The sequence below is a fragment of the Drosophila serrata genome, unplaced genomic scaffold, assembly GCF_035046125.1.
Source record: "Drosophila serrata isolate PLE 108 unplaced genomic scaffold, ASM3504612v1 contig_276, whole genome shotgun sequence".
Classification (NCBI taxonomy): Eukaryota; Metazoa; Arthropoda; class Insecta; order Diptera; family Drosophilidae; genus Drosophila; species Drosophila serrata.
This window is the reverse complement of record NW_028257174.1, coordinates 3,041,822-3,170,576: the sequence shown is the minus strand read 5'-3', so window position 1 is coordinate 3,170,576 and position 128,755 is coordinate 3,041,822. Positions and strand designations below refer to the sequence as shown.

General features: G+C 35.9%; 5 protein-coding genes and 4 long non-coding RNA genes across 12 annotated transcripts; 5 read left to right on the top strand and 4 right to left on the bottom strand.

Annotated features, from left to right (window-relative positions):
- Positions 1–34,489: 34,489 nt before the first annotated feature.
- On the bottom strand, positions 34,490–35,611 carry LOC110180543 (uncharacterized). The gene is made up of 2 exons (XR_015272496.1): positions 34,945–35,611; positions 34,490–34,874 (listed from the first exon to the last, which is right to left on the bottom strand). It is a non-coding gene; the product is annotated as an uncharacterized LOC110180543 (long non-coding RNA).
- Positions 35,612–56,556: 20,945 nt separating this feature from the next.
- On the bottom strand, positions 56,557–58,403 carry LOC147643198 (uncharacterized). Its single transcript, XR_015272269.1, has 3 exons — positions 57,915–58,403; positions 57,734–57,857; positions 56,557–57,669 (listed from the first exon to the last, which is right to left on the bottom strand). It is a non-coding gene; the product is annotated as an uncharacterized LOC147643198 (long non-coding RNA).
- Positions 58,404–61,675: 3,272 nt separating this feature from the next.
- LOC147643197 (uncharacterized) lies at positions 61,676–66,461 on the bottom strand. The gene is made up of 2 exons (XM_086835201.1): positions 65,871–66,461; positions 61,676–65,806 (listed from the first exon to the last, which is right to left on the bottom strand). The coding sequence occupies exon 2, from the start codon at positions 63,173–63,175 to the stop codon at positions 61,676–61,678; it is 1,500 nt and encodes a 499-aa protein (XP_086691327.1). The 5' UTR covers positions 63,176–65,806; positions 65,871–66,461.
- A 1,626-nt stretch (positions 66,462–68,087) lies between these two features.
- Positions 68,088–68,479, bottom strand: LOC110180554 (uncharacterized). Of its 2 annotated transcripts, XR_002319476.1 has the most exons (3): positions 68,405–68,461; positions 68,244–68,340; positions 68,088–68,184 (listed from the first exon to the last, which is right to left on the bottom strand). It is a non-coding gene; the product is annotated as an uncharacterized LOC110180554 (long non-coding RNA). The 2 variants fall into 2 exon arrangements; XR_002319475.2 differs by having other exon boundaries at positions 68,244–68,479.
- Positions 68,480–70,038: 1,559 nt separating this feature from the next.
- Positions 70,039–80,437, top strand: LOC110180542 (uncharacterized). Of its 2 annotated transcripts, none has more exons than XM_086835538.1 (33): positions 70,039–70,256; positions 70,308–70,448; positions 70,642–70,695; positions 70,812–73,052; positions 73,109–74,545; positions 74,621–74,728; positions 74,806–74,862; positions 74,917–74,980; positions 75,115–75,128; positions 76,073–76,207; positions 76,267–76,317; positions 76,373–76,465; positions 76,971–77,063; positions 77,119–77,217; positions 77,273–77,365; positions 77,421–77,519; positions 77,575–77,667; positions 77,723–77,821; positions 77,877–77,969; positions 78,025–78,123; positions 78,181–78,273; positions 78,329–78,427; positions 78,483–78,581; positions 78,637–78,729; positions 78,785–78,883; positions 78,939–79,037; positions 79,093–79,191; positions 79,285–79,398; positions 79,452–79,559; positions 79,615–79,677; positions 79,732–79,803; positions 79,873–80,094; positions 80,155–80,437. In XM_086835538.1, exons 1-33 carry the CDS (start codon positions 70,176–70,178, stop codon positions 80,377–80,379), a joined length of 6,729 nt encoding a protein of 2,242 aa, XP_086691664.1. In that variant the 5' UTR covers positions 70,039–70,175; the 3' UTR covers positions 80,380–80,437. The 2 variants fall into 2 exon arrangements, with proteins under 2 accessions (XP_086691664.1, XP_086691663.1); XM_086835537.1 differs by having other exon boundaries at positions 74,917–74,994; positions 75,060–75,128.
- A 483-nt stretch (positions 80,438–80,920) lies between these two features.
- LOC110180545 (uncharacterized) lies at positions 80,921–81,826 on the top strand. 2 transcript variants are annotated; one of them, XM_020948238.2, is made up of 2 exons: positions 80,921–81,489; positions 81,561–81,826. In XM_020948238.2, exons 1-2 carry the CDS (start codon positions 81,067–81,069, stop codon positions 81,687–81,689), a joined length of 552 nt encoding a protein of 183 aa, XP_020803897.2. In that variant the 5' UTR covers positions 80,921–81,066; the 3' UTR covers positions 81,690–81,826. The 2 variants fall into 2 exon arrangements, with proteins under 2 accessions (XP_020803897.2, XP_020803898.2); XM_020948239.2 differs by having other exon boundaries at positions 80,929–81,357.
- A 12,816-nt stretch (positions 81,827–94,642) lies between these two features.
- LOC147643196 (uncharacterized) lies at positions 94,643–127,661 on the top strand. The gene is made up of 3 exons (XR_015272270.1): positions 94,643–94,952; positions 124,061–124,511; positions 127,418–127,661. It is a non-coding gene; the product is annotated as an uncharacterized LOC147643196 (long non-coding RNA).
- LOC110180540 (uncharacterized) lies at positions 102,588–103,254 on the top strand. The gene has a single exon (XM_020948230.2). The coding sequence runs from the start codon at positions 102,669–102,671 to the stop codon at positions 103,098–103,100; it is 432 nt and encodes a 143-aa protein (XP_020803889.1). The 5' UTR covers positions 102,588–102,668; the 3' UTR covers positions 103,101–103,254.
- Positions 114,997–115,893, top strand: Klf15 (Kruppel-like factor 15). Its single transcript, XM_020948231.2, has one exon. The coding sequence runs from the start codon at positions 115,006–115,008 to the stop codon at positions 115,891–115,893; it is 888 nt and encodes a 295-aa protein (XP_020803890.2). The 5' UTR covers positions 114,997–115,005.
- Positions 127,662–128,755: the final 1,094 nt, after the last annotated feature.

Genomic DNA, 128,755 nt, shown 5'->3' with positions numbered 1-128,755 from the left:
ATTAGGATATTATTGATGGCTTTCTAAAGTAGAGAAAATAAGTGATATAATAAACTATTTATTTTTCTTTTTACAAAATTTAAAATTCAATATTATATATATATTTTATTTATTTTTTATATTATACATATAATTTATATTTTTTTAATACTTAATTAATTTAGCAGTAAGTTCAAATCACAGTCATTAACAAATCAAAGTAAAACCATAAGGAAAAGTAATTTTAAAAATAAAACTAAATTTAACACAAGTGAAATACAATATATAGTAATACTTTTTATTAACATTTAGCATTTGGTTTTTTCAAAACAAATTTGATTTTAATTTTTTGTATTTAATTTAATATATATATATTTATATTTTATTCCAAGTTCTATAATAATTTGACCTCTTTAAGGGGTACCTTTGCAAAAAAAACCCAACACAAAAAACGACTGTTTTTCAGATATAAGATAGTCGCTGCCTGTTGTTCCGATAATTGAAGTGTTGACAATGGCCAAGGCCTCTAGATCTGACCATCTGCAAATCCAAAATCTCTGCAATCTCTCTCTCTATATATACATATATTCTCCAGTTGCCTGTGAATTCGGGGCTAACCGATACCTAATTGAATGCGAGCCAAGTCCCAAAACCAGGTTCACTGTTAGCCTTTTACCCAGTTGCAGTCGTGTTTTCCCCGGTTTTTTCCCCATTTCCACCCCTCTTCCTGGTTTTCCTGGCCAAAATGCAATCGAACAGCTGCAGCAATGGGCTGCGACTACAGAGATCCAACTAAGCCGATAATTGAAGGTGCCGGCGTGGCCAGTATTGAGGGGGGAATGGGAATGGGATTGGGAATAGGAATAGGAATCCTTGACCATCCTCTGAAACCTCTCCCTCTCCCAGGATATAATTGGTTCAAGCTTCGTATTAGTGATGCATGCGATATGAGACAGGAAAATATTATAATAGGTTGTGGTACAAAATATTGAATTTATTTATAGTTTTTTATTTGTCAAGTTAAGAAATTAAAATTAGAAGAAATGTTTGATTTTTGAGAGAAATTACTTAGATTAATTTTAACTTTTATTTGGGAAAATAAATTATATATATTTTTTATTCTATTATAAAGATCGATGCTTAGATGTTTAGGCTTTACTGAAGCTCTTATTGATTATAATTTTCTCTGATAAATTTCGTTAAGTTCCTTTCTTAATCTAAGGGTAAATTTGGTCCATTTACGTTGGTAAATATTTCCTGAATTTAAGAAAAATCCCACTAAATTTTGGAAAGATTATTTTTCCAATTTAAAAACAAATATCGCATATCATTGTCATCTCTAATTCAAACCAGAAATCGGCCACCTATGCCGAATGCTAAAATACAAGTGAAAATCTTTTTTCAAATGCTGGCAATAAATTTGTTTTCAGCAAACCCACATTTTCGAGTACGGGATAACTGTTTGGAAAATGTCTGCGTGCATGTGTGTGTGTGTGGAAAAAGGGAAAGCCAGTGCACATACACAGAGAGAGAGAGAGAGAGAGAGAGAGAGAGAGAGAGAGAGAGAGTATCTAACAGATACCGAAAGCCACACACAGTAACAAGCGTAATGGAGTAACAAACATTTGCGGTTTACTGCATTTCTATTTCCCCCACAGATAGAAAACGCTAAGGCCATAAACGCATTTGGTGCCTCTGATGGTCTAAGCCAATGACATTTGTTGTTTTTTGCAACTAAAAAGTAAAGTCGTTATTAAATGTGAGGTAAGCGAGAATATTCCAGAGACTTAAGTGCGAGTTGCATAAATTCTTTAACAAATTTCAAATTTATGTATTAAATATATAAACTTTTTCTTTGGGGAGAGATAAGTTTGCTTTTAAAGTGAAGTTTTGGTATATATAAGGCTCTGCTTGATGCCATAAATATGTTAATTATTTGTAGAGTTAGAAAACACTAAGTATAAGTTATTAAGTGCTTACTCTTTCTTAAAGCTTAGTTTCAGAATATTCTATATAAAAACGGTTTAAATCATATACTCTTAATACATAGCAAATACACTCCCCTTTTCTATTTAATATTTTTTGTTGTAACCACCGAATGAGCTTCTTTTATCGCATTATTCAGCCATCATCGTGGGGGAGTGAATAGAAATAAACCAAAAAATAGGAAAAATCTAGAAAAAAAGTGTGCAGAAAATGGGGGGAAATATTATGAAAGTGTAACAGCTGATTTCGTTGCCATTTTTACCATAGAGAGTGCATGAAAAATTACAAGTCAGCTTCACAATTGAAATATTTCCGCCTCAACGCACTGAAATGCGCAATCGAAAATAGTTATCTCTCTCTCCTAGTGTGTGTGTGTGTGTGTGGCATCCACATCCTTATCCTCTATTTTGCCCAGAAATATGCAACCAAACTTGGTGGGGCAGGACCAAAAAAAAAAAAGAGAAAAAGCGGGGTGGCAGGCAGACGGATGTGGCAGCGACAAGGACAACAACGTTGTGGACACATATGTGCATTATGTGCGGCACAGAACACTGGCTAGTGGATACTGGTTACTGGTTACTGGAAAGTGGATACTGTATACCGATTCGGGTCCGAGAAAATTTCCATATTTGATTGTTTTTGAACGCCTGCCGCAGGACGACAAAAGAAGGCCATACACTAAAGCACAACAAAAAGAAAGTAAAAACCTGCCAACAAACTCAACATAAAATAAAAAATATTATATGTATAAAATATATATGTATATATATGCATATCTCGAAGAGCGGCGTCTGTTTATTGAAAATGGCATATAAAAATCGTATGGGCGGTTGCATTTTTGTTCTTTTTTTTCGGTAGTCCCCTTCGATTGTCGATTGAATGCGGAATTGTGGCATGCACCAGGCATAACATTCTTTTGGTGACGCTCAGCGAAATGCATGAAATGCATTTATTTACAGATATCTAGGGTGATGCTTTTCCACACACTCAAAAAAAAGTGATAAGACAAAAACAAGAAAGGAAACCAACTACGAGAAGCCGAAGTTTATATATCCTTACAGTTTGTAATTAAATTATAGAATCAAAACAAAAATCTATTATAACTAAGCTTATAATACAAATACGCAAAGAATACAGCATCACTAATTATCAATATTTTTATAGGACAATTTTTATGGCTAAATTAAAGTTTAAAAAACTCATTACTAAGCCAATATAGCATTAATTTTAATTCGGAAAGCTGTCCAATGTAAGTTTTTGTAATTGTAGTAAATCTGCATACTCAATTGAAAATATAATGAAATTCTAATTTTTTCCATTTTTTTGTTGACATTTTTAACGATTTATCGGCTTATAAAATTTGGAAAAAATTGAAAACAATATTTTTTCTGCCAGATATAGCTAGATCGATTCGGTTTTTCATGCTGATCAAGAATATATATGGATTATAGGGTTGGAAATGATTCCTTCAATAACTAAAAAAATAATACCCTCGTTAAGGGTATACAAATATATTCCTTATCGATTTTTTTTTATATGATCATTTTTTGGGCTAATCAAAGTTTTTTAAATATCATAACTAAGCCAAAAATGCATTAATTTTAATTCGGAAAGTAGTTATGTGCTAGTTTTTATTATATTAATTATTCTGCATACTTAATTGAAAATATAAAGAAATTCAAATTTTTTCCATTTTTTTGTTGACAATTTTAACGATTTATTGACTTATAAAATTTGGAAAAAATTGAAAACATTTAATTTCCTTCCAGACATAGCTAAATCAACTCGGCTCTTCATGCTGATCAAGAATATATATGGATTAGAGGGTCGGAAATGATTGCTTCACTGACTAAAATAATAATAACATCTGCAAGAGCATAAAAATATGTATATTCCTGATCGATATTTTTGTATATGATAAATTTTAGGGCAAATCAAAGTTTTTGAAATATCATAACTAAGCCAAAAATGCATTAATTTTAATTCGGAAAGCTGTTCTATGTAAGTTTTTGTAATTATAATACATCTGCGTACTCAATTTAAAATATAAAGATATTCAAATTTATTCAATTTTTTTGTTGACAATTTTAACGATAAATTCACTCATAAAATTTTGAAAAAATTGAAAACATTTACTTTCTTCCCAGACATAGCTAATTCAACTCGGCTGTTTATGCTGATAAAGAATTTATATGGATTATGGGGTCGGAAATGATCCCTTCACTTACCATACTTATAATAACCTCTCCAAGGGTATAAAAAATGATTTATAATCGATATTTTTTTATATGATATTTTTTTGGGCTAATCAAAGTTTTTAAAATATCATAACTAAGCCAAAAATGAATAAATTTTAATTCGGCAAGAAGTTTCATGCTAGTTTTTTTAAGGTTAAAAAATCTGCATACTTAATTAAACTTCTAAAAAAATTTAAATTTTTGACAATTTTTTTGTTCAGTTTTAATAAAAATAAACCCTTGTAAAAAGTTGAAAAAATGAAATAAAATCTTTTTCTTCCAAAAGCAGCTAGATGGATTCAGTTTTTCATACTGATCAAGAATGTATATGATTTATAGGGTCGGAAATGATTCCTTCACAAAGTTACAAGCGTCTGATTAAAATTAGAATGCCTTGGAAGGGTACTTTTCTTCTATTTACCTTTATAAATCTCCTGGGGATACAACTTTTAAAATTCAATATATTTTTGTAATAAGCAAATTCTTTAACAAATTAACCTGTTAAGCATACAAACTCAGTTGGTGCATTCCCCTTTTTAAAAAAATAAACAAACTTAAAGTATGTGAAACATTTTTGCAGTGGCACAAAACCGAAACGAAATCGGGCCACAAAGAACGCCGAAAACAAAAGCAAAATAATACTGGAAAACCAAAAAATAAAATTAAAAACAAAAAAATTAAGCACTCATGACAAAGCGAAAGTCGGATAATGCCATAACAACGACAATGACAACAACAATTGTAACAGCAGCAACAGAATAACATTATAAAGTATCATGACAATTTTTTTCGTCAGATGCAAAAAGGGGAAAAAAAGAGCAACAGATCCAGGCGACAGTCCAAAAAAAGTTGTTGCAAAAAACAATTTAACGGATTCAGATTCGGATTCGTATATGTATAAATATATATACAGATAAAGGGAATACCGAAAATTAAACACCAAACAGAGAGATATGGACAAGGGAAAAAATTAACAGAATCTGTGACGGTATTTCTCATTGAATTTGCTTTAAAGTAAAAATTAAATGATTATAATCTGTGAAAATGTAAGCTTACCGGTAAAATAATATTGTTTTTATTTTAAATATTAAATAATATTTTTATTTATATTTCTCTTAATCCTTTTGTTTATTTTCTCTTGGCTTATTTCGAAGCAATTTGAATTTATCTTTGTAGTTTTTCTTCCTTTTACTTCAGTTTGGAGGCCATAAAACTGCTGGAAAATTCAAACAAAAGCCTCGTAAAATTTTACGTAAATGGCCCATGTCAGAGGGAGATAGCAGGATCGAGTGCGAGCGAGATAGGGAGTTTTCCGTAACCAAAAGAAAAGGTTAAATAAAAACGAGGAAGAGGGAGAGGTGGCTGCAGGCAGGCAGAAAACATTTTGCGGTTGAAGGCAGTTAGCCAAATAAATGTACAACTAGATAAACAAGCTGCTCAAACTAGTTGCACACACATATGTATATATATATTTCTATATAAGTATATATGTATATATATATATATATATATAGAAAGAAAGCGAAACTTTGAAAAACTGGTAAACCATTTAATCATTGAAGTTTGCTCTCTCTCATTGCTTTTAATTTGATAGTATTTGCAAAATTTATTTATGTTCTTTGAGTATTTGCTTTTTAACTAAGCTAATTTTAACTTTTGGAATGATTTTATTGATAATTTTTGTTGTATAATAAATTATATTTATCATGAATAATTTATAAACACATTTTTCAGCTATTTTAAAGTTTAAATTTACTATAAATAAGGAAGTTAAGGCAAGAAATATACATATTTAAAAGCCAATATATTGGAATTAATTAATCTGATCTTGATTATTAATCTTTAGTTAATATCTTAGTATTTTTTGTATATTTTTATATACTAGGGGGGTATTTTAATTTTAGTCAGCCATAAAGGCGTCATTTCTGCTCATAGAAATTATATATACATACATATATTATTGATCAACATCAACGGCCAAGCCGATCTCTTCTTCTTCGTCTTCCCTTACCCTCATTACCTATATCGGATTAGGCATGTCCATCTCTCTCTGCCTAACTCTAGAGGTGCCTCCCTCTCGCTCTCTGTGTTTAACTCTTTTGATATCACTCTGTCTCTCGCTCACTCACTCTCTCTGCTCTTCTTTTTGCTCGGAGAGTATAAATACGAGGCGCTTCGGCCGGCGCGCCCTTAGTCTGTTCGTGGCCCTTCAAGTGTAAACATCGGTTATAATAGTGCAAGTGATCGTGAGTGCTCTTCGACCCGAAAACATCACCTGGCCGAGGCAATACACGAGGATGACGTGGCCAATGCAATACATTTGGATGACGTGGCCTTCGTTGATAATTGATGTCGCCAAGAATATTGCACTAGAAGGAAGTAAACAATGACGAAGCGTATTTCCTCTACTGGGGTAAGTCTTAACCATGACAATTATATTATACACATATATAGATACTATAAGTGTGATCGGACTTGGTGTGATCTGGAATCTGCTCTGCTAGCTTTGCATTTCTTTTTCTAATTAATTCCCTTATTGCCATTGATTCCCTTACTTAATTTTAATAGAAAGTGAGTCAGCAATTTTTATTAAAAATATTTACAAACATATACTTTAAGTTGAAGGGTTAACTTAATTATACATTTTGTTATAATATTACTTATACATTTCCGGGGTATTATATTTTTAGTCAGAAGCTTCAATAGCAGTGAAGGAGTCATTTCCGACCCTATAAATCATATATATTCTTGATCAGCATAAAAAACTGAATCGATCTAGGTATGTCTCGGGAAAAAAGAAATTTTTCATTTTTTTTTTAATTTTTAAGGGGTTTTATCATTAAAATGACCAGAAAAAATTGATCAAAATTTTAATTTCCTAAATTCTTAAACTGAGTATGCAGATATGATAGCCTTATAAAAACTAACACTGCAAAGCTTTCCGAATTGAATTTAACCCTTTTTTGGCTAAGTTATGATATTTTAAAAACTTAAATGTTCTCCCAAAAATTAGCATATAAAATTATCTATTTAATATTTAGAATAATATTTTAGGTTTTCTGGTAGGTAGGTAACCAACACTATAAAGCTCTCCAAATTATGATTCAGGCAACTTTGGCGTAGTTATGATCAATTGTAGAATCGAATCAATGATCTAATAATAAATTCAAGGGCATTTACACTTCTCGAAATGAGCTTCATTTCCGGTTTATTCTATTTGTTGTATTAGATTTTCAGCAGGGCTAATTTTCGTTGCCTACTTTTCTGTGCCTCTATTACGGGTTGTCTCTGACCTTTGTTACTTTGTGTAATGTTTTCTTTCTATGCCATTAAATATTTTCAATTAACAATCTGTTGTGGCTTAAGAGAAATATCCAAAACCCTACTTAACCCTTAATACCCCCCTTACACCCCCTTCCCTCCAATACATATATGCACACGCACACCCTTTGTTGGCGCTTTTGGTTTTTTATTTTTATATTTGCCTTTTTGTGTTTGTTTGGTGTTTTCTTATGTTTTTGTGCCGAAAATTTGCTTAATTAAAAATAACAAGCAAAGCCAGCAAACAAGCCCTCATGCCTTAACCCCCAATCCCCACAATCCATGCCTTTAACCCGCAACGAAGCCAAAAAGTAGAAGAGGCAGAAGAATAACAACCGCAGAGCTACAAGCAAAACTTTGTTTAATGGTTAGTTAAGCGTTTAATTTGCACAAGGCTTTCGAGCTCATCATACACTCTGGTAGATATATATATAGTATATGTATGTATGTATATATATATTATATATATAGGGAATCCCCCCTATTCCTGATGACTTTTTAAAAGCCTTTTGAGCCTGGCATATGTAGAGAGATGGTGGTGAATTGTATGGGTTACTCTGGGAATGGTGGTGCTTCAAATTTATTCCCTTGAGCAACTTTTATTTATTATTTGTAAGTTGTAAAGGGTTTTCTTTCCTTTATTTCTTAAATAAAATAATATCTTGTTATGGTTTTTAGTATAAAACATATGTGGAAGTCATCTAACTTATTTCTATTTAAATTAAGACAGCCACCGCTGATCAGCGCCATTGATTTCCATTTAATAAAACTTTGTGTATGTCAACGAACTGCGGTTTAAGTCTTATTTTGTTTTATTATTTTCCTATTTTTTTTTCTCAATTTTTCCTATTATTTTTTTTTCATTGTTTTGACTAGCTTTCAGGGGTTAATGGCTTTTGTGCTGAGTGCAACCATGTTTTGCGGGCAAATGGCAAATGGCAGCTAAGCGGCTTAAAGTTGACGCACTAAAATAATTTCAGTGTTAATTTTATTTCAAAGCTTCGTTCAGCTTGACAGAATGTTTCAGCTAATGCCAATTAGAGGACAAATCCATGTCCATGTTTGCTTGTTTTTCATTTTCAATTTCGTATAAAATATAAAAAAAATCAGAGGCTGATTATCCGATTCCCTTTTGTGTCCCCCTCGATGTATCTGAACAGTTTTATCAAAAGGCAAAAATTGTGCACTTTGTACAAGTTTCAACGTTTAGTCATTATTCAATTAAATCTCACAGAAGCCCAACTCTCTTTGGCGGTTAATATAATTTTTCGCTGTAAATGGCCGCAGGCACACAATTTTATTGGCAAAATGAGGCGATGATGATGTTGAAAATAATTTTGCAAAAAGCCAAAGTCAATGGCTAATAAGTTTGGTTTAAAAGGGGAGTTTTCAGAGGATTTTTGGTGAAAGATTAAGCAGAACTTTAAAGTTTTTAAAGCAATTAAAATTGAAAATTAAAGAAAGAATATCTGGAGTTTAAGAACTTTAAATATTTATGACCAACTTTTGAGTTAAGGTTTGGGCAAATACAAGATATTTTTTCTTTTTTTTAAGTTTTAATTTAATATAAAATAATTTAATCAATAAATATATTAGAAAGGGAATATTTTCTATTATATTTCCCATTAAGGTGCCATCACACCCATTCCTTTACAGGCCACTGAGCTGGCGGGATTGTTGAACTGAAAGCCGGGCAAAAGTCGGCAAGTCCGGAGCTGTCACTGTGGGGACAAGGACATGGTCAGGTCCTGTTTAAATGGAACTCTCTAGCAGGACACACAGTTTGTGTGTGTGTTTGGCAAGTTTTCTTAGGCAGGGGAACACGAAATTTAACTTTTTAATTAAGGCGAGGCAATGGTTTTTATTTCTTTCTTGTTGTTGTTGGTGTTTTTTTTTGTTATTATTTGTTATGTTTCCCGAGGACACAGGACAAAAGGCGGCCAGGAAGCGCAACAGGCAAACTTGACACATAAAACGAGAATAAAGAACAAAAAACAAAAAAAAAACGAAAGAAAAACAAGCACAATAATCATAAAAAACAAGCGAAGGCGACTAGAAATGGGAGAGAATCGAGTCTTAGAATACCCTTTTTTAATTGTGAAATTTCGAATATAAAATATTTAAAATAGTTCTTGAATATTGAGCATTTTGTTAAATATTTCTATTTAAATATTTGAATATCCAATATATATTTTCATATAATTCTCCTAACCTTAAAGGCTTAAATCTTTTAAAATCTCCTTTAATAATTTGTATTTCAGATGCTTTTTTATTCAAGTCATAATATTATGTTTTATTAAAGATAAAAAACACTTATATATAGTTTTTTTCAATCGTTTTTTATTTTTAATTTGAAGCTAAATGCTTTAGAAAAGGGTATATACTCCTCTAATAATATCCTTGTATTCCGGGGTATAAACGGCGGACTTAAAACTGCGACAACAGAAAAACAACTTCAAAGCGGCGACAGTTTAGTCTTTTCACTGGTTGTGTGTGTGTGTGTGTGTGTAAGTGCCAGTGTGTGTGTGTTAGTGTGGCAGCCATCTTGTGGACTGTTGTTGTGCGCTCAGCTGACAACAAAAGACAGGACGCGGCAGGCGCTTTGTTTTGTGCCTCAAAGGACACTTAACCTTGTCAGAGGCGCGACAACCGGCAGAAAGTTTGTCCTGCAGATCCGCGAATTGATGATATTTTAAAAGCCACACTCAGCTCAGCCGCAGAAAACTGCAAAAATGTTGTAATTTTATTAGTTTAGGGGGTAAAATGTAAAAAGGGAAATTACAAAAACAAGTTGGAGGTAATAAATATAAAGAAATCTAAAGAAATGTATTTAAATAAAAGTTCTTTAAATTAAACAATATCTTCAGAACTAAATTCAAATTTCTCTTTTAAGAAATGTTTCATTTATTCATACATTTATTAGAAAATAAAATAAATAAAAAGAATTAATAGAAGCTCAATAGCAGCTTTTTTCATATTTGCCCAAAATATTTGCCTATATTTTCTGTTGCCTAAGAAATTTCTAGATATTAAAAATCAATTTAGGAATCCCTTTCATTTATATTAAATATACAAAACTAACAAAAACCCTGAAGCTACCTAAAATCTTTACCTTAGTTAAATATAAACCTTTACTATTGAATGCACAAAATTTTGTTATTGACCAACGCTGCGTATACTTAATATGACATAAAGCCACATTTGATTTGGATTACGTTACGTAATCCTTTTACGTTAGTCAAGCGTAATTGCTGTATGTGTATAGCTTGAATTACCAATTTATTTGACAAGCTCACAAATTGCAGCTAACCAAAAAGAGCACAAAAAAAATGTAAATAAAAATAAAGCTAAGAAAAAAGGAAAGCGAAAATATACATATATGTATATAGTTTTGCTGCACATTGACTATTCGAGTGTGTTGAGTGTGTGTGTTGTGTGTGTGTTCAGTGCCTTATTGACAGTTGATTTGCACTCTGATTGCACAAAAGGAAACCCAAAATCCGTACATTAATTAAACACTGAACTCGGTGTCTGTCTGTCTGTCTGTCTGTCTGTTCAACCCTTCGGTCAGTTGGGAAGGGAAAGAGTCAGGGAGGTAGAGGAATGAGAGGTGTTGAGGGGGGCTACAGGGTAGGTTAAGGATTGGTGGATATCCTGGTTCCTGGCCACCGGAAGCCATCTGCATTTGAATCTAGCTGGTTTTCATCTATGCCTCGCCTCCTGATTTGGTTTCATCGGTTGCAATTCGCCATTTTATGGCTGCTATGCTTCTACGCTCAATTCATTGTGGCTCAGGACCTCGGCTCCTCAATCCTTTTAGCAATGTAATGCACTGAAAATAAAGGGGGGTGGTGATAGAAAATTTAATGGAAAAATTTCATTAGAAATAAGCATTTAAATATGCAACATAATAAATAATAAATATAATAACTAAACAACTTGAAGTTATTTGTAACTAACTACACTGTGTTCTGTTTCCTATGCTCTTGATTTTTATTTTCTTAATGGGATTTACATATATATTATTACATTTTTGTTTATTATAAATTTTTCTTAATATGATTTGCTATTATTATAAATTATTTGTTATTATATTTATTTTATTATACATTATTTAATTCTCTTCTATATTTACTGCTTTATTTTAGATTTCTTCCTCCAATCATAAAACTATGTTTCTATATTTTAGCAAAAATTTGTCTAAGAAATTATTACCCAAAAGCAAAGAAAATATTTCTAAAATTAATTATAAATATCCATGTATTTAAAACCACCATAAATACACTTTTTTAAGGGTTCATTTTCCTATTTTCCTCATATTTAGGGCGTTGTTTTCTGATTTCCTTCATTTACTTTTTTTTTCTAAATTACTGGCGAATTTGAGTTAATTTTCTGATAAATTTTTCGTTATATTTTTGTCAATCTCTTCTTGGAAAATTTACTCTGAAGCTTTGGCCGAAAAAATCTTCTCCGTGTTACCATATAATTCCCAACTGGTTTTCACAAATGAAGGGACAAGTGCAAGCTACATGCAATTACAAAAGTATTAAGACTCTATAGAGATAGTGTTTTTTGCATAGTTAATTAACCTAAAATTAACTTAAGGTTTTTCTAAATTAAAGAAAAATTACCCTTCTCATTGAGAAATAAATTATCTTTTGAACTTTTAAAAGCACATTAGAATATTTTTATGAGTGTAGAAACAATGGTTGAGATTGGGTAAGCTTAAATATTAACCAAAATTAAAGCTGCTATATTTTTACAAAATTAGCCAAATATAGCTCTAAAAGTACCTTTATCTTCCTCAGGCAAAAATTTATCTCAGTGTAGTAGTATCCCCCATGCTGTCTGGTTTGCTATTTGCCAACTTGGGTTGCGACCCTTCTTGTTTGCACAACTTGAGTTGAGTTGAGTTGAGTTGAATTGAGGTGTTGCTCCCAGAGCCTCTCGCTCTCTCTCCATGCAAATTTTATGAATACTTCTTGTATCTATCTGCCAAATAGTAGAAACATTTCTTGGTCCTTACGTCATAGTGTGTAACTTTAAATTTAACTGACAGGCGGCAGATGGTATTCCACCACCGCCACGCCTTTACATTTGGGCCATTTATCAAATGTTTTGCCTGCAGACGCGAGTCGCAAGTGTCGTTAATTATCCACCGACTGTGTATGTGTTTTATTTTTTTACTTGCTTATATATGGGTTTGTACATTTTATATATACATATATCCTTGGCCGCATATTAATGCATGTTTATTTGCCAGGCCAGGCGCACTCAATTCATATTTATTATTATTTATGACCGCGCATTATAATTCATTTAGTTAGGGGTTGCCTTGGGTTGGGTGGACACAACGACCTCGTCAAGTTTTAGTTAGCTGCTCATGTGTGTGTGTGCGTGTGCTTGTACGTGTTTGGTTTTTCTTTTAGTAATTAATTAAGTGCCCCTCTTCTGAAGCTAATTAAAATTTAAAGTGCCAGCTTAATTGGTAGCATCAACAGCTGACGCTTCAATGCTTACTCCACCTCCGATGTTGTTTTTTTTAATTAATAACGAAAAGGAGGCTCTTAAACTGGCCTTAATTCCATGAAATTTATTAAGATTTTTTTTAAAGAAATATATATATTTCTATGAAATTATTTTTAGAGTATATTTTCTGGCTTGAATTGGACATATTTGCTGCCTTAAAATATGCTTAATTGTTATGAAATATGTTTGCGGTCAAATATTAATTAAATAAACATAATTTCAAGTGTCGATTTGGCCGTAGAAATAAGCATAATAAATCATAGAAATATGTACATATATTTATGTTAAAAAAAATGCCTCAATAAATAGGTTAAATAAAATTGTTTATGGCTAAAAGTATAAAGCTTTATAGAGCTTATAAAGAGGCAGTTTATAAATTTTATTTAAAATTCATATCTGTGTTGATATTTGAAGATATCATGCTTTATGAATTTTAGATAGGATTAAGTAATCAATTTTCCCTCATAGTTTTCCATATCAAAGTCTAGACCAAAGTCCTTCTGGAATATATACTAAAAAATAAAAGAAAAACAAACAAACATTAGAATTAGTAAACAAGCTTCGTTCACTCTTTTGTCTGTGGGGGCAAAAGTGCAGTGAAAAGTGCAACCAATCAAAATTCCTGTTATAAAATCAAATTTTCATTGCCCTCGGTGGGCATTTCCTTTAACATTTCATCCATTTGCTGGGCATTTTGGGCACTTTTTGGGATTCCCCTTCTTTTTGTTTTTTTTTTTCTAGGCTAGTTCCGTTTTGTGATTCGGGTTTTTAGCACCCCCCATGACCCCTTTTGGATGGGTTTAGCGTTAACTGTAACTGGGCACAAAGGGCAGCAATTTTCGGGCCACTTTCAGTTGTAGTTTCATCTTTCGTTTGTTTTACAATTCACACTCGCATACCCGGGAAAACTCTCTCTCTCTCTTTCTCTTACCTCAAAGAGTTTTTCTGGCCTTGTGTTAGAATTTTTTCTCGAATTTTTTCCACATTTTGTTAGCCTGAGGGGGGGTTTTTTTTTTGGAGCCACTAAAGCTTCAATGATTTGGTTTTGTGTTGCATTCAACATGATGAGGAAAGCAGAAGGGTTTAGTATTTTTAATCAATCAATGAAAATGTTTAACAAAATATTTAAGAAAAGGATTTAAATATCATTTAATATGATATGAAAAATATTTTAAAATATATTTAATTGGAATTTCTTTTAGTGTGTAACATATTTTCCAGGGTATTTCCGTCTACACTCTTTGTTTCGTCTGCCTTCATTTTTTATGCACTTGGCGTTTAAAAACCATTTTTCAAAATATATGTATATATTTTTTACCTTCGTTTTGTGTCCGTTTTGTGCCCATTTATGTAGGTAGCTAGTTTTTTTTTTTGCCTCGTTTCTGGTATGATATTCATCCCAAACTCCAATAGAAAGTGCAGAATTTGAAACAATAACTTTTACGCACGTCAGTGTAAACTCACATGGAAAATTTGCATTCCTCACACACCCAACACACACATAAATAAGGGGGGAAAAGAAGGGGGAAAAGGAGCCCTCAAAGCAAAGTGAAAATGTGTTTGAGTTTGTTGTAACAAAAGAACAGAAAACAGGCACAAAAAATAGCAAAAAAAAGGGTGAAAATAAAAAAACGCAGGCGGAATATGCATGGAAAGTTGATTTTTTATTTTCATTTTCCTTGTTTGCAATTTTGTTTATTTTCTTTTATTTTATTTTCTTTTTTTTTGTTTAGTTTAGTTCCGCCTCTTGCCAGTTTTGTGCCATTTTTGTTTAGCATTTTTATTAAAGCAATTTGGCTTTGTGTAATTTGCACTTCATTAGAAGCTTTGGCAGAAATTGAAATTTTCCGAAATGAAATTAAAGTTTTGCCAGCGAGAAATTCAGAGAGCGGAACTAATGAATAGTTACGGGTGTTGGCTTTTGCGGCATTGTGTTCTTTAAATATTTTATTACGGTTTTAGGGAAATAAAACTAAGGTAAATATCATCAAAAATCTGTGAGAGAATTATTAATAATTTAATGAATTTAATTATATATTGGTTTCCATAAATTCCATTTTTAAATAGTTCTTTTTAAGCTTATAAAACGCATAACTAAGCCAAAAAATGTTTAATTTTCATTTGGTAAACTTTTCTATGCTAGTTTTTGTTAGGTTAATAGATCTGCATACTGCATTTAGTAGTTTAAAAAATTACAATTTTTGTCAATTTTTTTTTGTTTAATTTTAATGAAAATAAACCCTTAAAAAATGTTGAAAAAATTAAAATTTTTATTTTCTTCCTAAGAGAGCTAAAACGATTCGCCTTTTCATGCTGATCAAGAATATATATGATTTATAGGGTCGGAAATGATTTTTTTGCTGCGTTTTAAGCTTTTGACTAAAAAAGAGTATCCTGAAAAAGTATTGAAATATAATTAATTATAGAAATGTATGTTAGAGAGAATTAACTATAATTTTTATAAAAAACAAACATTTAAAATGTATATCAGGAAGATATTATGATTTCACTAAATAAAATTTTATTCAGGAAGAAAAGGATGATTTAAAAAATCATCAAGTGTAAAGAAAGAACAGGAACATTAGAAATCGATAGTATGGAATATTGCTAATATCATCATATTATAAATTAATAAAATAAACATCAAGTAAATATAATTGATTGGAAACAAAAATTAACAACTTAAATATAGAATATATAAATTAAGATATAAAATATACAATTCTTTATCAAGTACAAATTATTTATGATATTTGATCAATTATCAACAAACACCTTTACTCCAAAAAAATACATAAATATTATTTTTATTCAATCACTAAACATATCAATATTAACCACAAATTTTTCCTATATATGTATATGCCTCCTATCCATTCGATTTTTGACTTTTCTGGTGTAGTGACTCTTCGTGTTTGAGTTGAATTTATGTGGCATGCACTTAAAGTGACTTTGTGGTTTCATTTATGAGCTGCTGCTGCGGCGAAAAGGGGGTTTTTACGCTGGTAGGATGAGCACTGGCCGCAGTGACCATACAAAAGTCAGTTGCTGTTGCCTGATAATTTATAAACGGTCACAGGGACCAGGACCAAAAACGAAACGAGACCCGAAACCTGAAACCTGGAAACCTGAAGCCTGAAACCCTGAAACCTAAAACCAAACCAGACCGACAAACCAAAGAGGCAGCCGGGCGAACTCGGTGGTGGAATGCAGTCTATTAGAAGCGCGTTAGACACATACACCACACTCGTACACACACCCCACACACACACACAGGTGCAGTCAATAAAAGTCCAAGTTCGAAAGGATGAAAATGTGTGTGTGTGTGTTTGCGAGTGCGGTTGAAACAAGTTGATGATTAATGCAACTTGAATTGCAGACTTTGCTTTCAACTGCTAAGTCCAAAGACTAACCGAAATAAACTTCAGTTGAGTTTTACTTTTGCCAGCGTATAAAAAAACCCAGCGACTTTCTGCAATGGATACCCTATAAAAAGGCATTTTCTTGAGGGGTTTATGACTAGCAATGAAAGTGAAGAATATTTATTATATGTTTTAAAATTAATAAATAAATGAAACATATTTGTAGTATAAAATAAATAAATTAAAAGTCTTACTAGCATTATTACTTAGCATTTCAGAATAATAAGTAACTCAAGTTAATTATAGTAAAGTAATTTAATAGAATATTTCTATAACTTACATTTCCTTTTACAACTAATACCCATAAACCCTTTTTACCTCCCTAATTACCAAATAAGTAACCATTTTCCATTATCAAAATTACAAAATAAATAACTTCCAGCCGTCTTTGGAGTGCATCTATTGGTCATAAATTCATTGAAAGATACTTTTAGGAAACCATAATTGAATGCAGCCGGTGGCATAATCAAATCCATTGCCTTCTCATCTCAGTGGGAAGCGCCACGCGAAAGTTGTCTCCAAGAAGGAAAATTTTCTTATGGGTGGAATTTTCCACCCCCTCCAAACGACCATTTGCGAAAAATGATTAATGCGATTTGAACTTTAAATTTACATTGTGTTCATGATATTTAGTTGAATTTATGAGCGCTGTTTGAGTTTGTAAATGAGTTGCTCATTTAATGTTTTAACAGGCTCCCCGCTGCCTGGTAATTTTCCTCCCCCCGCCCTCTTCCAGGCTTAACCCTTCTCCTTGGACAAAACGAAACTACACAAGTTGGTGGATGCCACAGCATGAGGCACAGATAGAGGATAGGAAATAGGGGAATATATATATAGTGTGGCGGAGTTGAAAGTTTTTCTCTATTCTTGGAGGGGGCGCTAAGGCTTAGCCGGATGGACTTTTTGCCACTGGCAGAACGGAATTAATGATTGTATTTCATTTCAGGGGTCCACAGTGGCTTTAAGCCTTTATTTTTTAGTTGGTTTCAGTACTTAACCTTTATTTCAGTTGGTTTTAGAACATATTTTTATTTTTTTTTTAAGTTGGTTTTTAAGGGGTAATATTTTTTATAGGTCTTCATTTGAATTTGAATAGATTTTACTACTCTTTCATTTATTTTTCTAACTTTAACAATATATAAACATCTTTCTAAATGAATTTTAAAGAATTTTTTTTTTTCCATAGAAGATTATTTTTTTTTACAAATATTATTTATTGAAAATAGGTGATGTGAAATAAGTTATTAATATTAATATTTTGATAACAATTATTTTAAGTATTCGGTATTAAGTACATCTTTTCAATTATCATCTCTTTACCATATAAAATAATAATATTTTTGTATATAGTATTTTATTTCTCCAATTTTAAAGTTAAAATACGACTTAAAAGTAACTTTTTCTTTATATCTGGATAATAATAGCTGGCAAATAATTTAATTTATATAAAAGTTAAACAGCTAAAAGTAATTATTGCATTAACTCTTAAAAGCTATCAATGTTTTACAGCACTTCAAGCATTTTCCAATGATGACTCTTTAAATCTTCTCTCTGCCTTAATTAGTGCTTGAATCTTAATAATCTTAAAACTCCTTAATAAACGTAATACTCTTAATACTCTGAATATTTTCCGCATACCCCTCTATCCATATTTCCCCCCCAATTATGATTATTTTAAGTGCTTTCCTTAGTAACTGCAATGTATGACATTACGTATCCGCACCGTTGTCGAAGGCCCAAGCCTTCCTTTGACATTTTAGTTAGGCCCAGAAAAGCGAGGCAAGGACTGGTGTCCATTAAATGCCTTTCCCCAAAATTCTCACTCCTCCCGGTGTAAGTGTGGCCAAAAAATAGAGGAGAGAAGGAAAAAAGGTAACCCCTTCCCTAAGGATGCTGGCAATCTCAGTTTCGGGCAAACGATTTCCCAGCTGCAGCACACATTCGAGGAGACATCACTGAAAATTGGGGGGTGTCATCATTTTAGGCTTCATTCTCCGCTTGTCTTTGACGGCTGGACATCGATAATTATCGCACAAAATGTGTCCTGTGGGGAATGCAGGGACGATGGGCAATGGGCAATGGGCAATGGGCCTGTGGCCAATGTTCTTTTGATTTCTGTCTTGTCTGGCGCTTCTCTACCCCATTCTCTCTGGCTGTGAAAAACAAGCAAATTTACAGGACACACAGAGGCCTGCATACATGTGCATAAATTCATTGTCACGAGGACAGCGAGGACGATGAGGATGAGACGATGGCGACGACAGCAGCATCAAATGAATGAATGAATGAATGAATGAATGGTGGGGAAGCATCCTTGTCTCTGCACCTCTCTCTATATATCCTGCTCTCGCTCGCTTGCTCTCACAGTCGCCGTGTGTTTGTGGAGCAGGTCCTGTGTGTGTGCACGCTGGCCTCTAACATGTGTAGCCTGCTTTTAGGCTAAAAGCACACACACATACACACATAGACCCACTCTGGAGCTGGCATAAATCTTTGGGACTTTTGTTTGATCGAACGCAAAAATAATGGCGCTTTGTTGTCCCGAGTCCTTCGAGTCTTTCCAGTCTGTGTGTGTGTGTGTGTGCGTGTGTCACCATGTCCTTGTGCCTGGGTCCTGGTCCTGAACCTCGTCCTACTCTTACTCCTGGTCGTTCTCATAAATTTTAGCCAGGCCAAAAACTCTGAAAACGCAAAGAGAAATCAGCAAGAAAATTGACCTTTTAGCTTACACTTCGGTCTCGGTTACGTTGCGCCTTCCTAGGTCCTTGGTCCTTTCGGGTTTTTAGTCCTCAGATGCTGCTAATGATACAAAGCGCCTTCTTGCCAGGTTACTCCATCTTCACGAAATGATTGACTGACCAACTGATAAACTGAATGAAGTTGGAGGGGTTACCTGTACTCAGAAAGGATACAAGTTCTTATTTTTAAAGATCATATTTTGAAGAGATTGCAGCTTGAGATACTTATTAAGTTATAGGGAGAAATATGAAGAGAAAATTATAGGGAATACAGTAAAATATATATATAAAATATATATAATATATCTATATCTATATGCTTAAATAAATAAACAAGAACCTTGGAACACATTGACTATATTTTAAATAAGGTTTCTAGGTAACCATCAATTTTATTTATTAATTTAAAATCTATACAATTTCAAGACCTTGATTAACAAGTTATATACCTGATAATTCCAATTCTATATCAAGTGTATTCTATAGCTTTAAGTCTCAATCATATATCCTGCTTTCAAAGCATAATCATCTTGCAGCAAACCTCAATGGGTTAAGCTGCTCCTGTCACTTAATTGCCAAAAAGTTTGCACCACTCGAAAGCTGTTGCCGTCACATTACTTTCTTCCCTGCTTAACCCCCTCCATCCTCTTAACCCACTGCTGCCCGTCATTATTTTCTGACTGCTGCTTTCTTACTTCCATTTTTTTTTTGGGAAATGACTTTTGATGGGCGCTGCAGACGCGACACTTTTTATGGCCCTCGCACATTAGGCATTCGTCATTAAAGTTTATATCTCCTGGCATCCTACCACTACCACATCCTATCTATCTTGGCAGACTTCTAGGGATATATATATGTATATACATATATATAAAATGACAATGATGGCTGAGCATAATGCCAACAATTAGGCTGAAAAATGTTTGCTCACGCACAAAATGTGATGGTAGAGGGAGGATGAGGGATGATGTCTATGGTTTGGGATGAGGGAGATATCAGGACATCAGGACATCGGGAGAGAGACAGAATGACACTGGATACATTTTCCAAAAATCAAAAGTTTTTAGTAGTATTACACGGTACAAAATTAATGGTTTTTTTTGAGTAATTAATAAGAAGGTTATATGGATTGTGTGTATTTTTAATTCAAGTTAAAGAAAGCCCTAGTTTTAGGCAGAATAGAAATCAACTGATGGCTAAGAGATGGCTGCTTTCTTTTATGCTAAATTTTTTAAAATATAAATGATATTAAAATTTGAAAAACTTTTAATTTTGTTTAAACATTAATATATGAATAATTGCTCCATTAATAATGATTAAAAAATTAAGTTACTTTAGGGATAACAGCGTAATTTTTTTGGAGAGTTCATATCGTTAAAAAAGATTGCGATCAAATCAATTGATGGCTATTAATTTAATTAATTAATTTCAGCCAAAGTTTAGCTTTATATTTGATTAACAGAACTTCTAAATTATTTAAAAACATATAATATTAAACACGGAAAAATATATTACAATATATATAAAGATTTAATATAAAATATAATTTTATATGTAATGTAATAATAATATATTCCTTCTGAGAGGTTTAACTTTATTTTTGAATAGCAGAACTTTTAAAGGAACTAGCATATTATTATAATACATATTATTTAATATATAAAATATATAGATATATTTACAAAAATTGTCACAAAATATAGAAATTTCTACCCAATTTAGTTCTCACATTTTTCCTCGCAGTGTATTTTGTGTGTTTGCCTTGGACTAACTGACTGATGAAGCGTGTCCAGCATGTTCTTTTCTTGTTTATGGGTCGAACGGCTGTGTGTGTGTATATATATTTGTGTGCTTGTGCACTTTGAACAAATTAAAATTGCAAAAATCCCCTTTTGCTGCACTTATGCATGAAATAAGAGTACAATGCCGGAATACAGAAGCTGCCGGCCATAACCGTAAAGCATCAGAGGAGGCACTGCCATTGCTACTGGTATTTTCTGTGGCCACTGTATCTCATATCTTAATTGCCACAAAACCGACTTCAGCCTCTCTCTCTCTCTCTCTCTCTTTTTGTGTGTGTGTTTGGCCAAAATGAAATACATAAAATGCATATTTTCCGACATTTTTATTACCTGCTCTTCGATGCCTTTGCTGTTGACAATTTCTTGGGCCCATAACTTCGGGGCGTCATCAATAAATGGTCAAAAAAAGAAAAAGGAAATCAATTGGCAAAAGTTAAATGTGGCCAAAAGCACTCTTCACACTGGCAGAGCTGAGGCTACGGCATAGGGCCGTATTGGCTAATTGATTGCCTCAAGGATTCCAATCGATTATCGTTGGACAATGTTCAGGCTTTATAGAATGAATTACAGCCAAGGTGTTTCTGGCCCAAAAGCAACAAAAAAAAAAAAACAATTTATGCGACTCTTAATTGATCGGATTTTGTGGGTATTAATTTGGGTATTTATCGATGAAGACTCTGTTTTAGGGTATCGTAAAATACTTCTAATGGCTTTTGATTCAATCAATTTTGTGGGGGATTTCTCTAGGAAAATATATGTAGAAGCTCTTTCTTTTACATTTTATCCTTGAAATACATTTCCTTATTTTACTTTTTAATAAAATCCTATACCTAAGAACAAAGCCAGATAACGAATTTTAATTGCTATAGCCTCTTTTTTGTGTGCGTTTGTGTGTGCCAAATATATCTGCAGTTATCCTTGCCCCAAAGGCATCTATCCATCCAGCTGTCTCCTTCGTTCGTTCTTGTCCACAAAATTTTTGCTCAGCTCCTGTCGAGTAGCTGGCGAAATGCCTTCAGAACTAATTTGGCAGCAGAAGTCGAAACTTTTGAGCAGAAATATATTGCGTTTGGAGCAAACTAACCGAAAAAGGACATTCGGATGGCAACCAAAAAAACAAGGAGAAATGAAAAGGAGAAGTCCAACAAAAAGCCAAGTAAAGTAAATGGATAGATGGATGAATGGTTGGATGGATGGATGAATGGCAAATAGCTTTTGGCTCATCATCTTTTTCGGGCCGGGAAATGAAGTGCAAATTAATCAACTATAAAATTAATTATCCCTTTGAAGCGAAATGCCATCGACAATATTTGCCCCCCCTTCCGAGATTGTGGCTTCCAAGATCTTCTATATAAATATATATATATATAAATAGGGAATTGAAATGCTTGGCCAATTGGCGGGAAATTTTGTGGCTACGCTTCCTGTGTCCTGTGTCCTGTGTGTCCTGTCCCCCATTTAATTCGCATTCATTTCGACTTTGTTGTTTTTGCGGCTGCCTCGACACAATTAATTAGTTAATGTCCAATGCTTTGGTGTGAAATTTATTGCTATTTGCGCTCATCTATTTGATGAGTCCGCAGCCGCTGCCGCAGACTCAAATGTTGTTCTATTACCTTTTTTTTATACACTGCAGGGTATCCCTTCGATAATATTATTATAATAATAATATAATAATAATATTAAGTAATATTATTTTATTTACAATATAAATTAGGTATGTTTTTATATTAGATATATTTATTGCGTTTAATTTGCAATTTTCCTCGTTTTTATTATGGAGTTTATACATTTTTCGGAAGTTTTTAAAACATTTTAGAAGCTAACGCGGCGTATACTTAATATTTATGTATAGGATAATATTAAGTATACGCCATGTGACCGAATTTAAATATTTACAATTAAAAAAAGGAAAGCGAACTGGCTAAATCTTATCTTCTTCTTACATTTTAATTTCGTTTTGAAATCATTCAGAAAGATTACGCGTCGTATACTTAATATTTTTGTGTTAACTAATATTAAGTATACGCCATGTGATCAATTTTAAATATTAACAACTAAGAAATATAGAGAATTGGCTTAACTTTTAGCGCTTTTAAACAATTTTCTGTAGTTTTCAAAACATTAAAGAAGGTTACGTGGCGTATACTTAATATTTTTCTCCAAGCTAATATTAAGTATACGCCGTGTGATTAATTTTAAATATTTACAACTGAAAAACGAATAGAATTGGGTTAAAGTTTAACTATTCTTAACAATTTCCTTAAGTTTTGAAAACATTAAGTAAGTTACGTGGCGTATACTTAATATTTTTGTATAGGATAATATTAAGTATACGCCATGTGATCGAATTTAAATATTTACAATTAAAAAACTGGCTAAATCTTATCTCCTTCTTACATTTTAATTTCGTTTTAAAATCATTCAGAAAGATTACGCGTCGTATACTTAATATTTTTGTGTTAACTAATATTAAGTATACGCCATGTGATCGATTTTAAATATTAACAACTAAGAATAATAGAGAATTGGCTTAACTTTTAGCGCCTTTAAACAATTTTCTGTAGTTTTGAAAACATTAAAGAAGTTTACGTGGCGTATACTTAATATTTTTCTCTAAGCTAATATTAAGTATACGCCATGTGATCGAATTTAAATGTTTACAACTAAAAAACGAATAGAATTGGGTTAAAGTTGAACTATTCTTAACAATTTCCTTAAGTTTTGAAAACATTAAGTAAGTTACGTGGCGTATACTTAATATTTTTATATGGGGTCATATTAAGTATACGCCATGTAACCGAATTTAAAGCAAAGAAAAAAAAGCAAAGAGAATTAGCTTAACTTTTACCTCCTAATACCATTCACATGGCGTATAATTTCTGTTTAATTCTGCCTTGTGGAAAATAATATTAAGTATACGCCAAGTGAGCTTCTTGAATAATTTGAAAATGTATGAATGAAGAAATAAATTGAATCAAATTTAAATTAAACTAAAATTAAGTGTGAAATGAAACCTTGGGGCTCTATTTTTTTATTTATTAATCTTTTTATGATTCTTGATTTACAGGGTATTTCCTGTATTGATAACTTTGCTTTAGCTTAACCCATGCCTGCTGCCTGTTGTTGTAATTGCCACTAATTACTGGGCCAGCGATTGCCGATGGATTTTCCCGCCCGCATTTTCTCCCCCTTTCCCCTCACCCTGCTCAACTTATGCAAATATGTCGCTTTCTCTGTCTCTGCCGCTGTCACTGTCACTGTCCTTGTCCCTGTTCCTGTCCTTGTTTCTGTCCCTGTCCCTGTCCCTGTCTCTCTTTCCCCGCCCTTTCCCGCACTCCTTGTGTGCCTCTTGTATATAATTTACATAAACATCTAATTGCTGGCTGGCATTGTATTGTTGTTGCTGTAATCATGCTTAATTGTTTTCGTTGGGCATTTCATGTTGAATGCTCATGATTGAAAGTTTGTGCTTTGGCGGTTTTCATTGGCAGCAAAACCGCCGAGACCGCACTAAGTCCCCTTCTCTGCCCCCATCACCACCACACTTCTCGGAAAGGTCCTCGGAAAAGCCCCACTCGAAGTGCCTTTAAGTGCTTAATGACACGTTTGCATTACTCAATTTCCCAGAGAGTTTCCCCTCAGGCAGCGGGGTTTCCCCCCGTTTGTGTGTAGCGCGAATTATTTCCTAAATTCAATTAAGCAAAAATGTCTTAAAATTATAGTCTCTAAAATATTTAAACATGAAATGTTAAGTTTAGATTATAATCTAATAAAAGTGAAAGCTTTAGTTGAATGAATTTTTTTAAATTTTTGAAATGAATTTTTGTAGCTTGGAGGAAAGGATACCCCTTTACCCAAGGCTCTCTATCGATAAGGTGGGAATTATGGTGTGATACCATGTCTGATAATTACAGCGGCAAACACAACACAATAATGATTCAAAATGAAGCCCAGTCCTAGATCAACAGCTTTTGTGTGGACTGGAAACGAGCCAAATCAGTTAATTGATGTTGAAATCAGGCAAGGTCCTTGGCTCTGATTGTGATTTTCGGCTGGCAAAGGGGTCGAACTCGACCTCGAGATGCTTAAAAGCTGATTTCATTTAAGATTCAATACCAAATTACAGGTTTCGTCAATAGAATTTGAGAGGGAAGTGGGTCTAAGTATAATAAATAAATTAACATTAGCCTTATGGATATTTCTGAAACTTAAACTAGCATAAACTAGGGGTTAAAGAGGTTTTAATACTATTTCTTTATTAAAAAAGATACATTTTTAAATGCTTAGAAATACCTTTAGCATCTTCTCTGTTAAAACTGTCTCTTGTGTTAATTTTAAGGCCATTAAGTTGGTTATTTCTTCTAGCCTGAAACTCTCACTCGATTTATTGTCCCAGTTTTCGGTGCTGGCACATTTGCATATCCTGCATATCCTGCATATTTTTTTTACCCTCATCCTATACTCCTTTGACATTCGAGAGAGAGAGAGCGAGAGGATAGAGTGAGTGGCTATAGATCAGTGCCAGATGCAGTTGCATTTGATATTTACCTTTTAATATTATTAATATTATGATTAAAGGAGGCAGCAGCACATCTCATATGCATTCAGCGTTCCAACGTCCTGGCATCCACTAGCATCCTTCGCATCCTTCGTGCGCTGGCATCCTTTGGCAAAATGAGCTGACAGCTCACCTAGCTGTTAGCTGTGTGTGTGAGCTGTGTGTGGTTGTGCCAGACTCTGGCCTGACATTCATGCACTGAACCTGTAGCCGAAGCTGATGCCTCCTCGCCAAATGAAGTTCTTGTGGGTTGCAAAATGAAGTCCAAACTTGTGAGCTATTTTTGCCTTTGACAGCTGCTGTTTGTCGTTGAAAATGGAATGCAATGAAGGCACCATTGTGGCTTTATAATAATGAGACAGCCAAATATTTCAACTATTATTAAAGGACTCAAAAGATTTGCAAGCAAACGTGCTATTAATATGTATAATAATAACTATCAGGTTAATCAATAATAGACAGATCCTAGCTAGGCTTTTTCTCTCTCACTTTTTCCTGGTTTTTCACTAGCCTTTGTTGCTATTGCCTGTGGCTGCCAAAAAAAAAGGGGAGAGAGAGGCTGCCATTGACAGGACATTTTTTGGATACTAGAAATGGCAGGCGGGGCTACTTAGCGCCACAGGCGCGCGTGTATAGTTTCCATCATCCCCCATGGCTTTTCCAGTTATCCCTGCTTTCCTAGTTTTCCCACAGTTTTCCCATTTTTGCCGCACGTAGAAACGCCAACGCCTCTTTAGTTTGCCGCGTTCCTCCACCAGCAACATCGCATGGCAGCCACATGCAACATCCAAGGCAGCTACTTCCGGCTGCCGTTGGTGTGTTCTTGTCACTTCATTCATGACATTTCAATTACATGAAAGAGTTTCCACACACACACGCGCTCCGCGCCAGCCGATTAAAATTGAGCGAAAAATATGTCTTTAAGCGAAATTCCTAACTGGTTATGGTACCAGGACATTGAGAAAGTCTCCTGGAAATGTTTAAAAACCTTGAGATTGTTTTTCATATTAAGTTGAAATTATATTTTATAGTATTTCTTTTTTAAAACCTTTAAAAAAGTGTACAAAATTATGTTTAAAAACTGCAAAATGCTACCTAAGCAACCTTTATTATGAATTAATTATATTTTGTCAATGTAATTGTATTACAACTATGTTATTTATATAATATTTCCCATAATTTCTATATATAATATTGCAAAATAACCTCTTACAACTTTGATTTCCCACAAAATTTTCCCTCGTGAAAGAACCCAACCACAGATGGCTGTTAGTTTTTTAGCTTTCGCCTGTGTGCGCACTTTAGGTTGATGTCTTTTTCAAATTTGATTTGCAATTAAGGCAGTAATTTAGCTTTAACCGATATTAAGTGTTGGCCTTCCACTTAAACTGTCTGCCAACTTTGCTAACTTTTGCCAGAGCCAAGGAGTGGAGGAGAAGTAGAGGCCTGGGGGATTGAGGGGGGATTGGGGTCTTCATTAAAACGGATTCGTGTTGCTGCTGCTGTCGATGTTGCCACTGCTGCTGCTGCTGTTGCTGTTGCAGATGTTGCTGCCAGGCGGGGGTGGGGCAAGGTGATGTCGCAGTACTCTGAGCACTCTTGCAACTGGCAAATGGCATTATTTTTGTTTGACAAGTCAAAGCGACGCGACATCGCGACTACTGCCACAACGATGACGACGGCCGCAAGAGCAAGAGCTCTTCAAAGTTGTCAGAGCATACTTCTAGGCGCGCCCAAGTGCGTGTGTGCCGCCCACGTCCACGCCCAGGCCCAGGCCCAGGCCCAGACCGAGAGGTTTTCCCATTTTCCCACATTTTCCCAAAGCACCGCCTTTGCCAAGCTGGACTAACGAGTCCCAGCCGGAGGCTGCAAAAAGTAAAAAAAAGCAAATATGACCGACCACCAAATAACCGGCATTCTGGAGTCAAGAAAACATTGCATATTTTTTGGGTGACATACTTAGGAAACTCCTTATAAACTTGAAGTTGGAAATTAATAAGAACTTTTTCTGCTGATCGGTTATATATGTTATACTTTTTATAATAAAGTTATAAGGCTTTCCATATGGTTTATAAGAAAATAATTTTATTATTTAAACGAAAGATCGCTGAATAAGCCAGTGAATACATTAAAAACTTGTTAAATAAGTTTCAAATAAGACACATAAATCAATTATATATTTATTATTAAAATCTGGTCATAATTATATTAGCTATATGCACTTCAAATTTATAATTATCATTTTAAGCTGACAAAAATTGCAATTTTAAGGACATTCCACAACTTACCGCCTTTCGTTGCTCTCTTACATCGCTCTCTTAAATTTTGAGCCGAAAAAACTCACCATAGGAGATGCTCTGCGCAAACTCACCATTTCCCGAAAAGAGAAGACCCTAAACAAGGGGATTTCCCCTCCTTCTCAACACAATGCAAAACCGAAGCGGTAGCCGAACCCAATGAGCCAACAATGGCAACAAAAACAACTACTGGCGGCTCCCATTGACATTTTCACCTACTTTCGACCTGTCGCTTTCCCTTTGGCCGAAAAACTGAAAACTGAAACCCCAAAATGTGAGATGGGAAAAGCGAGAAGCGAGCAGCAAGAGAAAGAGAGAGAGAGAGCGAGCTGAATGCACTGTGGCAGCTTGACCAAGTCCCAGTTGCCTCGTTTACCCATTTCCCCCAATTTCCTCCATGAATTTTCCAAATCAGCTGGCCTAGCGCTTGACTTGAGTAAAGAAATTGGGCGAAAATGCCGGCCAATGTTTAGTTTTATTACGTTTTTTTGTACTTTAGTACACCTTTCCAAGGTATTTCAATTTTAGTCAGAAGCTTAAAACAAAGTGAATCAGTCATTTCCGACCCTATAAAGCATATATATTCTTGATCAGCATTAGCAGGAGAATTTTTCTAGCTATCTCCGGCAAGAAAAAAATTTCACCAATTTTTTTCAAAAATTTTAAGGGACTTAATCTTCAAAATTTTCAAAAAAAATTTAATTTTTTTTTAAATTTTAAACTGAGTATGCAGATTTTATATTTCAATAAAAACTTACATAGGAAAGCTTTCCGAATTAAAATTAATGCATTTTTGACTGAGTTATGATCTATTTCCGGTTTCCGGAAGTTAGACTTCTTTCTTGTTCTTATTTAAATTTTTAGTAGTATTTGCTTCTTTTTCGAGCCACAAATTTAATTACAGTCTTGAAAAAAAGTCCCAAAATCGCTTACGAAATTAACGAAGGAGTAGTAAATGATTCTCCCTTATTTTTCCCAAAAGGCAATAAAGTTTCTTACCATGCAGAAGAAGGACCTGTAAATGGCGCATAAATACCGAATTGAATGCTTTGGTTAATGCCCTAAAAATCTCTACAGAGTAGTTATATTTTTAAATCTATTTGGTAATCTAGTATAAAATTATAAAAAAAAAGATTTTTAGTTATATATACATATATATATATACAAAATTAATATAAATATAAGAAGAACATCAGAAGTGACCTAAACAACTAAAAAACATAAACAAATTTAGAAATTTTATCATAAACTGAATTTTATTAATCTAAAAGAGTAATTCTTGCATACATTATAAACAGTTCATTGCCTTGCTTATTATTAAAAAAATAAACAATATATTGAACATAATTCTTAATTAACTGCTGACTTAAAAAACTTGGTAGTAATTTAAATGAATGTTTAAATAATAACCTTTATTTAAAACTTTGGTGGGTATTATAATTCAGTCAGAAGCTTAAAACTCTGTGAAGGAGTCATTTCCGACCCCATAAATCATATATATTCTTGATCAGCATGAAAAAGCGAATCGATCTTGTTATGTTCTAGGCAAAATTTTTTTGTTTCAAATTTTATCCAAATTTTTAAGGGGTTTCATCATTAAAACTTCCGAAAAAAAATGGCAAAAAATTAATATATTTAAAATTAATAATTGAGTATGTAGATTTATTAACCTAATAAAAACTAACATAGATCAGCTTTCCGAATTAAAATTAATGATTTTTTGGCTTAGTTATGCGATTTCTAAATTTGGATTTGTCGAAAAAAATTGCCTATAAAAATATAGTTAATATCAAGTAAAAAATGGTATTGCACCTTCAGTCACAGATTAAAAGAAAGTGAAGGAGTGATTTCCAACCCTTTAAATCATATATATTCTTGATCAGCATAAAAAAGCGAATCGATCTAGTTATGTTCTAGGCAGCATTTTTTTTTTTTTTTCAAATTTTTCCCAACTTTTTCAAGGGGTTTCATCATTAAAACTTGCGAGTTTTTGAAACTTAGATTTTGTCGTCAAAATTGTCACATAAAAATATTGATAAAGAATGTGAATATTTAGAGGTTAATTATGATCTAATTCTCACTGCATTCTATAATACAATTGCAAAGGGCACATAAACTTTAGATTACAGAAACTTTCTCCTTTTTTTTCTTTATAATATAAATACAAATACAACTTAAATTAAAATAATAAATATAAATAAACTTAGTGCCAAATGGATACGACGAATTCCAAAGAAGTTCATATTGAATACAGGAATAACTTACAATACATTTTTTCAATTATACAAAATTATATTAATTATATTAATATATTATATTAATATTCTATGCAAACATAAAACTAAATATAATACTAAATATAAAATTCACCTAAGCACATTCATTTTTTAAGGGTAAATAAGTGGTTAGCTATACCCCACCAATCCAAGAAAATGAATATCCTGTAACAAACAACTCAATAAGATTCACGGATGTCCAGGCTTTTGGATTTCCCTATTGTCCTGTTGGGCCTTTAGTTAAATGTGTGTCTCTCTCTGTGTGGGTGTGTTTGTGTGCGGTCTATTAGCCGCTCTCATTCATTTGAGATTCGCTGAGCGATTGGCGACGTGTAAACGATAATCAAGTAATTTCCATTATGCCGCGTAACAGACATGGGCACCAAGAAAAGGCTGTTACGCTCGGAAAAGTAGTGGGGGGGGGGGAGTTCGGGCAGGTGGGGAGGAAAAAAAAGCTGAGGGGACCGGGACCGGCAATAAAAGCCTCACTAAATTGCGATTGTCGCGACGACTGCGAAGGAGATACAAAATACATTACGCATACGCCCCGTGGCCCCAAACAAAAGCAAATCCAATTGCCAATTGTTGCGATAAAGCAAGCGGAGTCAAAGGAAATGTCGATGCTGCGAGGATTTCTTTCTACTTATTCTTCTTATTTGTTGCTATTGTTGTTGCTGTTGTTGTTTTTCACTATTTATTGGCAGTGGCATTTCATTGTCCTTGTCGCTGGTGGCTTGGCTTTTAGACAACTTTCTTTTGCCCACTTTCTCTCCCAGTCTCTCTCTCTCTCTCTTTTGGTGTCTCATTGCTCTTGTTTTGTGCTTTTAAGGCGCACGCGATAATGGCCAATGATGCATGTGTGTGTGTGTGTGTGTGTGTGTGTGTGTGTCAGCACTTTGCGACAACAATGCCACCGAAACACCACCCCATTTATACCCACTCACACACACACACACACACTTACAGAGAGAGTGAGAGAGATACACTGTCCCCTTGGCCAGCACTTCTTCACAGTGTAATGGCAACGGCGACGGAAACGGAAGCAACATACTTAGACGCTAGGACACACAACTGCCCTAGAGTGAGAGAGAGAGAGGGGAGCAGAGCTAGAGAGAGATAGGAGCAGAGCTAGAGTGAGATAGAGAGAGTGAGAGTGGGGGGAGAGGGAGAGTGATGGGTCATTGGTTAGCTTGGAACGATTACTGGGAAAACTCAACTGCAACACTAAATGTGCGCAAGCAGAGTAATTGTCAACAAATTGCACTCAAAAAAGTATTTCGAGCAGGGTTTTCTAAAATTTAAAAAAATTTGTTTAAGGATCTGCAAAAATTACAAATCATTTCAAATTGCAGGTATAAATAAGCAGTACAATAGCAAGTAAACTACTCCTATGTAAAATAAAGAGTAATTGCCAAACAATGTTCACTCATAAGTATTTTGAACAAGGCTTTAAATAAGTTTTAAATATTTTTAGACACCTCAAATTATTTAAAATTGCAGCTAAAAGCAAGAAATGAAACAAATTTTGTATAGCCTTGCAGAATGAAATTCGATCACCAGGAATAAATAAAATATAATTTATATATATTTATTTTTTAAAACAATAAAGTAATGCCAGCTTTCATTTCATTCACCTATACATTTTATATTTACAGTTTTACATTCACCATTTTTCATTTTCCTCTATTTTAAGCACAATTTTAGATAAATATATAATAATTGCTATATATCAAATTTGATGAAAACGTGTTGAAAACTAGAAAAGGTATACGTTTTTTCTTAAAATTTTCCGATTGTTCCTATGGCAGCTATAAATATGTGTATATATAGTCCACCGATTCGCCATGCTCCGACTTATATACTAGTAAAATTATATAGAAAAATAACTCCACAGTTTCTTTTAGGATAAATTTGTTTTAAAAGAAATCCCGAGCATCTGTGCATATGATTCCCAACTAGTTCTAACATCCACGGAACGAAGTGCCAGCCAAGTCTTAGAAAAGAGTTGTTACAAAAGTTGCAAGTCATTGTTTATTAGTGTTCAAAGTTAGGAACTGATCAAACATAACATACTTACTGGTCATAGTTACTTACTGTTCAGAGTTACTTAATGTTAATTAATACTTACTCACCAGAGTTACTTACTGCTCATAGTTACTTACTTATCTTAATTACTTAATGTTCACTGAGATTTACTGATCATAGTTACTTACTGGTCATAGTTAATTACTGAATATAGTTATTCATGATTATAGTTTTATTTATTTAATAATTTTGTTTTATTTTATTAATTTTTTTTTTATTTTACATTGTTTTTCTCTCTGTGTTACAATAAAAACGCAACAAGCGAAATGAAGTGAAGTGAAACGGTCATCGCGGATTAGCGTAAACGTAAAAAGTTCGCATATGCGTGTGTGTCCATGTGTGTGTGTAGGAGTGTGTGTGTGTGCCAGTGAGTGTTAACAGTTAATTGTTTTGCGTGCGTGTCACATGTCCCTATATCTCTCTACAAAGCACACCCAACCCCACCGCACCCCACCTCCAACCTCCTCGCAGCATCTTTGTGTCACCAAATTGTGTCATTAGCAGTCGCATAAAAAGCAAAATGGCCCGAACAGCTCATTGGCACGTTCCAAAACTCGCCATGAAGATGATGACATGGCCATCTTCTTCTTGGTTAGCTCCCATAATTTCTTAGTCTCTCTCTCTCTCTCAGTCGCTCTCTGTTAACTTTTTTTTTGCCAGAGTTTTATTTGCCAGCCATAAAGGCAAGTTGTCCGGGTTTATAACCGCAGAATAAAAGTTAAAAATTTATAAATCTTCTCTGGAAAGTGTGAGAAAGTGTGTGAAGCCTGGCACTGACGGAAAACCCATTGACATTATTGTTGAAAATAAACTCTAGGGAATTTAGAGAGTTTCAGATTTCTATAAAATATTTTCTTTTAGTTAAAAGAAAATTGTAGAAAACAGAATATACTTTACATTATTAATTAAAAACATAACATATGTCAGCTGTAAAATGTTTCCTTTTTGTTTATCAGAATAAATAAACCAAAGGTGAATAAGTTAATAAAAGAAATAACAAAAAAGTAATTAAATATTATAAAAGGCGATAGCATTTACAATCGAAATAATCGATTTATTATATTTCAAAATCGATAAGACAATGTTTACATTTAAAGACAGTAAATACTTTTTAAGATTTATAAATATATCTTTAAACAATTGATAACCGATAGCTTTTGCTACCAACAAAATATCTTCTTGTTATCGAATCTTATCGACTTTGATTCCGCTGTTCCCTTTTCCATACTCTTTTTTATGATCCTTATGATTTGTAGAGACAACCTGAATATTTATCCCCAGAAACCCATCATGGATGCTACAATCGCAAAAAAATCGATAGCATTGTTGAACTTTTGATGTGATTGCCAGCTCTAGGAAAACCCTTTTCCCTCCCCCCTCACCATAAATGGCAACCATGGCCGATTGCTGATATGACAGCTTCAACCAATTTCTTTTTTTCTGAGCTGTTTACACTTGCTGCAGCGTGCGAGCTTAAATTTTCCGCTTTTTGATGTGCCAATTTTGCGCCCAAAAAAGAAAAATCAACGTATATATGTATATATTTATATATATAAAATAAAAAAAACTTGCGTCAAGCGGCAGCGAAACTAAATAAATAAATGTATGCTCACACCCACGCATACATATGCACACTCATGCATGCAAGTTTTATTTAAGAGTGCAAAAAGTAAAGCAATAAACACGGACACACACACACACACACACACACACATAGATACCGGCAGGGCCAACGGGGCGTATGTGTGTTATGCATGGAAATAAAAGTTTTCCATAATTTTGTATAAGAAAAGTTTTCTTGCGTTGTGTTCTCACCATAGTTGCAAGTGCTTCCTGCCCTTCCCGTTGGATTTTTATTTTATTTTTCTTTACTTTATTTTTTTTTTTTTTGGTTTCTTTTTCTGGAAAAGCGAAGGAAAATGGGTGGTGGGGTGGTGGAAAAACGGTAGGCGGCGTAGAACAGAACTGCTGGCGGTCTAGGCCCAAAGTGGCTACAAAACTTTTACGCTGCTTGTGAATTAATTAAAAGATGAACTGGGCAGGCCAACAAAAGAGAAGAAAAAAAATGTCTAAGATAAAACTAAAAGGGAGGAGTATGAGTACTATATATATAAATTATATATAGTATATATTTCGTATAATGGCACAAAGCAACGCTGTCTTTGGGGTTAACTGCTGATGGGCCTGGGCATAACCTTTAAGTAGACTTTTATTTTATGGTAGGTTTATGGAAATAAAACAAATATAATAATGCAGTTATCTTTAGAATTTGATTTCAATTTTAATATGATTTTCAATGCGAATTTATACATTTAATTTGAGCTTAGATTGTTGGCCAAAACGAAATTATCCAAAGTGTCATATAACAGAAAATTATGATGTCCAGAATCGTTGACCAAATGAAGTTTTAAAACGTCGCTTACAATTAAATAATATCTGAATGTTCTAAAGATGACGCTTTGGCCTGTTCAACGATGTTTTTTAAATATTTTAGATCTCGAGTTGGTTTTTCTGAATGGGGCATTTGAGCTTCTTCTTGAATTGATAATAGGGCCAGGTGGTAAAGGGTACTTTTTATAAACACCTCAGTTGTATTTGCCTTTTTAGCCAGTTTTTTAATGCTTATAATCTCGTGGCCAGTCTGTTGGTAACGAGATAAATAAATGGTTTATAATAAATTTATAAAATATTTGTTTAAGTAATTGACTCACCTCATCATATTCGCCAAAGTAACGCTCTAAAGGACAAATGGGTAATTCAACTATTGACTCTTCAGATTCGGCGTCACTGATATCTTCTTTAACATCTTCCACTAGTTGTTCTTCTTTATCCTCTGACTTGTTTTCTTGATCGTCTTCTACTTTGTAATCGCCAGTTCCGTCATTTTTCTTTTTATCTATTATGGCGTCTTGCTTTAGTATTTCTTGTGTATCGCCTCCAGCTAATATATTCTTAGTGTCTTTCGGTTTTCCTTTTGTTTTTTTCTTATGGCTTCGAGGTTTTTTAAATCCTTGTACGAGTCCTGACATATCTTCCCCTTCATATATTGTTAAAATGCCATCCTCATCAAGCGGTTTTCCGGTATAAAAACCAACATCTGTGGTCATGTTATAAATGGTCCGTTTCAGAACCTTTGGGTCACATTCGCTCCGGGAAACGAGCTTTTCAAAATCCCATGGATCGCTGAGGTTCAGCATAAATTTGGTCAAAAAATACGCGCCTTTCACATCTTGAATGTTATTAGAATATTTAATCTCCTCTTTATCTTTATCGACTTTAGGTTTATCTTCCATAATACTTTTAAAGTTTTAGAATAGAAATATATATGAATAAATGTTTAATGTTTGATGTTTACGCTGGAACAGTTGGAGCTATACTGATTTATTGGGGAGTTCAGTCTCTGGATATTAACAATTCGACTGACATATAGATCATGGATTACTTTCACTTTTATTTTTATTTTCTAAGTAATTATTTATAAATACATTACAAGAGAGAGAGAGAGTGAAATTCCCACATAAATCGGCTCAACATCAAGGTGAGTGCATGGGATACAGCTTTGGTTGACTTTTTTTGTGGGCAACATACGACATGTGGCTAAATCCAATACAGAAGCTGGCTAAAAGGTGGGTGTGTGTGTGTGGTATAGTTGGTAGAGTGTGCAGATTGAGGCGGCTTAGGGAATGGGCTGGGAATGGTATGCAAATGGCAACTGCGAGAGAGCAACACAAATGCAATTTGTATAATTGACTGTGACTGTGACTGTGGACTGTGTGCGAAGCTGTCTGGGTTGCTTTTTATACCCTTGCAGGGTATTATAATTTCAGTCAGAAGTTTGCAACGCAGTGAAGGAGGCACCTCTGACCATATAAAGTATATTTATTCTTAATCAGGATCAACAGCCGAGTCAATCTAGCCATGTCCGTCTGTCCGTCTGTCCTTCTGTCCGTCTGTCCGTCAGTCCTTCTGTCCGTCTGTCCTTCTGTCCGTCTGTCCGTTTCTACGCAAACTAGTCTCTCAGTTTTGAAGTTATCTGTATGAAACTTTGTAGTTAGTCTTCTATATACTCTCAATCGTATATGTGTCGGAACAGGCCGGATCGGACGACTATATCATATAGCTGCCATAGGAATGATCGGAAATTTTTTACAAAAAAAAATTATAACATTTTCAGTTTTCAACAGAATTTGATCAAATTTGAGATATAGTCATTTCATATTATTCTACAATTTTGTGTAAAATTTTATGAAAATCGGACTACTATATCATATAGGTGCCATACAAACGATCGTTAGTTTTGAAGGAAAAATTCAAATCTGTGAAAGTAAAACACAAATATAATATATATAGGTGAATGAAATGAAAGCAGGTATAAATTAAATGTTTTTAAACATAAATAAAAATAATTTATATTTATTGGATTCCTAGTCATCGAAGTTCTATCTGCAAGGGTATACAAACTTCGGCGTGCCGAAGTTAGCTTCCTTTCTTGTTCGATTTGGATTGTATTTGGGTTGGTATATATTTAAACAATTTGTCTGTGTATGTGCCCTGGCTCGGCCCTATTTTAACTTTCCTCCATGTTCATGTCCTGTGCTGTGTCCCGGCCAGCATTTTAGTTCACGTGCGGTTTTTTTTTTAGTTTTTGGCAACTGAAGTTGGTCTAAAAATTGAGGGAGTTGCTGCCGGAATTTGTTTGCGGTTAAATGCAATTAAAAAGAGATTTACAAGCAGCTACTACACCGTGGCCTTCTCACAAAAGTGTCCACCAAAATGCAGAATCACTGAGACAGAAAAAGAAAGAGAAAGCGAGATGCAGAGAGACAAAGACAGGGATAGGGACATTTAAATGTTGGCATTTTTGTGTGTGCATTATGTTGGCCTTCAGTTGAAATAACTGAAATACTCATTCATATACGATACGAGGGAGCACATGCTTCGTTTCGGTTCATTTTTGGTTTATTTTTGGCTTAGTTTTTCCAACTCCAAGAGTCACTTACCAAAAAGAAAAAAAAACCGGGGAAACCCCTGTTGGCCTCAATGGGCATTGAAGCTTGGGAATAGAAAATTATTGGCCCAGGGAAAGTGAGTTATGGATTTATTAATTGTGCAATTAGAGAGCTTTAAGTCTTTTAAATAGAGTATACTTAAGAAGGTATCTTAAGCTTAAGAAATAGAATAAATGATGGAAGTTCAATGGAGTATTTGTTACTAGTTTACTAGTCTTAGAATCTCAACACTTTAAAATGAATGCAACCCAACTAATTACTCATAAGAGAAGAAACTCTGGTAATATGCGAAATATCTTTGAAGGGCAGCGGAATGGCATTCAAATGAGGCTGCAAATTGCCTCGTTTGGATTGCGCCAACACAATTCCCATTAAAATTGACTTCAAGTTATTTACATAGCAATTAATAAATGCCATTACAGCCCAGCAGGCAGGCACACTGACGCAGCAGGATATTTTTTCCTCCTGTGGGGCAAAAAAAAAAAAAAAGAAATGAAGATGAAGAAATAAGCGGAGGAGCCAAACGAAGAAAAGAAAATACGCAGAAAAAAAAGGTACATGTAAATATTTGAGAAAAGCACAAAAGCCAAAAAGGGACAACAATGAGATGTAATGAAATAAAATGACAAGCGCCTCAAAGGAAGGCCGTGGCAGCATCGCAGGATCATGCCAAGAAGATATATCGTATGAATTAAAAATGCAAACAATAAAGTATTTCCTTTCTTGTCAACCAAGACGACACAAATTAAAAAATATATATTTATATATATATATATATATATATGAACAGCTGGGGATAAATTAATAATCAGACTTTTTGAAATGAAATTATAGATATATTTGAAACAGCGCAACATGAATAATAGATTTGTATAGATTTGAATAGATTTGTATCCTAAAGTTTATTAATAAATTTATCGACCTTGTGATAGAAAGCAACTTGAACTTTAATATCATTAATAAATACTTCTTCTTATGATAAATACTTTTACTTATAATAACTACTTCTCCTTATAATAAACACTTCTTCATTCTTATCTCTATTACTAACTATTTAATAACTTTAACTTTTAACTTTAGAGGAACCTATATATATTATTTTTGTATTATATATATATTATTCTATATATGTATTAACTTTTAAATTAGATATATCTAGTAAGTTGTTCACTACTGTTATAGTAAGTTCATGTCCAGAGTACCGATGTTTGGCTTTCATCTTTCCTCTCTCCAGAGATACAAACGGATACAAAGATACATATATTTTTTTTGCCAACGTCCTCGGGCGACAGGGAGCTGCCAATTAATGTGGATACTCCCACATCCTGTGGTGGGGGGGGGGGAGGCGGTATTCAGTGGGCGTGGCAGACCAAAGGACGTGACGTGCGACTGCCGCCGCCCATTTTGGTTTTTTGCAATTTTCCAAATTACATTTGGAAATTTTTGCATTTGTCGTCCGTCCTGCTTTCCACTTTCCACTTCCATTTCCATTTTACATTTTACATTTTTTGCAGAGTAGAGAGAGAGAGAGAAAGTTCAGCTCTTCTCCTTTTTGTGTTGTTTTGGGCTTAGAGCAAAAATATTTGTATATAAATATTTGCCATGCTTTGTTCGTTTCTTTTAACGATTTCAAGCATTTCTCTTTCTTAAATATATTTCCATGTTTGCCCTGGCTGATTGTAATGCAATTTGTATGCATTGTGCATGGCCAAGCAACAGCAGCAGCAGCAGCAGAGGCAGTTGGGGGAATCCCCCGCCGTCGTTGAGCAAAAGTCAGGCAATCTGGCAACCCTTTTGGGAACGGCAGCTGCAACAGCAACTGCAGGCTGCACCCACAAAACAGTGCTGTCAACAATCTAAGAAAAAGGATGTAAGAAATACAAAAAAAATGAAACAATATCAGAGATTGGGGAAATATGTAAAAAATAAAATAGGGCAGAGAAAGTTGTGCCAACTCTGGAAATAATCAGAAGAAAAACACTAACTAACCTTCAAAGAAAAGCTTGCCTAAAATAATTAATAGTTTCTTTGGGTTCATTTTTTATTATATTTGTTTATCAAGAATTTATCTAAAAATTTAAAAATCAATTTAAATAAATCTAGAATATGTATTATAAGGAATTATGCCATTATCTTTTATATTTATACTTCTTTTATTTATTATTAAACTTAGTTAACTTTTTAAACTCCTAAATTGTAGTAAGTAATGTCTTTCCTTTATCCTTCTAACCATAAAAAGGACAAATTCGTATTACAGACAAAATTATGACAGACAAACAGAGACGAAGGGCAAAATTATTTGCACAATGGAAATTAGTTTTAGCTTTTTGCATTTCCCCGCAATGCATACAAATGTCAAGCGATTGGGGAATGCCTTGCCACTTCTATATTTCAAACAAATACTTAAAGATATAGATTCAGAAAAATATAAAATATAATATTTAAAATTAAACCCCTTTAGATAGAACTAGATGATGGTAAACAATTGCAAATCAAAATATTGCACTTTCAACCAATTGAGAGGGCAAAGCGTCAAAGCAGCAGAATCAGCAGCAAAACAAATCGTGCGCAAGAAAGCTGAAAGGGCAGAAAACAAAGGAGAAAGAAGCTGGAAAAGCTGGGAAAAAATAGGAAGATATAAAAAAAAAATGAAGCAGGTCCCCAAAGGAAGAACCTTAAATACCCTTACGGGTAAGGGGATTAAAACTCTTTAAATAAGTTAAATGATTGTTAAATGTATGCTTCCCATTTGTGAAATGTCATATTTGTAATTTGAGTTTTTCTATAATATAAAATACTCCCTACTCCTTTGTGGAAAATTTAATTATATGCTCTAAATATTTAATAATATTATATATATTTTTAAGATTTATTAACCCTCTTACATTTTCAAAGTACTCATTGAATGTGTATTCCAAGGACAATTGTACCCTCTGATGTCATTACCAACACAACTCTGTGCAGAGAAAGCGATAGATTTGAAAAGGGAACTCAATTGTCCGGCAGTTGGCTTTAACAATGGCATCGAAGTTGAACTGAAAGTGAGACTAGAAATTGAACCGGGTTAGCGGCAATAAGCAGATTTCACATCAGGCATGCATATGGTCTTTGTTTCTTAGGGGTTTTTCCTCCCTTTTCTTTTTCGTTTGCCACAACTCGTGTGCAATTGACTTGGCGAATCCTTTTCTCCAACGCCTGCCAAGTGTGTCATAGAAATTGTGGAATGTCTTTAGTGTGGGAAGTCTCTCTGAAACCCATTTCTGCCAGCCAAAAAATGTCAATGTGCTTTAAATAATTTCCTCAAACGAAATAGAGAATAATCTTTAAACAATTAAATAAATAAGAGCCCAGCAAAGTCTATCAAATTAGGAATAGGTCATGAATTTTGTGACCTGATGAGCAACAGGACAAAGATCACGGACCTTTGCCACCCAGGGGGCTTTCAGCTAAAACTTACTCAGTGGCAGCATTATTATTATTTTTATTTTATCTTATTTTCTTTTTTATTTCCTACAACAGACAGAGCCAGAGAGCTGGTAACTAAATAATCTTTGTGTAAAGTTTTTCTTTGTGGCGCTCAGTGAGAAAAAAATAAAAAAGTAAAAGGGAGGAAAAGAGGAAGTTACTGGAGCTTAGGCGACTGCCCGCTGTGAAGGAGCTTGATCCCACCGATTGTGTTGAAGAAGGGGAACATCACAAATAAAAAAAAAAATTCAGAGCCAGTGGCTGCAACAGGAATCAGTGGGTTATAAGCCACCGAAAGCTGCGTGACAAGAGCTGCAAGGATAAGGCAATAGGAGGGGGGACTTGCCACTAAACCGAAATAAAAATACAAAAAACAGAGGTCAATAGACCCTGGTTAAAATAGAAATACAAATATATTTTACTCAGAAACTAACTCTATTCCACAAATGTTTAATATAAACACATAGATTACTCCTAAAATAATTATACCCCTTGCATCAAAGTCCTATTCAGAACCGTAGTTCCTTCTGCATCTTAAAATTACTGAAAACTTCCTGTATAATTTCTCTCAGCGTTGTTACCAAATCCCAAATCCTTTGATTACTTGTTGGTAAAGCCATTGAAAGCTGGCCAATTTATTTACTTCCACTAGATTGGCAGTTACTTCTTGGGCAAATGATTTTTCGCTTTACAGATCAAGAGTTTGGTAATCGCTTTATATGGTCACACGAGCGCCGCTTAGCCGAGAAACTTAAGCTCTGGCCACACTGGACGAGGGAAAGTTTTTGGCAAAAGAAAAGCGAGGCCAACAAAGTTTTGAGGAACGTGGCAAAAGGTGGCCGGAAAACAAGCCACAAGCTGCGCAAATGGTGTAAGTTTCGTTGCCCCCCTTCTGAGCCATATCCGCATTTCCACACACACACAGAGATCCGCATCCGTATCCATATCCGTGTCCATATCCGTATCCGCATTCGCATCGAATGGGTGTGTGTGATGCCTTTTTGTGTTGCAGTACTTTTGTTTAAGAAGTTTACACTGCTTCTTTGAAGCTTGTTCTTATATATATTTTTTTTTAAGAAAACGACTTCAATACACAGAAATAAAAATATTAAAAATATTTACAGCGAAATGGAAATATTTTATTTTTACTAAAAATACATTTTTTGACATATTTTAAAATGTATTCTGTGTTTACTGACTAGTTTGTGTTTCAGAATTTTCTGTGGTTCATATTTTTTAATATATGTATTGTAAAATCTATTTAACAGATTTGATGCCTTTAGATTGAGCTAAAAAATTCATTGCACAGTTTTTTACAGCATTTTTTTCTGAAAAATTTATACCCAAATCCTAAATAATTATTAAGGCCTTGTGAATTTTTTCATGCATTATTATTGGCCCGAATTTGTTGGTAAACTTTTTTATACTTTTAATTCTTATTTCATTGAGGAGTTTATTTATGAGTTTTTATGAAGAACAAGTCTTGGTAAACTTAGATTGGTGAATGCTTAAAGTTTATTCTATACTTTAATATATTTATAACTTGAAACGTATCCATCCATACAATATTAACCAACTTTTTAGAAACAAATAAATTATATATCCTTAAGCATATGTTATATATATATATCCATAAATATATGTTAGTTTAAAAAAAATCCTAAATAATTATTAAGGCCTCGTGAATTTAATCATGCATTCTTATTGACCAGAATTTGTTGGTAAACTTTTAATACTTTTAATTCTTTTTTCATTGAGAAGTTTATTTATGAGTTTTTATGAAGAACAAGTCTTGGTAAACTTAGATTGGCGAATGCTTTATTCAATACTTGAAAAATAATAATACTTTATAATAACTGGAAATATATCTATACAATATTAACCAACTTTTCAGGAACAAATATTTTGAATATCTTTAAGCTGTGGTTAATGCAGGTTTCCATCTCTGGCTTAGTATATAGCATGTATATTAGTTACAAATTTCTTTATCTGTGCGATGCAACAACAACAAACGCTGGCCATGATAAAAGTAAAACTTTATGCAATAATAGGAGGCGGTGGAATGGGGTTTGTGACGATGTGGTTCAAGGCTGGACTTGGCCAAATGGCTGGGCTCGTGGTGCACGTTATTGCCAACATATGTTGCCCGATATTATAAAACTAGCAACCAGTCTCTCGGCCGGGCCAGGGCATGTTGCATGCAACTTTGTGTTGCCACAAATCATGTACCGTTTTCAAAGAGGCAGCCCTCACTTAATTTATGTTTCTTCCTCAACTCCAAATCCAGCCCCCAAAACAAATTGGTATTTATTTGTTTAGTTATTTTTGTGTGTGTTTTAGAAAACACTATTTACGCCCATATACAACATATGGAGATATGTGTATATGTATATATATTTTCTGGCATTACACTGTGTGAACTCGATTGATTATTTATGGGAACGATGGAGTAATTTGTTGCGCTAATTACATCAAATATGTTTGCGGGGCAATTAAATTAATTCAAATTGGCTGCAGTTCAGTTCAGGGTTTCGGTTTGACAGTTTGAAAATTTGATGCCGGGACCTGTCAGCATATCAGATATCGGTTGTAGATATTTATTTATATATATATTTGGTATATATTGAGTTCTGGCTTCCACTTACCATTTTGATATTTTCCCTTTCTGTATATTTGTTTTTATTTTTTTTATTTTGGTGTCCATCACATGTTGCGCCTGCCAAATGCTGCCCTGTCATCGGGTTTTCTTATTGTCTTCGTCCTATTCCCTTGCCTTTCCTCAGTTTTCCCTCAGCTTTTCCTTCGCTTTTCATGACTTTCCTTCTTGTTGTGCCAGCTATTGGCAATTGTTGGAGCCTATTCGAGCTGTCACGCCCCCAGCTTCCCCTTCTATAGGGTTTTTTGTTTGTTTTTTTTTTACAGCTTCTAATAACAGAAAAGTGCTGCTGATTTGGTTCATCACTTCAGTGTCATTTCCGCAATGGAATTGTCGGTACTTGTTGTTTTTCTACACACAAAAAAGAGTTTTACAATGTTTCTTTTTAAAATGAATTATTAAGCTTAGACTTATGGATTTTATAGAAATGAAATGACAGGTTTTATTGTTGAATTGAATTCATTTGTTTAATTAAATTTTGAAAATATATTCTGTAGTAGTTTCAGCTTAAGAAATTTAATGGTAAAGGGTATTTTCATTTTATTCAGGAGCTTAAAAGAATGTGAAGGACTCATTTCCGACCCTATAAATCATATATATTCTTGATCAGGATGAAGAGTCGAATTGATCTAGCTATCTCAGGCAATAAAAAAATTTTTTTAATTTTTTTTCGAAATTTTATAAGGGGTTTTATCATTAAAATTGGCAAAAAAAAGGCAAAAAATTTTACTTTTTTAAAACTATAAATTGAGTATGCAGATTTATTAAGCTATTAAAAACTAAAATAGGAAAGTTTACCCAATGAAAATTAATGCTTTTTTGGCTGAGTTATGAGTTTTTAAAGTTTTGATTTGTCAAAAAATTTGTTCTATAAAAATATGCGAATATTTTAAAGCCACTTATGATAGATTTCCAATTCAATCAAGTTTTAGTCTGTGAACTTTCCTAAATTTTCGTATCACTAAGTTTTCTGAATTTCTGAATTATTTATTATCCTCTTTAGTTGTAAGCTAAAACTCCCTTGGTTAGTGGTGTAAAAATTTAAGCAAATACCAAGAGGCTGAATTCATTGGTATAAATTTATAAATGTATTAGAATTATTTGCAGATTTTCTCTTTGTATATTTATAAACGACAAATTGGTTAGAGATATGCCCCAACATTTTTTTTTTGTTTGTTCAGTCAACAAATTCGCCCACCTCGCCCTCCTCCTCACCGCCCCCTTTTTTGGCCTTCACCAGATGTCTGTCGTTTGCGTTTCATTTTATTTTATTAAATGAAATGCCGTCAAAACAGAGACAACCAAGTGTTCTTGCTGCTGTCTCTTTCTTCTTTTTCCTTGCCATTTTTTGGTGTGTATATGTGTGTGTGTGAGTATGTGTGTAACAAATGCAAATCAGCGAGGTTAGATTGGTGAGTTTTGAGGGGTTTCTAAGGATAATGGTTGGAAAATCCCAGAAAAGAAGCTAAGTTTAAGAAATCTTGATTTGTAAAGTAAATAGAATATAACTCTGCTAAAAATTCATTAATTTCCAATCGGAAAACTGTTCTGTGTTAGTTTTTGCTACGTTAACAAATCTGCATACTCAATTTAAAATTTAAGAAAATTAATTTTTTTTTTTACAATTTTTGACAATTTTAATGATATTACCCCTAAAAAAATTTCGAAACAAATTTGAAAATTTTTTTTACTGCCTGAGATAGCTAGATCGATTCGGCTCTTCATGCCGATCAAGAATATATATGATTTATAGGGTCGGAAATGACTTCTTCATATAGTTATGAGCTTCTGACTTATATTAAAATACGCTGAGAGGGAATAATAATTTAAATCGAATGATTTATATTTTTATTTAAATTTCAACCAATAAATTTTAATATCATTACGTTCTTATATTTTTTCTCTTTTGTAATCAATTAAAAAATAATTTTAAATTAAAAATTTGATTTTACAAACGTATTTTATAAGCCAGAATTAAGTAAAGTAACACATATTTCACTGTGAAAAAATATATAAAATATTTATACCACTTTCTATTTCATAATCCACCCAAAGCCCACAGGCCTCAGCAATACGATAAAAATAAGCACTAAGAATACAAAAAAAAGAAAAGTGACAGTCAAGAAGAGCAACTCTCGATGCCATAAAAAACAAATCTTGCCATAAAAATGCTCAACATAATTTAACAAAATAGCAATATCTTCCTCCCACAACTCCCAGTAAAAAAAAGAAAAGGAGAAGCAGCAGCAGCAGGGGCGTGTTTTCAAGGGGGGGGCGTTGGGCAAAACGCCATAAAAAAGTGTACAATAAACGCAAACTAAGTGGCCCACGGAGCGTGGAGTGGGAAAAGCTGGGCTGGGGCTGCTTCTTAGGCTTGGGCTTAATAAATGCAAATGTGTCCAAGTATGAACAATTATAGAAAGGAAATTTGCATTAAAAATTTATGTACTCTCTCTTTGTCTCTCCTCTCTGCAGAGATAAAGCGTCGCAAGTGCGACATAAATTTGGAGACCAACAACTTTTTTACACAATAAAAAAATATATATATTAATAAACAAATAATACTAACAAAAATAGATTGTACAATGGGATTTACTTATAATATATTTCTTTAGCAATCGGAAGTAGCACAGAAAAACTTACTATATGAAATAAAAATCGATTTTTGATTCTCTTTTTTAAGCAGCTCACAATATTTAAAAAATTTATTCATGAAATACTTTTGAAATAGGGAATATCTGTAACTGATTTTAGTTGTTTTATTGTAAAACGGGATTTACTGGTATTATATTTCTTTGAAAGTTGAAAGCAGCACAGAAAAATTGCCTTTATGAAGAAGAAGTGATTGTTAATTATATTTTTTAAGCTGTTTACAATTTATAAAAATTAATAAATTCAATAATTTTCAAATATAGAAAATCTGTATATTTTTTCAATAATATCATTTATTTTTTAGGCTTAAATGTATTTATATTTAAAGACTTACCATGAACCTAAATATTCGCTCTTCAGTTGAAAACTGCACAATTTAAGCTTAATAAATTATTAGTATTATTTTTGTATTAGTATAAAATGACTAATAAATTTATACATAACATAAACTTAATTATTTTGAATGTATGTATTTATTTTTGAACGAATTTAATTATATATGAGGTTTATTCTTAGGTATTTATGTTTTTCTTTCAACTTTAACAAGACTTTGGATATGTTTTATTGATAGTAATTTATATATAATATTTATTTAATTCATTTTGATAAATGTAATATTATATATATTTTTTTATCAGTGCACAACTGCCTCACTGCCTCCCCCCCTTTTGTCCGTTTCGTAATGGCCGCTCTCTGCGGTCGTTGGCGGCCATGGGAAGCCCCAAGGAAACATCCATTCGCACAGATGTCTTTAGTTGTTGTCCTCGTTCTCGTCCTCGCCCTCGTCCTTGTTGTTGTTGACGACAGTTTCGAGTGCGTTGTTCGCTTGTTGTTATGCACTGTAAAAAAATATATAAAGTATTTATATTATAAGGAGTAATTATTTTAAGAATTTTCTAGGCAATTATTTTTGAAGTATGTTTATTTTTAAGCTTTTAGAATTGAATTTTACTAAAACGATTTTATATTTTCAAGGAGGTTTTATTAGTATTTTATTTTGCTATTATTATTACTCCATAACTTTTATTCAATCCATTTTTAATGGTTTATTTTTTATCACTTTTCTTAAGTGTAGGATTTTTTTGGTTATCCTTTTTGTTGTTGCTGTTGCTCTCTGTTGTGGCTGTGCATGGAGGCCTAACTAGCAGGAAGTCATTAAGTTGTTTAGCTCGCAGTGGCAGCTTCTTTAATATTCTTTTGGCCCAACTCTATCTCTCTCTCTCTCTCTGTCTATATATATATATATTTCTCTATCTCTTTTGCTCTCTCTTGGCCAACTTCCGTGGCATGTGACATGAATGCCAGCGGGTTTGCCTCTGCATTTTGCTTGCAACATTTGGTCTGTTCTTGGACGTGGCCAATTAGCAGGGGGAGTCCCCCGCAGGGAGTCGAAATCGCTGAAGGCGAAAGGAGTGTGAAAATCTAACTGGAGGGCTATATCAATAACCCAGAAAATTGCCGTAATTCATGAGTTGGTTTTTTCGGGTCCAGTTAACAGCTCATAAGTCATTTCTTTATGGTCTTTTCGCCGCTGCCACTGCCCCCAAAATCGGGCCAATTCCATTGCCATTCCGTTTGCCGGCCACTTAACAGCTCATAAAGCCAAAGGCATCTTCGCTTTTGGCCTTTACACTTAATAAATATTGTAATTGTAAAATGAAATGCATAAAAAATAGACCAGGAGAAACCATATGCTGAATGATGGAATGCTCTTTCTGGAATTTTTACCATGATTTTCAAGGTGAAAATTGTACAGGAAATCATTTCAGTTAAGAGTTAAAGGAAAGTTCTTGAAGTTATGTACTCAAAAAAGTATTACATATCAATAAATTGAACACCTTTTATTTGCAGCATCAATAAATATATATGTATATAAAAACGAATCAAAAGGACCTTGTTCCTTTGGCAACCAGTGGCAAAAACTCAATGGAAAATCATTTGAATGCCAGTGCAACATCCTCAAAGTCAAAGTGCCGATGCCCTTGGTTATGGCGGAGAAATCAAAAGGGAATATGGCCCGGAGAAGAAACAAATATTTGTTGATTTGTTTGTAACCAAGGCAGACAAAGGGCTTGGGCCAAAACTTTTTATTGCCCATCCTCCCGTCCCTCCACGACCCCCTTTTTTAACTTGCTTATCAATCGCCAGAGTAAAAAAAAACAAAAAAGGGAAAGGAAAAGCTGAAAAAGGGTGGGGCAACAGGAAATATTTTGCGGGTAAGGAATTTCATATTTCTTTCCCTCCCTCTCTATCCTTTTTTATTACATGTATTTTTTTTTTATTTGATTATTGCTCGATATTTGTCAGTCAGTGAAACTTTGGAGCGTTATTTAGCCATAAGAAATCAAACTTTCTTAATTAACTTTCTTGAGCGGCAGCAGCGACGACGGCAGATAGCGAAAACTGATTGTGCGGGTTGCCTGAAAGTCGCAAAATTAAAAAAAAATAAATAAAGTAAAATAAAGTCAAGCAAGGAACTCCACACAAAAAAAAGGGAGTTGCCTCGACTTTTTTGGGGGGGGTAACAAAAAATGTACGTTGTTAAGCCACAAAAGGGAAATATGTGTCAAAAAGGGCGAGAGAGAGGTGATATCACGTGAGTTGTTAGTCCTTCTTTCTCCTTTTTATACCCTTTCAAGGGTATTATACTTTTAGTCAGAGGCTTGTAACGATGGGAAGGAATCATTTCCAACCCAATAAATCATATATATTCTTGATCAGCATCAACAGGGGAATTTTTAGTTTTTTTCGGGGTTAGTTTAGTTTAGTTTTAGTTATTTCCGGGCAAAAAAAAATGTTTTTCTAAAAATTCACTTTTTTTTCTAAAAGGAAAGGGGTTACATCATTACAATTTTCAAAAAATCGTCAAAAAATTCACATTCTAAATAGAGTATGCAGTTTTATTAACCTGCTAAAAGTAAGCATACTACCACTTTCCGAATTAAAATCAATGCTTTTTTGGCTAAGTTATAAATTTTTTACATTTTGATTTGTCGAAAATATTTGCATATAAAATTATTTTAATATCCATTAAAAAATGATATTGCACCTTTAGTCAGAAGCTTAAAAGAAAGTGATGGAGTCATTTCCGACCCTATAAATCATATATATTCTTGATCAGCATGAAGAGCTGAGTCGATCTAGCTATATCGGGCAATAAAAAATATTTCAAAATTTTATAAGGCGTAACATCGTTTAAATTGCCCAAAAAATTGACAAAAAAAATAAATTTTTTAAAATTTAAAATGAGTATGCAGATTTAATAATCTAATAAAAACTTGCATAGGAAAGCTTTCCGAATTAAAATTAATTAATTTTTGACGGAGTTGTGAGTTTTTTAATTTTCGATTTATCAAAAAAATTTCCATATAAAAATGTACATAAATAAATATTAAAAAATAAGGGAATAATCGATTTCCGAAAGAATAAGTTTCCATTTTCCGTAGTTATGGTTTATTAAATATATATTATATATTTTTATCCCGGTTAAAGGTGTTGTCACTTGGTACAAATTATAGCCAGAATATATATTAGAATTAAAGACCTGGGTTTTAAAAGATTTTTATCAACCATTTTTAGAAGGTTAAATTGGTTTTAAATTTCCCCAGATCAATGTTTGGATTTATTAATCTTATAATAACTTTTACAGATATATTTTTGGGTATATCAAAAGCATCCGTTCTATCCTGTCTTTTTTTATACATTTTTTGAAAAACACAATTTCGATTTCTATTTCATATTTGCCATCACTGTTCCCGCAGTTGTATCAAAAGTTTTATTGATTTTCAAGTTTGAATGATAACTTTACAAGAGTTTTTCGCTTTTTCTGCGTGTGTGTGTGGGAAAATTGTTAAATTGCTTGTTATTGACAAATACAAGTGCAATCAGGGTGTGTGTGTGTGTGTGTGCGTGGGTTGTAGGTGTGCCAAGTGTATCAGTGTGCATGTACCGAATGAGTCTCTGCCAAAGTTATCAATTCCAATTATGTAACCAAAAATAATTTGAAAACTTTGCAGCACTCTGGCAAAAGCACATACTGGCACACACACTGGCACACCCACTTGTACACACACCCAGAGCGACACACTTGATGACTTCATAAGTTCGTACTTGTTACCTGTGACTTGTCAAGTATTTGACTTTATCTCTGGACCCGGTAACGCCCAGGACTCAAGTTCAGTTCGCTCGAGTTGAGCTCTGGGGCTTCCCAGTTTAAGTTTCTGGCCAAGTTTTATGCACTGAACTAAGCCGATTTGTTAAGGAGTTTGGGGATGACATAGATTTTTTAGCATTTTTAAGGTTTTCCAGGTTATCAGCTTAATTTTTATAGGTCGTATTGACACTTTACAGCTGCCAGGTTATTTATATCTGCTTAATTGCTAAATGCAGTTTAAGTTTTTATATTTTCTGAATCTCTTAAACCATATCCCATAACCCAGATTTCCCCATACTCACCCTGAAGTTTTCCCCAGAGCTTTTCCCAAAGATTTCCCAAGCGATCACAACCTGTTGCTGCCGCTTTTAAGCTGATTTCTTGACGACAAAAAAAAGGGAAAACTTTTCTGCGGCATACAGCATGACTCTGTCAGATTTCGGCCATAGTAATTAAACTTTCACTGGTGGTAGGAAAAATTAAAAACAAAAAGAAAAAATGGGAATCAAAGGGGGGTGGGGGAAAATCAACAGCCTGGCGAAAAACAGCATAATGAAAATGAAGAACGGCGGCAGGCAGGAGCTGTGAAAAACCCAGCGACAGCTTGTTGACAATGTAAATAATGCGACAAGCTGGGGGGGGTGGGGGTGAGGAAAGTTGGTAGGAAAAACCGGGCTGGGGGGGGGGAAGTGGTGTGAAATTGGTTAGTGGCAAAAGTAACGTGGATGGGCTCAAGTGCATGTGTTTGCCATGACGTTGATAAGCCGCAAAAGTGTCATAAAAAATATGCAACTACCAAGGCGACGATCTGCCTTCGCTCTCTCTCCCCTCAAAAATTACCCAACTTCCCACTCATATTTCCCCCTCTCCTTTTTTGTGTCTGCCTTTGCTGGCGTCAGCGCTTTGTTTTGGCCAGTTTTTCCAACGATTTTCCGGGAAAAGCCCTTTCTGGCAAAAACCGAAGAAGTAGTAGTAGTTGTAGCAGCAGCTCGCAGCGGGCGTGAAAGTTGCGAGAATTTATAAAATTCACATTGACGCCGCAAATGTCATTTATCAGCGTGTCACTGGCAGGGAGAAAGGGATAGAAAGAGAGAGAGAGAGAGAGAGAGAGAGAGAGAGAGAGAGGCTGTGGAAAAAAGGGATAGAAAATGCATGAGCGAGTGTTGTTAGGAAAATATGGGAAAATCTGATTAAAAGATATATATATTATGGTGGGAGCAAAGGTAACAAGCCTTTACACTAGAGAAGATATTAAGCAAATAAAAAGAGAAGAAAGTAAATCAAATAAATAAATTATAATTTATCTAAAATGAATTTATAAACATTTTTCTTTAGTATAAATAAATATTTGTATAATATATTATTATTAAAGCTTTATAAAATGTTAAAAAAATTATTTTTTAATATACTTCTATCATTTTTCAAACCCATCTGATCAGTGGGAAGTAAACGGGCCCTCTTTTGATTTTAATATCAATTTACATAACATTTTCCTTAATATAAATAAATATTTTTTTAAATTTATTATCCTTAGATCCTTATAAAATTTTTAAAAAATATTTCACATATATTTCTACCATTTTCCAAACCCATTTGACCACCCTCGACTCTGGTTAGGAGCACAACATTTCTCCTGGCACTTTTCCCCTGGCACTTCTCTCCAGTTTTCCCTCAGTTTTCCCTCACATTTTCCCTGCGTTACCATTCCATCCAGTTTGGTGGAACTTTTCGCACTTGGCACTAAATTTTCAGCTGCTTTTGTGTTATGACAATTATAATTGTGCTTTTGCATATGTGCGTGTGCGGTGAGCGCTTCTTGGCAGGAAGTATTTACGTGGGAAATTGTAACAAATGTTTTCTGTGGTCCTTCGATGTGTGCCTGTCTGCTGCTTGCGTGTGTGTGTGTGTAGCCTTGTTGCACTTTTCCACCAACAATGCAGAAACTGTAAACTGAAAACCAACGGCAGTGAAACTAAAATAGTAAAATTAAATTACATGTATGTAGGTCTGGTGGACGTGTGTCTAAGTGGATTTACAACTGGTTGAGTTAGGAGGTCTCTAAAAATTATTAGAAATTTTAATTAAATGTTCTTTTAATATAAGAAATATATTTTAATTAAATTATAATTAATAATCGGTTATGCCAGCACTAAGTTTCATGTAATCTTTTAATTAAATAACATTAAACAGGGCTCACCTAATTGTTTTTCTATACACAAAGATAAAAGTTTTAAAATAATTATAAATATATTTAAAGGTTTCTAAAAATATAAAACATATATTTTTATTAATTTATAATTATTAATCGGTTACATAATAATAATCTATTAAATAAATAATATTAAACGGCTTACTTGTATAGATTTTATAAAAACAAAGATAAATGTTTGAATCATTACATTTTATTGCCACTTGATTTAATTGCCTTTTATTAAAACAGCAATATAGTTTTCTTTAAAATCCTTAATTTTTTAAGGCCATATAGTTTTTATTCTTTACTAAGTATTAACATATTACTTAATTTCTAAATGTAACCCTAATAATATAAATATTCAACTCCAAAGTGACAACTCTAAGCCAAAACATAACAATATGGTTACACTTGAGCTTTGTTTACACTCTGGGCATACTGAAAAAGAATTTCCTTAAAAAGTATGGGTTATTATTTTTTTAATTACTATTTATATTCCCTCAACTGTATTCCTGCATGTGTGTATGTGCGATTCTGGGGGTTTATTTATATCGGACAATTGATGCTGGTCAGCTTTGTCCTTGCAGTCAGTCTCCGTTGCGTCTAATTCGGAAATAAACAAATTCCTGGGAAGAAGATCGTAAAGTTTCCAAAAATCTATCCCAAGATACAAATCCTGCTTCAGTGAGGGCACTATGTAAATTTTCACCAGTTTCTTTACGTCGGCGTACTCAACATCCGCCTGGAAATATCCTAGTATCTGCTGTGGTCGGCCATCAGCCGTAGCAGCATTGCTGTTAATTGCTTTGTAATCCCCTTTGGTCATTACCTCACGAGCTAAGTTACCTCCAACACAACTTATTGATGCGCCGGAGTCTAAAAGGCCATAAACTACTCGACCTAACATATTAATTGGCAAAAAGGGTCGAGGATCTTTTGGTCCTGTCGGTAGAGAGCTTATGTACTCGATGCCAATTCTACATTGTTTAACATTTTGCCAGAATGATTTTATGCGAGTAGAATTGCGAGACCTTTGTTGCTGTACATCCTGTAATTTAAAGTTATCTTCCGGTAAAATTATTTCTCTTAAGTCCGAGATTTTGCTATGTAGCAAGGGACTAGGTAGTTGTTGAATGTCAGGGAAAGGAAGTTGAGCAACATTAGCTGCATCTTCTATTCTTCGGTCATCGTGGCTTGGTTCCGGGAGGCACTCGAAGTCTTCTGTCTGAATTGCGACTTCGACATGCCGGCTTTGGAGTTTTTTGAACACTTACTGCAACTTGGCTTGTAAGTATTTGCAGCTCCACAACCGTAACAAAATACTCTTCTCTCCGAAACGCAATCTTGATATCGGTGGCCTTCTTTGCGGCAATTCCAGCACAACAAAGAAAACGCTTCGACGTCGCCATCAGTTTCAGGTTCGGAATCTATCTGAGCCTCATATTCCTGACCAAACTCTGACACTTCCCTTCTAAACGGAGTGCTTCGCGCGTAGCCACTGGACCGCTTAACATCGGCTAAAAAGGCTTCGCGCCTGCGACAAATCTCTCTTAACTCAGAAACTGAATTAATCTGAATATTTAATATTTCATGTCTAATCTCTGGCCGCAAATTGTTTCTCAGAACACGAATTAACTTATTCGATGTCCAGGGATGTTCCAGCTGATCGACTAATGCAGTAATGGTATCATAAAAACAATCGAACGATTCGTTCGGCTTTTGTTTAGTGTTTCTAACTAATTCTTCGATATCGCCATCGTCTCTGCTCTGCCGAAACTGAAGGCGCAAAGCTGAACAGAAACTGTCCCAATTAATTTCTCCATGAGCTTTATGGTATCGCCAGTAAAACTCGTTTGCTTTGCCTTCAAATAGGACACTAGCATGTTTGCACAGCAAAGAGAAATTGTTGCCTAAAGTCTCCCGAGTCAATGTATCAACTCTGTAAATAAAATTGTCTACAGATACTCCTGTGCCCGAAAATTTGATTTTCCATCCGTTCAGGATATGCACGACTTTATCTGGTCGGTTTACTAAGTCGGAGGAAGTGCTTCTTTGAGAAGCGGGAGAACCAGGAGCCAAGAGGACTTGTCTTGATTCGCTTCTGGATTCATTTCTAGATCCGCCCCTAACATCATCGTTTCCCAGCGACCGCTGTGAAGCATGCTCACTCTGAGCACTGTCCATACCTCGACTTGAATTAGCTAACGCCCTGGTGATACAATCTGTTACGGAATTTTGAATTAAATCGGTCATCCTCTCTGAAAGCGTAGCCAGTAACCTTCGCTCCATAGCCAGTAAAGTAATAGCATTAGCCGTCAAAACGCTTGAATTGTTGACCCCACTTGTGTTCGTTTGTGAACTTTGTCCTGAGGTTGAAGCTGTATTATCCAATGCTTGCTGAGAAACTGTATCTAACGGCTGCCGTTTCTTCGAGCCACTTCGGGTTTGCCTGTCAGATCCCTCTATAGGCTTTGAGATAGCTGGTCTACAAGATACTTTGCACACCGGACATTGTGCGCTATCCTTCCAGTGAGCTTCTATGCATCGCTTGTGAAACTCGTGTTGGCATGAGGTTACAAAGACCTCGGCAGTGTTTATGCCTGCCTTACATATCGGACAATTATAGCTTGGGCTTGATTCAGCCCCCCTTTCTGGAGAGCGGTCTAACCCCATCGTTCCCAAGAAAATCTCAACAATAAAAAAAATACGAATTAAATTCGACAAATGAGATCTTGTTCCGATAGCAGTTAACTTGCTGCAATCGAATTCTCAGAACCCTCTGCTTCTTTGCGATAAATATAGCCAAAATGTTTAAATAAATTAAGCAAAAAAAATATAGAAAATTATGAGATGAAATCTCGTGAATAAATCAAGAATAAAGTAATCAAATTGTATTTACCGAACTCTAGATGTCACACGTATCGAAGGGTCATTTTATATTGATTTTCTCAGAAGTTGAAAGATTGGAAAAATAAAAGATTTTTGATTAGGTTCAAGACCTATTCAGAACAAGGGAAGCGATACTTATTTATTTCGAATTCGGACATCGAATAGTTCGGAAACACGTTCGCATGTATTCCAGAATACGATCTAAAAAAATAAAGCTTCAAGAAAAGATTAGAAAGAAAGTTAAAGAAAGCTGTAAATTACTTTTCCAGGATATGGCACGACTCGAAAGAAATGCCAGAATTTTCCATAGAGTTGAGTTCAAAGTCGAGACTAGTTTCATGACTTAGTGCTATAAAATTGGGACAGAAAATGCTCTTTGTATTGCCCTCTCTGTTTTCCTCAATTTAACGGCACCTTGTCACTTCCTCTCAATGTAGAAAAATTGTTTGTTTCCCTTTAAGTCTGGCCAGTTGGAAATACTAATATTTATCACAACTGTTTTCCAAGACTAATTAAGACAAAACAAAAAAATTTAACACCAGTTTGAAGAAGTTGAAAGCTAGTTCAAATTAACTAAAATAGAAAGAATTTATTTACCCTTGAGTCTTAATAAAAAAAACTATTTTTATTAAAACAAACAAACAAACTTTAAAATTCTGGACAGTTACAAATACAAATATTCAAAAAGCTGTTATCCAAGAATAAATAAAACGAAATTGTTGCAAATAAGGGTATAAAATACAAGAGAGAGTTAAAGTAGAATGTGGTGAATTTGTCTATCCGCGAGTCTTAATAAAAAAATAATTTTTTTACTAAGGCTCCACACGTTGGGCGCCACTTTTCTTAATAATAATAATGAATTATAACTGTAGCGTGCAACCATAAAGTTCGTCGGGGTTGGTGAGGATCTGGGCTGCTGGGGCACGCTTTATTTTTCCGGCTCTAGCTCGTCGGCTTTGGGGGTGGAGGTCTTGCTCACCCAGATCTCGGACAACGACTACACATTATTATTACAAAGACTAGAATTGAGCGTGCTGCGACAAAATAAAAGCTAGAACAAAACCGGAAGAAATGATAAACAAAATTCACACAACATAAAGAAGACAGAAGAAAAGCGGAAGTAGAGAGAAGAGAAGACAGAGAGAAAATCTATACAATGCAGAGACACAGATGTTGTTGTGCTCGCTTTGTGCCCACCCAACCTACGATCACCTGCCGCAAGAGCATGGCTCTGGTGATCCCTTCAGGACCCTACGACCGTGGAGTCATCCTACGAGTCGGTATATACCGGTTTTTAAACTAACATGATTTTTAAAATTAAAACAGGTTTAATAAAACTAATTCAATACTTAAAGCTAACAAAGATAAATATAAGCTAAAATTACAATGTATAAAATTGAGGAGGTGCATAGATGTACATATATGTGTTTAAAAATTGTGCACAAAATTCAAAAGAAATAATTTTTCTTAAAAGTTTAAATCAAATTTAAATTGTATTATTAAATGTTCGTTTACTTCATGTTTTCTCTTTTCTATTAACTATTAAAATAAATTTACTTCATGTCTTTAGTTCATTTCAATTTCAATTTCAATTGTTGCATTAGCTTATGGAGATTTTATTTTTGTATATTTTAAATTAAATCATTTTTAAATTGTTTAAGTTTTCAAGTATTTTCATTTTTTTTTCAATTGCATGTTTTCATTCGAATGGCTTTTTTTTTTTAGACTCACTCAATTTTCCATCGGCGAAGATCGATCTCCCTCGAAGCTTTTCTCTGGAAAAAAGGGGTTAAAGTCCGAATGGCCCTATTTTTCTTATATTATTATTCTTTTTGCTATGCAACAATGGAACTTAATTTGAAGTAAAAAAAATAAAGGTGTAAAAATTAAATTAAAAAACTAAATTAATAATAAATTAAATTAAAATATTGGAAATTCAGCATAAATTTTCGTTATTCGGCTTCATTAAATTCACGGCTAGACGCAAGCAGATCGAGAGCATAATTCGAGCATAAGTTTTTAAATTCAAAGGCCAATATTAACAAATGTTTTGGGCCATTAATCACATTGTCTTTGTTAGAGCAAATTGTTCTCACAAAACTCAGAAGAAAAAGTAACCAAAATGGGCTTTAAGGGTAAAACCCTATTTAAAATTATTCTTCACTTGCATTAGGAGGAGGTTAGAACACAGGGGTCAGGTCAAGGTTAACCCGCGAGGTTAGCAAAATTTTCACAAAAAAAAGAATTAATCGCTTTTCCCGACGCGAAGCTGGCCAAGAGATGAGTTGCGCATCCGCGCTGTTGGCCTGATTTTTCCTGGGGATCGGCTCCTCCTGCGCTGGTTGTAGCTTCTCTACTTCATCCCCTCAGGTTAGGGGTACCCCTTGCCTAGGGACTTGACTCTTTACTGCAGGGCCCAATCTGTAAATTTTTCCATTCAAACAGTAAGCACTGCCTTTAACAAACACTCTATTTTCATAATTACCCGCTGGCTTGAGCCCTGGTAACAAAATTAAGGGATTTTCCCTTGGCGAAAGGTCTTGTCGACCTTTGGCCCTGGCCGTGCGTCGACGCTGCTTTGCTGCCTCCAATTTTCTAGTTTTCCTAACCTGGGCAACAAAAAGGTTACTCACTGTGCCCCACAAATTTGGCACTTCTCTACTCACTTTTTCTGCGAAGCTTTCAGCGGCCACTTCAACACTTGGTTTACGCGATTCACTGCCACTGTCTGATTTATTGATAATTACGAGCACCCGACACGTCTATGCTCTTCTAGACCTTGATTTAAAAAGACCTCCCACGGAAACGGAAAGTCGGCTTGAAAAAAATTTCCTAATTGGCAAATGCGCTCTTCTTCGTCTTCAGAGCAAATGTAAATTCTCTGTTAAATATGCCAAAACGCGTTTTAGTTAAATGCAGCTCTACATTACGGCACGTGCAAGCTTGCTCAAAGCTTTGTTACGTAGTCGCTTGACCACCTTTACGTGATCGGCAACACTGGCGAAGCTAGGCTTAGGCTTCACATAAAGCGTAGCATCCTTCTAGGCTGATTTCCGTGGCAGGGTCTTCAGTCGCCACTACAAAAGCCCCCCGGTAACATCTGGCTAGGGTATACATACCACTGGTACCCTAGACTGATGCCGACTGAAGCCAGATCATTGGCGAATATCTTTCGCGTGATATGTGCCTACGGGTTTTCCTTGCAAGTCTTCTAACTCGTAGTAGGCGCTTCCTAATTTCTTTCGCACTCTTGCTTTCACGAAAGAAGGTCCAAATTTAGCATTATATCCGGTCTGGAAACTGCTTTGTTTAAAATTTCTTCTAAACACTTCTTGTCCCACTGCATAAGACACAACTCGAGATCTAAGATTGTATTTCTTTTCGTTCTCGGAGTGTTTCTCCAGCATTCGCTTACATGCTTTCTCCCGCACAACGTCAAACGAGTCTTGACGACTAAACTTTAAGGATCGATCATCCAAAAGGTTGAGCTTCCTCAGCAAAGAGTATGTGGACCCGGAGTTGACCATATGCTGCCCAAAAACCATGTAATAGGGTGTAGTACCCAGGCTTGAATGCACGGACGATCTTAGTGCGCAACTGATCCTATTTAGGTGTTCGTCCCAGTCCTTTTGATCAGGCCTCAAATACGCTCTAATTGCAGCGATGACGGACCTGTTAACGCGCTCGGAGGCGTTAGCCTGAGGCGAATGTACTGCCGTCAGTGTATGCGTAACAGTATATTGCTGCATCAACTTTTGAAATGCATGCGACCGGAATTGAGACCCATTGTCTGAAACAATCGTTTCAGGAGTACCAAACGACATAAATAAGTCTCCTTCGAGATACTTTATAACGACACTGGAGTCGATCTTTCTTACGGGCTTTAGAAAAACGTACTTAGAAAAATGATCAAGCACGATGAAAATACCTATATTTCCACCTCTAGATCGGGGATAAGGTCCGAGAAAATCTATGAATAAGCGTTGGAAAAATCGTTGGCTTTCTGGTGCTTTCCCTAACGGTGGTCGCAAAACATAATTTGGTGCTTTCGTTGTTTTGCACACTTCACAAGCATTGATGTAGGCTTTGACATCTGCCACGAGTCCTGGCCAAAAATAATACCGCCTGACTCTCTCAATTGTCTTGTGTATTCCGCCATGAGCAGACAACGAGCTATCGTGAGCTCGAGAAAGTATCTCAGGCACCAGTTCCTTAGGCACCCACAGCTTCCAAGCATATTCGTCGTGCACTTGCTCTCCTGTCAAATGCTCTGCCTTTCGATAAACATATCCGCTATCCGCCCTGAGATCAGGAAAATTTGCCTGATTTCCACTCACTTTTTGAACGAGCTGCGTATATTCCTCTGATTTAAAATGATCGGAATTAAGATCCACAAGGAATCCTTCCCGCAAGTCTATTGCCGCTATCACGTCTTCGTTCACCCGAGACAAGGAGTCGGGAACTACGTTAAGCGAACCTTTGCGATGCTCAATCTCAAAATTATACCTTTGCAAGGCCAAAGCCCATCGAGCCAAACGCGAATTTAGATCATGATTGGACATTAACCATTTTAATGAAGCATGATCGGTTATTATTTTGAATTTATGTCCTTCAACGTAAGCCCTAAAACTCTTAAGAGCTACGATTGCTGCTAGGCATTCTTGCTCAGTGACTGTGTAGTTCCTTTGCGCCTTATTTAATTTCTTCGAAATGAAGGCAATAGGACGCTCGTCTCCTTCTTCAGAAACTTGCACCAACACAGCTCCTACTCCGGTTTTGCTAGCATCGCAATGTATAGCGAAAGGTTTGGAGAAGTCGGGGCTACATAAAACTGGAGCCTCGCTAAGACATTGTTTTAGTTCCTCAAACGATTTTATTGCTGCCTCAGTCAAACTAAATCTTCTTTTTGTAGTCATCAGATCTGTTAACGGGGCAGAAAGAGATGCAAAATTTGGAACGAACTTGCGATACCATCCACACAGACCCATAAAGCTTCGCAAGCTGCGCAAAGTTGTAGGCAATGGGAAATTTCTAATTGCTGCAACCTTATCAGGGTCAGTTCGAATCCCACCATCGCCGATTATATGGCCCAAATATCGAACCCTCAGCATGCAGAAGTGACTTTTGCCAATATTGATCGTCAAACCTGCACGCCTCAAGTGTAACGCAACTTCTCTTAACACTTCTAAGTGCCTCTCAAAGCTAGATGACACTACCAAGAGATCATCTAGGTAAATGAAAACCTCGTTCCTAAGATGAGCTGGCACTATTTTGTCCATCAACCGAGACATTGTACTAGTAGCGTTGCACAGCCCGAACGGCATTACTTTAAACTGATAGAGCGGTCTACCAGGAACAGTGAACGCTGTCTTGTCGCGCGAAGCCACGTCTAAAGGCACTTGCCAATAAGCGTCCTTTAGATCAAGACTAGTTATATATTCAGCCTTCGGCAAGCGACTCAGAATGCCACTAATTTGAGGTAAAGGATATGCATCCTTTTCGGTGAAACTGTTCACCTTGCGACAGTCCAAACAAATTCTAACCTTTCCAGGCTTCGTAACCATAACGATTGGAGAAGACCATGCACTGTCGGACTCCTCTATTACCCCAAGCTGCAACATCCTGTCAATTTCGGCATACATTGCCTTTTCTATGGCCGGCGAGACAGGGAAATGGCGTTGTTTAATTGGTTTTGCATTGCCCACGTCAATGGAATGGGATATGAGATTGGTCCTACCGAGTCCTTCCTGACTAAATGATGGAAAACAATTCACAACATTCGCCAACTTGGCTTTATTTATATCGGACAATTGATGCTGGTCAGCTTTGTCCTTGCAGTCAGTCTCCGTTGCGTCTAATTCGGAAATAAACAAATTCCTGGGAAGAAGATCGTAAAGTTTCCAAAAATCTATCCCAAGATACAAATCCTGCTTCAGTGAGGGCACTATGTAAATTTTCAACAGCTTCTTTACGTCGGCGTACTCAACATCCGCCTTGAAATACCCTAGTATCTGCTGTGGTCGGCCATCAGCCGTAGCAGCATTGCTGTTAATTGCTTTGTAATCCCCTTTGGTCATTACCTCACGAGCTAAGTTACCTCCAACACAACTTATTGATGCGCCGGAGTCTAAAAGGCCATAAACTACTCGACCTAACATATTAATTGGCAAAAAGGGTCGAGGATCTTTTGGTCCTGTCGGTAGAGAGCTTATGTACTCGATGCCAATTCTACATTGTTTAACATTTTGCCAGAATGATTTTATGCGAGTAGAATTGCGAGACCTTTGTTGTTGTACATCCTGTAATTTAAAGTTATCTTCCGGTAAAATTATTTCTCTTAAGTCCGAGATTTTGCTATGTAGCAAGGGACTAGCAGGTAGTTGTTGAATGTCAGGGAAAGGGAGTTGTGCAACCTCAGCTGCATCTTCTATTCTTCGGTCATCGTGGCTTGGTTCCGTGAGGCACTCGAAGTCTTCTGTCTGAATTGCGACTTCGAAATGCCGGCTTTGGAGTTTTTTGAACACTTACTGCAACTTGGCTTGTAAGTATTTGCAGCTCCACAACCGTAGCAAAATACTCTTCTCTCCGAAACGCAATCTTGATATCGGTGGCCTTCTTTGCGGCAATTCCAGCACAACAAAGAAAACGCTTCGACGTCACCATCAGTTTCAGGTTCGGAATCTATCTGAGCCTCATATTCCTGACCAAACTCTGACACTTCCCTTCTAAACGGAGTGCTTCGCGCGTAGCCACTGGACCGCTTAACATCGGCTAAAAAGGCTTCGCGCCTGCGACAAATCTCTCTTAACTCAGAAACTGAATTAATCTGAATATTTAATATTTCATGTCTAATCTCTGGCCGCAAATTGTTTCTCAGAACACGAATTAACTTATTCGATGTCCAGGGATGTTCCAGCTGATCGACTAATGCAGTAATGGTATCATAAAAACAATCGAACGATTCGTTCGGCTTTTGTTTAGTGTTTCTAACTAATTCTTCGATATCGCCATCGTCTCTGCTCTGCCGAAACTGAAGGCGCAAAGCTGAACAGAAACTGTCCCAATTAATTTCTCCATGAGCTTTATGGTATCGCCAGTAAAACTCGTTTGCTTTGCCTTCAAATAGGACACTAGCATGTTTGCACAGCAAAGAGAAATTGTTGCCTAAAGTCTCCCGAGTCAATGTATCAACTCTGTAAATAAAATTGTCTACAGATACTCCTGTGCCCGAAAATTTGATTTTCCATCCGTTCAGGATATGCACGACTTTATCTGGTCGGTTTACTAAGTCGGAGGAAGTGCTTCTTTGAGAAGCGGGAGAACCAGGAGCCAAGAGGACTTGTCTTGATTCGCTTCTGGATTCATTTCTAGATCCGCCCCTAACATCATCGTTTCCCAGCGACCGCTGTGAAGAATGCTCACTCTGAGCACTGTCCATACCTCGACTTGAATTAGCTAACGCCCTGGTGATACAATCTGTTACGGAATTTTGAATTAAATCGGTCATCCTCTCTGAAAGCGTAGCCAGTAACCTTCGCTCCATAGCCAGTAAAGTAATAGCATTAGCCGTCAAAACGCTTGAATTGTTGACCCCACTTGTGTTCGTTTGTGAACTTTGTCCTGAGGTTGAAGCTGTATTATCCAATGCTTGCTGAGAAACTGTATCTAACGGCTGCCGTTTCTTCGAGCCACTTCGGGTTTGCCTGTCAGATCCCTCTATAGGCTTTGAGATAGCTGGTCTACAAGATACTTTGCACACCGGACATTGTGCGCTATCCTTCCAGTGAGCTTCTATGCATCGCTTGTGAAACTCGTGTTGGCATGAGGTTACAAAGACCTCGGCAGTGTTTATATCTGCCTTACATATCGGACAATTATAGCTTGGGCTTGATTCAGCCCCCCTTTCTGGAGAGCGGTCTAACCCCATCGTTCCCAAGAAAATCTCAACAATAAAAAAAATACGAATTAAATTCGACAAATGAGATCTTGTTCCGATAGCAGTTAACTTGCTGCAATCGAATTCTCAGAACCCTCTGCTTCTTTGCGATAAATATAGCCAAAATGTTTAAATAAATTAAGCCAAAAAATATAGAAAATTATGAGATAAAATATCGTGAATAAATCAAGAATAAAGTAATCAAATTGTATTTACCGAACTCTAGATGTCACACGTATCGAAGGGTCATTTTATATTGATTTTCTCAGAAGTTGAAAGATTGGAAAAATAAAAGATTTTTGATTAGGTTCAAGACCTATTCAGAACAAGGGAAGCGATACTTATTTATTTCGAATTCGGACATCGAATAGTTCGGAAACACGTTCGCATGTATTCCAGAATACGATCTAAAAAAATAAAGCTTCAAGAAAAGATTAGAAAGAAAGTTAAAGAAAGCTGTAAATTACTTTTCCAGGATATGGCACGACTCGAAAGAAATGCCAGAATTTTCCATAGAGTTGAGTTCAAAGTCGAGACTAGTTTCATGACTTAGTGCTATAAAATTGGGACAGAAAATGCTCTTTGTATTGCCCTCTCTGTTTTCCTCAATTTAACGGCACCTTGTCACTTCCTCTCAATGTAGGAAAATCTTTTGTTTCCCTTTAAGTCTGGCCAGTTGGAAATACTAATATTTATCACAACTGTTTTCCAAGACTAATTAAGACAAAACAAAAAAAATTTAACACCAGTTTGAAGAAGTTGAAAGCTAGTTCAAATTAACTAAAATAGAAAGAATTTATTTACCCTTGAGTCTTAATAAAAAAAACTATTTTTATTAAAACAAACAAACAAACTTTAAAATTCTGGACAGTTACAAATACAAATATTCAAAAAGCTGTTATCCAAGAATAAATAAAACGAAATTGTTGCAAATAAGGGTATAAAATACAAGAGAGAGTTAAAGTAGAATGTGGTGAATTTGTCTATCCGCGAGTCTTAATAAAAAAATAATTTTTTTACTAAGGCTCCACACGTTGGGCGCCACTTTTCTTAATAATAATAATGAATTATAACTGTAGCGTGCAACCATAAAGTTCGTCGGGGTTGGTGAGGATCTGGGCTGCTGGGGCACGCTTTATTTTTCCGGCTCTAGCTCGTCGGCTTTGGGGGTGGAGGTCTTGCTCACCCAGATCTCGGACAACGACTACACATTATTATTACAAAGACTAGAATTGAGCGTGCTGCGACAAAATAAAAGCTAGAACAAAACCGGAAGAAATGATAAACAAAATTCACACAACATAAAGAAGACAGAAGAAAAGCGGAAGTAGAGAGAAGAGAAGACAGAGAGAAAATCTATACAATGCAGAGACACAGATGTTGTTGTGCTCGCTTTGTGCCCACCCAACCTACGATCACCTGCCGCAAGAGCATGGCTCTGGTGATCCCTTCAGGACCCTACGACCGTGGAGTCATCCTACGAGTCGGTATATACCGGTTTTTAAGCTAACATGATTTTTAAAATTAAAACAGGTTTAATAAAATTAATTCAATACTTAAAGCTAACAAAGATAAATAAAAGCTAAAATTAAAATATATAAAATTGAGGAGGTGCATAGATGTACATATATGTGTTTAAAAATTGTGCACAAAATTCAAAAGAAATAATTTTTCTTAAAAGTTTAAATCAAATTTAAATTGTATTATTAAATGTTCGTTTACTTCATGTTTTCTCTTTTCTATTAACTATTAAAATAAATTTACTTCATGTCTTTAGTTCATTTCAATTTCAATTTCAATTGTTGCATTAGCTTATGGAGATTTTATTTTTGTATATTTTAAATTAAATCATTTTTAAATTGTTTAAGTTTTCAAGTATTTTCCTTTTTTTTTTCAATTGCATGTTTTCATTCGAATGGTTTTTTTTGACTCACTCAATTTTCCATCGGCGAAGATCGATCTCCCTCGAAGATTTTCTCTGGAAAAAAGGGGTTAAAGTCCGAATGGCCCTATTTTTCTTATATTATTATTCTTTTTGCTATGCAACAATGGAACTTAATTTGAAGTAAAAATAAAGGTGTAAAAATTAAATTAAAAAAACTAAATTAATAATAAATTAAATTAAAATATTGGAAATTCAGCATAAATTTTCGTTATTCGGCTTCATTAAATTCACGGCTAGACGCAAGCAGATCGAGAGCATAATTCGAGCATAAGTTTTTAAATTCAAAGGCCAATATTAACAAATGTTTTGGGCCATTAATCACATTGTCTTTGTTAGAGCAAATTGTTCTCACAAAACTCAGAAGAAAAAGTAACCAAAATGGGCTTTAAGGGTAAAACCCTATTTAAAATTATTCTTCACTTGCATTAGGAGGAGGTTAGAACACAGGGGTCAGGTCAAGGTTAACCCGCGAGGTTAGCAAAATTTTCACAAAAAAAAGAATTAATCGCTTTTCCCGACGCGAAGCTGGCCAAGAGATGAGTTGCGCATCCGCGCTGTTGGCCTGATTTTTCCTGGGGATCGGCTCCTCCTGCGCTGGTTGTAGCTTCTCTACTTCATCCCCTCAGGTTAGAGGTACCCCTTGCCTAGGGACTTGACTCTTTACTGCAGGGCCCAATCTGTAAATTTTTCCATTCAAACAGTAAGCACTGCCTTTAACAAACACTCTATTTTCATAATTACCCGCTGGCTTGAGCCCTGGTAACAAAATTAAGGGATTTTCCCTTGGCGAAAGGTCTTGTCGACCTTTGGCCCTGGCCGTGCGTCGACGCTGCTTTGCTGCCTCCAATTTTCTAGTTTTCCTAACCTGGGCAACAAAAAGGTTACTCACTGTGCCCCACAAATTTGGCACTTCTCTACTCACTTTTTCTGCAAAGCTTTCAGCGGCCACTTCAACACTTGGTTTACGCGATTCACTGCCACTGTCTGATTTATTGATAATTACGAGCACCCGACACGTCTATGCTCTTCTAGACCTTGATTTAAAAAGACCTCCCACGGAAACGGAAAGTCGGCTTAAAAAAAAATTTCCTAATTGGCAAATGCGCTCTTCTTCGTCTTCAGAGCAAATGTAAATTCTCTGTTAAATATGCCAAAACGCGTTTTAGTTAAATGCAGCTCTACATTACGGCACGTGCAAGCTTGCTCAAAGCTTTGTTACGTAGTCGCTTGACCACCTTTACGTGATCGGCAACACTGGCGAAGCTAGGCTTAGGCTTCACATAAAGCGTAGCATCCTTCTAGGCTGATTTCCGTGGCAGGGTCTTCAGTCGCCACTACAACTATTTATATTCCCTCAACTGTATTCCTGCATGTGTGTATGTGCGATTCTGGGGGTTGTCTTAAATAGTCATAGACTGTTAGACAACAAACAATGCGCTGCTGCTGCTGCCGCTTCCACACGTCTTCTTCTACATTTTTGGGGCAAAAGTTTTTTTCCTTCAGCTCTGGAAAAACCGGGGGAAAAGTGGGCGGGGTCCATGCGTGGTGGGCGTGTCCCTTGGTAAAGTTGCAGCCGAAATGAAATATGTTCGGTGGCACGGCGAGAAATCTCATCCATGGAGAAAGGAGACGACGACGACGACGTCGGAGGAGGAGGAGAGAGACAAAAAGCCTTGGCAGGAAGTTTTGGCTACGGAAATTTATAAGATTTATGTTTAATTGTTGTTTTTGGCTTTTGCGGCATCTGCCGCGTGTCTTTCCCTTGCCCCTTTTCCGCGACTCTCTGTGTGTGTGTTTTTTTTTTTGGGGAAAAACAAATTAATTAGTGAAATTAAATGGCAGACGACGGCAAATGACAAGTTCTGGCAATTAAAAAAAAATATATATATGTATTTATATATTTATGGTTGCCACCAAGCTGAAAAGCTAGGCTAATCACAAAGTAGAGAAGGGATTATATGCAATTAATTTGTAATTTATTCATTAAACTAGAAATATGAATTGAAATTTAATAAATCATAAACTGAAACATGTTATTTATTATTATTATATTCATTCTTGCCCTAAAAAATACCTTAAAACAATAATATATAATGGCTATATATCAAATTTGATGAAAATCTGTAGAAAACTAGTAAAGTTATACGTTTTTTTTTCGTACATTTTCCGATCGTTCCTATTGCAAATATATGTATATACATATGTATATATATAGTCCAACGATTCGCCATGCTCCGATTTATATCTTAGTTAAATTATATAGAAGAATAACTCCATAGTTTCATTAAAAAAAAATAGCTTAAATTTGTTCCGAAGCAAATCTCTCGCATCTGTGCATATGATTCTCAACTGGTTCTAACATCCCCGGAACGAAGTGACTTCTGCCGGCCAAGTCTTAGAAAAGTGTTGTGTTACAAAAGTTGCAAGTCATTGTTTATTAGTGTTCAAAGTTAGTCACTGATCATATATACTTACTTACTGATCAGAGTTACTTGCTGATCAGAGTTACTTACTGATCAGAGTTACTTACTGATCATAGTTAATTACTGATCATTGTTACTTAACGTCAATTAATACTTATTGGTCATAGATACTTACTGATCATAGTTAATTACTGATCATAAATACTCACTGTTCAGAGTTAATTAAAGTACATTGATACTTCCTGATCAGAGTTACTTACTGATTATAGATACTAACTGTCTAGAGTTACTTACTGCTCATTGTTACTTACTGATCTTAGTTAATTACTGATCTTAGATACTTATTGTTCAAGAACCTTTTGATAATGCTTTAATGTCTAACAATAAGTATCCATTGTATGTGTGGGTTACATTTTCGCAAAACAACATAAGTTTCAATAATAATTGATAATTTTTGAGCAACCTCAAGACATGACAATGCACAGCTTCGAAATAAGTCTTGGGGTCAGCAGCAACAACAACAAGAATAAATATATACCATATAAACATATACATATGTATTTACCATAAATTACCAATTACACATTGTTTAGATGACGATGACGATGACGATGGAATTTCGAATGCCAGATCTGCGGCATGCAATTATAAATGCATTTGTCAAATATTGAAACAAAAATGAAATACTTACCAAGGAGATTGGAAAGTGCGGTTTTTGCTGGCTGAGCAATTAATGCCAATAATGCAATGAATACCTACTTCTTGTTGGCTAATCCAAGGACACTACACTGAGCGATGGGGAATTTTACTCAATGCAATTTAAATTCCACATGCTTTCGCTTCGATTTTTACCTGACTTAATTTCCAAACCGACCAGAGCCCTTGATCTCATAATAATTCCAACAAAAATATTTACACAAGCCACTTTGAATCGTGCCAAGCATATGCTTCAGTTCAGTTGGGAATTTTATCTGCTTCAGCTAAGGATGAGGATGATGCATTGGCAAAGGATATATATTATATATTTGGCTTAAGATGCTGTCGCAGGGACTTGACTAGATTTCCGTTGCGTGCACTTTTGTGGCCTGGCATTCCATTTTCCATTTTCCCTTTTGGCGTATGGTAATGGAGCTGCTGTTCCTGCTGGTCAGCAGCAACAAATCCTGGCCACAGAAGCCATGACCGCACTTTTAATCAAAGTGAAAACTATGAAAATTTATAAAATAATTCTCGTAAATGTGAACGTAAACGTAAACGAGCTGGAGCTGGAGAAAAGAAGGCAAAGTCGGGTGAGCTAAGCATGCAAAAACCGAATTTGGGCAAGGACCTGTCACTGCCGCCTGCAGTTTTCTCCCTCCCTCAGTTTTGCAGTTTTGCAGCCCTCAAAAAAGGGCAGCAGGAGCAGGAAACAGGAGCAGGAGCAGGAGCAGGGACATCAGCCAGACGAGTAAGAGCAGCAGCAGCCGCACCCCCAAAAACCAAACATTCTCTGATACAAGGACCTCACTATGTTTGTGTTTGTGTTGTGGATTTTCGGTTGGCCTTGTTCCCTGCTCCGAGAATATTTGCATGATATATGCAGTTATAATAAACCACAAGAGCTGCTAAGGCAACACAAGGAGAGCGGCGCCAAGGACCCAGGACAAGGAACAAACAAATGCCAATGTGCAACGGTGCGTATGAAGGCAAGGGCCAGCCAAGATCCTGCAGCGTCTGCCGATCGAAATAATGCAACGCATATAGATTAACCTTAGTGCATTATTTATCCAAAATCGAATTGGTATTAACAAACACAGGCATTTAGGCTCAGCTCTTTCCATAGGTTTCAGCATTTCGATAAAGAAACTGCTTATAATAAGCTTTAAACTAAATGGAAATAAAGAAATATATATTTATGGTATCTTTTATACAAATTAATCCATGTATATATTTTTATATAATATAAATAATAAACTAAACAAAAAACACATTACCAATTTGTATTATACAAATTAAGATGGCAGAGATAACATTCTAGGTTTATGGTGGCAATCATAGAAATTACCATAGAAACTATCGCAAAATTATCGGCAAGGTATTTCCAAAAAGGCTTGAAAGTGCCCTACCTAGGAAGTGTCAAATAAAATAAAACACAAAATAATTTCATTCATTGTCGGAGTTTTGTGAGTGCATAATCTATTTGTAAAAAATGGTATTATAAAGCGTGTGAAAGCCGACTTTATTTAAATGGATTGTGTTCAACGAAAGCCAAGTGAAGAGAAGAACATACGGATCACGCGCGAGTTTTGGCCAATGTTTGGTCGTGTTATTCACAAAAGCCGTTTATTCTTATTATTCATATACATCCCAGCCTCAGGTGAGTTTTGAGAGCGAGTCGTACTCTTTTTCAATAATTTAGCATTCAATTTAGATTTATTATTTATTTATTTCTATTAATTATTTACTTCCATTTATTTGTTTTGAAAACATACATATTTATTTTTGCCCTGCAGTTAAACTGCACAGTAACCTTTGCATTTGAGATCGAAAAAACAAAAATAAAATTTACCTAAACATAAAATAAATTAAAAATAGATATTAAATACTTCGGAAGCAGCGGTCAAAACATTCTGTGATTGCCTCGATGGATTCCATCCTGTTTAGTTTCATTACTGACCATGCAGACCATATTGATGTTTACAAAGAAACCTATGATCGTCCTAAGGTGAGTCCTGCATTGTTCTCCTATTGCTAAATAACCGATTTATTGTCTTAGCCGGAGTTACTGCCCATAGATCCTTCAAATACAGATATTGAAGTTGAAATTGAAAAGGAAATGGAAATTTTAAAGAGCAAAAAGCTGCAGACTACTGTGAGAAGTACTGTGGAATCCGCTAAAGCCAAAGTGGATTTAAGCGTAAGCGAATTCACCTTACAAATTATATTAACTTTCAGGCGCGCAGTTAATTGGTTTTTATTGCAAACAATTATTTTTTTATACTCACATAACATAAGTGTTACTTAAAGCTTGTTTTTTATGTATACCTTTTGGGTATTTGGAAAAATTTTATACATTTTTTACAAGCATTTATATTTATTTTTTTTACCAGTTAACTCCATTGGACTTTATGCCGTCAACACCTAAGGCCGCATCTCATAAACTTGTGAGTTTGTATTCTGCTCATATTTTTCTTTTTCGGAATTAAAATCTAATTAAATGATCAATTTTAATCTAGATTAATCTGACATAAATGTTTATAAAATATTCTTTGTTTTTTAGCAGAATTTTCAAAACCTAAACAAACAAGAGACCTCCTCAAATGAAGAATCCGAGCCTATTACTAATACTACCAAGTCAATCGATGATTCAGTTCGAGAGTCAGCAGAATGCGAAGCTCCAAGTATTTTAAATAATGCTCTAGAGACAGTAGCCAAGGGGAAAAGGGAAACGAAAAAGCAAAACCAGAAGAAAGCCAATAACAAGCATGGTTATTTAATAACCAAGAAGAAAACGGAAAAGAGACTGAGAATCCGGAATTTAGCCAATCTAAAGAACATTCCCGCCACTATACTTATGTCACCAGTAAAACACAAAAAACCAACACCAAAAAAACTAAAACCAAACACACCACTTCCTTCGATTACATCACAACTGAGGGACACAACACCAACAAAATCGTTGACTCCTTTTAAATGTGTATCACCAATAAGGGACACAACACCAACAAAATCATTGCTACCCATTAAATTAATATCACCAATAAGGGATACATCCCCAATATCAACAACACCATCTAAAGAAACATCGACAAAATTAACAACACCAACAATACCGCTGCCTTTTATTACAGATTTATTACCAACACTAAAAAACCCAATATCATTGATCTCTACTTCATTTCTTTCTCCAAATAAAGACACAACACCAACAAAACTTTTGCCCCCCATTACTTGTATTTCACCAGTGAGGGACAGTACATCAACAAAATCATTGTCTCCCATTAAAATTACAACACCAATTAGGGATACATCCCCAACAAAACCATTGACTTCTATTACAAATATATCATCAATAAGAGATACATCCTCAACATCCACAACACCATCTAAAGAAACGCCACCAAAACAAACCACACCGCTACCCTCCATTGAATATTTATCACCAGCAATACCAAAACTATTGCCCTTTACTTCAATTGTTTCTTCAAAAAAGGGCACATCACCATCAAAACCATTGCCCCCCAGTACATGTATTTCACCTGTGAGGGATAGTACATCTACAAAACCATTGTCTCCCATTAAAATTATGACACCAATTAGGGATACATCCCCAGCAAAACCATTGACTCCTATTATAAATATATCACCAATAAGAGATACATCCCCAACATCGACAACAACATCTAAAGAAACACCAACAAAACAAACAACACCGCTGCCTTCCATTGAATACTTATCGCCATCACCAGCAAAACCAAAACCATTGCCCTCCCTTACACCTATTTCACCTATAAAGGATACAACACCAGCAGAACCATTGCCCCCCAGTACATGTATGTCACCAGTGAGGGACAGTACACCAAAAAAACCATTGACTCCTATTAAATTTATATCACCAATAAGGGGCACATCCCCAACATCAACAGCACCAACTAAAATAAAACAAACAAAACCAACAAAACTAACACCACAAACAAACCGATTGCCATCCATCACATGCTTGTCACCTTCACCAACAAGACGAACTCCATTGTCCTCTACTTTATTTATTTCTCCATTAAAGGACACCCCACCAACAAAACTAGTGCCCTCCATTACATGTATGCCAGTATCACTAACAAAACCAACACCATTGCCATCTACTTCATTTATTTCTCCAATAAAGGAGACACCACAAAAAAAACTATTGACTCCCATTAAATTTATTTCTCCAATACAGGACACACCACCAACAAAACCATTGCTCTCCATTACATATGTTTCACCATCACCAACAAAATCATCACTATTGCCCTCTAGTTCATTTATTTCTCCAATAAGGGACACTCCACCAAGAAAATCCTTGCCTCCCATTAAATTTATTTCTCCAATACAGGACACACCACCAACAAAACCATTGCCCTCCATTACATTTATGTCACTATCACCCGAAAAACCAGAACAATATTCCTCCATTTCCTTTTTACCACCACCACCACCACCACCGCCACCTCTACCACCACCACCCACAATTCTAATAACACGGAAAGTGATCCGGGCCAAATGTGTCAAAACTTCCTCTATTGCCAAGGTATACACCTTGATGCGACGCTGTTGGGTCAAGAAAGAGACTCCCAAGTCCAAAGCTCCAATTCCTTCAATTCAGGGAAAGAATGTCGAAGTCAAGAAAAAAGCTGCTTCAATTAAACCCCCATTTGTTCCACCTGTAACTCGTAATAAATACCTGAGTTATCCGTTCGCACCGAGGAATCGTTTGCAAAGATCCAAATGGCACGGTCGCCCGATTCCTCTACTGACTCCAGTACTACCTTGCGTTATATATGCATTGGATATATATTAATTTAATATATTTTACAGTTTTTCAGTGGTGCCATTACACGTCTCCAGGATAGGCCAAAGTCACCAAACCGTTCGCCGTCCTTGTCGCCCACGACCTCATCACCGCCCTCATCGACATCATCATCTTCATCCTCGTCCTCATCGTCATCATCTTCATCCTCGTCCTCATCGTCATCATCTTCATCCTCGTCATCATTGCCATCATCTCCCACATCGTCCGTATCCGTCTCGTCTTCTTCGAATACTTCCCATACTTCGAAAACCTTGAATACATCATATACTTCGGATTCTTCGGATACCTCGGATGTTTCTGATACTTTGAATAAGTCGAATACCTCGAATGTACCAAAAGTCGTGGAAAGCAAGAATACCATGATTGCAAGCAATGACAACCAATCCATGGACTTCACGGTTATCATGGATGATAGCGGCACCAAGGGTATCCCTGGCATACTCAAAAAATGTGGTTCCTCGAAGAAAACCAATGTTAAGAAAGTCAGGTTTATGGAGGAAAACAGTGTTATCAGTTTCGACAAAGATGCCTGTACTGCAAGTGTTGGCAGGAATGTCAAGCCAATCGCGGATATCAAGGATGCTGGGAGTGCTAAGGATAACCCTGGCAATCCCAAAAAATTAGGGGTCGCCCAAAGGGGCAAGTATGTCAAGAAAGTCAAGCCCACGGAGGAAGACAAGGCTCTCGAATTGCAAAAGGATGCCAAAGGTGCTCGCTCTGCCAGGAATGTCAAGAATGTGGCAGAACCTAAAAATGCTAGAGGCGCCAAGCAGAAACCTGGGATCAAGAATAAAGTCGAAAAGTCCCCTGACAACAAAGCCAGGGATGCCAAAAATGTCAAGAATGTCGCGAAAGAAGGCGAGGTTCTCAAAGATGACGATTATGCGGAGTATTTCAAGGATGTCAACTTTGACGAAGAGGTAAGCGATTCCCAGAACACCGAAGACTCCGGGAATTTCGATGAAGCTGAGAATCCTGACGATCCATTCGGTTTGAAGGCCTCGTTGGCTATGGGCTTATTTGCTTCGGATGCCTCCGATAACTCGGATGACTCATCTCACTCTGATACTTCAGAATCCTCTCAGCCTTCCAAAGCTTGCAAACGCATTAGGGCTCAGAATAAGAAATCCACGAAATCGGATTCATCATCAAATGTAAAGAACAAGGATCTACCAGACTTAATCGATAAACATTTGAAATTGACAAGTAAAAAGGAAGCTGTTGAGGCCAAAAGTAGTCGGAAACCACCGGCATCACCGAAGAGTTCCAAGAGCTCCATAAAATCAAGCCCTGAGAAGTGTCCTAGGAAAAGAAAAGTTAAAGACGATAAAGATAGCGGAAGCCATATTGATACCCCAAAGGTTGAGGTACCCAAAGCAGTTCCTGCTGCACCTCAAGAAAAAATTATGTGCTACGTTCCTGCTTCTGTTTTTCAGAGAAAAGTAAGTAATCTTACTTTGGAATATGATCACACACGTTCTAATGTATAAATACCATTATTATTTTTTTTTTTTTAGAAAGTTACACGCATTACAAAACCGACTGTCAAGGCAGTAGACAAAATTATGAATTCTTATACTCCCCCCGTTGAAGAAGTTCCAGTTCCATCGGGTCAAGTACTTTTTGTGAGTGGTCCTAATTGAAATAATAATAACACTTTTCTCCATTCATAATTCCTTTATATATTTGATATATTCTTTAGCAACAATTTCTGGCTTACCAAAAGGCAAAATTAAAAGAGAAAGAAATGAAAGAAAATGTAAGTTTTTATAATAATCTATTCATTAATACTCTAAGTATTATGTTTCAATAGCCGGAAAAGTCCAAAGAGAATAAGGTTACTTCAAATGACTCAGAGGCACTGAAACCCCTACCAGGTTTGGATAAAAAGGTGAGTAAGCTATTTTTTTGTATTTAATTAATGATCACAACCTGCTTTATGATACATATGCATAGTGCAAAGAGAATAAGGATACTACAAATCCCTCAGAGACACTGAAATCCCTACCAGATTTGGATGAAAAGGTGAGTTAGCTATTTTTATACCCTTGCAGGGTATTATAATTTCAGTCAGAAGTTTGCAACGCAGTGAAGGAGGCACCTCCGACTATATAAAGTATATATATTCTTGATCAGGATCAACAGCCGAGTCGATCTAGCCATGTCCGTCTGTCCGTCTGTCCGTCTGTCCGTCTGTCCTTCTGTCCGTCTGTCCGTCTGTCCGTTTCTACGCAAACTAGTCTCTCAGTTTTGAAGCTATCTAAATGAAACTTTGTAGTTAGCCTTCTATATACTCTCACTCGTATATATGTCGGAACGGGCCGGATCGGACGACTATATCCTATAGCTTCCATAGGAATGATCGGAAAATTTTTACAAAAAAATTTTAACTTTTTCAGTTTTCAATAGAATTGGCTCAAATTTGAGATATAGCGATTTTACTATACTCTACAATTTTGTATAAAATTTTATGAAAATCGGGCTACTATATCATATAGCTCCGATAGGAACGATCGAGAAATTAATACAATTAAATTTATAACTTTTCCAGTTTTCAGCTGATTTTCATCAAATTTGAGGTATAGCCATTTCATATAAGTCTTAAATTTTGTGGCAAATTTCATGAAAATCGGACGACTATATCATATAGGTTCCATACAAACGATCGTTTGATGTAGAGGAAAAATGCAAATCTGTGACTGTAAAATTGCAAATATAATATGTATAGGTGAATGAAATGAAAGCAGGTATTACTTCATTGTTTTTTAACACAAATATATATAATTAATATTGTATGGATTCCTATTCACAGAAGTTCTATCTCCAAGGGTATATAAACTTCGGCGTGCCGAAGTTAGCTTTCTTTCTTGTTTGTATTAAGTTAATGATCAAAACCAGTTTTTCGATACATATTAAGGCAAAAATTTAAATAGATAAAGTTAATAAGATATTATTAAACATATTTTCAGACATCTGCGGTTAATAAAATTGACTCAGAAAAAGAACACAAAGGTTGTGAAGTGGAAAAGAATATTTTAAATTCCCTAAAGGAGCATAATAAGAAGGATGAGTTTATGACAGATTCCTCAGGAGGAGAAGATGATGTGAGTGAGCTATGTTTTGCAAACATTAATAAATGAGAATAAATTTTAAACATCTTTAGATTCGTCCTGTGCTTAAATCTGATAAGAAATCAGAAGCTTTGAAAGGAGAAGTAAGTGCTTACTACTATAGTGTATAAAATTATGTTATAACTCTATAATTTGCAGAACGTCGACAAGCCAATAAAAGCTACACTAAATTCACCAAAACTGCATGTAAGCAAAAACAGAAATCAGAAATCAAAAGATATGGAAGCAGGAGTAAGTGTTTACTAATTAAGTCTCTTTAATTATGTTTTAACTTTATATTTTCTAGAAAATAAACGAGCCAATGATTGCTACTATAAATTCACCAAAACTGCATGTAAGCAAAAACAGAAACCAGAAATCAAAAGATATGGAAGTAGAAGTAAGTTCTTACTGCTTAAGTCTATATAATTATATTATGACTATATAATTTGCAGAAAGTTGACGAGCCAATAAAAGCTACAATAAATTCACCAATATGGCATGCAGGCAAAATCAGAAATCAGAAATCAAAAGATATGGAAGCAGGAGTAAGTGTTTACTAATCAAGTCTCTTTAATTATGTTTTAACTTTATATTTTCTAGAAAATAAACGAGCCAATGATTGCTACTATAAATTCACCAAAACTGAATGTAAGCAAAATCAGAAATCAGAATCAGAAATCAAAGGATATGGAAGTCAAAGTAAGTTCTTACTGCTTAAGTCTATATAATTATATTATGACTATATAATTTGTAGAAAGTGGACGAGCCAATAAAAGCTACAATAAATTCACCAATATGGCATGTAGGCAAAATCGGAAATCAGAAATCAAAAGATATGGAAGCAGGAGTAAGTGTTTACTAATCAAGTCTCTTTAATTATGTTTTAACTTTATATTTTCTAGAAAATAAACGAGCCAATGATTGCTACTATAAATTCACCAAAACTGAATGTAAGCAAAATAAGAAATCAGAATCAGAAATCAAAGGATATGGAAGTCAAAGTAAGTTCTTACTGCTTAAGTCTATATAATTATATTATGACTATATAATTTGTAGAAAGTGGACGAGCCAATAAAAGCTACAATAAATTCACCAATATGGCATGCAGGCAAAATCAGAAATCAGAAATCAAAAGATATGGAAGCAGGAGTAGGTGTTTACTAATCAAGTCTCTTGAATTATGTTTTAACTTTATATTTTCTAGAAAATAAACGAGCCAATGATAGCTACTATAAATTCACCAAAACTGAATGTAAGCAAAATCAGAAATCAGAATCAGAAATTAAAGGATATGGAAGTCAAAGTAAGTTCTTACTGCTTAAGTCTCGATAATGATATTATAACTTTATAATTTGTAGAAAGTAGACGAGCCAATGAAAGCTACAATAAGTTCACCAATATGGCATGTAGGCAAAATCAGAAATCAGAAATCAAAAGAGATGGAAGCAGGAGTAGGTGTTTACTAATCAAGTCTCTTTAATTATGTTTTAACTTTATATTTTCTAGAAAATAAACGAGCAAATGATTGCTACTATAAATTCACCAAAACTGAATGTAAGCAAAATAAGAAATCAGAATCAGAAATCAATGGATATGGAAGTCAAAGTAAGTTCTTACTGCTTAAGTCTATATAATTATATTGTGACTATATAATTTGTAGAAAGTAGACGAGCCAATGAAAGCTACAATAAGTTCACCAATATGGCATGTAAGCAAAATCAGAAATCAGAAATTAAAAGATGTGGAAGCAGAAGTAAGTGCTTACGACTTAAGTCTATAAAATAATGTTTTCACTTTATAATTTCTAGAAAATAGACGTGCCAATTAAGGATACAATAAATTTACCAAAACTGCATTTAATTAAAATCAGAAATCAGAATCAGAAATCAAAAGATATGGAAGTTAAAGTAAGTTTTTACTGCTTAAGTCTCAATAATGATATGTTAAACCTTTATAATTTCTAGAAAGTAGACGAGCCAATGAAAGCCACAATAAATTCACCAATATGGCATGTAAGCAAAATCAGAAATCAGAAATCAAAAGATATGGAAGCAGAAGTAACTGTTTACTACTTAAGTGTATATAATTATGTTATAACTTTATAATTTCTAGAAAAAAGACGAGCCCATGAAGGATACATTAAATTTACCAAAACTGCAGTTAATCAAAATCAGAAATCAGAATCAGAAATCAAAGGATATGGAAGTCAAAGTAAGTACTTACTACCTAAGTCTCGATAATGATACTATAACTTTATAATTTCTAGAAAGTAGACGAGCCAATGAAAGATACAATAAATTCACCAATTTGGCATGTAAGCAAAATCAGAAATCAGAGTCCGAAATCAAAAGATATGGAAGTCAAAGTAAGTAGTTACTGCTTAAGTCTCGATAAGGATATTATAACTTTATAATTTGTAGAAAGTAGACGAGCCGATGAAAGCTATAATGAATTCACCAATATGGCATGTAAGCAAAATCAGAAATCAGAAATCAAAAGATATGGAAGCAGAAGTAAGTGCTTACTACTTAAGTCTATATAATTATGTTATAACTTTAAAATTTCTAGAAAAAAGTCGAGCCGATGAAGGATACAATAAATTTACCAAAAGTGCATTTAATCAAAATCAGAAATCAGAGTCAGAAATCAAAAGATATGGAAGTCAAAGTAAGTACTTACTGCCTAAATCTCGATAATGATACTATAACTTTATATTTTCTAGAAAATAGACGAGCCAATGAAAGATACAATAAATTCACCAATATGGCATGTAAGCAGAATCAGAAATCAGAATCAGAAATCAAAAGATATGGAAGTTAAAGTAAGTACATACTGCTTTAGTCTATATAATTATTTTATAACTATATAATTTGTAGAAAGTGGACGAGCCAATAAAAGCTACAATAAATTTACCAAAACTGCATGTAATCAAAATCAGAAATCAGAATCCGAAATCAAAAGATATTGAAGTTAGAGTAAGTACTACTTCTTAAGTCTATATAATTATATTATAACTATATAATATAATAATAATCTAAATAATTATATTATAACTTTATAATTTGTAGAAAGTGGACGAGCCAATGAAAGATATAATAAATTTACGAAAACTGCTTGAAAATGACTTGAATGTAAGTAAAAGCAAAAATCAGAATCAGAAATCCGAAGCTATGGAAGTAGAAGTAAGTGATTACTACTTAAGTCCCGATAATGATAATATATTTATAATTTGTAGGAAGTGGACGATCCAATGAAAGATGCAATAAATTTAGTGAAACTGCTTGACAATGACTTAAATGAAATTAAAATCAGAAATCAGAAATCAGAAGATATGGAAGTAGATGTATGTGCTTGCTACTTAGGTCTATATAATGATGTTATAACTTTATAATTTGTAGGAAGTGGACGAGGTAATGAAAGATACAATAAATTCGGCAAAACTGCCTGACAATAATTTAAATGTAAGTAATTTTTATTTAATTTTTCTTTAAGACTTCTAATCCTTTAATTTGCAGACGAAAAATTGTGAAGAGATTGAGCTGTCCATGGGGAATAAAATAGAGATTGATGAGACCCCCCAAGAACATGTAATTTCTACCATATTATTCGTATTTTAAATTATATAAATGCTTTCAAATAACATTTTTCATCCTTAGGACTCTTCTCGGGACAGTCTCGTTCGAAATGCATTCGATGGTCGCAAATATAGGACACTGCGGGATCTGATGGAGCGAACAAAACTATCGAAAAAGAGCGTTCGCAAGGCCCTTAAGCGGATCGGAAAAATCAAGCGCCGGAAGTGGCGCATCAGCAAGTTTTATTTATTTGCCGTAGATTCGCAGAAGATCGACCAGGCAATGACCAGCGAAATCAAACCGGTGAGTGGTTTTTAAATATTAGTATTAAGAGATAATAATATTAACGGGAGCTACTCTCAGTTGGAGATGAAAGATGAATATAGGAAGGTAATAAAAACCTATCAGAGATTCAAGTTCCAGCGCATGGAGGCTCTAAAGGAGGGCACTGGGCTCACAGAACAAGAACTGAACAAAATTCTCAAGGTGATCGGCCGTAAACGATCCACCAAGTGGCGTTTGCTCAACTACAAGAAACCACTTCAACACACTCACCGTGGCCACAAAAAGATCACCAGATCAACTTAAGCCTTCCTTTTTACTTCTGCAAACTCTTTATCAATTTTATTATTTTATTAAATTTAATACACTCAAAAATTTGAATTTTAGTTTAATTAAAATTACGTATTTTCTATTCTGTGCTGTTGTAAAAGCAACTGAAGAATGGTCTTAAACAATTTATATTGGTAAAATATTCTAAAATATGTTAAATAAACCGAAAACATTTTAAAATATTTAAAATAGAATTTACCAAACAATTTAAAATATTTTGTAAGCATTTAAAAGTTTTTGAAATCTGTAGTAAACATTTTAAATTATTAAGAAAATGTTGAAATATTACGAACTCATTTTGAAATATTTACAAAATATTTTAAAGGCTAAAGAAAACATTTTAAACTAATCCTGATAATAGCGACTGGCCATAAAATAATTATTATAATTATAACACTAGATGAACAGGGTTAAAAAGGTTCTAAAACTAATGTATTTTTAAAATAACTTCGAAGATCTTAACTATCCTTGACTTTTCTGTTATTCAATCTGTGGGGCTTTCACATGTTGAACTCTCATTACTTCAGTGTAGCTCCAGCTGTCGTATCAAAAACATCAATACCGAGAAAAATTTTTTTCCAATTTTATTTCATTCAAATTACAAAAAAAAATAACAGAAACTTTTAATAATAATTTTTGACTTTTAAAATAATTCTCAATAAAATGGATGATAAAACACTGCAGAAACATTACGAGCGCATTATGCGTGAGTTGGAGAACGAGAAGCTACTGACCTTCGACGAGTTGGTTAAAATTACCAAGATTCGTCCGGAAGTTCTTAAAAGAACTATCCCTGTCCTGGCACGTGGCCTTTGCTATTACCAACAGCAGAAGGAAGAGTTATTATTAGAAGATGAGGACATAGATGAACACTGGACTGTGCAGGATATGCAAGATATAGTCGCTTTCGAGGAGAAGAGAGATCAGGCCATGCAGAAATATCACAAGGAGAAGGTTAAAAAACAATTAAAAATTATTGAAAACAAAGAAAACATTGACTTTGAAGACAAGGAACTCACTAATGAGAGTGATGATGATGAAAAAGATGTTTTCTCTGATTTTGATGATAATCTATATATCAATGATGTGAGATTAATTATATTTAAATGCCTTCGATTGCATTTAATTAATAAAAATCCTATGCTTTTCTCCATTAGAATCCAAATTTTGAGAAGAACGATGGGATTGTGAGCTTCGAAGATCTAGTAAAGCTCACTGGAACTCATCCATTTTATCTGGAAAGATGTCTTTGCCACCTCGCCATATTGGCGGAGACTGAAAATTAAGACCAGACATCTTCTTTGGTTATTCCTATTTAACATTTAAATTCTATCCAGAATTTGTGGTTTATGTTAAGCCTATAATATTTTTATATGATATTATAATGGGAATATCCAATATTTTCCAATATTTGAAGCCTAAATGTTTTTGGTTGTCTTTCTGATTTTTCATTTTGTTGATTTTTTTTTCTATTTGGATTTCGCTGTTTCTTTTGGTAATTTGGCAACTGCAATTTGGTTTTCTATTTGTTGCTTATTTTGTTTTCTTGTTCTGTGGATTTTGCAGCAATTGTTGTGTGTGCAGGCAAGTGTGTGTGTGTGTATAGTATGTGTGTTGATGTTTTCTATGCGCTGGCAATTAATTGCTTTCAAATCCTTTTATCCAACAGATTTGGTCAATTTATTTTGTGCAGTTATTTTGCTTTTTTTGTTGTACAAAATGTACATGTGTGTAGGTATGTTTGTATATGTTTTTTTTGGTTACAGACATGCCACACACACACATATAGGATCAGGATCAGGATGTGTGTGTGAGAGAGAGAGAGAGAGAGGGGAAGAGTACATAAGTGTGCGCTTGTTCGGTCTGAATTTATTACATGTTTAGTTTATTGTTTTTTAATGGCGCTTAGTTTCAATTTGAGCAGAGCAATAAATTACACATTACTGACTGCTCTCTCCTCCCCCCAAGTCCTTGCCTCGTCCTTTTTACTTTTTGTTGTTTTCGTCCTTTTTTCGTGTTCGTATATGAGAGTATTCGAGTGTGTGTGTGCGTTTGTGTGTGTGTGTCGAGGGCAAGCTCTTTAATGAGGCCAAAGGAGTCGATCCTGACGCTTGATTCACGATTGATGCCACAGGCCCCAGGGTTAGACAGTTGACCTTTTCAGCGAGTTCAGCGACAGGACAACAAAAATATATATGGAGGAAAAACCTGGGAAATCGCGTATAAAAAAATAAATAATTTACAAAGTATAGTAAACCGATATTTTGATATGGTAATTTTTGAGGCAAATCAAAGTTTTACAAATAGTATAACTAAGCCAAAAAGCCATTAATTTTAATTTGGATAACTTTTCTGTGCTAGTTTTAAATGGGGTTACAAATCTGCATACTAAGTTTTTAAATTTAAATATTTTGATTTTTTTTTTTAATTTTGACAATTTTAACGATGTAACCCCTTATAAAATTTTGAAAAAATTGATTAAAAATTCTGTTTGTGTATTCGTTAGCCTTGATTTAATGATAAATGATGAACTTTTCATTTGTCAACGTGGTGTACGGCGAAAACTTTCTAGGATATGATTGTTTACTTTGAGTAGTTTTCGGGGGAAAGGCAGTTATTAAAAAATTGAAATATATATCTACCTTAACTCTTAGGGAAATTATATCAAGTATTTTATTTTATTGGCAATACAAATATTTTAAAATATTATTTTTGGCTTGTAAAGGTTAATTAAAAGATATATATTTTATTTCTGAACTCTGAGGGCTAGAGTATGTAGAAGATTTTGGTAAGATCCATTTCCAAAGCGATCCTCATATCGCAAGTCCAAAACGCCTTCCTCTGCGATTCTCACACCTTGTAGCTAAGATGGGACACGTAGTAAGAAATTCGCATAGATAGGCTTTGCTTAAGTATAAGGTATGAGAATCGCATAGAAGGGCGATTTGGTACCTAGAGCGCTCTCCTCTGCGATTCTCAAGTCTTATACGTAAGCAAGGCCCTAGCTAGAGGAAGTTTAGTTTTCTTCTTCTTCTTTTTGTGTGTGTTTATATAAATTACTAATCTAGTGCTTGTTGGTTAATAGACTTTAATCAAGTGGATGTGGCAGCCATACAAATTATAGTTTTCTTAATTAAGGTAAGACGTTAATAAAATATCTCTTGATAATTGAAACTAAAACAAGGCCCACAAAAGTCAAGATACATGAAAATATGGTTTATATTAATTAATATACCCTTGGCCGTGTTGACTAGCTTATTGCTCTTTGATCTCGAAAAGTCTTCCAAGCTCTCTTTAAGAGCCGTGATGATCATGACGAGCGGGGATATGGTGTAATTTATTTGTTTATAGTAAAGTATACCTAACTCCCGAAAATAGTTTATTCAACACAACGACTTACTAAACAAAGAACGAAACAATGGTGATGATCGAAACTGCTTAATATAAAATATGTATTAAAATTAGTTGATCTATATTTCTAAAGCAAATTTTGAAGAATTGGTATGCATAGAAAGTTAAAATATTTCAAGTAATGGCTTGTATATAATGTTTGCAAAAGTAATTCTTCGAACATAAACCCGCTGAAAAAATAACGATTTTAAGCTTGCTAATATAAGCCCATTTAAGATTTTCTCTTCCTTGTTTGTTTTCTTTTCTTTTTTTTCAAAAATGCGAAATTTCTGAAAAATATTTTTTTTTTAATTTTTTAAAAATTGATAATATAATATAATTGATAATATAATATTTTTATTCTTAAATCTACTGATTCCTGAAATAAATACACATATTTTTAAATTAAAAATAGTCTATTCTATTTGTATATTTTTTTATATATTTTGTTTAATTTCTCTTGAATGAAACTCTAGCTTCTTAACGTTTCAATTATCTTTTCTCTTTCGCTAAGCTAATTTGCTAAAAAGTTTGTCCCTGAAAAAATGCAGCTGAATTTTTAAGGCAAAATTGCAGTGGCGCTGAATTAAAAAAAGGATGAAAAAAATATAATAATAAAGAAAGAAAAATAAAACAAACGAAATGCGAATTTGCAGACTGCAGACTGTAATAATTTGCGCAACAAAGGGCGCACCTCAACTTGACAGCGCCGGAAGTTGTCCCCACTTAGCCGGGCGGGAAGCCCCTTTAACCCTTACCCCATACAGCCTTAACCCTCTCTCTTATCTTTTTTGCTCTCTTTACAACCTTAATCCTCTCGTTCTCTTTCTCTTTCTAGAACCTTAACCCTCTACACCGTGTCTCTACATCCTGCACAAACACAAAATGAATGGCCCGCAAATTCACGGCAAATTAAATGAAATGCGCAAATTAAACGCAGCAGCGGCGAAAAAAAAAATGTAAGTAGAAATATATATATATATATATATATAAATGGATCCGTGCCAGGACAAAGTGAAACAAATATTGCATAATATTATTGCATGCTTTTGAGGGCTTGAGGCACCACTTGAGCGGCGTTTAAAGCGAACGAAAATGCGGAAGCAATTCACTTTCAGTGGTTTGCTTTCAGCTTTCAGCCTTTGGTTGCTGCTCTCTTTTTTTTTTGTCTATACCACCTCATCCATCCAGCACCCAGATTCTTTTTTTTTTTTTCTTTATTTTTCTATGTTTTAATATTTATATCGGGGCAGCAGCTTTGGTTTATCCTTGTCGTTGTCAACGTCATCATCCCTGTCCATGTGCGAGTCCAGGGAGCAGAGATGCAGATGCTGCACCCTGCTCTTGATGATGCACTTATAGAAAAACTAAAGACGAAAATGAAAGAAAACTAATTCAGAAAACAAAAATATATATATATTATATATTTATATAAATTTTATTTGATTAAAATAAATAATATATTTAAAATAATTTTTTATAAAATAACAATGTAATATTTAGAAACTCTTAAAGATTTGTTACCCTTCATTGTCTCAGTGTGCTTGGCCAGCAAATTTTTGCATGCTTAGCGTTCGTCTCCGTTCCACTCTTTACTCCGTTCCCCTTCCGTTTCGTTCCAATCCGTTTGGTTTCGCCTCTTTGGCGCGACTTGGTTGTCTCCTCATTTTTTTATACATTTTCTTTTCTGCATTTTTTTTTTGTGTGCTAATTACCATAATTAAGCAAAGGTCAGGCTTTAGTCGCCTTTTGTGGCCAGAATAGGCGAAATAATAATGAGCGAGAGACAGGGGAATATCGCGGCAGAAGTGGGAGATATAAAGAAGCACAAAGAAAACACAAAAAAAAAAAAAATATATGGCTGACCAGTGTACAAATTCTTCCCCCCCCCCCCTGTGTTCTGTTATGCATTATCTTTATGATTATGTTGATTATGACGTTTTAATGGGTTTAGTGAGGCGGCGACGACGACGATGGTGGCCACAAGGGGGCAGGACGAGGTCGGTTAAGGTTGGGTTAAGGAACCATGGATGGGGTGGTGGCGCTATCAGCTTAAGCTGACAACAAAAGGGCAACAAGAAAAACAAAGACTTGACAAGCTGCTGGTTCACATTAAGGAATGAATGCAGTTTGCCCGCTCTGGCTCCCATTTTTTGTTCTCTGTATGCTCTTGCTACTTGCTTTAATACCCTGTAAATTTCTAGGAAATGGTAAAAAACTAAAGACATAAGCGACTGGAGTCATATTACTCAATTAGGTCGTAAACAAAAGTATTTGAGAGGGAAGCGACCCGAAAACAAGCTCCCCTTTTTATGGCCTTTAAACCCGTAAAATAGAGCTAACTAGAAAAACGTATAAAAAAGAAAACTAAGGGATATAAGGAAGAAAACGGAACTGTGGAAAAGCATAATGGTCTATACTTAAAGAGGATTTTCAAATTTTATTGAAATATATTTGTCAGGAACAAATTTGATTTTTGTTAAGCTATAAAGAAGTAGAAATGTAATATGCATACTATACTATTATAATGCTAATTGAATATGAACATTTTTTCGACAAATAAAAATTTAAAAAAATTCATAACTTAGCCAAAAACGCATTAATTTCAATTCGGAAAGCGCTCGTATATTAATTTTTAGCATAAAACATTTTTAGCATTTTTAGATTAATAAAACTGCATACTCCATTTAAATGTGAAATTTTGCCTGACTTTTGCAAACTTTGATGATGTTACTCCTTTCCTTTTTTAAAAAAAATGGGAAATTTCTGAAAAAAAATTTTTCTGCCGGAGATGGCTAGAAAGATTCGCCTGTTGATGCTGATCAAGAATATATTTGCTTTATAGAGTCGGAAACAACTCCTTCACCTTCTTTTGAGCTTCTGACTGAAGGTGCATTACCATTTTTTAACCGATATTAACTATGTTTTTATAGAAAATTTTTCGACAAACCAAATTTAAAAAATTCATAACTAAGCCAAAAAGGCATTAATTTTAATTCGGAAAGCGTTCTTGTTAATTTTTAGAAGCTCAAAGGTATGAGAATCGCATAGAAGGGCGATTTGGTACCTAGAGCGCTCTCCTCTGCGATTCTCAAGTCTTATACGTAAGCAAGGCCCTTGCTAGAGGAACTTTAGTTTTCTTCTTCTTCTTTTTGTGTGTGTTTATATAAATTACTAATCTAGTGCTTGGTGGTTGATAGACTTTGATCAAGTGGATGTGGCAGCCATACAAATTATAGTTTTCTTAAATAAGGTAAGACGTTAATAAAATATCTCTTGATAATTGAAACCAAAACAAGGCCCATAAAAGTCAAGATACATGAAAATATGGTTTATATTAAATTATTGTTTAATTACTATACCCTTGGGCGTGTTGACTAGCTTATTGCTCTTTGATCTCGAAAAGTCTTCCAAGCTCTCTTTAACAGCCGTGATGATCATGACGAGCGGGGATAAGGTGTCATTTATTTGTTTATAGTAAAGTATATTTATCTCCCGAGAATAGTTTATTCAACACAACTTACTAAACAAAGAACGAAACAATGGTGATGTTGGAAACTGCTCAATATAAAATATATATTAAAATAAGTTGATCTATTTTTCTAAAGCAAATTTTTAAGATTTGGTATGCTTTTATATAACAGATAGTTAACATATTTCAAGTTATGGCTTGTATATAATTTTTGCAAAAGTAATTCTTCAAACATAAGTCTGCTCAAAAAAAAATATTTTAAGCTTGCTAAAATCTAGGATTTTCTTTTCCTTGTTTGTTTCCTTTCCTTTTTTTCAAAAATGGGAAATTTCTGAAAAATTGTTTTTTTTTTACCCGGAGAAATCTAGAAAGATTCACCTGTTGATGCTGATCAAGAATATATATAGTTTATAGGGCCGGAAATGACTCCTTCACAACATTACAAGTATTAAAGTATTAATACAGGGTACACCCATTGTCGTCTTGCATTGTAACTGGCTTAATCTCAATATTTCATTTTTTATTGCCGGCACTCAAAACATTACTTTGAACTTGGTCAAATTACTTGGGGCTTGTCTGTCAGCGCTTCCTCCTACACTTCCTTCGAGGGGGTTTCGCCTCTGCCATAAATATTTTCGGTACGTATACGCGTCGAGGAAAATGAAAATTCCATAGCAACTTAAGTTGAGAGAACTGCAATGTCATGACAAATACACAAGGACCCAGGAGGCAGGATGTAGGAGTCGACGATGACGCGGGCGAGTTGCCAGCTTTGCGATGAGATCTTCAGGATGGCACGCACTTCCTTCAATGTCCTTCTGCCTGCCTGCCTGCTGCTGCTCCTCCTGCTTAACCCCTGCCGCCGAATTGCTTAACCCCCTCTTCTATGGCGGTGATTAACGATCGCGGCACACGGCGGAAAAGATGAAAGTCGCAAAAGTGGTGGGTGGGTGAGAGGAACTATTATTATAACATGAAGGAAAGGGAACTCACTTTGCTGTAAGTTCACCTCCATAGTGAGTTTTCTTCACCCCCTCGGGGCTGTGCGGCATTCCTAACCAAGAAAAACATTTTCATTCCAAGGCGTTTTTCCGGCGGCGAACGGCAGTTGTTTGAACTTATCTAAATTGTTTTGCCATATTGTTTTCTTATGCCATGTGTGTCGCATCGTCCCCATGCTTCCTTACACAGGCTCCCCTTACTTTCAGGGTCCTGTTTTCTGCACTCTTCAAAATCTAAGCAAGAAATAGGTATGAAATTAATTTTAAAACATCTTTATTGTTCGGTTTTTATTTATTATCAATTGATTAGGGAACTTCCTATGTCTCTCAAGTAATAATTAATTATGCTGTAAAGTCGCAAGCTTTAATTCCAGTGTAAAATTTCTCTCCTTCGCTGTTTTTTCCCCCTCTTGGAAAGTCCCAATGTCTTTAGCAAATTTGCTTTACTTGCACTGCTGCTTATTCATTGACTTTTGTGTTTTCTGCCGTTTTCAAATGCCTTCATTTCTCTGCCACACACACATACACACATAGAAACGTGTACTAGTACACCGCATCATTCTATCTCTTTCGGACGGTAGCCAGCTGTCTCTCTTTCACTCTGGCCGTACGTGTCTATTATTGGTATTTGCTGAATGAATGGATTGTACGTGCCCAGAGGCATTTCGAATAAGTTTTTTTTTTTCCTTTTTGCTGGATTCCTCCTACTCCTTATTCCAAAGGATTGCACTTCTCTCTGTCTCTGTCTCCGCCTTTCTCTTGTTTTTGTGTGTGGTTTCTCCTTCTCTCTCTCTTTTTTTTGCTCTCCATCTCTTTCCCGCTCTACAGCGGTTACATTTTGCGGTTGAAATCTAAGCGATTTTACATTGTTATTGTTATTATTGCCACGCACTCACACACACGAATCAGTACCCACATCCTCATATACTTACACACCCACACACATGTATTTTATTTGTACATGCATTTATTTGTTGATGGCGTATTTTTGTTTATTTATGTATTCATATGCAATGTCGAAAATAATCGTTAATATGCTGATAAAATACGCCCCCGCAACAGAGTGTGCATTGTCCTAGAGATGATAATGAAGGTATCGCAAAAAGGAAGAAATCTATCGAATTATCTTAGAGAGGTAAATAGTTGTTGAAGATGTGTATATAAAATGTTATAATAATATAATATAGGTTTATTAAAACTTATATGGAAATCTTTGTATTATAAAAAATGAACAGATTTTAGGTAGAAGAAATATAAAGCCTCAATAATATCATATATAATCGATATAATAAAATATTTAATCGATATTTTAGACTTTTTATATATCACGGAAATAGTTCTGTAATTTTCTGTATACAAAATTTTGTATAATTACATATATAAATAAAATCAAACCATCTGAAGGATTAAATACTAAAAATATCAGTCATATTTCGTAACTCTTACTATTTTTTCCATTCATAACACTGATATATATATATAAGAAATCTATACTTTATTAATCAAAATATTTAAAATTCACTTGTCTTGATCATTACATTTTTATTACATATTTTATAATTATTTATAAAATTTTTTTTGGCATCCCTAGCACGTGCCGTCCACCCCCCTTGACATCTCAATGACTAAAACCCTCCGCCACCCTCTCCCTCAGTGTCTCTGCCTTCCTCCCTTCAAGGCTACGCCTGTGTCAACACTTGGCTTCATTTTTCATTCGGTTCCATTTCCATTCCATTGAACTGCCGGCAAATATGGTATGCTAATGAAATCCTGTAATGCATTGACTAATAAACAAACAGCGCCCGGAATGTAGGCAGTACACAGAGCTATGGCCACAGTGTATATAGCTCACATTTTTTTGTGTTGTGTTGTGTTTTGTTGGCCAGCAAAATGGGCAAAAGTTTTTGTGTGGATGCTGCGCCCGTAAATTTGTATGCAAATATATGGGAATGCACAGATGCGGATCTCGGTGCCGCCTTTGGGGGATTGGGGCGGAAATCTCTGGGCCTAAGCTCTAAAAACCTTAAATATGAATTAAGTGTAAACATGGCTAAAAGTTGATTTTCAACAATATTTGCATTTATAATAATTGTAATTTCTTTCCTGTGTGCACTGGTCCAGCCGGTGCTGTGGGAAATGATTTAGAAAGGTTTTTTGCATGTGTTTTATTAAGGTAAATGTTGTATAAAATGAAAACAAAATAGAAAGAAGTAAGTCAGTTTTTATCCTATTAAGGTGAACTGACCGTAAATGAGTTATTTCGACTTTGCATAAAAACGAACTTTAAGAAAAGACATGAAGAAAATACTTGGATAAATAAGGTTATTACTCATACGTCGTGTTGTCGTAGCTAAAATATTATTGTGATTTTGTTTACTAAAAGTACTCAAAGTGAGAGTTTAAGTTTATTTGTAATTATATTTAAAAAGGTTTATAAAAGTTTGCAAAGAATATGTTGTTATTAAAATAAATCATATTACTCATACGCCGTGTTGCCGTAGCTAAAATATTATTGAAATTTAATTAGAAAAGAATACTTAAAGTAAAAGTTTAATTTTAATATTAAATTTAGTTGTAATTATAATTAAAAACCTTTGAAAAGCTTTTGCAAAGAATATGTTGTTATCAAGATAAATCATATTACTCATACGCCATGTTGCCTTTGCTAAAAAACTATTTTGATTTTATTTACTAAAATTCTGAGAGTGAGAGCGTGAGCTTATTGTTTATTTTATTAGTGAATTTAAATCAGAACTTTTGAAAAATATAGTAAAGAATATGTTAAATTTTATTAAGATAAATCATATTACTCATACGTCGTGTTGTCTTTTGTATTTATGTTATATTATTTATTAAAAATACTTAAAGTGTACGTTTTAGGGCTTATTAAATTGTTATTATTAATTTAAAAGGTTTGGAAAAGGCTCTCATATACAATGTTAATCCCTATTAAAATTAATCATATTACACATACGCACTGTTGCCCAACCGAATCACATTTTTTTTTATTATTTTATTTGCCTTAAAAGATTAGAAATGTAACAAATATAACAATAAATTCAGGCTTAAATTATCCCTTTATTTGGTTTCAACCAAGTGGAAATCATTAAATCTTTTTCTCTACAATTTCCAGTTTAGTTTTGTAGCAAAACTTTTTTTTCGCTTTGAATAAGAGTTTATAAAAAGCATATAAGGGGCACACACACAAGGATAATACACTCGCAATTATCGATGAAAATCATAAACCTTTGTCTGTTCTTGTTCGTTTTTAGTTTTTGAATCGCGTATGTATGTTTTTTTGATTTTTTTTTTTTGTCTTGTTCCGTTTACTTTTGTCATCACTTTATTCACTTTGTTGCTGTTTTGCCAGATTACCGTAGATTACTCACCCACACACACACACACACACAGGAGTCTTCCTTTAGCATTTTACTTTTTATTTTTATTATATTTTTTTTTTGTTTGCGGCTGCCTTCGCCCCGACCTCGTCCTTTAGTTAGATATATTTAAAGTTGGGCGTTGGGAAAGTAAAATAAAATGGAATAAAATGCAGATTGAATTTGAGGGCGACAACTTTGCTGACGTTGCCGACGACAACAGAGTAATATTACTCACAGTTCCCATCGCACACACACACTTACACATATGCAGATACTCGCACACACACTCGTGTAGAATACTGGCTTCACACAGATACTCTCACTCACACACACACACATGCACACTCAGGGACCGTAAAAAATAAGCAAGTAATGCGCAAAATACAAAACCCACATTGCCTTCAAAAGGAGGTGCCTACAGGGGGCGGGGGACACTAAGAAAAATAGGTGTATAAATAAAGGAAACTATTTTTGAGAGTTAATTTTGTAAATTATTATACAAATATATTTTTTAATATATATTTTTCAAATTTATTAAACAAATATTTGCCTGCTTTTTGATCAAAGAGGTTTCTTAATGCCTTCTATTGTGTAGTGTATATAAATATTTATTTAAGTTGCGGATGAGTAAACCTTAATTTATTTTAAAAAATAAATACAGAACATTATGAAATTTAATTTGAAAAAATATCTAACCCTTTATTTAATTTAATTTAATTTATATTTTAATTTTGGAATTCTAGAAAAATATATAAAACTATAATATTGTCCCAAGGAACTTTAAAATGTAATTACATTTATTTAAATATTTTTATTTATGTCCATCTTTACTTAAAACTATACCATAGCACTTCTCATATATTTTTCGCTCTGTGTATGCCATGGATATTGTGGGTATTGTAGGGTAGAGTGAGGGATAAGGAGATGCAAAAGCCCGGCTATATACTATAAGTACGATATGTAGTTTGACGTTATCCAACGCCAACACACTGAGAACAAATGCGAGCCAGAAAACTGAAGGCTGAAGGCTGAAGGGGATAAGCGTGAAGAAAGGACTCTCGCAATAATGGCTGGGGAAAACTGGGCAGGAGTTGGCCGGAAAAATAAGGAGCTGGGCTGAAAGTCGACGTGATCGTATGCGAATGCGATTGTGCGGGTGTATTATGTGTTTGGTGCATTTTAAATCGGATTACTTAAGGCAGCAACAACTATGTGCGGCTTTAGCTTTTGTTGTTCTCCGTTTCCTTTTTCCCTTCAGTGTGTGTGTATGTGTGGGGTGTTGGGTGTTCCATGTGTGCGAGTTGAGTTCTCTCATTGTTGCCATCATCGGAGATATCGTTGTCAACGCGGCGCGCCTATAAACCGTTTATTATTATTTACAATTTTCGCCTCGGCACTGGCAAATATTTTCAAATCACATAGCGACACATCGCTAGACACGTGCCACTGCAACGCCCAACTTGCCACACTCTCCCTCACCTCCCACCGACCCCATTTTCCCCGAACCCACCCACTTCAGTTTTCCGCCCATCGAGCTTGGCAAATGTGTTGGCAACGTGTCGGCATTCAATGGAAAAACTGAATGACAAACTCCGCTCCGCTTGATGGCTTGGATGGCCAACTGCCAGTCGCTTGGTTTATCAATCCATCAATTGAATTGCCCGGGAAAACTCCACGGGAATCTTAATCGAGCAAAGCCAATCGGTGAGGTTTTCCCCCCTCGATTCAGAGATCATAATATTTTGAGTTAACTTTGCGGAATATATTCTTTATATTTTTGATTGCATTCACGAATAAATCTTACCAAAATAAATATATTTAGTTATAGAATTTCTATTCACTATTTAATTTATTTATTTTACATAACATTTTCCACTAATTTCCAGCTGTATGATTTATGATATTTAGAACCCTGGGGAACATTGTATGGGCCAATCAATCAATTGCATTACACACTTATTCAATTTGCACTTACAGGGACCACTGTTGCACTCGCTGGCAATCAATCAATGTTTTTGGATAGATAATTGAGTATTAGCTTACTGGAAACTCTGGAAAATCTCTGAATATATCCTCCATCCAATTCTAATTATTAAAGGTATGTGAAAAACAATGCAAAATTATTAAACTACTAGAAAAATATCGTAAAGATCCATGTTTTGTAAAACCATAAGTCGATCCTAGCTCATTTTTTAAATTTCGCATTCGTTGTATAAATATTTATAGAGATTTTTATATGACAATTTTATCAACATATTATAATTTTAAAAACTCATAACTAAGTCAAAAAAACATTAATTTTAATTCGGAAAGCTGTTCTATATGACAGAGCTCTGGAACTTGACAGCAAATCGGTTAATTTTCCATTGTTTAGCTATCGATTAAGCCGAATTATGGACAATTAGGGTGGTGCTGATTCTGAGGGTGGTGCTGCCATTGAGGGAATGCTGAGTGCCGAAACTCCGGCTCCCATCAATCTTTATCGGCGAAACGGCAAACTGAAACAGCAGCGGAAATAGAAGTGCGCGCCATAAGTGCACTTCCGGTGTTGCTATACATCAGTTGTTGTTGTTGTTGTTGTTGTTGCCCAGCCGTTACACACACACACACACACACACACCATGTTTGCATCTGTGGTTGACTATCATTTCACTAACGAGATTTGCACACATTTTACTGAGGGTGGGGTGAGGAGGGGAGGGTGGAAAAAACGAGAAAATGGCAGGGGAAAAAGTTTTAAAATTCCGGGAAAATTCATAGCATTTTGCCCATTTTTATACCCTGGCAAAGGTATTATAATTTTAGTCAGAAGTTTGCAACGCAGTGAGAGTCATTTCCGATCATTTAAAATATATGTATATTACAGTCTTACTTAGCATTAACAGCCGAGCCGATCTCTTCTTCTTCTCATTCTGTAGCTCCCTCTGTTAATCTCTATCTGATTCGGCATGTGGACCTCTTTCTCTCTCTCTCTCACTCTGTAACTCTGTGCTTAACATTACAGGTACCTCTTTCGCTCTCGCTCTCGCTCACACTCTGTTATTCTCTTTGCTCGGAGAGTATAAATACGAGGCGCTTCGGCCGGCGCGCCCTTAGTCTGTTCGCGGCCCTTCAAGTGTAAACATCGGTTCTGATAGTGCAAGTGATCGCGAGTGCTCTTCGACCCGAAAACATCACCTGGCCGAGGCAATACACGAGGATGACGTGGCCAATGCAATACATTTGGATGACGTGGCCTTCGTTGATAATTGATGTGGCCAAGAATATAGCACTGAAAGGAAGTAAACAATGACGAAGCGGATTGGGGTAAGTCTTAACAATGACAATTATATTATATTTATAGAAACTTTAGGAGTGATCGGACTTAGGTCTAATTAATTCCCTTATTGCCATTGATCCCCTGATTTAATTTTAATATAAAGTGAGTCAGCAATTTGTATTAAAAATATTTACAAACATATACTTTAAGTAAACAGTCTTACTTAATTTTAAATTTTGTTACATCATGAAACTTATACATTCCCAGGGTATTTTAATTTCAGTAAGAAGCTTGCAAAATAGTGAAGGAGTCATTTCCGACCCTATAAATTATATATATTCTTGATCAGCGCGAAAAACTGAATCAATCTAGCTGTCATGGGGGGAAAAATTTTTCAATTTATTTTTTTTTATATTTTTAAGAGGTTTTATCGTTAAAATGACTAAAAAAAATTGCCAAAAATTTTAATTTCTTATATTCTAAAAATAATTATGCAGATTTGTTAGCCTTATAAAAACTAGCACAGCAAAGCTTTCCGAATTGAATTTTATCCATTTTTAGCTAAGTTATACGAATTTAAAAATTTAATTTGTTGAAATAACTGTCATACAAAAATAACAATAAATAATCTATTCAAAGAATGGAAATATTTTAAGCTAAGCTATGATCGTTTTCCGATTCAATCTTATGGTAAGATTGCAAACTGTAAGGGCATAAATACTTCGGTTTTCCGATGGAAGTTTGCTTTCTTGTTCACTTTGCTATCTGTAACTATTGCCATTTGTAATAACATTTAAGCCCAGTTAGTAACCTTTACATTGCTGCGGGAATGATAAATAGAGAGAGGGAGAGGGTTTCTAATAAAATTTTGTGTTATATGCGGTTAGGTACAGTGTAGGGAAAAAAAATTTATATATACATATATATGCAAAATGTATAGGAACTCCCTGGTACCAAAGATATTATAAATATTATAGAGTTTTAAGATAGTTTTGTGTGTTTAAAGGGTGTTATTGAAATATTATTCTGAGATCCTTTTACCAACTTAAATTTTGATTAAAATCAATTTAAGCAAGTAACTCTTGATTTTGAATTGTTTCTGTTGAAATTATATAAAATTCTTTCATTTGCATTCCACCAACCGAATATTAAATATAATTGCGAGACTCACACATTTCTCTCTCGATGCGGAAATGTTTTCTGCTGATGTGTCCAGGTGAAAATGCGTACAGTTACGTGACATCTGTCAGTTGCACCTGCCACTGCATCGCGGGTAGCCTTTGTTTCCGCTTAGACAGAGCAAACGTGGCAAATGGCGAACTCCGAATTGTAAACTACCAGCTGTAAACTGCGGTTGCCCCGCCCCCATGTGAACCCTTTGACCTCGCGATATCCTTTGATCCCTGGGCCGACTTAACCATTAACCAAATTTGATGCCTGGTCAAATTATTGCCACGCAGCGCCAATTGTTTGGCTTTTGGCGAGGCAGGTAACAACAAGGCTCCGGGATTTGCGGTTGCCAAAGCTAAACGGTTTTGGTTTTTGACTAACAAAGCAAGGGGAAATTGTTAACAGGAATTACTAGCAAGTTTTGATTAAAAGATATTTATATTACAAAAAAAACTATATAAATATTCGAGATTTTATGAGTATAAGAACTTTAAGTTGGCTTTAAAAATTCCATTACCTCCATTGTCTGCACTCTAAAACTTTTATAAACATTTCAAATATTTTAAAAATATTTTATATACATTTTTATAAAGCCCAACAATTTACTTTTGCCAATATAGATAAAAGATTGTACTTTTGGGGGGATTTACTGTCCATTTTTGAAGTACCAAAATAGTTCATTTTTTATGAACAAAATCGTTAGAGCAATTGACTATTGGCCGCTCTCCACATTGTTATCCCATATCCAATTTTTGGTCCAAAAAATATACATATATGGATATATATAGAATATATAGTATATATGTAGATGCGTTCAAAATGTCAGACATATTCTCAATTCGCAATTCCACTCCTGCCGTTGCCGTTGCGATTCGTTTTGAATTTGGGTCGCCAGTTGAGTGCTTTGCTTGTATTTTTTGTATTATTTTTTGGTTTCCTGCATGTTCTATTTGGGTTTTTGGTTTTGCTTCTGGCCAAGATATAAAAAAAATATTCCCACTAAATCGTACATAAGTGAAACAAACAAAACAAAAAAGTGCTAAAATCAATAAGCGTTCTGAACGATTTAGAGGGGCTAAATATATGCAAGTTGAGGAGTGCTTCAAGGAATCGAGATATAAAAATGATTTCTAAATTGCTTATTTGTCAAAAGCACAGACACATCTCAATTCTGGGTTGTGCAGATAAAAAAATTAAATAAAAATAACAAAATAAATAGGGGTAAAAATAAATATATATGGGTAAAAATAAATATATATATAGAATAATTATTATGAAAAATTATATTTAATTATGTTAAAAAAAAAACAATAAACTAATGCCTGCTTTTATTTCATTCATCTATACTTTTTAAATTTACAGTTTTAAATTCACAATTTTGCACTTTTATCTATTTTTAACGATTGTTTGTATGTCAGATATATGATATAGTAGTCCGATTTTTATAAAATTTTATACCAAATTTTATATTAATATGGCTAAATATGAAATTTGAGGAAAATCTGTTCAAAACTTGAAAAGTTATAAGTTTTTTTCCTACAATTTTCCGATCGTTCCTATTGCATATTACATATGTATATATATAGTTCACCGATTCATCATGCTCCGACTCATATACTAGTAAAATGATATAGAAGAATAACCTCATAGTTTCATTCCAATACTTTGCTCTTGAATTTGTTTCAAAACAAATCTCGCACATGCATATGATTCCCAAATGGTTCTAACATCCCCGGAACGAAGTGACTGCTGCCGAACACATTTTAGAAATGTGTTGTTTCAAAAGTTGCAAGTCATTGTTGATTAGTGTTCAAAGTTAGTGGTGGTCATAGATACTTACTGATCAAAGTTACTTACTGGTCATAGATACTTACTATTCAGAGGTACTTAATTTTCATTGATACTTACTGCTCATAACTAATAACTGCTCATAATTCATAGTTAATTACAAGTCATAGATACTTACTGATCATAGTTACTTAATGTTCATTTATACTTACTGTTCAGAGTTAAAGATATATAAACTTTGCCTTCCCAAAGTTAGTTTTCCTTCTTTTTTCAATTATTATCCCACAAGTCAAAGTTTATATATATTTTTTTCCTAATCACTCTTAAAGTTAAAATAAAAATGGTTTAAAATTAGTTTTATTATTTTATTGGGTTTTCTCCAATTTTCTCTATAAATTTATCTTATTTCCATCTATATTTTCCAAGTGTATAAATAACGAGCATCTGCTGAAACTGAGTGTGTGAGTAAAAGCCTTAGGTTTTGGTTTCGTTTTAGGATCTCTGGCCACGCCCCAAAGAAATTCCCAGCTACTTGAGTTGAGCTCTCCACCAGGAGAGGGCCACAAATCGAAGACAGCATTCCAGGATTCAAGTTGCAGGACTCTAGGATTCAGGAAATCATAGTCAGAATAGGTCGTCAAATTACGGTAACTTTACCAAATCAAAGAACAAAGGAAGAGATACGTTTCTGTTTTTGATTTTGATATGTGCAGAGTGATTTTCCCACATTTAAACCATATTTGGAGCAAGCTTAGCAACTGGTAAAATCTATAACTTTGCAGTGGCCAAAAGTCCGACAAACGAGCTACAAACAATGGCCAAAAGCCGTTAACAAAACGCCGGAATTATGACATTTAATTAGCCCGAAATATTTAGCCCACCGGTGAAAACCCAATCGAATTGAATGAATGAATGAATCTTTTTTAAGTCCCAACTAGAGAGGAGATGGGGCTTTCTTTTTTTGGTAATGGAAAAAGGATTTTATTAATGAGATATTTTTGGCAATTTAGGAAATTAAGTTAACTTAATTTAAACAGGCTTAGAAAGTTATTTATTGGTAGGGAGGTGACTTGGTCACATTTCTAAGATAGCTTCTGCCATCACTGGTGGTTCTGCATCCGGCGTTATTCCCACCAATATCTAAACCAATATGCCGACGACCGGCACTGGCATTAGCATTTAGCATTTAGCATTTTGCATTAGCGCCGGTATTTAGAAATCGACGCCTAATTAGCGCATTGTTGCATCCATAATGCCCAGTTGCAATGGAAATGCCAGAAAGCGATTACAGCCGCCATTCAGCTGGGATATTTAGTGGATACAGATATGTTTATGTTTGTGCATTCGCATTTGCATATATGCATATGTATAGTCGTTGTGGCAGTGCTAGTCATGTATGCAACGATATGTTGCATCGAAAATAATGCAAGCGAAACATTCAATCCGCGACGGTTTGGGGATTTGCACCTGAACAGCGCCAAGCTGGATTTTCCGGCTACAGTGGTCACTGCCAAATGCTCATTATTCTTATATAATAAATTTATTAAGTAACTGCCTCTAATTGGTAAGAGCTTCAAGGCTTCTCCTGCCTTAAATCTCACAAAACGTTGACTTCCAGGTGGAGAGACTTTACAATTCCTTGGCCTTATCCTGCGTTGCCTGTTTTCACTGTCTCTATATCGGGGGGAAGGAAGAGTTCAGAGGGTATATATATGTATATAGTAGAGAGCCATATCCGAATCCGAATCCAAAAACGGAATCAGGAGCAGAACAGAAGCTGCAACTGGAAATAGACGAGGAAACTTGCGGTGCACTTTGACATTTTGGCGCATGTTGAATCAGGTGAAAACCCAATTACATGTCCCGCCCTATCTAGTCGCTTCACTGGCGACAAAACGAAACGTGCAGACAAGTTAACATTCTGGCCAACTTTGGCCAGAGAGCCAACCCCCGCACCGAGAACCAGAACCAGTACCAAAACCATCAAGCTCTAGCCACCCATATCTCACCGGGATGTCCTTGTGCGCCATGCTTATTACAAGAGTGGCGAACATTTTGCGGCCAAAGGCACTGAAAGAAGTCGGGGGTTTATTCTTGGAGAGCAATCAGTTGGTTAGATTTTTTTTTTACATCTATAACTTGCTTTTTATCAGACAGAAGACTTGATAATTTCTAGGAAACAGTTTGATATAATTTAATATTAATTTATATACTAAAACATTTTTGGCTAAAACTTTAGCTAATTTTAAGATCAATATTAATATCTACTATACTACTACCTACTATAATATATTAAAAATAGATATTCCTACAAATATTTTTTAAAATTTTTAGGTATTATATATTTTTTAGAATTTTTTTGAAGTGGTTTTAGGGATGTGAAAACACCTGTGAATCTACCGAATGGTAGCTATCTACCGAACTCCCGCACGCAAATTATTGTTGCAATGAAACTTAAGCTGCTTAAACTTGCTGGAACGCTTCCTTTTTGGCCAACGGATGATGGAGACATCATCGCCCTTGTCGTGTGTGGTTGTGACGTGGGTGTGTGTGTATGACGAGGGATGGAGGTGTAGAGAAGGTGGTAGAAGGATGCGGATGTTTAACCAGGTTTTTGGTGGTGTGCACACACCTGGAATCTGGCGGGTCAAAATTGAAAAGCTTAATAGATTACGAGTCAGAGATTAAGTGAGAAAGTTTAAAGGTTACGCTAAGGAGCGAGAATAATAACTATTAATATTAATTAAAACAAATTAAAGATACCTTGCTTCAAATTCAATGAAATATTAATCAAACGTTCTATATAAATCAAGGCCAGCAAATAAATCCCCATTAATTATTACAACATAATAATACAACATGTTGAGTGGGATCCTGCTTAATTAAATAAAGTCCTTGAAACATTTTTTAAATCCTCCTAAAATACCCTCTATATGTTTTCATTAAATTGTATGTGTGAGTAAAACAATTTCGAAATAAATCATTGTTAATTTACAAATGCCCCTGTTGATGGTCCTGGGTCACTGGCAAAACCATGACGAGAGGACAAGTTGCCAAACGAATTCCCGGCTAATTAGGACCAGAAATGTGCCATTGCTGCCATAAAATAAATGGCACAAATGCGAAATTAAATGGCCAAAGGACATGCGGACATTTGATTGATGTCCTGGCCGCTGTTTTTTGGGTTTATGGTCTCGGTTTCTATTTCTAATATATATTTTTTTTTGTATACTTTATCTTGTACATCTCCAGCTGAGCAACAGATGGGCTTGTTAGGTATTTTATTTTATTATTTCTTTGTAGGAGATTATACAATTAGTTAGTAGGACTAGTCTTCTTTCTATTATTTTTGTAGTATATAAGCTGGCATTCAGCTAAAATGTATTTATTCAACAAAACCTAAATCCTCAATCTTCGAGAGAGAAAAAACCAACAAAGAAAGTACAAAATATATATAAATATATATCCCCCTGCATCGTTTAATCCCATATTAAATTCGCACAGTCAAATGACTTCACACTAGATTACCCCGTACCAGAAGAAATCCGATACTCTCACCCTCCTTGGGGGGAGTGAATCCTTTTCCTTTTCCTGCCCAACTCCGACTTCATCTCTGTCTGTCATTCATATCATTTTCGCATATTTTATGACTGGCAAATGAAGCCGTTGGCAGGCGAATGAATATCTGCCAGAGGGGTAACTCTGTCTCTGGTTGTAATAATATAATACAAGGGGTTGTGCCTCGTTGCTCCTGCAAATCGAATTGAGCCTCCTCTAAGGCAAAGTAAACAAATCCAATTGGAAACGGAAGTGAACAGGTTCAGTGGCGCAGTCAGGGGTCTGATATATATTTGTGTTTTTTTTTTAATCTAGCATGGGAAACAAATTGTTAAAGGAAATAATATATATTCCTTAAAAATGCTGTAGGAAATATACAAGTATATTTTATTTATTGAAAAATATACTCGCTGAGCATATAAATCAGAGATTATTATACCGTTTGTATATCCTTATATTTATTAATATACATTTATTAATAAATAAACAACTCTCTGACTGCCCACTCAATTGGCAATCGGCAAGCGCATTAAACAAGTCCATGACTAATCCGTAAATTACTCTGGGTTTTCTGTACAACAACTCTGCATTATTCCAGCGGGAATGAGAGAAGGATTATAAGCAGGCAGCTTAAGGCTTTGGGAGTCGGGGGGGAAAAAAAAAACAGGACAAGGACCGACGACGGAGGACCGAGGACTGAGGACTCTCCAGCAGGGATGACGACACCTTTGTGGCTGACCCGAACGCTGAAGAGATGTGTGGATGGATGGAGTATTGCCCTGCTATGGCCATATTATGCGCTCACACACGCTCTCTCTTCGCTCTGCTCTGAGTTGATTACGTATACGCAGTGTTGTCTCCCCCCCCTTGGAACACCGTGCACTGAGTTGATTACGACGCACACGCTCACGCACACGCGCCGAAATGTATGCCAACTAATTTGCATAAACCGCGAATCGGAGGTTCGCAGACAGACAGATTCGGGATGACACAGATGATCGGCATCAAAGGAGCTGCGAATGGACTCCTATCCCCCAATCCCTGAATTCTGTAGCCCAAAAACCATTGAAGCAACAGAATATAATGAAATAATCCTTAACCAATCCTGAGAAAATTCCACAACAAAGGGGTTTTGGATATAATTTTCTTTTAATGTCAAAATTGCTTCCATATAAACCATATATAATAGATAAATCTATACTACATCCAAAGTATTTAAATAACAAATCATTCGTTTTGAAAACACCATGAGTGATGAACAGGAGTCCAATGGACCCAATGTTCGTGGCCTTCATCTGGGCGGATCGGTGGGCTGGCACCGGCATACGATCTCCCGTGAAGATACAATGGCCGGGCTGGCCCTTAAATACAATACCAGCATTGGCTTGATATGCCGGGCAAACAGGATGCATGGCCGGGATGTCCTGCAGACGCGTCATCACATCTGGCTACCCATACCGACATCTCAATGCCAAATATTTCAAATGCAGGGACCAATGCAAATTGGTAGAGAGGAACAACAGGCTCTGTTCAGTCCCAGTCGCAATTCCAGTCCATGTCCAAGTTCTCGTCGCCTTTTACGCTTTGAGAACTCCTATGACTATTTACCGCATTTCCAGCGGGAAAGTTCTCCGAATACGAATTGCCTGGCCGATGAAAGTGATCCCCTGTTGATCTAGAACTAGAAATTCCTGGCATTTCCTCACACTAAAAATTGATCTTAAAAGAAGAGGTTTTCTTGTTGCGTTTTTATGGTTTTTTTACCTTTCTTTGCTCTCTGCAAGAAATAAATTTTTGATTAACCAGTAGAGGAGCATACTCTTTGGCAGTGTATCTTCCGTTTTTGAAACTCTGTGGCGATGGCGGAAACAAAAGGAGAGAGATGCCAAAAAGGCAAAAAAGGATGCGAAAAGGCGGCCGACAACCGCGACAACCGCCTGTCGCGCTGATTAGAAAACCCCCTTTGGGCAACGTCTCGCACAGAAATTGGCTCTTAATTGTGGCAAAAGTGGCAGAAGTGAATTTGCCAGCAGCAGGATGCAATTAAGACATTCTGTCGCTCGTCGCTGGAGATGCTCCTTGTCCTGCTGCTGCTGCTGCGATTTTCCCCACAGTTTGAGAGGCTTCCAGAGACAGAGAGGGAGAGACTCTGGCCGGAATTCAACGGAATTCGACGGAACTCGACGGAATTCGGCGGAATTTCCGTGTGCTTCAGTCCAGATAAGCGACCCAAAGTTGACCCGGGCTCACCTTGCCCGCTCGCTGGTCATATTCAAATGTGAATATTAACTAATCTGGGCGAGTGGCTTGGGTCAATTGCGACACCCACTCATCCGGCGCAAAAAAAAAAAAAAAAAAGAAGTGGAAAAAGGAAAAAAGGGACGTGAACGCGGACTTGGACGCGAACGAGGAATATGCGTACGTGCTCGTGTGATAAATTCACATTTTCCGGCTGACAAGCGGCAGCCAGGACAATCGCCCCGGCATTGATAGACATGGCAAAAGGACGAAAGGGAACGGAGCATTGGGACGCCCAGGTGAAGCCAGGTGAAATGGCAGCCGTGAAACGTAGCGGAACGCCGGTGTCAAAAAGGAAGTGCCAACAAAAAAGCCACCAAAAAAAAGGAGAACGAACAAGAGAAAGAGAGAGTGAGAGAGTGAAAGATGGGGGAAAATGGGTGGGTGGCATTCTGACGCAAGGCGATGCCTAGTTGGTTTGGGACTGAAAACCAAACGATGCCACATTTTGTGCCTTTCTGACAGACGCAACTTTGAAATTGCTCTGATTATGCGGAGGCGAAAGCGAAGGACTACGACGAGCATCAAGCATCGAGCATTGAGAATCGAGAATCCGGGTCCTGGGACTCACACACAGAGAGAGAGAGAGACAGTGAGGGGAACCCCCATCTCGAACTCCGGGACTCAATGGCATGTTGACAATGATAACGAAGTTGGTCATGATGGCTTCCTCCTCTCTGTCTCTTGCTCTCTCCCAGGATAGTGTCGGAATTGCTGTCGGTTGGTTGGAATATATATATATATCTATATATATATATGTATTACAAAAAAAACAAAAGCGCACATTGCCAAATATCAAATGTCGCATGCCGGCATTAATATTTCATGAGAAATCATAGTTTGCTGATGCGTATAATTCAAAGGAATTGCAATCTGAATTAATTTTATTTTTTTTTTTGTTGGATCCCCAAGCAGCAGTCCTGGCAGGTGTCCTGGCATTTGTATTGATTCGCTTTTTAGAAAATTTACATGGATTGATATTGATTGATGAGTGGGTCAGTCTGAATTCGGATTTATTTCTTTCTTTTTTTTTATGGGAATGCATCTGCCATTTTCGGATCGATGACCGAAAAAATTGCATAAAGCAAACGCCTGAAAGGGGAGAGGTTGGTGGGGCAGATGGTTCCCCGACGATGATGATGATGGCAAAGTTTTTAGCTGAAACGAAACTCATTTATTTGTTTTCCGCCGTGACAGTTGAACCATGTAATTATACACAGACAGCCAGGGGAGAAAGGGGACCAAGTCTCCGTCTCCGTCTCAGTTTCAGTTTCAGTTTCAGCTCGGTTTGAGTCTGTGGGCGGTTGGGGCGATGGCGACTTATGAATTATGACAGTTTTGCACACCACGCACAACTTTTGGCCGGGGCTTTCAAATAGAAATTATTAGAAAGTTTCTCTCAGCAAATGCGAAAAGAGGGAGCTGCATGGCACGAGATTAGTGCAATTGGAGGGATGTCCAAAGGGGGAATCCCAGTTCCCAATCTGAATCGCTTTGAGCACCGAGCACCGAGAAATGAGAAATGGTTTGCGGAATTTCAGTTTTGGGCCACAATCCAAGGCATTCTCTCATATTGAACGTTTTGAAGGTTTTACGTTGAGTTTTTTGATTTATGTTTGTTTGCCAAGGGGTTTCGAGCTAGAAGACTGCAAGGGGAACGGGGAAGCAACGGCAAAGTGGATGTCACATGGGGATTATGTTCATAAATGGCACACACATATGTATGAATGAATGAATGGAGCAGATGCATGTTGCACCCAGCAGTTATGCGACGATGTTCCCTATCGATAAGTAAAATATATAGAATTAGAATTTATATAGTAGAAGCTTACAAAATCATACGGAATTTGGCGTAACTAACAAAATTTTTAATAAAATACTAAGAACAAAATACGTTTACACAAATATTTTTTGAGCTAAGTAAATAGTAAACTATATTTAAAGTAATGGCAAATAATTTTTTATCATAATTATTATTAATTAGGTATTATAAAATATGACATATATATATTATTAATTTGTTTTTATGGAAAACTTTTCTATACAAAATATTATGATTTTGGGATCGAGAAATCGTAAATCTTTCATAACTCCGCCAAAAATGCATTAATTTCAATTCGGAAAGCGGCCGTATGTTAATTTTTAGCAGGTTAACAAAACTGCATACTCCATGTAAAATGTGAATTTTTGGCCGATTTTTAAAAATTTTCATGATATAACCTCTTTCCTTTTCTTTAAAAAACGGGAAATTTCTGAAAAAAAAATTTTTTTCGGCCAGAGATGGCTAAAAAGATTCGCATATTGATGCTGATTAAGAATATATATGATTTATAGGGTCGGATATGACTCCTTTAATGAATTTTGCTCAAAACAAGAATATAATGGTAAGAAATACCAACAAATTTTTTTAATATTAAGAAAGGTGCCTAAATTGACCCTGATAATTCTGATAAATATATTAAACTATTAACTTGAACTTGTTGATTTTTATAAGCTATACTTTTATACGTATCAGTGTCATATTGACAATTGACAACAAGTTGCTCTTTAAACTGAATATTTTTGAAGTACTTACTCTCGATGCTGCTCGCATATTTGGCACTGGCAATTATTAATGGAATATACATATATTCCAAGACGCCCTGGCATTGCACGATGAAACAATCAACGCGGCTATGGCCAGATGCGGGTTATTGAATTACATTAACGACGCAGACGTTATGGGATTGGGAAGAACTGGGCTACGGAGTGTGGACATCAGCGTCTTGAGACGCACAGTCCAATTCACACTTGTACCGCCATCATCATCATCATCCAGCATCTACAGTATCATCGTCATCGTCATCAGTGGGACAATCATCATTCATTCGTGCAATGTGGCATTCATTTATGCATTCATTCGCATCCTTGGCATCCTTGCCACCACACTCTCTCACTCACTCAGTCGTCACAGTCTCATCTTCGTTTATTCGCTCATTTAAGCATTCGTGTTGTCGTTTCAGTTTCAATTTGCCTTGGCAACATTTTCGCAAATGTCTTTTTAATTGATTCGCAGCGATGCGAATGCGACCGAACCGGGGAAAGCTGGGTAAAGCAGGGGAAAGCAGGGGAAAAGCTGGGAAAACATTGGGTAAAGCTGGAAAAGCAGGGCAAAAGAAGACGGTGTGTTCTGAAGGCAAGCCCAGCCGCTACTGCTGAGTGTAATTATAAATTGAATTAAAAGGCGCACATTTCGTCTTTTAATTCTGCTTGCTGCTTGAGCTTAATTAAAATTTCATTATGTCTCTCTCATATATATTCCCTTGCTGAGGGATGACGCTTGCCTGGCAAGTAAGCCCCCACCCAAAAAAGAAGGAGTAAGGACACCCCAAAGCGATATGTTTAAAATGCAGCACAAAATATTTGACAAGCAGTTTTACGAGCGAGCACTAAAAATACTTCTTCTCCATTAATGTTCGCCTAATGCATGCATATAGTACCGCCTCGTCCTGTTCCTCGGAACCCCCCTTCTTTCCTCAAAATATTATGCAAAAGTACCTAAAAAAAATAAAGTACTGCCAAGTGAGTTACAACAAAAAAAAAAAAAAAGAAACACCGAAATAGCTGCAAAAAGAGTGAAATGCCAGTGCAACTTGTCGACATGAATTGTTGTTGTCATTCTGTCTGGCAATTGCCCTTCTTGTTGTTGCTACTGTAGTTTATCGTCTTTGCTGTGTGTGATATTACACTTTGAGAAAATTTGTAAGCTTTAAGAGATTATTTACACAATTATTTACACAGTATATCAATGAATCAGCAGGCAATGAGGAGGCTTTCAATAATAAAAGCAAAAGCCAAGGGAAGCTAATTTATAAATTCTTAATTAAAATATGTATAAAGAATAAATTCACAAAAAAATACTTACAAAACACATTCACAACTTACAGTTCTTAAATTAATTTCTTTATCTTCAATACATCTTCAATCCACAAATTAAATTAAACACCATAAAGCCTTAGAAAATATATTGGCCTATCATAAAATATTTATTCAAATAATCTGATAACTATTTAATATAATATTATTATCAGAAAAATATTTATTATAATAATTTAATAACCATTTAATATAATATTTGATTTCCCTTAAGTGTAGTTGTGTTGACGTTTGCTATGTTTTTTGTTGTCTTATGCAATGCAGAATTGTAGTAACAAAGCATAGCATAGTTTTTAGCGCAAATCAAAATGATTGATGATGATGGCCGCTCTAGATCTTGCACCCCTCATATATGAGGCGCCACCCCTTATCCACACCCCCCTTTCCACCCCCACCATTTCCAGTTTATCCCCACTTTGTGTCATGCTCCCTTGGTAAACAAAATACAACAACAAAATGGAATGAAAGAAAAACTGGGGAAAAACAAACATAAAAAGAGAGAGGGAGTTACATTCACTTGACAGTTATGGCTGCTGATATGCTGCAAATAAACTAAATAAATTCACTTTTGTGTAAGGTCACGCCCCCTCCCGCCTCTTTATTTGTATGACCCAAAGCTGTGACCCTGTGTTATGCCTTTTGTTCTTGCCCATTTTTGAGTATTCCATTCAATTGTATGTAAATCGAGGGAGCTTCTCTGAAAAGTAGGCAACAAATCTTAGCTGCTGGCAGCGGCTTGCATGGCATGGAGGAAGGAAGACGACTGACCACAAGCACTTCATTAACATACACCACACACAAACACATACTCACACACACACAACGTACACTTAGAAGCACAAATTGCTGGAGTGTGCGTGTGTGTGCATCCAAGGATTATTAGCTCCTTGCCCATTGCCCTTTTGGCTGACCATGTTTGTTGAGCGTAGCGGCCATCATTAGGCGCACTCGCATCCCCCTTGGTAATGAAGGGAGTTCGGCCCCCCTCCCGGAGGGAGGTCCTTGACATGCTGCAGCTGCATCCCGAGCCAAGTTAACCCCAAATTGCTTAGCATATTCCATAGTAGCTGGTGCCCCCCCTTCGGAGCCTTCATGTTAATAATGCCAGCGCCTGCCTGTTGACTTGAGTTCCCCCACTCCACGCTGCGAGCCTAATTATAACTGAAAGGCAACCGGCAAAGTGGCCACCAAAATTGCATCGAGAGATTAAAACACATACAATGGCCAAGGTGTCGTCCAAAGATATTTTAGCAAAACGTTTAACACAATAGAGGGGATACCGCAAACTAATTTAGATTCGATTTTGATAGCTTTGAAATGCGGTGGCAAATAATTCTTAATCAAATGGGGCTTAAACAGATTTTAATTAAAGTAAAGAAGGACTTTTCTATAACCGAAATGAAGTGATTAGCTTGCAATATTATGAGTAGATGAAGCTAAAAAGAATAATAGCATTTCAAGTAGATATATATATCGAGCTCTGATATAAATAGTTTATAAACTTAAAGTAAGGAATAAATAAAGAATTAATCGATCTATATATTCCATCTAAACAACAGTAATTAAAATGGACTTTACGGTATACCAGACAGCTGTCATACTGCCAGTGTAATACCAACTGTTATACCAGACAGGCGGTTAGGCTATTAAGGAAAGCCCGCTGCTTGCATTGTGGCAATCTGTAAGCACTTTGCACTAAACATAAATTTCCCCAGCAAGTTTGACACGACACGGAGAAAACTCAAATTATATGCGAGTACATGGATTGGGCGTGTGTACACACACACATATACCCTCTGATACACACACACACACTCAACGTGTGTGTGTAGAACAAGCCTTCGAATTCCCCCGGGGGCTTTGGCATAGTGCAATGTCTGTCAACACTAATTGTTGGCTCCTGCGATCAGCAGCTCCCCGGACGCCCACCGCTGTCTTTGCTACAATAATGTCGTGTGTCCTTCTGCTCCTCCTGCTCCTCGTGGTTGCTCCTCCTCCTAGCTGGTTCCTAGTATGTTTGGATGTTGGATGTATTCCGGTGTCAAGTCCTTTGGATTCCCCGTTCTTCCGTCTCCCATCTGCAGGCTGGTGTGTTAAGCCAGCTTACTAGTACACACACACGGTGAGAAAATATCAAAAGAGTTGACAGGATAATATAGAAAATTAACTCTCTTAATAACAGAATAATTTTCCTTTTAATTTTAATAATATATATATTAAACAGTAGGTCTAGGATTTTTATCTCTCTTATTTTATATATTATTTTAATTAAAAGTTTTCCCTCTCTGTAAACGGGCAGCTTTGAGGCAGGCAATACAATGTCTTGGCATTGGCATTAGCTCAGCTTTTGGCATAGATCCTGGCAGGCCGGCGGCTCAATTTTGGTGGCGAGGACAGGACAAATACTAGGGCTTGTACTACATAACACTAATACGAATACTAATACTAGCTGTGGTCGTGCCCCTGGGCCCGAGTGTCTAATTAAATTGGGTCAAACCGGTTAACTCACTTGTCCTTGGATTACGTTTGCATCTCACTTAATCTCGGTAACGGTGGCGTTGGTGTCATATGTGTCCTTTCACCTGTTATTTTCCCCCACACCCCTGACTTTCATCCACTCTTCTTCCTCGTCCTGTGGACATAACAAATTGCTTTCAGGCTTTGCTGCCTGGCCTCAAAATCAAATTATTGTCTCGGTTGGTTTCGTCGCTCACACAAAATATTGTCTTTGGCGAGTTTATTAAAACTTTGCAACGACCAAAATCGACTTCTTAGCCAAACTTTTGACCTGTTGCAAGCTGACTTTGAGCCACTGCAGCCAATGGGTGGGTGGCCTCAACGCTCACATTTTATCTCGTTTCATTCCTTTTGGCCATGGCAACGGCAACGAAGGAGCACCCGTTGCAGAAAGTTGGCCGCGGCGGCCAAGTTTGCTCCGCTTCTGGGCTAAATTGTGTAATTAATTGGGAATGCCAGGGCTCTGAGTGGGACAATGTTGGACCTTGGGCCAAAAACTGTTGTAATTTTCACAATTAAATTCCGAGAATTTTGTTATGCTTGCCACTGAAGGGTACTTTTGGCCAAAAACAAGAAGATTATAGTTGTTAAATTTCTTTAATTTGGATTCACAGACTAGGCAGGGCTTTGTTTGTTGTAAGTGAAAGATATAATTAAGGTTTAAGACAATGGGAATACTTACTTGAAAGAATGTATATTTCTTACTTATTGTATTCTTTTTGTTTTAGTTTAAGTATTTATACTTCCGTTTTTATATCATAACTGTGCATGCACTCTCTTTTAATAAATTCTTGTGGCTTCAATTGAAAGTCCTTTAATTAATCGAAACATAAACGGTGCCTTGATATTCGTTTACCAAAACTGAAGATATATATATATTTTTTAATAAACCCAATCAAGTTCTTTTCAATCACAGTTAAATGCCATAATTTGTAGCCTTAGAAATTGCATCAATTAGGCCCTGAAGATACAAAAATACACACTACACGTTGACTTAATCCGCTTTTCTTGAGCGACAAAAATTTTGCTGGAAGCAACAAAAATCGATAGTAATCATGGGGATTATAAAATTGGCATGTGGTAAGCGAAGGAATTCACATGACAGTCGATATCATGAGTTGAAGTGGCTGCAATAAATGCCTGTAATCACATTTTACAAGCTTGTTGATGAAGAGACACTGGAAATAATTGGGTTGAAACTATATAAGTAAATAAGATAAAGTTGCAAATACTTAAAAGGATTATTAGTAAGGTTTTTGGTTGTGTTTTTAGTGGGGGTTTTAATAGGTTCTTAAATAATTCTAAAGCTGATTTAGGTAGAAAGTCTCAGGTATTAAATAAGGCTTTCTTGTAATCATAAATTAAATTTATTAGATGTAGATTAGAGGCTACAAGCTACTTACCCTCTAAATTTCGTGATTAACTTTTTCCAAAGTGCAAAAGTTGAGATGCAGATGCATTTTCAGCTATAGATACATTTACATCTGCATTTACAGCTAAAGATACAGCTACGGTTACATGGCATGCCGATTTAATTTGCCACAACAGTAAGCCGCCTAACACGGAGCTCTTCTTTCCTCGCAAACTCAAACTCAAAAGCTCGTAACTCGGAGCTCCGAGTGCTGGGGAAAACTTGTATAATCCAATGAAAACAAGCAGCTCAGCTGCGATTGATAAGGACGACTCGTTCCAGGATTCCAACTCGGACTTGGACTTGGACTTTAACTAGGAGTTGCAATCGGAGTTGGACTCCAGTAAAGCAAACCCTTTCTAAATAATACCGTATTTATCCGGACAGCCGTTTGGCTCATTTGACTGCTGCCAGGACGACAGAACCGGACAGGACATTGTCCGCCATCCCTGGTCCTGGTTTTGGCATTAAATCTTCGGCTTTGCCTCGTAAATACTTTGCAAAATGTTCATTTTAAGTGATGGAATTCATACTGAAATACATCGGAATTAAAGTGGGGCGGCGAGGTCTTTTGGGTTAGGCCAGGGGTATCGTTGAGGTGACAACATTTTGCCAAGTGCAATTTACAGTAAAATTGTATGCATAATTTCCGTTATGACACTTGCGGTGTGCACTCGCATACATACACACGCAAAACACGAATTTGAAGAGGCAAATGTATTTGCAGACTGATGCATAGATAGATGTGGTTACACATTCCCTTACACTGAGCGAAAGTCCAATGAAAATGCATAATTGTTAAGAGTATTTTATGGAATTTTTTTTACCTTTGCTGGGTATTATTAATTTAGTCAGAAGCTGAAAAGAAAGTGAAGGAGTCATTTCCGACCCTATATATTATATATATTCTTGATCAGCATCAACAGGCGAATCTTTTTAGCCATCTCTGGCAGAAAAATTTTTTTTTTAGAAATTTACCATTTTTCGAAAAAAAGAAAAGGAAAACATTATGAAAATTTGCAAAAATCTGTCAAAAATTCACATTTTAAATGGAGTATGCAGTTTTATTAAACTACTTAATACTAGCACAAAACTGCTTTCCGAATTGAAATTAGTGAATTTTTGGCGGAGTTATGAGATTTCAAAAACTTTGATTATCCCAAAAAATTGCCACACAAAAATATCGACTTAAGGTCCCTATAATTGTTTCTTGTTAGTGGTATATAAAAGCCAATATAACATATTTTATTATATGTTTTATTATAGCTTTTACATAAAATGTATATACTCATAATATGTAAGCCAAGTTGTTATCAAAGATTTCCCTTTATTTTACAAATATGCAGATTTCCATTGGATTTTTAATATGATTTATCCATCTAGATATTTATTTTTTAACTATTATTATTTTAAGTGTATGCTTATATTTGTTAGAGGATCTGTAAGTAACTGGACGAGACGAAATACCAGAGCTGCCTGCAGGCAGCATACTAATTTATGTTATCCGAGCCACTCCACAAAGTTGCTGCCTTTCGGGTGATGCTGATGGTGTGCTTGCTCCTATATAAATATACGTGTATGTGCATATATATAGAGAGAAATCAGAGTGGCAATACTCGTAGTTACAAATTGCCAGATTCAGTGCCAGGAGTCAGAGTTCAAAATTCAGCATTCCCGCAAAAACCCCGACCAGTTGATATCCCCTTTTAAATCCTTTTAATGCCCGCCGCGCAGCCTTTGATTTTTGCAATATCAATTAGCGTAAAACGCGTAGGCCGCCAAACAACTCCAGTAGTCAGCGAGGGGGGAGAATTACAGGCCATAAGGATTTACAGCTGCTGATTATTTCATTAGGCGAAAGTAAATTTAAACGCCAGCCGCACGTTAAATTTATGTTAATTTCCAAAAGGGCTGGCAGCCAAAAAGGGGCTGCCAGAATGGCATAGACAAGGACCAAAGACCAGGGACCCAGGACCTGGGACCTGGTACCAGGGGGGTTATAGAATGCTATATAGCACAGGCAGGCAGCCAGTGAAAAGGGGAATAGAAAAAGGAATAACTAAAGAAAGTATTCGTGTGATCCTAACTATAATATTTTAGCAAGTACTATTTAAGCTTCCTTAATTTCATTTTAAGCAAGCAAAAAGCCAACTCTTTCAGTTGCAAATCCCAGAACAAAATCTATGATTACTGCATAAACAATAATATTAATTATTACCCGGCAAGACTTTAATCTATATGCCGTTACCAAGCCAGATAGAGACATACTTGCCTAATGGTTGATTCCAAATCCAAATGAATTCCCCGCCAGCCCAGTATCTGCGGTTCACTTGACACAGAAAACATGGGATATATGTATGCAGATATATCCCCCTGGGCATCTCTAGTTCGTCATTAATTAACAACAAATTTTGTGTTGATAGTCCGGCGAGCAAAACAAAAAACAAAAGAGCGAGAGCAAGGTGCCGCCGGGCTTAACCCTTGGCTCCATCTGGAACCGGCGTGCCACTCGGAGACACCAATATACCAATATACCGATATACCATCGATATATATATATATATTCCCGATCGTTCGCCGAAAAACCTCGCACATGTGTCGCCACATCACGGATCAATGGCAACATCTGGCGGAGAGTTGGATGGACCGAACCGAACCGGACTGGACCGACTGACGTACGTATCTCCGGCGGACTAATGAAGCCGGCAGCGGGTTAGATAAGCCACGGCTAATTATTCCCCAAGGAATCATTGATACTCGCCGGGAATCAGTGGAATCACTTGGCTTGGATTGTCTCTCTAAGAGGTACTGAGTGTTTTTTTTTTTTTGTAGGGTATGATGGTTTTGGATACAGTTTGAATTCATTGAAAATATGAAATATGTTTAAAGGGGTTTTTTTCTTATAGAGAGGAAAGTACATTTTGTAACTAATAAATGAAATAATAACAATATTAAACATATGCTTTTAAAATATATATTGAATATAAATCTAATCTAAATATACATTAAAGAAGTACACATTAAAAGGAAGTACATTTTGTAACTAATAAATGAAATAATAACAATATTAAACATATGCTTTTAAAATATATATTGAATATAAATCTACTCTAAATATACATTGAAGAAGTACACATTAGAGGGAAGTACATTTTGTAACTAATAAATGAAATAATAACAATATTAAACATATGCTTTTAAAATATATATTGAATTTAAATCTGCTGTAAATATACATTAATCATTTTACTTCAAAGAGTAAATAGTATTTCTAAAATGCACTAAAATTACCTTCAAAAGTATATACATAATCTCCATACACAGGGTATGCGTAAGTTGCTACCTCTTCCCTTTTATATCCCTATATCTCACCAAAAGATATCGTAGTGTCCGGGTATATTATAAATATTTGGACACTCGCCCGGACTCAGCTCATTTGCATTATGGACTTCTTTGCAACCGGTGGCTTCCAGCAGCTCTACAGCGATCTGGATGATGAGCAGGAGCCGTTGGCCATTCTTGCCGGGCTACCAGATGATCCCAGCAATTGCAGTTTGGAATACACCTATCCAGATTCCAGTTTTGTTGTGGATTGTCATCATCTAGAGGAATCGGACTACTATGGCATCATCACACTGGACAGCAATAATAATAACAATAATAATAGCTTGAGTAGCGAAGTCTTACCAGAGGAGGAACACTCTTTGTTCATTGACTTCAATGACTTGTCTTCGGTTTGTCCACCGGATTTGAGTGACTGGGAACAGCGGTTGCTGGACAACTATGTGGAGATACCAGAATTAGTGGACTTTCTACCAGAACGCACACCTCTCTGCACGGATAACTGTGTGGATTTCTTGGAGGAGAGTAATAGTAATCTTAGACTGGCAGCGCCACCATTACCACCACCACCATCACCTCCAGAGGAACCAGCAGCGGTGTCTGCTGTCCCCCAGTTGGGTCAGAATGCCGGCGGTGAGAGGGGTTACCTGTGCACCTTTGGTGACTGTGAAAAGATCTATGCCAAACCCGCCCACCTCAAGGCTCACCTGCGTCGGCATCTCGGCGAGAAACCCTATGCCTGCAGCTGGCCAGATTGCACGTGGAGGTTCTCCCGCTCGGATGAGCTGGCCCGGCATCGACGATCCCACTCCGGAGTTAAACCCTACAAGTGTGATTACTGTTCCAAGTGCTTTGCCCGATCGGATCATCTGACCAAACACCGGAAGGTCCATGAGCGAAGGCTTCTGGCAGCCACAAGGGCAGGGAGAATCCTCTCCGATGATCTTTATGCGGTGAGACCGGGAAGGAAGCGAAAGAATCAGATTTAGACAGCCAAAAAGTGGCTTAATTTCCTCCTCTGCTTGTATTTATTTTTATACATTTTTTTTCCATAAGAATCGACATATTTCATATTTTTGTGATAAATATAAAAAAGCATTTAATTCAATGTTACCATAAAAGCATATGTTTAATTTAATAATGCCACATTTTAACCATTAGTTAAATCATTACGGATTACATTTGAGTTTTTTTTTCTGGGGATAAGCATATTGATTTAATTACAGAAATCATAAGCCAATGGTTAATTCATTTTACAACTGCCTGGCCTGTGTTATAAACAAAAACAAAAGTCTGTGCTATTATTGAACAATATGATGAAATAAGTTCATTTACGCAGGCCAAGTAATTAATTTAAGTACATAATATGAGGCAAAATCCGATAATAGGGGATTTATTTAATGAAACAAAACTAGTGAGAGTAGGTCCTTGCCTAAAAGCATTACATTTCTATATTAAATAATATATTTTGACTTAGTAATGAACTACAGAAGGAAAGTGTGAAAGGTATTAAGTGCCAAAAGACTTTCCTATGACTCGGGAGTAGTTCTTATTGATTTTGACTATTTTCCAGGATCTTTTCTCTCACCTGTTGAGCAAGGTGGCACTTGGCCTTCTATCTCAACTTCAAAGGAATTGCTCCTGGCCTCAAACTACAGGTGACTCTCAACGAACAAGCCTCCTCTAATTATGTTACTATTCTCAAAGTTATATTTAATATAAATATTCACAAATTAAATATAAGAAAAAATATGGAGAATATAAAGGAGGGTTGAGCCAAAAGGGGAGTAACTGTGGTGATAAAGCACCCGCCAAGGATTCCCGGCTCGCATCCTTTATGCGCTGTCATATCGCATACTTTACGGCTTTCAGGGCGAGTGCTTTTGTACATTTGAAGTGAATTTACAGCACAACTTGCTTGTATAATGGCATTTACTTTATGCAAACATTGCATTGCCGCCGTTGAAAAGCGGGAATGCTGGGTGCCTTAAGGAAAAGCGACCCCCCAACAATTATTGCCGCCCTCGTTAAGGATATAACTACCACTCCCCTTCCGCTCCCCCCGGTTCGGGTAGGAAGGAAGGAACTCTCCCCTTTCTGCTTATTCGAAAGTAATTAGCATAAAAATAAATACCACTCATTAAGTCATGTTGTTTTTATCTATTTACTGTTTGATATTGCCGACGTCCTCGTCGTCGTCGTCGTCGTCGAAGAAGTCCTTGTTTTTGTTTTTCTTGGCGTTGATGTCCTCCTCCCCAGCTTAATTCCCAAACAGGAGGGGAAGCTGGTTATACAGAGGTAATATTGTGGGTGGAGGAGGAGCAACTCCCTCTCTCGGTATTTGCATAGATGCAGCCTCACTTCGAGGAACTGGTTCAATTAGCCAAGAATGCTTGCTGGGGGGGAGAGAGAGAAGGAACTTCCACAGATGAGGTCCTGGGGAAGTAACACATTAACTACACATCGATTCGGGTTGGAAACTGTATGCTACTAAGCTTTAATTAGTCAATTGTGTAACAATAACTTGAGGTTTTTAATTATATACAAAAATTGCAAGGGGTTTTAGTTGTTTAACGAAAGAAAAGATACAATTAAATATATATAAATATATATTAGCCAAGGATACCATTAAATTAATATATTATACTATAAATATATATACAAATTTTTAGATAAAAGGTAGATAGTTTTCTCCTTTTATTTTGTTAGAAAACATATGCAGAACATAGGTTTTGCTTTTACCACAAAACCTGAATTAAACATTATACCATTCTAAGCTTCTGTTTTAAGGGAAATATATTGATTAAAGCAAAATGTATATTCCACATATAAATACCTTAAATATATACATTTATAAACAATGATTTCCAAATGCAAAAACTCTTTCAAATAAGCAACTGCTACAGACCGAAGTTGTAATATGAATCCAACACCTAAACCCTTTGATAGACCATTCCAAATGAATGACTGTGATAGCCGGTTAGCTGTGCAAGGATGGCTTCATTCCAGCTGCAAGGATAACTCCTGCTTAGTATCCATTTTTTTTTTACAACCAACATCCGATAAGTCGTCTCAGCTTTGCTAGGGATATCGCCTTTAGCAAAGTAGCTCGTTGTTGGCTTATGGATACATCTGGTTTTTGTCGCTAACGCTGAGCTGCAGAATTCCGATTGCAATTTTAATTAGATGCCACACACACTATATCTTGGGATACATATATATATATATAGATGCGCCATAATGGAGGTGTAGTTACACACATCCTTGCACCACGGATACATCAATGGGAGGACAAAGCGCGGTATAGTCAGATAGAGAGAGAGGGAGAGAATTCAATTAAATGTTCATCAAAAACTACAAGAAAAAGTGTTGAGTGTGAGCGTGAGTCCATGGATGGCGGGTCTAGAGAACAAAGGATAAGGACAAGGACATGGGCAGGAGGAAGAGCAGGAGCAGGGCATCAGCAGGACCTTGATGATGACAATGGCTACGTCTGTGTGATTCTGTGGCTCGCTGACTTTCAACAGTAGGGGGAAAAGTTTTAATAATTATTAAAATATATATTAAATTTTAAATTATTAAAGTAAGAAATACCCTAATCTTGAAGACAATCTTTCCTTTGCAATGCTTTAAGTCTATCTCCCCCCTCTGAAAGTATCTGTGGGACTGCAAATGTATCTGTAGCTGTAGCTGTGACTGTATCTGTATCTGTGACTGCCTCTGACTGTGTGCGAGTATTTCTAACTTTGTGTCTGTGACTTGGCTGTAATCAGCAGCAGAAACTGGAAGAAGACGAAGAAGGTAGGGCAGCCAGCAGGAAGAGCACAAAAGTTATAAAATCCCAGATATATAGTAATTGCAACAGTTCTGCCTTTGTCTCTGTCTCCCCTCTGTCCCTCTCTCTCTCTCTTTCTTTCTGGTGAAAATAAGCAGGAAACTGGAAATTACAAATGATACGGAAATAATGCGATATCATGAATCATTTTTACGAGAATCGAGACTTTGATTCTCAGGGGCCAGCGATTGGCAAGGGGTTTGGCAATGAGCTGCTGCCGCATACCCCATAGCTATATATATAATATACATATATAAGGGAATATATGTATATATCACATATATATGGGGTTATAATATGGGGTATATCTGGGCTACAGGGATATACTGCACCAGCAGCAGCAGCAGCTTGAGTTTGTGTCAACAAATTTGCATTGCATTGGGCGACCAACTGGCGGCGGCGACCACACAAATAATGTCAACAGCATTTCCACTCATCAATAAGTGAAATACATAAAAAAAATAAACTGAAAATGAAAGGGGAAAGGGGAAAGGGAAAAGGAAAGGAGGGGAGCAAGGATAAGGAACGGGGAGAACAGAAGAAAAGTTGGGGTGAAAATTCAGGGCGCATCGGGTTCCGTTCTGGTTCCATTTCCATCTCCAAAGCTGAGGCCAGGAAAAGCTGAAAGCTGAAGGCTGGCATATTTATTTTCCTGCTTTTCCATCCCCTTCCCTCCCCTCATTGCCATCTTTGGCTGCTGCTGTCGCATTCTTGATTTAGCAAATTGACTGCCATGAAAATGCGGAAAACTTGCGGAAAAGTTGCCAGCGCTTAAAGCGAACAGGAATGCGACTCCAAAGTTCTTTTGGCCAGGTATTTTCACTCGGCCAGAAAAAAATTCTGCAAAAAAAAATCAAAGGCAAAGCCGGCTATTGGAATGCCAAGGCCAAAATACCTTAGAAAATCTATATATATGTATACAATCGAATAGGCTTACTCTTTTTTTAATTATATTGCAAATTGTAAACACCTTTAGCTTCTTTAAGATGTGTGTTTTATGGTTACATATTTTTATTGAATTGTTTTGTATTAATTAAAGAGGGTTTCTTGGAAATTTTAAACATATTTATAAATAACTAAATGTTGGTCAGAGATTTGAGCTTAAGGTTTTATGGTTACATCGTTCAAATTTTCAAAAATCCCCCAAAAATTTTTAATTTTCTTTTTTTACAATTTGAATAGAGTCTACAGAGTTATTAACCTAATGAAAATTAACACAGAATACTCTTCCGAATTGAAATTAATGCATTTTTAGCTTAGGTTTGATCGAATTACGATTGGTTTTCTTGGTCCAATATAAAGACTTTAACCTCCCGAATAATTAACACTCAATATGAGCTTCAATGTCTTGAGTTTGTCATTTAAATTGTCTTCTTTCTTGCCACCCAGTAAAATCTCAAATTTCCCATACAAAGTAGGAACTTAAAATGCTAGAAAATCGTCAGAAATTCAACGAAATTTTTGTGCAAAAAAGTGTGTGTGAAATTTCCTTGGTATTTTCCACTCCGAGTGACCCCGTCAGCGACACCCCCCCAACCACCGCCCATCTGCCGTGTCAAGTGTCAACTGTCTGGCATTCGATGTGGCGCCCAGGTCTCGAAATGCTAATGAACTTGGGTAATAAGTCGCCAGAACTCGGTGGTCGGTCACCTTGCCACCCCACTCACAGGTGGGAGAGGGGGTGGGAAGGAGGGGAAGTCCTGGCCACGTTTAACAATTTGCAGCCTTAATGTGGCACCAAAGTGTTAAGGTCCATGTGGCCCATAAGTTGGCCGGCAAAGAGAGAGAGAGATGCTGGTGTAATGTATGTGCGGAGTACGTGTCATGCCCATGCCCAAGCCCAAGGAAATGGCCACGAAAAGGGGTTTTGGGGGACAGAACTCCCGCCGAGTTTAATTATGAGCCCGACCCGGGCTATTAAAACAACTCTCTGGCAATATCTAATGTGGGTCGAACGGGCGACCGGATGGAATGGGTATGGGATTCATCCCCAAAAAAAGCACTCCCTGGCAATAAACCTACCCCAATGAGAACGACCTTGTCCCCGGTAAGGGGGGGCGGGGGGTGGGTCTTGCCCATTTCGATATCGACGAAAAATTGCCGGCCATTGCCATCGAGGCAGGCAAAGGCAAAGGCAAAGGCAAAGGCAAACTGACTTTAAAGTGTAATTTCTGTGGTTACATTTGCCAAACATAAATCTAATGGATATTAATACAAGTTTGGGGCTACAGATCCACCTCGCCGTACGTGAGCTCGTATATTTTACGTGCCCAGGGTTTGGGTTTGGGTTTGGGTAAGGGTACGGGTACGGGTTCGAATCCGAGTCCGAGTCCGGCTAGGATTTTTGGGGGCCCCGACTAGCGATTTCCGGCATTTGCGGAGCCTCATTTCTGGTTTATTATAATTCAACACGAATGTGTGCGTGAGGGTTTGTCGGATACGGATTCGGCGGGGGGTTCCCAGAGTGTTACCGGTGGGTAGAGTGGGTGAGGGAGGGGTATGATGTAGTGGCCATGTGGATCTGGTGGATCCACATTAGGTCTCGGTCTCTGGGTTACATCAAAATATTTCAATTTTGCAGTTCGCTTTTGCGGTGCTTTTGCCATTTCAATGTTGTTCGCCCATCCAAAACCCCAATCCGAAATGCAGTGAGAGAAAAGTTTGCTAAATTTATAACGCAATTTAGATTTATATGGGTTTTTATTTATTTTCTTAATTTAATTTACAGTTACTGATATTTTTCAAGACATTTTGAATTTATTAAAATTACATTTGAATACATTTTGTTTACTCTTTGTTTGTTTCCTTTACAAAAATATATGTCTTATATAATGATATAGGTTTAATTTTATTTTAATTATATAATTTTAATTCTACTATTATTATTCTATCTATATTTTTCATTTAATGTAACTATATTTAAGTTTTGTCGTATATTTTCATTCCTTATTCTCGCATTTAGACCCTTTAAAAAGGGAGTTCTTATAGGCAACTTAGGTTTTGCAGTGCCATTTAATAGACTATTTTTCCAGTGCACTTTTGCCATGCGGGTGGAGTGCCAAAGGCTGGCTCTCCTTGGCTGCCATAAAAAAGGCCATATCCGGTTTGCCCGTATGAGATTTAATGCGCTCCATGCAAAGCGCTCAGCTCTCATTTAAATTAGATCAGGTCCAGAAAGGCTGGTAAATAGGGAATAGAAAATAGAACAGAGAGAATACAAGAAAATACAAGAAAATTGAACATAGAAAATAGGGAATAGAAAAAGGAGCAGACATGGCAGAAAAAAAGAACGAAAAAGTGAGGGTGAAAATGTCTTAATTGCTTCAGTTCCTGAGCTGACATCCCGAAGTTTGATTAAAAAGTTCGCACGTCACTCAATGAGGCTAATCAAACTGTGCGAGGCCGCTACAAAGCGAAACTTTGTTTCAATCAATGCGGTTCCTATAGCTATATATCCGTCTATATATATGTATATCTATACATGTATAAGAGCAAAGTTGTAAACGAGCACATAAATAACTTGAATTCAGCGCCAGGGGCTACTCGAACTGTAACTGAAACTGAAACTGAAACTGAGGAAAAGCTAAGGCCGCCAAAACGTCAATGGAATATCAATTTTAAAAGGGGGAAATCCCCAGGCAGCTGAGAATGCGGATACAGATAATAGACACGGACACAGATACGGATACGAGATACAAGATACAAGATACAGATACAGCTACAGCTACAGCTACACGGTGTAAGAGATGGGAAATCTGAATGCAGGCACAATGGCAGACAGTATGTATGGACAGTGGCTCATCCGAGGGGCGGCACCGCCTTGAATAAATAAGAAATATTAAGCCAGATCCAGAGCCAGATGCATATGTGGCCATATGGCCATCAGCCTTGCCTCGCCCCGTTTCGCCTCCCCTTGCCTTGCCTTGCCTGCATTCAGGTCTATGACAATAACTTGACGCTAAGCCCAAGTCAAAACTGAAATTGAAATGCAAGCTGGTAGATGCGAAACAACATGTTGGAAGCCTCCGCTCACAAACGGAATTGTGGCGCAGGGGGTTTTGGATTTTAGATTCTCAGGGTGCTATGGTAAGGGAGATTGATGCATTGGGGATTTTCTAGAGCAACGGCTGAGATGTAAGCTCAGACTCTGACTTCACTCTCCCATATTTATTTGCACACAATCGGAGTGCATTTGCTTCTTTACACATATAAAGTTGTACATGTAAGCAATAATCAGAAATCCTGAAGGAGCTTAAGAAACATCTATTTCATATATTCAATTCTTCGATCTTCAAGTTCTTGTCACTGTATTTCTCTCCATTTTTTTGCCACGTTCGAATGTCCTGCCAGTTAATATCCTTGTCAGCTTCCAATTTGAATGTAGCTGCCAGCACTGCCATTGTTATTTGCCTCTCATCTAATTCAATTATGGCCACGAATATTGGATCATAACTGCCCCCGACACAACCTTCTTGCCAGCTTTGGCCTCGATTTTCCATGGAAAAGTTCTCCAAGCAGCAGGAGCAGCAGGCAAGCGGAATCAAAGACTCTGGTAACAACAAATCTTTGTGTGAAAAAGAAAGAGCGACATATAGACAACAACTAAAAAAGAGCCTGGCCAACGAAAATAACCCAAAAAATATATAAGAAAAGCAGGCAGACCAAAATGAAGCAGGAAAAATGCCGATAAACGGAAATACAAAACAAGAAACGTGCACAAATCTAATTTCCAAACAACACGCGCAGAGCCAAACACAAAAAAAAAGAAGAGAAATGAAATACAACCGGGAGAGAGGCGGTGGAAAACTGCGGGGAAAACTGAAATATAGAAACCAGAAGAAAAAACAACAACAAAAGCAAGAATAATAACAAGCCAGGAAAGGCCAAGCAAAAGATTGAAATACCCTTTAAAAATTATTTTCTAATAAGATTTAAATTTATAAATTAAATTACCTTGAGCCATAAGCCATTTAACACTACATTTACTGTGCTTCATAGATTATATTTCTTATAAAGTATTTATCAATAAATACTTTTTAAATGTATTAAGAGTTTAGGTTTGACAAAATTTAAGAATAAAGATTAAGGTGTTATTTAAATATCTATAGAAGTATACAATTAATATTCCTTTTTTTTAAGTTTGTAGTTTCAATGAACATAAACTACCAATTTCCTTCTTCTTACATTAGAATCAAATATAAACCTTTTAAAATTTTTCTTTATATATTTATAAATATGAGTGCAATAAATAATTATAAATGAACAACGAAAAATCGAAAGGGTTTCCCAAAATCACATTTACAAAAAAACAATATTTCCAGGATACAGGACAACAACAAGACAAGAGTCGACGGCGGCATTGACGACGATGTTAAAATTGAAATGAAGACAGAACTGTTGGTGGCCATGGAGGAAGGAACGAAGTGTGGAGCAAAGTGAAACTTTTCAATATCCGCATCCGCTCATGAATAATAATTTATAATGGCCGTGCCTGCGCGTCATAAAAAAAAGAAGAAAAAATGGAAAGCGAGCGGCAGCGTCAGAAAAACCCCAACATTTCGCCTTCGCCACAGAGGCAGTGCCACTTCGACTCCTGAGGACAACTTCTTGGCCTTGTCAGGGCTGCCCAGGCGATTGATGTGGCTCAGCTGGGGACGCAAGTGTCTAAACCACCTGCCAGCCAAACCACCACTCACCCCATAGACGACCATAAAGCCTCAAGCTGATGTCCTTCTGTACAGTGGATGCTCCAAAGATTTATGGGATATATACGTGAGTAGTGCTACAATTATTGGTGTAAGCTTGTATTAAATAAATTAAAATTAAATAATATAATTGTAGGAATAGGTAATCAGAGAGCATTATTTAAAGTAATATTTACCTAACATATATATTTATGTGGCAATTTGTTCGACAAGTAATATTTTAAAAATCCCATAACTAGACCAAAATTAATTTTAATTCGGAAAGTAGTTATATGTTAGTTTTTAGCAGTAAACAAATAAAACCTACAACTCTATTTCTTCATATACATATATTACGTGGTATATGAAAAGAGCGTGAAATTAAGAGCTGTACAGACTGTTATACATAATTATTTTTGACAGTTTACTAGCTTTTTTGTTGACTTGAATATTTAAATATTTTTATACTTATTACACCTGTGCGAGTACTTTGCTCTAAATACTTAAAAACAAAGTTTAAAAAACTCATTACAATGGCTATTTTTGATGGTTTCTAGCAAGCCACCTAGCGGAAAAATGTAGAAACAAATGGTGTATCTGATGTAATTTCAACGCAAAAGTATGCAACGAATGGGCACTTCCGGCGGTTGCTAAACAATTCAGCCTAAAAGATGCGCCATTATTTGCCCAGAGCATTCCCTCAGACGGGTGTATAATTGTAGCATACTGTTTTGGGCAACCAAAGTCGTCCAAGAATTTTACAATTATTGCTTTTTTTTATATATTTATATGAATCTTTAATTTGTTTTCCCTAAAAAAATTACAACTTAATGAAGTGAAAAACCAAACTAAAATATGGTTTTTCATTGTAGTAATCACTGTACCTTGGCGTTGACAAATAAAAAGTGGTGAAAAAAAATGTAACTCTGGTTCAATGGCGAGTAGAGCAACATGTATAGGGTTCTCCGGGTGTTGCTCCGTTGATGAGTTTGTCACCTGCCACATCTTTATCCTTGACAAAAAAAAAAAGGAAAACCGCCTTCAACAGCTGCTGCTCCTACTGGAAGCGGAATAAGTTTGTTCATACTGCGGCTTTCCCTTTCTTTTTTTTTTTTTTTGTTTCGTTTAACTTATGAATATGGCAGTAACTTTTAGGAGCAACTGTACTAAGTGATTGTGCTCGTTTTAAGTTAATGAAAAAGAGACACCTCACTCAGAGTTAATTAAATGCACACCGGCGAAAAACAGGACACTCAGTGTGAAAACACGGAAATAGTTAGTTAGATTATTAATTTTTAGAGGGTTTAAATAAAAATAAAAAGAAGTTTAAAATTGAACTATAAATTTGAAGCATTCTTCTTTAGTTGAAGGGGGTTACAAATTAAAAAAGACTTGTATTCCAAATATTTATCTCATATTTGTGCTATATGTGTTTAGTAATAATAAAATCCTTAAAAGCTTGGCATTATGTCTCCCTGTGTCTCCACATGTAAATGTGCAGTAAATTCCTGCCAATTATATTTATGTGGCCTATACTAAATATCTTCTTAAGGACTGCTCTGGATTTTATTACCGGAGTGGTGCTGCTGCCATTTCTAAAGATTTTCACGTAGCCATGATAATGATAAAACTTTGACTGGCTTTTTACAAAATCACAGCTACAGCCACTCCCCTCATGCGTCCCATTTACCGCACATCAAATTCTTATTAGCGCTCAATTTCAATTGATTCGGCGGAGAGAGAACCAAAAAAAAGAAACTTTTCCAATCAGCCCCAAACAATCCTTCTCGAAGGATGATGGTGATGTTGATAAGGAGGAGGAGGAGGCAGGAGCCGGCAGGGGATTCCCCTCATTCGCAAAAAAGTTCTCGAGCTCTTGCCGAGCTTTTCTTGAAAAACGTTCGCTCCCTCGCTAAAAACCCAATTAAACGCGTCATTAAATTATTTCGCAATTTGCATATATTTCGTATTTCGACTCAATAAAATTTCACACCTGAGTGGCCAACCCCACGCGTGCACCTGCAACCCCACCAGCGCCTCGGAAATCAGCATCCCCAAGCTCCTCTCAACTCACCCCCGTGGGCTTCATTAACCCACGACAAGTTTGCTCTTTTCCATATATATGTATATATTTTCCCCGTTTCTTGTTATTTTCCTTTTTCCCTGTGTGTGTTTCTTATTTTATTTTTATTTGTGTTTTTTTATTTTCATTTAGCATTCTTCAATTTGTTGTTGAATTTGTTCTTAAACTTGTTTTACCACTGGCATGTGCACCGGTGTATGGCTTAAGTTTATTATTCTGCATAAATATGTATTGTTATCGTAACCTCAAATAGTTGGCGGCTTTTCTTGATTTTTCTTGGCAACTCTATTGGCCAGGGTCGCGGAAATCTAAAGAAAAAATTATAATATATAATTAAAAACATTGGCCTAGGGAACTATTTAAATTATCGAATCGGATTTTGATCATAATAAAAAGTTTAAATTCAAGTTAGACAGTTAATGAGTTCAAATTTGAAGTTAACTTTTAAGATCATGTATGGAGGCTATTTAAATTTATTATTCATTTTATTTTGATTTTTAATTATAGTTCGAAGCTCTAACGCTGTGAAGAAGTCATTTCCGACCCTATAAGTTATAAGCAGTTTTATTGACCTGCTAACAATTAACTGACGAACGCTTTCAGAATTGAAATTAATGAATTAATGAATTAATTATGCATTTTTAAAATTCTGATTTGTCAAAAAAAATTGCAAATTGCAAAAATATAGTTAATGTCAATAAAAAAATGGTATTGCATCTTCAGTCAGAAGCTTAAAAGAAAGTGAAAGACTCATTTCCGATCTTATAAATCATATATACTCTTGATCAGCATCAACAGCGAATTCCTTTCCTTCTGAAAACAACAACAACAAGCGCAACAACAATACATTTTTAATAATTAATTTATATAAAATATATAATAATACAATATAATTCTTGTCGTAATTTCAGTTCTGGACCTCGTCGTCGTTAAGATCTTTATTTTGAACACATCGATGCACTGCCTCTGGAAGGAGAAGGAATAGGCTTGAGGAACACGTCAGGCAACATCTCCTGGGAATATACTCACCACATTTTGCACCGTACACAATTACACGGCGCAAGGAGCACACAATGTCCAGGGAATACACCGGCCAGCGGGTGTCCATCAGATGTCCAGGAAGAACGAACAAGCCGGTTCTTCATCGAATTTATCCTTAAGGCATCCTTATGTAATTTTAAGATTGTATAAGCAAGCAGATTTGCTCCTGGACCTGCTCCTGGCCCTGCTCCTGGCCCTGCTCCTGGACCTGCTCCTGAACCTGCTCCTGGCCCTGCTCCAGAACCTGCTCCTGGACCTGCTTCTGGACCTGCTCCTGAACCTGCTCCTGAACCTGCTCCTGGCCCTGCTCCTGGACCTGCTCCTGGCCCTGCTTCTGGACCTGCTCCTGGCCCTGCTTCTGGACCTGCTCCTGAACCTGCTCCTGGCCCTGCTTCTGGACCTGCTCCTGGCCCTGCTCCTGGCCCTGCTCCTGGACCTGCTTCTGGCCATGCTCCTGGACCTGCTTCTGGACCTGCTCCTGGCCGTGCTCCTGGACCTGCTCCTGAACCTGCTCCTGGACCTGCCCTGGACCTGCTCCTGGCCCTGCTTCTGGACCTGCTCCTGGCCCTGCTCCTGGCCCTGCTCCTGGACCTGCTTCTGGCCATGCTCCTGGACCTGCTTCTGGACCTGCTCCTGGCCGTGCTCCTGGACCTGCTCCTGAACCTGCTCCTGGACCTGCCCTGGACCTGCTCCTCTACCTGCTCCTGGACCTGCTCCTGGACCTGCTCCTGGCCCTGCTTTTAGACCTGCTTCTGAACCTGCTCCTGAACCTGCTCCTGGACCTGCTTCTGGACCTGCTCCTGGCCCTGCTCCTGAACCTGCTCCTGGACCTGCTCCTGGGACCTGCTCCTGGCCCTGCTTCTGGACCTGCTCCTGGAACCTTCTCCTGGCCCTGCTTCTGGACCTGCTCCTGGCCCTGCTCCTGGACCTGCTCCTGAACCTGCTCCTGGACCTGCTCCTGGACCTGCTTCTGGACCTGCTCCTGGGACCTGCTCCTGGCCCTGCTCCTGGACCTGCTCCTGGACCTGCTCCTGGACCTGCTCCTGAACCTGCTCCAGGCCCTGCTCCTGGACCTGCTCCTGAACCTGCTCCTGGACCTGCCCTGGACCTGCTCCTGGCCCTGCTTCTGGACCTGCTCCTGGCCCTGCTCCTGGCCCTGCTCCTGGACCTGCTTCTGGCCATGCTCCTGGACCTGCTTCTGGACCTGC

Bases quoted from the DNA above. Each gene is read 5' to 3' on its own strand.
- LOC110180542 (XM_086835537.1), top strand. From the start codon at position 70,176: ATGGATTCCATCCTGTTTAGTTTCATTACTGACCATGCAGACCATATT. The intron at 78,274-78,328 runs GTAACTGTTTAC...TATAATTTCTAG, and splicing joins CAAAAGATATGGAAGCAGAA to AAAAAAGACGAGCCCATGAA. The intron at 79,192-79,284 runs GTAAGTACTACT...TATAATTTGTAG, and splicing joins CAAAAGATATTGAAGTTAGA to AAAGTGGACGAGCCAATGAA.
- LOC110180540 (XM_020948230.2), top strand. From the start codon at position 102,669: ATGAGTGATGAACAGGAGTCCAATGGACCCAATGTTCGTGGCCTTCAT.
- LOC147643197 (XM_086835201.1), bottom strand. From the start codon at position 63,175: ATGGGGTTAGACCGCTCTCCAGAAAGGGGGGCTGAATCAAGCCCAAGC.
- LOC110180545 (XM_020948238.2), top strand. From the start codon at position 81,067: ATGGATGATAAAACACTGCAGAAACATTACGAGCGCATTATGCGTGAG. The intron at 81,490-81,560 runs GTGAGATTAATT...TTTCTCCATTAG, and splicing joins ATAATCTATATATCAATGAT to AATCCAAATTTTGAGAAGAA.
- Klf15 (XM_020948231.2), top strand. From the start codon at position 115,006: ATGGACTTCTTTGCAACCGGTGGCTTCCAGCAGCTCTACAGCGATCTG.